The 141,662-nt window shown below is 38.1% G+C and overlaps 22 protein-coding genes and 1 pseudogene across 24 annotated transcripts; 13 read left to right on the plus strand and 10 right to left on the minus strand.

Moving 5' to 3' along the window:
• Positions 1-55,421: 55,421 nt before the first annotated feature.
• BDCG_17005 lies at positions 55,422-55,510 on the minus strand (annotated as a pseudogene). Its single transcript has one exon. The product of its transcript is annotated as a tRNA-OTHER (tRNA).
• Positions 55,511-56,693: 1,183 nt separating this feature from the next.
• Positions 56,694-60,113, plus strand: BDCG_04690 (uncharacterized protein). The gene is made up of 4 exons (XM_045420334.1): positions 56,694-58,125; positions 58,199-58,324; positions 58,432-58,500; positions 58,565-60,113. Exons 1-4 carry the CDS (start codon positions 57,120-57,122, stop codon positions 59,878-59,880), a joined length of 2,517 nt encoding a protein of 838 aa, XP_045276461.1. The 5' UTR covers positions 56,694-57,119; the 3' UTR covers positions 59,881-60,113.
• An 11-nt stretch (positions 60,114-60,124) lies between these two features.
• On the plus strand, positions 60,125-61,975 carry BDCG_04691 (FYVE domain-containing protein). The gene is made up of 2 exons (XM_045420335.1): positions 60,125-61,057; positions 61,190-61,975. The coding sequence occupies exons 1-2, from the start codon at positions 60,626-60,628 to the stop codon at positions 61,616-61,618; spliced, it is 861 nt and encodes a 286-aa protein (XP_045276462.1). The 5' UTR covers positions 60,125-60,625; the 3' UTR covers positions 61,619-61,975.
• A 42-nt stretch (positions 61,976-62,017) lies between these two features.
• Positions 62,018-63,313, minus strand: BDCG_04692 (acetyltransferase). The gene has a single exon (XM_045420336.1). The coding sequence runs from the start codon at positions 63,038-63,040 to the stop codon at positions 62,444-62,446; it is 597 nt and encodes a 198-aa protein (XP_045276463.1). The 5' UTR covers positions 63,041-63,313; the 3' UTR covers positions 62,018-62,443.
• Positions 63,314-63,608: 295 nt separating this feature from the next.
• Positions 63,609-65,403, plus strand: BDCG_04693 (NOL1/NOP2/sun domain-containing protein; the record flags this gene model as incomplete). Its single annotated transcript, XM_045420337.1, has 2 exons — positions 63,609-63,806; positions 63,934-65,403. 2 exons carry the CDS (start codon positions 63,609-63,611, stop codon positions 65,401-65,403), a joined length of 1,668 nt encoding a protein of 555 aa, XP_045276464.1.
• On the minus strand, positions 63,851-69,264 carry BDCG_04695 (phosphatidylinositol N-acetylglucosaminyltransferase gpi3 subunit). The gene is made up of 5 exons (XM_045420339.1): positions 69,064-69,264; positions 68,960-68,991; positions 68,864-68,898; positions 68,416-68,804; positions 63,851-68,342 (listed from the first exon to the last, which is right to left on the minus strand). The coding sequence occupies exons 1-5, from the start codon at positions 69,078-69,080 to the stop codon at positions 67,325-67,327; spliced, it is 1,491 nt and encodes a 496-aa protein (XP_045276466.1). The 5' UTR covers positions 69,081-69,264; the 3' UTR covers positions 63,851-67,324.
• BDCG_04694 (ADP-ribosylation factor like protein 1) lies at positions 65,912-66,748 on the plus strand (the record flags this gene model as incomplete). The annotated part of the gene is made up of 2 exons (XM_045420338.1): positions 65,912-65,960; positions 66,036-66,748. 2 exons carry the CDS (start codon positions 65,912-65,914, stop codon positions 66,746-66,748), a joined length of 762 nt encoding a protein of 253 aa, XP_045276465.1.
• On the plus strand, positions 68,966-72,711 carry BDCG_04696 (DEAD/DEAH box helicase). Its single transcript, XM_045420340.1, has one exon. The coding sequence runs from the start codon at positions 69,368-69,370 to the stop codon at positions 71,903-71,905; it is 2,538 nt and encodes an 845-aa protein (XP_045276467.1). The 5' UTR covers positions 68,966-69,367; the 3' UTR covers positions 71,906-72,711.
• A 459-nt stretch (positions 72,712-73,170) lies between these two features.
• BDCG_17006 (uncharacterized protein) lies at positions 73,171-78,064 on the minus strand. The gene is made up of 2 exons (XM_045426174.1): positions 75,385-78,064; positions 73,171-75,319 (listed from the first exon to the last, which is right to left on the minus strand). Exons 1-2 carry the CDS (start codon positions 75,571-75,573, stop codon positions 73,631-73,633), a joined length of 1,878 nt encoding a protein of 625 aa, XP_045280982.1. The 5' UTR covers positions 75,574-78,064; the 3' UTR covers positions 73,171-73,630.
• BDCG_04697 (uncharacterized protein) lies at positions 77,266-78,410 on the plus strand (the record flags this gene model as incomplete). Its single annotated transcript, XM_045420341.1, has 4 exons — positions 77,266-77,459; positions 77,690-77,916; positions 78,011-78,282; positions 78,369-78,410. The coding sequence occupies 4 exons, from the start codon at positions 77,266-77,268 to the stop codon at positions 78,408-78,410; spliced, it is 735 nt and encodes a 244-aa protein (XP_045276468.1).
• A 440-nt stretch (positions 78,411-78,850) lies between these two features.
• On the plus strand, positions 78,851-83,744 carry BDCG_04698 (uncharacterized protein). Its single transcript, XM_045420342.1, has 9 exons — positions 78,851-80,420; positions 80,526-80,580; positions 80,644-80,684; positions 80,743-80,920; positions 80,974-81,451; positions 81,535-81,596; positions 81,669-82,079; positions 82,139-82,686; positions 82,758-83,744. The coding sequence occupies exons 1-9, from the start codon at positions 80,303-80,305 to the stop codon at positions 83,087-83,089; spliced, it is 2,223 nt and encodes a 740-aa protein (XP_045276469.1). The 5' UTR covers positions 78,851-80,302; the 3' UTR covers positions 83,090-83,744.
• A 120-nt stretch (positions 83,745-83,864) lies between these two features.
• On the minus strand, positions 83,865-85,640 carry BDCG_04699 (acetyl-CoA acyltransferase; the record flags this gene model as incomplete). Its single annotated transcript, XM_045420343.1, has 6 exons — positions 83,865-84,495; positions 84,605-84,718; positions 84,801-84,932; positions 85,044-85,138; positions 85,207-85,316; positions 85,412-85,640. 6 exons carry the CDS (start codon positions 85,638-85,640, stop codon positions 83,865-83,867), a joined length of 1,311 nt encoding a protein of 436 aa, XP_045276470.1.
• Positions 85,641-86,450: 810 nt separating this feature from the next.
• On the plus strand, positions 86,451-91,022 carry BDCG_04701 (long chain fatty alcohol oxidase). Its single transcript, XM_045420344.1, has 3 exons — positions 86,451-86,589; positions 86,679-89,585; positions 89,669-91,022. The coding sequence occupies exons 2-3, from the start codon at positions 88,091-88,093 to the stop codon at positions 90,445-90,447; spliced, it is 2,274 nt and encodes a 757-aa protein (XP_045276471.1). The 5' UTR covers positions 86,451-86,589; positions 86,679-88,090; the 3' UTR covers positions 90,448-91,022.
• Positions 91,023-91,839: 817 nt separating this feature from the next.
• On the plus strand, positions 91,840-94,402 carry BDCG_04702 (uncharacterized protein). The gene has a single exon (XM_045420345.1). It carries the CDS (start codon positions 92,060-92,062, stop codon positions 93,665-93,667), a length of 1,608 nt encoding a protein of 535 aa, XP_045276472.1. The 5' UTR covers positions 91,840-92,059; the 3' UTR covers positions 93,668-94,402.
• On the minus strand, positions 94,038-96,988 carry BDCG_04703 (C4-hydroxylase). The gene is made up of 2 exons (XM_045420346.1): positions 95,581-96,988; positions 94,038-95,488 (listed from the first exon to the last, which is right to left on the minus strand). Exons 1-2 carry the CDS (start codon positions 96,260-96,262, stop codon positions 94,896-94,898), a joined length of 1,275 nt encoding a protein of 424 aa, XP_045276473.1. The 5' UTR covers positions 96,263-96,988; the 3' UTR covers positions 94,038-94,895.
• Positions 96,989-96,993: 5 nt separating this feature from the next.
• Positions 96,994-98,559, minus strand: BDCG_04704 (uncharacterized protein). Its single transcript, XM_045420347.1, has 2 exons — positions 98,181-98,559; positions 96,994-98,081 (listed from the first exon to the last, which is right to left on the minus strand). Exons 1-2 carry the CDS (start codon positions 98,316-98,318, stop codon positions 97,383-97,385), a joined length of 837 nt encoding a protein of 278 aa, XP_045276474.1. The 5' UTR covers positions 98,319-98,559; the 3' UTR covers positions 96,994-97,382.
• Positions 97,070-102,497, plus strand: BDCG_04705 (translationally-controlled tumor protein). The gene is made up of 5 exons (XM_045420348.1): positions 97,070-98,909; positions 99,069-99,183; positions 99,377-99,556; positions 99,678-99,837; positions 99,937-102,497. The coding sequence occupies exons 1-5, from the start codon at positions 98,895-98,897 to the stop codon at positions 100,019-100,021; spliced, it is 555 nt and encodes a 184-aa protein (XP_045276475.1). The 5' UTR covers positions 97,070-98,894; the 3' UTR covers positions 100,022-102,497.
• BDCG_04706 (C6 transcription factor) lies at positions 100,838-104,996 on the minus strand (the record flags this gene model as incomplete). Its single annotated transcript, XM_045420349.1, has 8 exons — positions 100,838-102,056; positions 102,207-102,296; positions 102,381-102,451; positions 102,507-102,835; positions 102,906-103,923; positions 103,984-104,023; positions 104,093-104,691; positions 104,784-104,996. The coding sequence occupies 8 exons, from the start codon at positions 104,994-104,996 to the stop codon at positions 100,838-100,840; spliced, it is 3,579 nt and encodes a 1,192-aa protein (XP_045276476.1).
• Positions 104,997-105,183: 187 nt separating this feature from the next.
• On the minus strand, positions 105,184-108,663 carry BDCG_04707 (signal recognition particle subunit SRP19). Its single transcript, XM_045420350.1, has 4 exons — positions 107,338-108,663; positions 107,182-107,256; positions 106,281-107,128; positions 105,184-106,202 (listed from the first exon to the last, which is right to left on the minus strand). The coding sequence occupies exons 3-4, from the start codon at positions 106,747-106,749 to the stop codon at positions 105,883-105,885; spliced, it is 789 nt and encodes a 262-aa protein (XP_045276477.1). The 5' UTR covers positions 106,750-107,128; positions 107,182-107,256; positions 107,338-108,663; the 3' UTR covers positions 105,184-105,882.
• BDCG_04708 (acetyltransferase) lies at positions 107,119-108,445 on the plus strand. The gene is made up of 2 exons (XM_045420351.1): positions 107,119-107,484; positions 107,537-108,445. The coding sequence occupies exons 1-2, from the start codon at positions 107,453-107,455 to the stop codon at positions 108,174-108,176; spliced, it is 672 nt and encodes a 223-aa protein (XP_045276478.1). The 5' UTR covers positions 107,119-107,452; the 3' UTR covers positions 108,177-108,445.
• BDCG_04709 lies at positions 108,624-111,340 on the plus strand. Of its 2 annotated transcripts, XM_045420353.1 has the most exons (5): positions 108,624-108,953; positions 109,006-109,346; positions 109,502-109,848; positions 109,930-110,382; positions 110,530-111,340. In XM_045420353.1, the coding sequence occupies exons 2-5, from the start codon at positions 109,028-109,030 to the stop codon at positions 110,788-110,790; spliced, it is 1,380 nt and encodes a 459-aa protein (XP_045280983.1). In that variant the 5' UTR covers positions 108,624-108,953; positions 109,006-109,027; the 3' UTR covers positions 110,791-111,340. The 2 variants fall into 2 exon arrangements, with proteins under 2 accessions (XP_045280983.1, XP_045276479.1); XM_045420352.1 differs by having other exon boundaries at positions 108,624-109,346.
• Positions 111,341-111,700: 360 nt separating this feature from the next.
• On the plus strand, positions 111,701-112,733 carry BDCG_04710 (uncharacterized protein; the record flags this gene model as incomplete). The annotated part of the gene is made up of 2 exons (XM_045420354.1): positions 111,701-111,721; positions 112,035-112,733. 2 exons carry the CDS (start codon positions 111,701-111,703, stop codon positions 112,731-112,733), a joined length of 720 nt encoding a protein of 239 aa, XP_045276480.1.
• Positions 112,734-114,762: 2,029 nt separating this feature from the next.
• BDCG_04711 (nuclear serine protease HtrA2/Nma111) lies at positions 114,763-116,383 on the minus strand (the record flags this gene model as incomplete). Its single annotated transcript, XM_045420355.1, has 6 exons — positions 114,763-115,073; positions 115,318-115,622; positions 115,716-115,846; positions 115,892-116,104; positions 116,167-116,224; positions 116,247-116,383. The coding sequence occupies 6 exons, from the start codon at positions 116,381-116,383 to the stop codon at positions 114,763-114,765; spliced, it is 1,155 nt and encodes a 384-aa protein (XP_045276481.1).
• Positions 116,384-141,662: the final 25,279 nt, after the last annotated feature.

Here is a 141,662-nt window from a genome sequence, read left to right on the forward strand (position 1 = left end):
TTTGAAAGAGTTCAGTGAAATTCCCTTGATTATTTCATCAAACTTGAACTCCATAATCAGCTACTGATGTGATACAGGCTATATATAACTGTCTCATAGCCTGAAAGGATAGACCTCTCTCTGTATTTGATAGTCTGATTATGTTGTTCAATAGTCTTTCTGCCTTGACAGTTCTTTGTTGAATGTGATATTTAAAATTCAACTTGGAGTTTAACCATACTCCTAACCATTTGACATTTACACTGGGTTTAATCTCTCTATTTAAAAGAGTTAGAGATAGTTCTTTCTCATTGAGTCTAGAAAAGAAATGAATTAACTCAGTTTTATTCATATCAAATTGAATTTGATTGATATCTGCTCTAACAAAGATTTCCTTTACAGCTTCTTCAATTACTTTCAAATTCTCTTTGATAGTTTTTGAGCTGTAGACTAGACCAATATCATTCACATAACTCAGAGATCGCACTATTCTCATATTTCTATTTTTGAATAGATATACAGTGTATATTGCAAATAAAATGAGTGAGATTGGAGATCCCTGTGGTACTCCTATTTTTATCTCAGTCTTGTCTTGTTTCATTTCATCAAAGAAGAGTTGTATAATTCTTTTAGACATAAAACAGTTAACCCATTTTATTAGAGAAAGTGGCAGTTTTAATATCTTCAATGTCTGAATTAACTTTGACTTTGAAACATGATCAAATGCTCCCTTTATATCAATAAAAACTGCAGTTGAGACCAGATCCTCATGCTTTGCTATTTGAATATCATGAACAACTGAGAGAACAGTGTCAATTGCAGAACACTGTTTTCTACCTCTCATTTGTTCACTGAATAAAAGAGAATCATCTATAGAGCTTATAAAAGATAGTCAAGTAGCTATTATCTTTTCTAAAACCTTTTCTAAACAGTTCAATAGAGATATTACTCTATATGACTTAGAAATTGAAGTTTTTCTATTAGGTTTTGCAAGAATCACTCCAGTGGCTTCTCTCCAGCATTCAGGATGATATTCATTTTTCAAGAGATTGAAAAAGAGCTCAAAATATTCATTCTTTAAGTAGGAATATGTATTTTGAATAATCAAGTGATTAATTGAATCAGGACCTGCAGCAGTTTTAACAGAACTTGAGAAGATAGCTGACTTTAATTCATCTTGTGTAAGATCAGGCCATTCCCAGTCATTTTCATCAATGTAGTTGAGAAGTGATATATTCTCTTTCTCTGAATCTGAATCTGAGTCTGATGAGTTCTGAAAGAGAATTCTCATAAAAGCTTGACATTTTTCCTCAAAAGAGTTTGCTGTATATGATTCATTCTGAAACTTATATTCTAAGGCTGGAAGTTTTGCTACACTTCTTGTTTTAGTATAGTTAAAAGCTTTAAAAATTTCCTTCTCTTGTGCTTCTTCAAGAAATTTATTCCAGCAGTCTGTTTTAGCTCTTTTGATATCTGAAAAATATTCATTTCTGACAGCTTTGAACTCTTCATCAGATATTACATCATTTTTCCAATCTCTTCTGACAGTAGCTAATTCTTTTCTTTTAGATGAGATATTCTCATTCCATCAAGATTTTGAATACTCAGAAGATTTTCTTTTTGGAATATTATCTCTAACACTTGTTAGAATAATAGATGTAATAAGCTTCACTCTATTCTCAAGCATTTCATTTGAGATATCTTGACCAGAATTCCAATATAGCTCATTCTGTCTTTCAGATTTTAGCAGTTTTATGCTTTCTTCAACTGCTTTCCAATCAGCTTTTTCAAAGTTATACTGATTAGAGAGAAGAGGATTTTCACTCATTTGTTTTTCACTCAGTTCAATATCAAATTGAATAATCTCATGACCTGATCCTGATGTCTCATTTGAATCAATAAACCAGTTTACAAGTCTTCTTTCCATTAGATTTTGTGACATGAAGGTTAGATCTATAATAGACTTCTGTTTCATGCCTTTTCTAAAGAATGTTTGTTGATCAGACTTATTAACCAAATCTATTGAATGCTCAAAGGTCCATTCAATCAGATTATCAGCTCTCACTGCTCTCTTGCATTCTGAATTCCATCAGGAATGATGTGCATTGAAATCTCCTGCAATTATAGAGTTTCTTGATGGAGTTATATTCAGAAATCCTCTATCAATTGTCCAGATATTGTTATTTTCCTTCAATGACTTTTCATTATAGATATTTATGAGCTGTATAGTATCAAACTCATTTTCTTTATCTATAATATCACTCACCAGAATATCAGAGTCAGACATGATATCAAATCTTAGATTAAATTGATATCTTGATCTCTTTCTTCCATAGATCACTACTCTTGACTTTATCTCAGACCTTTGAGGTAAAAAGCAGTAGTAGCTTGAATGAGAAATAACATATTTTTGCTCAGCATCAAAATTCGGCTCCTGAAGCAGTATAAAATCAACTTTTTATTCAAATGCAATTTGAAGACAAGAATAAATACAATTTGAGTTTCTATCCACATTATTTTGAATAAATGTGATTTTTGAAGAGTTTTTAAACTTTTTTTGTTGTTTTTGTTGTATATTCATACTAAAAGAGAGTAGAGTAGAATCTAATCACTATCATCAGATAGTAGATTATAACTGTTCTGAAAAGTAGAAATCTCAACTGCTTGCATTATATCTAGTTTATCATCAGAGTCATTTCTCAATTCTCTAATCTTAACAGAAGTTTGAGGATTCAAGTTCTGTTTACATTTAGCTGAAGAGTTGAAGTTTGAAGACTTAGATAGTTGAGAGTTTCTTCTTTTTGAGCTTGCAGTTGTGAGTTTACTGGCTTGACTCTTCTCTTCAGTTCTAGATTGACTTTGAGCTTCATCTTTTCTCCAGTTCTTTTGAGTTCTAGAAGCAAACATACATTCTTTTGAGCTAGATGCATGTTTTTCTTTGCAATTAGAGCACTTAAGCAGAGTGTGTTGACAAATTTCACCTCTTTTTGAGCATGTTTTACATTTATGCTCACTAGTTTTGTGATCTCTGGCATAGAATGCACATTTTGAGTCTCTAAAACATGAGATTGCAAAGTGTCCATATCTTTGACAGTTTGAACACTGTGTTTGAGCTTTGAGGTTCATCCTTGAGTCTTTGTATTCATGAACTCTCATTTTCAAACCTGCTACTCTTACTTCAGAGATCTTTGACTGTTCAAGTGTTTTTGTATATACTAGAACAGAGGCATTTCTCCTGCTTTGTCTGAACTCAATTGAATTTAGTCATACAGGCTCCTTTCTCAGTTGAATAGAGTTGTATTCTTTCAATTCATTTTTGAGAAGTAGCATTCCTTCTTCACAGTCAAAAATTTCAACTGAAATATCATGAAGAATGAATTTGTCCCACTTTTCATCTCTTTCAGATAGAATTATTGTGTTTAACAAAGATTCTACTGCTGACTTCCAGAGATTCTCATTCTGAATAAGGAATTCAGCACTGAATTCAGGCATTGTAGTCAGAATGATGAAGTTTTTAAAGAATGATGATTCAATTAAAGCTATAACTGGTTTTTGAACTTCAATATCAGTCATTAACTGAGAAAAGAACTGCTGGTTAATTTCATTTCTGATTCTGAAAATGAGATTTGAGTTTAGCTTGTTTCTTTGCAGAATGTCCTGATTTGAGACTTTGAGAATAAGTCTTCTATTTCTGGAGATTTGAAAGTTTTTCTCTTTTTGCATTTTCTTTTTCACTTTTCTATGAATAGAGGCATGAGCAGTATTCTTCTCAGTTTTCTCAGAATTTTAAGCAGGTTTTGAGACAGTAGATTTAGAGACAGCAGGTTTAGAGACAGCAGATTCAGCTGCTTGAGCATATGTTTTCTTTTGATTCAAAGAAGGAGAAGAAGAAGAAGTAGAAAAGAAAGAAGAGCAAACTGAAGAGTCAGTGATTGTATTAGAAATTTTCAAAGTTTTTTGAACTGTGTTTGAAATTCTAAGTTTGAACTTGATCACTTCCTGTAGTTGTCTAGCCTGAGCATGAAGAATTAACAGAACTTCTTCATTCATCTCACTCAGACACTGCTTTTCAAGAATTTTACTTGCTTTTTCAAGTTCCTGTATTTCAAGAACTTGTTGTTTCTCTATCTCTTCTTTCTTTCTTCTCTTCAGAATTTCAATCTCAGGAATAGCATTTGAGAAAGCATCTTTTTTCACATCAACTGAGTGTACTTTTGAACTCATTGTTCTTACTCAATGAAAAGTTGATCAGACTAATTCAATTGAGATATTTATTAAACTCTTTTGAATTGAAAAGTTGGTCAGACTGTTTCAATTAAGAGGTTTCTAAGTCTGTTTTCAATTGAAAAGTTGGTCAGACTATTTCAAAAGAAGAATTGCAGACTTTTGTGTATAAAACACCTGATTTTTTTCACACTAGTTCAGTAACTAGGTTAGATTTTTGAAGAGAATCTAATAAACTAACATTGATTTTTAAGATAAATCAATAAAATCTTTACAATCTCTTTCTTGGAATACAGTGAGGAAAAGTATGATATCAATTGATAGTAAACCAGATGATATGACAGTTTTTGAGAGAAAAACTGACAAAAAATAAATCAATTTTTTGAAGAGAAATTGATTAAAACTATTCAATTTTATTCTAAATTATCCAATTCTCCTCGCACAACAGGTGTGCAACTCAAATCAGTTAATAAAGAGTGTAAAAAAGAATTAAGTATTAATGAAAGCTCTTCAGCCACTGAAAAAGTAATTCTTACTTAAAAGAATATGAAATTATGACAGAAAACAACTCTGTTTTTAATTCTTTGTAAGAATATTGTGTAAAATCCAGAGAAAAACACCTTACTTTTTTAAGAGAAGTAAAAAACTATTTCTAAAATCTTTTTTTTGCATTAACTGCTGCAGAAGAATGAGATAGAAACTGCTAAGATATGCACTACTGTATACCCTCTATCAAGACTTTCCCTCTTCAGGGTCTTGATATTATAGAGAATATAAGTCTGTTTCTATATGATAATATAAATATTGCCAGCGGGATGTAGAGGAACTGGTTATTTATATCTCAAAATAGAAGACTTTGTCAATGATTATATCAATATAGAGTTAATTCTCAAATTCAATAGAAACCTAGTGTTGCTGTTCTCAATCCCTTGCAGAATCTATTGAATATTGAGATATTAAAACTAGATTTAATATATCTCACTGTGCAGGGATCAAAGGCTCAGTCAGACCTTGGAGTATACTGATTTTATAGTTGTTGTGTCTGCCGATTATGTATTGAGTACAATTGCTGAGGTATCTTTTTGTACTTTTCTGTCGGGGATGGGCCAGATTGAGAGGGGTGGTACGAGGGCGAGACTTGGCGTTGATGTTCAGATACACTGAAGACAGACCGCGGAGGTTGCACTTCAGAAGTGGCCGTTGGTTATGTGCTTGATATTATCGCCGAGGTATCTTTTTGTATTTTTCTGCCGGGGATGGGCCAGATTAGGAAGGGCGGTACAACGGTGGGACTTGGCGTTGGTGTTTTGAAACATCAAAGATGGACAGGGTTTTCGCGGAGGTCGCTCCTCAGATATCTCCACAACTACAGATCGGGGATCTTCCAAAATCGAGAAGATTGGTGCATATGGCTAGGTCTCTTCACCTTACAATTTGTATGGCACTTTGGCCCGGGGTTGTGGTGTGGTAGGGGAGAACGGGGGATACTCCCACACAGGAGTTTTGAACAACGTCCGGTTCACGTTTGGCTGGATAACTCCACCACCACACAGGGTATGCGGTCGGCGATGGGGTCAGAATGCTCGTATGATCGAGGGCTTTTCGATGGATCTATCGGCGGGTTCTTATTCGAAAAATCGAGCGAGTTCGTGGTGTGTTTTCTGACTATCTAATGTTAAAACTGTGTAATAAGATCAGTTGAATTGATAATGAAACTATCAAAAAATCTGATTCTGATCTCAGACACAGTCACACAGTCAGTCTATACAGAAATGATGAATCTATGAAGTTGAGTTGAAATTCTCTTTCATACTCAGAGTACTGAGCAAATTGTTTCTATGTTACTAACAATTAGAAACCATTTCTTCTCAGATACTTTGCAAGATATTATCACTTATATAACCTGATTTTACTATTTGAGTTAGCTTATTGCTTATTTGAGGTTAGCTTATAACATAATCATCAATTCAGTGTTAAAACAGCAATGAATATCTGAAGAAGTATCTGAGCTTGCTGAGATAACTCTTTGTGAATAGATCTATCAATACAATTTTAAACTATTTTACAGATTATAGTCTGAATGACATGTTTTTCTTTTTAGAATATTGTATCAATATTGTTGATAAGAGTAGTTTATCTTTTTTAAAAAGACTCTTACTTTTTATTAGAGATATTTCATTTTCTCTAAATTTATTAGTTAGTAAATTTATATACTTTTGAAAAAGCATATTCTCTTTATGAAGAATATTATCTTTGTTTTTATATATCTAGAAGAAGCAGAGTCATCTTAATATAAGTAATATATCTATTACTTCAGAGTTCAGCTCAAGGTTTAAAATTACTCACTCTACTAGATAACTTATTAATAGAATAATTACTTATTATAAGAAGATTTCTGAGTTATAAGATAAGACTAAGATCAGTTTTTATCAGAGTATGAAATTTAATAATGAGATAATAAAGAAGCTTCAGAATAAAGAAAAGCAGAGTTAATACTTATTTACAGAATCTATTTATTTTAATTTAATAAATTCTTCATTATCTTTTATCTCTGAAATACTGACTTTTAATAATAATGTAATATGATGAAACTGAAGTGATAACTAGTTAGTAGTATTATATAAAGATAGTTGTTTAAGAAGCTGTATAAGTGAGCTTAACTATCTTACTTAAATAGTGAGCTCATAGACTACAGAGTTATTATGAGAATATCACAGATATGATACTTAGTATACTAAGAAGATTGTATAAGAAATACAGTAACTCTTGTATATATTTCAGTAGAAGAAAAACAGATTACTAACTTCTTTAATTAAAAGTCAGTATCTAACTATTTTATATAGAGAATAAGTGAATACTCTTCTTATATTCTATAAGTAAGAATAGCTAGAGTGATATCTCAGTAATATCTTACTACTATAAAAGAGTAATCTACTAATCTTATATAAAAGTGAGATTCTTATATTTATTAATCAGATCTTTCTATATTATATTCAAATAATATTATAGAGAGATTGAAAATTAGTTTAAATAATTCATGAAATAAATAAAATTATTTATAGAAAAGTGATGAACTGTATAAAACTATAACAGAGTCTTAATATAGTCAGAGATATAATAATACTCTTCTCTTAAAAGTATAGTTTATTATTATTATTATTATTATTCTTTAATTATAGATGTATACAGTCAGAGACTATAACATCTGTCTGAGAACTTTTAGTTCTCAGAGATTGTTCTATATTTATAAAGTCAACTGTTATACATTTATCAATTTCAGATATACAAAATCAGAAAATTTCAGCTTAGAATATAAAAACTGTTTAGAAATTACAGTATTTTAACATCTTCTGATACTTTGAAATCATTTAACAATATCATAATAAAAGAAAAAAGAACATAGTCTTAAAGATAGATATATTAAATAAATAGATAGAAAAGAATAAAAAGGAAAAAGTAAAGTAAACAGAGACTATAATATAATAAATTATTAAAAGATAGTATATAGCTGTTTTAACAGACTATATCTGATTAATTTTCTTCTCTTCACATTTAAATATTTCTGAATTTAGTCATTTTCTTGTAGCTGCTTAAGTTTCTAATAGAAAGTCTATTAAGTATTTAATTTCTGTCTCAGTTGAGAATAAGAATCTGTAAGAGATCTACGCTGAATAGATCAGTATAATATTAATAGATCTTATATAACAAAGATAACAACATTAGAGAAGAAAAGAAAGAGAAAGTGTGAAAATCATCAATCAGAGTGAATATTTATACACATACATGATAATATATAGCCTCAGTGGCCGAATGGTTAATGCGGCCACTCAGTAGCACCTTGGCGTGGGAAATCAAGACGCGTGAGTTCGAAACCCGCAGAGAATACATTAAATCCGGAACTCAAGCACCTTAGGTTTCTAATAAATACAGAGGTGTACAAATCGCTTTAATGAATTACTCTATGTTTCTGAGCTGAGAAGTTATTATCGCATGTATCTAATTGTCACTTCTTTGTATTTTCTATGTTCTTATTATCTTGACATGATCTCAACACCTGTATTTCCTTCTGTATAATCAACACTTGACCTGTATTTAACATCACGCAAGGACTCATTATAAGCTTCACTTGTATATAAGTATAATGAAAGAATAATAATAATAATAATAATAATATATATAATGAGGCTTTGAAGTGAAAGAATCTATATTTGTTTATAGTAGCTCAGAATCAGCAATTGAGAATGACTGAGAATCAGAGTATATGCATTTGTGATGACTGAGAATCAGTGATTGAGAATGACTGAGAATTAGAGTGTATACATTCAAGAATGAAGTGATTGAAATCTGTGAAGTGTAATGAAATAGTCTATATAATTGATCAGGTATAGTCTGTTACATTAGTTTCCTTCTTTCAGAAGCAGTTCTCATCAGTTAAGAGCTGCTATTTCAGATAATACAGAACTCAGAGTTCAGATCAGTTAATTATAGCTGACTTACTTTATAAGATATTATCAGCTGCAGCTGTGTGATCTCTCACTGAGAATATCTTCAATTTCTTATTCAAGCTCATTATCTTCTTCTATGATCTCTGATAACTGTCAGTTGAAAGTCAGTTAAGAAGAAAACAGATCAGTGATAGTACAGTAGAGTAAGCTTATATAGAAGATATTATGAATTTCTGATAATATATTAAGACAGTAGTTATAACTATCTAGAACTTCTATCACTTTATATCTGATATAATAATAATCTAGTATATGAGATGAATATGTAGTTCATATATTCTTAAGATTCAATCATATCAGATTTTCTATCTTATATTGTTTAATAAGATCTTAATGAATATTGATTTGATCTTCTTAATTCAGTTTAATACTTACTATGAAGACTTCTACTCAATTACATATATCTCAGAGTTTTATTACTATATTATCAGTGATCTGAATCAGACTGCAGAGGTTCAGTATGAACTATGTAATCTCTAGAAGATTTAACATCTTCATATAATAACTGTGTATAAGAAAGAATGAGCTTACATCTATTAAAATAGTATCTTGTTCATTGATAGTGATCTCTATGTGCAGAAGCAGGTCATGTCAATCATCTTATAAGTGATTGCAGAACTTATAAAGATAGTTCTTTACAGTCTGAATTATCTATTCTAATGCATTATTAGTCTCAGAGTAATAGACAGTTAATAGATGATATATAATCTTGAGAACTTGACAGATTCTTGTTCAGAGAGTGCTTATGAATTGATAACTCTGATTTAATACTATTAATCTCAGTAATTCATACATCTGATGAAATTAAGTCTGTAAAAAGACTTCAGTAACTTATTCAGTATTTATCTTATTACAAGATTTCAATATTATATCTTTACTTAGTTAATCAATGATGATTAGAATGTTTCTACAACTCTTACTCTTAGATAGATTAATAGTGAAGTCAATTACTACATCTCATTAAATTCTATCAGAAATATTAAGTGATTTCAGTAGATCTTTTATATAGTTCTTTTATAAGATAATAGAAGAACAGTGATTGCAGTTTCAGACAAAGTATCTGATACTGTTTAATATCTCAGATTAATAGAACTCTTAGAAGATTATTTTATACAGTTATTCATAATCTGAATAATCAGTTATATATGAATTATGCATCTCTTGCATTATCTGAGTGTGTAAGAGTTCAGAGTGAGAGACTCAGTGTTATTTATAAAATTATAGAATGTTATTATCATCAATTGAATATTCTGAGATGTCAATTCTTACATGTAATTCTGGAAGAAATTAGAGTGCTTCTTATTATACTGTTTCAGTGAGTACTTAAAGAAGTTCATCAGTTTAAACTGCTGTATGTTATAGCTTATCTAATATAGATTTGAGAGAAGTTAAGATATCAGTGATAATTCTAATTGAAGAAGCAATGTATAGTACTGTGAGCTGTTTCATCTTAATTAACTAATATCTTCAGATTCAAGAGTCAGTGCTCTCAGTTCATTCAGTTAGTATCTATTACATTAGATAATATATCTTACTCTCATTATAAGAGAGCATCTGTCATTGAGTTCTAACTGTCAGAATGATAGTGTATTATAAAATGAAAACAGCTTAAGAACTCAGATTATTATATCTGTTATTCAGTGAGTTTATAGATAGTTATAAAGTATTTGAGATTTTTATAATCTGTGACTATCTTAAATTCAGAGATATTTCAGAGTTCAGACTCTCATTCTTCTAACAGTATATAATTATGAGAAGTTTCTTATTATAGATCTCATAATTACATTCAGCAGAACTCAGTTTCTTAGATATGAAAGTATATAATTATAGAACATCTTCATTATTATATTATAATATCACTTCTTCTATTATATAGTCAGAGAAATCAGCTTCAATAACTGTTTTATAATCAGAATTAAATATTATTAATAGAGAGATATTAATGAAGATCTTCTTCATCTTTATAAATACAGCTTCAGTATCTACTGATTATTGAAATACTGAGTCTTTCTTAGTAAGTTCTGTAAGTGATCTTATAATATCTGAGAAGTGTTGTATAAATCACTGATAGAAGTTAGTAAATTCAATAAAGTTTTGTACATCTTTCACAGTGCACAGAGTCTCTTATTCAAGAATAGTAGAGATCTTCTCAGAATTCATTCAGATTCTCTTATCAGCTTCTGACCCGGTGGCGTAGTGATTAACTACGCTATCATGAAGCCTCAATTAGCGGCCTTCCCCCCGGGGAATGAATGTCAAGAGAGGGCAGGTTCAAACTCTGTGAGAGTCATCTTAATCACAGCTTTCACTATTAAGTTATAAAACAGTATCAGAGACTTCTGAGTGCACTATAGTGAATTATTATCAAGCTTAAGATATTTATTTCAGAGGTTTCTAAGTGCTAATTCTCACTGATCTTAGAGTTAACAGCTCTTCAGACACTTCAAGTTAGATCAGTACTAGAGTGATTGAGGTCTAGAATATCTGCAGAATAGTAAATTATTATCAAGCTTAACTAATCAGATCTCATTCTCTCTACTCTAGACACTCACTTTCAGAGAATTAAGATTTAAAAACTATCTGATTAGAATACTCTGAGCCTAGTAAGAATCTAGATGAGATGAGATCTAGATATTCTTAATAGATGATTAGTGTAAGCAAGACTGTGACAGTCAATTAATAGGCTGAAATACTGAGATTGACAACTGAAAGATTAGAGACTTAACTAGAATTAAGTAGCTCTGATATTATTCTTAGTGAGAATCTCACTTATGAGTAAGCTAGTTACAGAAGCTAGCTGAATAATGACTCTTTAGAGAAAATAATAATCTCTGAAGCAGGCTCAAGAGAACAGAGACAGCAGTCAGTTATATAGAGTGTTAAAATATGTATATAGCTTAAGATGTAAACTGCAGAGATCTTATTCTATAGCTCTCTTTACTATACTTATTTCTTTCTGTTCTTTTCTATCTATCTATTTAATATGTCTATCTTTAAGACTATATTCTCTTTTCCTTTGTCATGATATTTTCAAATAATTTCAAAGTATCAGAAGGTGTTGAAATACTGTAATTTATAAACAGTTTTTATATTCTGAGCTGAAATTTTCTGATTTTATATATCTGAAATTGATAAATGTATAATAGTTGACTCTATAGATATAGGAAAAACCCTGAGAACTAAAGGTTCTCAGATAGATGTCATAGTCTCTGACTGCATACATCTATAATTGAAGAATAATAAGAATAATAATAATAATCTTACCAGCTTCTATGATGAAATCTAAGTATTTAGTACTGTTGACTTTGAAATCACACTTATCAATATCAATTGATAGTTCTGTTTCTTATAGTTATTGTAATACTCTTTACACATACTCTTGATATTTCTTTCTGAATTCATCAGTAAAGATGAGAATGTCATCTAGATAAGTAGATACAAATTTATCAAGAAAGTCTTGAAATACTCAGTTAATATACTTCTGAAATATACTGAAGACATTGATCAGTTCAAAAAGTGTGACTACTCATTCAAAGAGATTATATTATATTTGAAATACTGTAAGTCACTTATCTTCTTCAGTAATATGAATCTTATGAAATGTAATGATGACATCTAACTTTGTAAACTATTAAGCTTATTCAATGTGAGCTAGAGTTTTATTGATAAGAGATAAAGAATAACAGTCTTTCTTTATTAATCTATTCAATTCTTGATAATCTATACAGAACTGAAGTTCTTTATCTGATTTCTTTGCAAAGAGAATAGAGGCTGCAGTGAAAGAGTTGCTCACATATATGAATTCTTTATTTAATAGATTATTAAGTGTCTTTCAAAGAAGAAGAAGTTTATCTTGAAACATGTTATAAAGAGAGTCTCATGACAGTTCAGAGTTCTTATCATTCTTTTTCTCTAACTTGATACTGTGATTCACTTCAGAATCTTATAAGAGTGATATATTCATAATATTATCTTATCAAAAGATATCTAGATATTCATGATATTATTGAGAGAGTTTTGTATAAGAATTTGTTATTGTAATATAAGATAACTTTTCTAGAGTCTTTTTGATATTAGTCAGACTGATGAAATAGATTGTTATATAATTCTACTGTCAGTGACTTCTTTTTCAAAGCATTTTATATGTGTTGGCAAAGATCTGTGTCAGATTCATAATCTTATAAATATCATCTTCATAGATTCTATTATTGTTAGAGAATATCAAGCTTCTGTTTTAAGTATTTAACAAGATGTCTTATTCAGATAGTCAGACAAGTTCTAATATAAGATTATAATCAAGATTATCAACTTTATATATATAGACATCTTCACATTAATGTTCTCTCACATCTATGATCAACTTCATCATGTAATGAGTACAAATGTCTTTTAAATTATTAAATTCTGTGAGAAGTTAGAGTTTTGATAAGAGAATATGCTGAAGATTATAATATCTTATGACTGAAGATTTTATCATTGCATAGTAGTAAAGACTGCTGTCTATCATAGCTTTCATATTATACATGTTATCAATTACAGTAGATACAAGAATTACATTTATTATTATTTTCTCTTTAAATTATTATTATCTGATCTCTTCAAGCTTCTGTTTATAAATTTGAACAGAAGCTAATCTTTTCCCTGTTTCATCAGAACATTTTTATAGTTATCTTTCAAATCTTTCTCTAATGTAATGTAGTTAGTGTGGACAGACACTGATTCATTCTTTAAGTGAGAAGACACATAGACTGATTGACAGTTGAAAGTAATATGCTCTGATTGATTACAGTTGATGCATACTTCATGTTGACATTGATTAGTAACTTCTTCAGAAGTGATCTCAGAAACTCAGAAGCCTGTTCAGATGGCAGAGACTCTTGCTTATATATAGATATTTGAGTTCATTCAATTCATGACATCTGTATCATTACTGTTACTTCTCTTCAGTGCAGGTGTATAAGTGACTGAGTTATTTCTAAACATAGATGTGTGAGTGTAATGTCTTCTGTCACTATTCTGTATACTCTTGAGCTTAATAAAATAATTATTCAATGTCTGAAGCTATGTGCAGAAGCCTTTATAAGTCTGATCTTTGTCTACACTTATAAGAGTCTGTAAGAGTTTGAAAGTCAATGTCTTCTTAAGCATGCTAATCTTCATTTAATCTTTTCAAGATTAATCACCTGCTTCTAGAATCTTGATGTTGAAGTCAGAAATAAATGTTGTAAGAGAAGTGATTCTCTGTCAGATACTCTGTAATTAATCTAATACTTTCTGATGCATGGCTAGACTGACCGTGTAACCGTGTCTGAGACCAGGACCAGATTTTTTGATAGTTTCATTATCAATTCAACTGATCTCATTACACAGTTTTAACATTAGATAGTAGTTTCATACTGTCTCAGTGAGACTTACTGTCTACTCTTGTCACATTTTTCAAATGAGATCATGATTTTCACTTCTCAATTTAAATTATTTTTATTGCTTTAAATGACTTTAAATCTCATTTGAGTGTTATTGTAAGAATAAGTGCTCGCAGGCGATTATTCAGATGTTTGCAGCTTGGCGTGATATGTACTGTTAACTACTAGAAGTGTTCATGATAGAAAGATAAATGTAGAGATCAAATGTATAATAGCATTCAAGCTGAGTTGTGAATAGTATTTATGAACTCCAGTCTATATAGTTGTGTGTAGCCAAGAGCCGCTAGCCCTATTAGTTACATGAGAGATAGAAATAGAGATAAAGAATCTGTGAGAAGTGAGATTTCTTACATACTTCTTCCTCTCTAAGGCTTTGTCTGTGAAGCCTTTCACTGAGTGACTTCATAGTCAGCTCAGCACTGCAGTGATACTCATTAAAAATTCTTCACATCTATAAAAAATCTCAGTGAGGAAAAATTTCTTGTTATCATGAAGAGAAAAGAGTCTGTCACTCAGTTTCTTATTCTGTGAGATTCTTTATAATCTACAGATTCTTCTCTGACTATTACACAGATTCATCTCACATCTTTCATACAGAAGAATTTCAGTTGACTCTCAATTATTTTCATGAGATTCTTGTATAATCATTACACAGATTCATCTCATAGATAAATCACTCTCTATAAGATTACTCTTATCAAAGAGAAATATTCACAAGTTGATCTTTCATTCATTCTCACAAATCATTGCTCTTTGACACTGTAGAATTGTGAGAAATTTTCCATTCTTTCATCAATTCTGTAGAATTGTAGAATCAAGATATTCACAGTCTACAATTACTCTTTATAATTATATAGAAAGATTCAGATCTGCAATTCATAATCACTCTTATTTACTAGAGTAATCTGACTGTTTCACAGAATCACTCATAGTGCAAGTAAATCTCTCTAGAGTAGTATAAATATCTCAGATCTATTCACAGAATCTCATCTTCTTTTCTCTTTTTCTGTAACAGCTTTCATTCTTATAAACTGTGAGTATTCTCATTTATCTGTGAAGTATTTTTACTCAGATGACAGAGAGAGAGTGTTTCTGACAATATCTGTATATTAATTCAAGAACTTCTCAAGAATAAAATTTTTTCAATTTTAACATCTTTATAAATAATGTCTGACTGCTGCTGAGCTTCTCATGAGTGTTCTCATAACTTCTCTAATCACTTTTTACCAGCTGATGAAGCAGAGATGCTGCTGCTTATAATTATGTCTTCATCTTTCTCAGCCCTGTCACTGTATCTGATCTTCAGGTCAGCAGCTCATCTCATTTCTCTCTCAGATCAGCTTCTGACTTCAAGCAGCACAGTTTCTCTCTTTACTGTAAGTCTTCTCATAAGTAATTCCTTACAGATTCTAGCTGACAGTTCTTATAAAGCTCTCAGTGTTACCAGTGTCTTCTGCAGTCTTACAGGCCTATGATCACTCTCTCTCTGCTCACACAATCTCTGATCAGGCATATGTGAATATGTCTAGGTTCTCTATCAATGATTCTTGCACTGCGGCGCATTTCCACAATTTCATTGTCAATGAGAGATGAGTCTCTGAGTACCTGTAAAATCCAGGTAATCAAGGCAATGTGAATGTCATGAATTTGTGACAGAAGTTAGTCTGAATAGATAAGTTCTCTCTTCACATTCTCATTGTTTTCAGGCTGAATACTTCAGCATAACTGAGAGAGCAGATATAGCTTCATAAGAGATATCTGATCACACACACAGATGATCAGTCTTCAAGACTCTGTTATAACTGTACATGCTCTGGTGTTCAGCTTCTCTGAAGTCTATACATTTCTAACAGTCTTCACATTAAATGCAATAATTATCTGTATCACAGATATAATACTCTCTGCTTCTTTAAAGAGAGAAATTGATAGTTGTGAGAGAATTGAGTGTCAAAGATATTGATGATATAAGTGTGAGTTTTCTTTGTTTTTTCTTTATTAGTCTCTAAATTGCATTCACAGCTCTGTTTATTTTCTTGTTTTTTAGCTTTAATAAGAATATGTTTTCTTCTTTTCTTGTATACACTGCAGACTGTTCATCTCAGTAGAAACTCATTATCTTATAGACTAGGATTTGTAAATGACAGTGTTAATATCTTTATCATAATCAGGTTCTTAGTGAAGATTATATTATTCTGACTTATCAGAATTCACAGTATAAAAGTCATGTCTCAGCTTCTGCAGATGTCTTATCTGCTCAGATGATTTTCAAGTGAACTTATTCATCTTATCAGAATACTCTTATCACTGAACCTTGAATCAGAGCTCATAATCTCACTTCTCTAAGTTAATAATCTCTTTGACCTGATATTCTCTTTCACTCTCTAGTACTTCATAGATAAAGTGATGAGTCATAGAGTTCTCTTCTGAGAATTTCTTATATTTATAAAGTAAAGAGACATGAAAAATATTATATATTTATAACTCAGATAACAGTTTCAATCTATAGAACTATAAGCTAATTTTCTTCATAATCTTGTAAGACTCTGTCTGTAAGAGATTCAGCTTCTTACTAGATCTCTGTATAATGATATTTTCTAGACTCAGTCAGACTCTATCATCTTTCTTAAAACTCTTTATAATATGCTTGAAGTCATAGTATCTCTTCTGATACTCTTGAGTCTTTCTCAAGAATTTATAAGCTTTCTCTCAGATCTTCTGAATTCTCTCAGCTTATTCACAGATATCATCACACTCTATAGTATACTCTCACAGGTTTATCAAGATCATTCATAAATGAGTCTCAGTAAGCATCTCAAAGAGGGTTTTATCTGTGCTGACATGCTTTGAGTTATTGTACATGAACTCTGTAAGTAATAATTAATACACTCAGTTATTCTGATTGTAATTGACAAAGCATCACAGATACTGTTTTAATATACTTATCAGATATTCTGTCTGATCATCTGTCTGTTGATGAAAAGCTGTGCTTAGATCTTATGAAATCTTTAGTATAGTTATCAGATCAGATCAGAACTCTTCTGTGAAGATTGATTCTCTGTCTGAGATAATATTCACAGATAACTCATGCAACTGAATCATATTATAGATGAAGATATGAGTCAAATTCTTTGACTTCAAGTTCTTGTGAGTGAATATAAAGTGTGTCATCTTGATGAAGTAATTCACTATCATTAGCACACTGTCAAAGCAGGTATTATATATGTTCTTGCTTTCAGAGAGGCTTATAAGAGCATTCATTTCTAGCTGTTCTCAAGGTTTCTGTGAGATGAATAGAGAAGTAAGTTCTTTATATAATCTGAATCACACTACTCATGAACTCTGATAAATAGTATAAGAATTCACTATCTTCTTCACAAGTTCTCATATCTTTGATCAGAAGTATTTTCTTATGAGTAACTCATGAGTTCTAGTGTCTATAAAATGACCTGCTAGAGAAGAGTTATAATATCTTTTAATAAGTTCTATATATAGAAACTCATTCACAGGTATATAAATTCAGTCCTCTCTTTACAAGAGATTATTTAAGTTTCTTCAACTCTTTATTTCTGCAGGATTAATTCCTGTTATAAGCAGTTTCTGAATATACTGAGTATATTCATTCTTCAGTTGCAGTTCAGACAATCTGAATAGAAGATCTTATAAAGACTTATACTCTGTTTCTTCTTACATCAGATCTTTCACAGTGCTTCTCAAAGTTCACAAACTCTTCAGATTATAGATACTCTCTTCAAGAATTCTCACAGAGATTCTCAGAGTGTTAACTCTCAGTGTTATAGAGAGTAGTTGCACAGATTTCTTCTCTCTCTCTTCTCTCTTCTCTTATAAGGAATTGAGAGACTCTTCAGTCAATCTCTTTGTAACACTTAGTCTGAGTATTCTATAAAGCTTTTCTATCTTCTCTAGTCTCTCTGTGTCTGTCACTCTGGCCTTCTTAACATAGTCTGGCCTGTGAGAGAGTCTGTCTGCTGAGTTCTTAGTTTTCTTGATATATTCTATCTTGAACCAGAACTCACTCAGTCTCTGAGCTCAGTAAATCTGTCACTGTGAGAGTTTCTTGATTGAAGTAAACTGTTATAAGCTATCATGATCAGTTCTAATAGTAATCACTGTCACAAGACTCTTAAAGTAGTGACATCAGTGACAGAAGAATTTCACTATTATAAGAAGCTTCTGATCATGAATATCATAGTTAATCTCTGTAGATTACATCTTTCATAAGAAAAAGATCACTGAAACTCAGTTCTCATTTAACTGTAGTTGCAAGACTATTTCTGAAATTGTAAAGAAGAAGATATCTGTCTTCAATCTGATTAAGAGTAAGAAATTAAAGTGAAACAGTATTACTGTATCTGTAAATATCTGTTTCAATCTTGTAAAGACTCTGCAAGCTTCTGAGATAAGAAAGTTCTCACAGTTCTCTCTTCTCAACAATCTTTTCATTCTCTGTTTATAGAATAACTTCTTCTTATTTTCACTCTTCAGTATATCTGTAAGAATTAAGAAGATTCTTATGAACACAAAGATAAATCATCTATAGAAATTTACAAAGCTCAGAAAGATCTGAATCTTATAAATACTAGTTGACTTCAGTTATAATAGAATAGTCTCAATCTGTGAAGATTTCATCTGAATATCATCTGCAGTGATTATATATTCTAGGAAATTAATTCAGTAGACACTGAAGTTGTACTTTACAAGCTTAACATACAGTTCTATCTCATCTAAGATCTTCAATACACTTCACACATGCTCAGTGTGTTCTTCCTTCTTCATGAAGTATATTATCACATCATTCAGATATATTATCATGAAGACATTCAGATATATATAAAGTATTTTATTAATAAAAGACTGAAATGCTATAAGAATATTAGTCAGATCAAAAGACATCACTAGATATTTAAACAATTTCAGTGCAGTTCTAAAGACAGTCTTTCATTCATTCTCAGATTATATTCACAGTCATGTATATGTATTGATCATATTCAGTTGTGTGAATATAACAGCTTCTATGAGACAGTTGATTACATTCTTAATCAGAGACAGAGAATAGCAGCTCTTTGTTATCTTGAAGTTCAGATTACAGTAGTCTATACATAATCTGAGATCTTCATTCTTCTTCTTTACAAACATCACAGAGGCTCTTATAGAGGTCTGTGAAGATCAGATAAAGTCATTCTTCAGATTCTTCTTCACATAGATCTGCAAGACCTCTGTCTCATAATAAAAGAGCTTATAGATTGATTCTCAGAAGAATTTCTGTTCTTCTATCAAATCTATTATCAGATTCTTCTCACAGTGAGAAGAAAGCTTAGCTGTCTTAGCTGAGCTGAATATCTCTATAAGATCTCAGTATTTCTCTGATATCTGAAGCTCAGTTTTCATGACTGTGAGATTCTCAGACACTTACAAAGTCATTATATAGATGAGCTTGTCTTCTTTAATCAACTCTGCAGCATCAACTATTTCTATCTTTATAAGTAAGTCTGTCAACACTGATCAGAAGTATAAACCTGACTTGTAGACAGCTATGTGCAGATTGTGTCTTTGAAGTTATATAAGTCTTAAATACATGTTATCTGTGATGTCTGTAATAATCACAGTTTCTGTAAATCTTCTTCAGATTTCAGAGAGATCTTGTAATTCAAAGATGACTCTTATAAGTCTCTCAGTTCTCAGATCTGAGTTCTCATACTCTGCTTATTATAAGAGCAGATTCTCAGTCTTCATCTTTCAGCTTATTCACTCTGTGAGCTTTAGAGACATCACAGTGATCTGAGATTCTGAGTTCATCAATACTTCTTATACTTGCAGGACAGCAGTACTGCAGTATGATCTCTTCTCACAAGCAAGTATTTTCATTGAGAAAGTAACAGATTCAGATGTCAGCTTCAAGACTCTTAAGAAGGCTGTTGCTGACTCTGTCTGTGACTTCTCAAATTTCTATTTTAATTTGTTCAGATAGTTTGTGTAAAGATGTTCTGATTTAGAATAGATGAAGCAGAGTTTCTTTTTCTTAATCTCTCTATTATACACTCTGTTCACAGAAGCTTGTGAAGCTCTTTTTCTCTGCTCAGCAGTCAGACATAAATCTCTCTGTGTCTTGTTATCTTTTTCTGACAAATCTGTTCTCTGTTGTTCTAGCTCTCACAGAGCTGGTTAATGATCTGCTCTCTATGAGTCTGTGACTCTCACAGTGATCTGTAAGCAATGAATGAGAGTCATCAGTTTCTTCAGAGTCAAGAGCTTAGAGTCTTACTCAATGAGCTTGTTCTGCATGTCTTTATTCAGTCTCTTCATAAATATCATCATTCAGGTCTTATTTCAGAGCCCTGTTTTCACAGATCTCAATTTATATCACAATTTCATGAAGCACTGTGAGTAGTCTTCATCAGATTTCTCACCTCTTTTTCTAATATTGATGATCACAGTTCAGGTATTCTCTGTCTGACTTACAGAGTCTCTCAACTTGTTCTCTAGATAGGTCTTGAGAATAGATTATTGAGATCTCTCATGATCATTCTTTAGATGATTCAGTCAGTTCTTGACTTCAGTATAATAGAGATCTATCATCACATAGATAACAGCTTCTTCATCTTTCATGTCACACAGCTGGGCTTGTAAGTCAATTTCAAATACAAACTTATAAAAGCTTTTATAGATTGTGATTTAATAGATGATCTTAAGTGATTGCAGCTTGAGAAAGTTTCTTTTCAGTTTATGAGTATCTCTGAAGATTATGTCTAGAGACTCAGTTTGAGAGTGTTTACAGACAGTAAGCATTTCTTGTAGAAAAATAGCTTGATTTCATAGAAGATGCTCAAGAATGTTCTTCACTGAGATTAATTCATTCATGAGTTCAGAGAGTTTCTCTGTCACAGATGCAGAGAATGATGTCTTATAAGTGATTGATAAGTTCTCTGAGACTTCTTTCATGAGAATTATTCATGATTTGAGTGACTGCTTCTGAATGTCTGCAGTAGGGTTTGCAGAAGTTGAAGTATACAAGTTTCTAGTTCTTTCAGTTATAACAGGCAGTTGCTGACTGACTGAGCTTGAAATGTAAGAATAAGTGCTCACAGATAATTATTCAGGTGTTTGCAGCTTGATGTGATATGTACTGTTAACTACTAGAAGTGTTCACAGTAGAAAGATAAATGTAGAGATTAAATGTATAATAGTATTCAAGCTGAGTTATAAATAGTATTCGCAAACTCCAGTCTATATAGTTGTGTGTAGCCAAGGGCCGCTAGCCCTATTGGTTACATGAGAGATAGGAATAGAGGTAAAGGATCCGCGAGGAGCGGGATTTCTTACAGTTATCAAAAAGTGTTACTTTTTAAAAAATTAAAAATAGTCTAAAAGAAACCTTAAAATGTCTAAAAATAGTAACTTTATGTCAAGAATGAGACTAAATGAAACTAAATGAGATCACTTTCTCATTTTTTTCAAGTCATGATTTCATTTTAAGATCTGATATATAGTCACTTTGCATGTTTTTTTGATAGGTAGTCCCAGCGGGATTCACGCCAAGAAATGTATGAAACCAGATCAAATGAAATCAAATGTGAAATTCATGGTCCCGGCGGCCAGTCTATGCATGGCAGTGTCTTAAAACAGAATATCAAGATATCTCATAATATTGTCAGATGTTCACAACACCGATTCACATACTTTTATTCATGAATAAAACTTCTGTTTCACATGATTCTTCAATTATTCATTGATATATCAATCTTGATTAATTAATAAACTGATGACATCTTCATCTATATTCAGTTTTGTGTGTATTTTCATTCTTCATAATGAGTAGAGAGTGAGATTGAAAGTATTGAAATTTGTAAGAGTATCTAAGTGTTCTTTTCAAGATCAACCGCTTCACCACGAACTCGCTCGATTTTTCGAATAAGAACCCGCTGATAGATTCATTGAAAAGCCCTCAATCATACAAGCATTTTGACCCTATCGCCGACCGCATACCCTGTGTAGTGGTGGAGATATTCAGCCAAATGTGAACTAGACATTGTTCAAAACTCCCGTGTGGGATTATCCCCTGTTCATCCCTATCACATCACAACCTCAGGCCAAAGTGCTATACAAATTGTAAGATGAAGAGACATAGTTATATGCATCAATCTTCTTGATTTTGAAAGATCTCTGATCTGTAATTGTGAAGATATCTAAGAAGTAATCTCTGTGAAAACCCTGTTTATCTTTGATATTTCAAAACATTAACACCAAGTCTCATTCTTATATCACTCTTCTCAATCTGGCTCATTCTCAGCAGAAAAATACAAAAAGATATCTCAGTGATAATATCAAGTATATAATCAACAGATACTTCTGAAGTGTAATCTTCACAGTCTGTTATCAGTATATCTAGACTTCAATATCAAGTCTCATTCTCATACTATCTCTCTCAATCTGGCTCATTCTCAGCAGAATAATACAAAAAGATACCTCAGTAACAGTATTTAATATATAATCAGCAGATAATGAGTCAATAGAATAAGTTAACAGCATATTAACAACTATAAATTCAGTATATTTCAAGATCTGACTGAGTCTTTGATCTCTGCACAGTGAGATATATTAAATCTAGTTTTAAGATCTCAATATTCAATAGATTCTGTAACAGATTGAGAACAGCAACACTAGATTTCTATTGAATTTAAGAATTAACTCTATATTAATATAATCATTGATAAAGTCTTCTATTTTAAGATATAAATAACCAGTTTCTCTACATTCTGCTGACAATATTTATATTATTATATAGAAACAGACTTATATTCTCTATAATATCAAGACTCTGAAAAGAGAAAGTCTTGATAGAGAGTATACAGTAGTACATATTTTAGCAGTTTCTATCTCATTCTTCTGTAATAGTTAATGTAAAAAAAAAAGATCTTAGAAATAGTTTTTTACTTCTCTTGAAAAAGTAAGATGTTTTTCTCTGAATTTTACACAATATTCTGACAAAGAATTAAAAACAGAGCTGTTTTCTGTCATAATTTCATATTCTTTTAAGTAAGAATTACTTTTTCAGTGACTGAAGAGCTTTTATTAATACTGAATTCTTTTTTACACTCTTTATTAACTGATTTGAGTTGCACACTTGTTGTGTGAGAAGAATTAAATAATTTAGAATAAAATTGAATAGTTTTAATCAATTTCTCTGCAAAAAATTAATTTATTTTTTGTCAGTTTTTCTCTCAAAAACTGTCATATCATCTGATTTATTATCAATTGATATCATACTTTTTCTCACTGTATTTCAAGAAAGAGATTGTAAAGATTTTATTGATTTATCTTAAAAATCAATTTTAGTTTATTAGATTCTCTTAAAAAATCTAACCTAGTTACTGAACTAGTGTGAAAAAAATCAGGTGTTTTATATATAAAAGTCTTTTATTCTTCTTTTGAAACAGTCTAACCAACTTTTCAATTGAAAACAGACTTAGAAACCTCTTAATTGAAACAGCCTGATCAACTTTTCAAAAGAGTTTAATACATATCTCAATTGAAACAGTCTGATCAACTTTTCATTGAGTGAGAACAATGAGTTCAAAAATACACTCAGTTGATGTGGAAAAAGATGCTTTCTCAAATGCTATTTCTGAGATTGAAATTCTGAAGAGAAGAAAGAAAGAAGAAATAGAGAAACAACAAGTTCTTGAAATACAGAAACTTGAAAAAGCAAGCAAGATTCTTGAAAGGCAGTGTCTGAGTGAGATAAATGAAGAAGTTCTGTTAATTCTTCATACTCAGACTAGACAACTACAGAAGATGATCAAGTTCAAACTTGAAATTTCAAACACAGTTCAAAAAACATTGAAAATTTCTAGTACAATCACTGACTTCTTATCTTGCTCTTCTTTCTTCTTTTCTACTTCTTCTTCTTCTTTGAATCAGAAGAAAACATATGCTCAAGCAGCTGAATCTGCTGTCTCTAAATCTGCTATCTCAAAACATGCTCAAAATCCTGAGAAAACTGAGAAGAATAATACTCATACTTCTATTGATAGAAAAGTGAAGAAAAAAATGTAAAAGAAGAAAAACTTTCAAATCTTCAGAAATAGAAGACTTATTCTCAAAGTCTTAAATCAGAACATCTTGCAAAGAAACAAGCTAAACTCAAATCTCATTTTCAGAATCAGAAATGAAATTAATCAGCAGTTCTTTTCTCAGTTAATGACTGATATTGAAGTTTAAAAACTAGTTATAGCTTCAATTGAGTCATTCTTCTTTGAAAACTCTATCATTCTGACTACAATGCCTGAATTCAGTGCAGAATTCCTTATTCAGAATAAGAATCTCTGAAAATCAGTAGTAGAATCTTTGTTAAACACAATAATTCTATCTAAGAGAGATGAAAAGTGAGACAAATTCATTCTTTATAATATTTCAGTTGAAATTTTTGACTGTGAAGAAGAAATACTACTTCTCAAAAATGAATTAGAAGAATATAACACTATTCAACTGAGAAAAGAGCCTGTATGACTAAATTCAATTAAGTTCAGACAAAGTAGAAAAATGCCTCTGTTCTAGTATATATAAGAACACTTGAACAGTCAAAGATCTCTGAAGTAAGAGTAGCAGATTTAAAAATGAGAGTTCATGAATACAAAGACTCAAGAATGAATCTCAAACCTCAAACACAGTGTTCAAACTGTCAAAGATATGAACACTTTACAATCTTTTGTTTCAGAGACTCAAAATGTGCATTCTGTGTCAGAGATCACAAAACTAGTGCACATAAATGTCAAACATGCTTAAAAAGAGATGAAATATATCAATACACTCTGCTTAAATACTCTAATTGTAAAGAAAAACATGCATCTAGCTCAAAAGAATGTATATTTGCTTCAAGAACTCAAAAGAACTGAAGAAAAGATGAAGCTTAAAGCAAATCTAGAACTGAAGAGAATAGTCAAGTCAATAAACTCACAACTGCAAGCTCAAAAAGAAGGAACTCTCAACTATCTAAATCTTCAAACTTCAATTATTCAGCTAAATGTAAACAGAATTTGAATTCTTAAACTGCTGTTAAGATTAGAGAATTGAGAAATGACTCTGATGATAAACTAGATATAATGCTTTGCAATATACACTGCATATCTATTCAAAGATAGAAATATGAAAATAGTGCGATCTTCAAGTTATGTAGATGATATTGATCTAGTCTACAGCTCAAAAACTATTAAAGAGAATTTGAAAGTGATTGAAAAAGCTGCAAAGGAAATTCTTGTCAGAGCAGATATCAATCAAATTCAATTTAATATGAATAAAACTGAGTTAATTCATTTCTTTTCTAGATTCAATGTGAAAGAACTATCTCTAACTCTTTTAAATAGAGAGATTAAACCCAGTGTAAATGTCAAATGATTAGAAGTATGGTTAAACTCCAAGTTGAATTTTAAATATCATATTCAACAAAGAACTGTCAAGGCAGAAAGACTATTGAACAACATTATCAGACTATTAAATACAGAGAGAGGTCTATTCTTCCAGGCTATGAGATAGTTATATATAGTCTGTATTATCTCAGTAGCTGATTATGAAGTTCAAGTTTGATGAAATAATCAAGAAAATTTCACTGAACTCTTTCAAAGTCTGTAAAACAGAGCTTTGAGAAGAATTCTGAGAGCATTCAAATCATCTTCTATTAAAGCAATGAAAATTGAAGCTTCAATTCCTTCTTCTGCTATTAGATTTGAAAAGGCCTGTATGAACTATGCTCTGAGAGTTATAAAGATGAGCTCAAATCATATAATCAGAGAAAGAGTCTCTTTCTCATTTTCATCAGTTAACTCTGAAAATGAACTGAATTGAAATAGATTTCTTAATTGAAATGAAAATAATTCTTCAAAGAAAATGCCTTCTCAACTGTACAGACTATGCTCACTGATTAAAAATCAATTTTCTTCTTTAAATATTGAAAAAGTTGATCATGAGAAGTTATCTCTCTGAAGAGAAAAGCTTGAATCTCTTATAGACTTGCAAATAAGTGAACTGTCTAAAGAGAAAGAATATGAACAGTATTTAAAGAGAATTTCTACAATCAATATAAAAGACTCTATTCTGATTTATTCAGATGACTTAAAAAATGAGAATTTAAATAGATTAGATACAGGCATTGCTTATACTGAAGATAATATTAATTTTATCTCAGATTTCTGAAATTTAGACTGTAAATCTGAAGTCTTTGATGCTGAATTATTTGCAATAGTGAAAGCTTTCAAACTTATTGAAATAAAATCTTATAAAAGAGAAAATAGTTTGAATGAGACATGAATATTCTCTGATAGTCAAGCTGCTTTAAAAAGACTTAGAAATAGTCAGATTTATAACAATCAAATGAATCTTGAACTGATCTTAAACTTCATTTTAAAAATTCAAAAGAGAAGAATATCAAAGCTGATAATTCATCTGCACTGAGTTCCTGCTTATATGAATATTTGTGATTCAAAGGTTGCTTAAGTCAGCATACGATTACAGGCGTACGCCGGCTTCTTATATATTGTAATATCATATGCTAATTTAATTAGCGGCCGCTATGGCCCCTTTACACTCGTATGTGTACACTAGTAGTTCGGAAGCAGCTGTGTACACTAGTAGTTTGAAAGCAGCTGTGTTATTATTCAACAGTTGTATGTTCTTCTGAATCACATTCTCTCTCATCAGATTCAGTCACACTCATGTGATCATGTCATACACTCTAGCTTCATGTGAATTAGCTTGTCACTAGTGTTTCATAATTGTGTGACCTATCTCTGATTTAGCTAGTGTTCTGCATACACTCTCACAAAGAAACTTTTACTATATTACATCACTCATTCACTAACTTTTCTCATTCTTCAATCATCATCTTCATCATTGTCATCATTGTCATCATCAAACATTATCATCTCATTCAAGATTTCTACTTCTTCTTCTGTTCAACTCTTTTCATCTGTTCATCTATCACATTATACACATTTCTGACAATGGCCCTCTGTTCTCATAACAAGCATTCTCATAGTGCTCATACTGAGCAGTTTGTTAGCAGTAAGTGTAATGCATTGTGAAACATAGTCAGAACTTATTTATCTTCTAACAATTACCAGAACATACTATTATGAATGACACATCTTCTCTACCTTCTCATACACTCTTGATCATTTCCTTCTCAGCGGGTTTCTGATTGTGTTTTCTGGTACAATTTTGCATGGATGCAGATGCTGATATGTTGTTTTTATTTGTGTAGAATCTTCACATGTTGACAGATCTGTGTCTGCTGATGATAGTAAATCCAGTGTTGAATCATTGATTGAGAACTTGAAGAATGCAATAATGAAGGAATTGCTTATATCATGTGTAACCAGATCTTCTGCATTCTCTCTTGCCTCTTCTACTGCTTCTTCCTCTGCTGCTTCTCTCTCTGTTTCTTTCTCTGCTGCTTCTTAATCTTCTACACTTGTCCCTGTGTCTGGTTCTCCCGCTCCCGCTACCTCTGTTCCCGCGATCTCTGATTTTGTTGTCTCTGCTTTCATTACTAGCTCTTCTCATTTCAAGAAGATATTGCATAGACTTAATGAATCACATCTCTCAGTGTGTACACTTCTGCCCTTCTTACTGACTCTCAGAACAATTTATTGTATAAAGACAGTGTATAACATAACTATCTGAAGCTCAGTCACAGACACTGATTATTATATTCATTTTAAATATTCATGATGAAGTAATTATTTATTCATATCAGAGAATTATTCTCTTTCTTAACAGTATCAAAATTATAAGTCTTTTTCTTTTTTATCTTTTCTTTCTGACACTGATTTTTCTGTTCTTAGAGAAAATTGTTATGAGTTTTACTGTGTACAAAGTCATAATATTCATAGATATTAAGAAACTTTTCATAACTGTCAAATTCAATATTGTAGATATATTCACTCTGACTAATATCTTTGAAATGATTGACTTATATTAACCTATTCTCTGACAGTTGTCATCTGACTTCATAATACAGGTGAAGAATATCTGTGTTTTCAGAAACAGAAACACAGATGTTGTACTCTTTTACACTCACAGGTGTGAGGCTTATACATCTTGTCTGAGATGTTATCATAGAAATGAGCTGTTTACATACTGTGTTCTACTTTCTGCATTCTCTCATGTCTCTCTCTCTCTTTCTGAGAAGTCTCATGTGTGTTGTAATTATGTGTACAATTCTAAGATCAGTAAGTGTTCATTCAGTAATTATTATCTCTGCTTTTATAATTTTCATACACTAATAATGATTCTTAGTTGCTCTGATGTCAGAGGTCATTCTGATTGAAGATGACAACACTGCTGAAACTACTCTCTCTCACTTTCAAGCTTCTTTCATTACTTTCTCTCTCTCTCTCTTCTCTGCAGAGAAGATTGTGTATATACTGAGTTATAAGCATTCAGTTCTGAGTGACTTCTGTCATTATTTATTCAGTTCTGTATCTTCTCTTTCTTCTGTTTCTTTCATCTCTGTCTCTTCTGTTCTGACTTCTGATTCTGCAGATCTCATGCTCTTCTTCAATTTCTCTACATATATATATGTGCATTTCTATATTGGCATTTCAGTCAATCTTGTAATAAATGACATTAATGTCATACACAGAGCAGTAGAGAAATTGAAGACATGTACAGCATTGTTGCAAGAGCAGCTTACAGCTTTTGAATTTCTTACAGATCTCAAGTTTTGAGATTTCCTTTATTTTTGACATTTTTCAGATGGCATGGTATTGAAAATAGATTAATATGTAGTGTATGAAAATGAATAGAGTGTGTATAATAATATTTATCTTTTGTGACTGACTCTTACAGTTGATGATCAATTTATCATCTCTTTTCTTACACTTTTTCTTTATCTGCTAGTCACTACTCTTACATGACCTCTATATAGTACAGCATTCAGTGACTAGATTTGACAGCTTTTATCTTTTATGATTCTGTCTTATGCATTATACTGTCTCTCTTCACCTGCTTAGACTACTACAGTAAACAGTCTATTAAAACTAATCTTATCTGATCTCTGAGTGTTCTCAGAGATTGAGATGACTTAATCTCATATATTCATGAATGTTTCAGATAGTTCATTCTCTGTAATCTCTGTGATTGAACTGATGTAAACAGTTAAATTCAACTCTGAATTTCTTTTTCTTCTGCAATCTGACTTATGTGTAAGTCTGTCACTTTGAGACTACTCTTTACTGTGTTGTACTTACTGTCTGCAGTGTATTATTATACAACCAGCTACAGTCTCATTATTTATTAAAGTGTAGTGTTTATCTGATTTCTTCATTTCTTCTCATTCTTTTCTTATAATTATGAAAAGATTGAAATAAGTGAGATCATCTGATTTGTAAGTGTCTATGATTTCTCTTACTTTGTGAGACTTTTCAATTGTAAGTCTCTTCTTTTTCAATACTGATGATAGTGCTGTGAATAATCATAATTCACTCAGATCTTACATCTTTACTTTCACAAGTCATGAATCATTGATTAAGTTGTATAAGACTCATCTCTCTGATTCTTTCAATGTGTATGTTCTCAGAGAATGTGATTTGAGTATTTTATATAACTTAAACCATCTAGATTGAAACTTCTCAGAACTCTCATTATATACAAGAACTCACATTTCTATCTTGAGACTTGATTTCTTAATAAGTGAGTCTTGTATTCTTTTTGATTGAATTGCTCAGTTCAGAAGTAACTCATTAGCTTTTGCATGTGCATGGCTGATTTCTTTCAATCTTGATTCTGTGTCTGTGACTGTTGTGTCTGCAACTGCTGTTTCTGCTGCATCTGCAACTGCTGTTCTCTTTCTCATCTTTTTCAAAGCATTCTCCGGGATGCGCGGATGCAATCCATACAACAGGTAGAATGATGAATGCTTGAAGACTGCATGCTGTTAAATTCACATGACTAATAGTGCCTGACTGAGATATTCATTTCATAATCTCATAGACTTGCTCACTAGATATTTTATCAGCATGTTACTCAAGATTTCATTCAAGTGTTTCATCTTTTCATTTATTCATGAGTGATATGATGTTGTTCTACAATGTCTTGTCTGTAACTGACTTATAAAATGTCTCATCACTTCTTCTATGAGGTTTGCACTGTTATCAGTTAAAATCTCACACAGTATTTCATAGTTAACATAGATCTCATTATATAGAAACTTTGTCATCATCTTCTCTATCATCTCTGAAACTGCTTTCATGACTGGTCAGTCAGTAGTGTAATTAATAGCAGTGATTATTCATTGATTTTTATTTGATGTTCACAGCAATATGTCTATGAGATTCATTTCTCATCATTTAAATAGTTGTATTATACACTTCATCTAATATTACACTTTCTTATATTCTAACTCTTTCTTAGATTCTTTTGTGATCTGACAATTCAAGCACTTGTGAGTGTACATCTGGATGTCCTCAGTCATGCTTGGCCAGTATACTCTTGATTTGAGTACACTCATGAGTTCAGAGCTTTCTAAGTAGCTGAATTCTTTGTGCATGTGAGCTATCAAGTCATGTTAAAATGAAGATTCTAGATAGAGAGCTTCTGCATATTCTAGATTGTGATAAAGTACAATGTTGTTTTTCTTTCTCAATTTTCTCAGCTTGAAGTTTGAAAGCATCTCTTCTACTACTCTTGTGAGATGCTTGTCATCTGACATCTTGTCATTCTTCAAGTAAGAGATCATGATGTTCACTCATTCTGATTTCTTGCATTCTCTCAGTGTGTTTAATGTGAATATCTCTTGTGCCTGGTTCACAGAACTCTCATTCATGAAATTGAGTCTGTAACTGATTATATCAGACATCACTATGTTCAATTTCTTTCAGTATTTGATATGAAGATTATATGCTTGAAACTCTGAGATTCAACATGCTAAGCATTTGAAAGGTTTTATCATTGATTATAGATAGATAAGGCTTTCATGATCTGTGATCACTGTTGTTATATGCCTGTTATCAATATATCTATCTCATAATACTAGTGTGTGCTTGATTGCTAGCAATTTCTTTTCATACACTGAGTAATTGAGCTCAGCGCTCAATAGTTTTCTACTATTATATATTATCAGATGCAGCTTGTCATTCTTACTCATCTGTAGAAGAGTGTCTTCAATAGCTCATTTAAATATGTTTATCTTGATGTAGAAAGGTTTATCATGATCTGATTGAATAAGCACTGAGAATGTTATTACATATTCTCTCAGTGTGAGAAAAGCCTCTTCACACACAGTATTTCAGATAATTGAACAAAACTTCTTCTTTCACAGATTTGCATTCATTTCTCTTAAGAGATCTGAAAGTGATGCAGATATTCATGCAAAATCCTTGATGAATCTGTAGTAGTATAAGATCAACTCAAGAAACTATTATACATGATATATGTTTCTCAGCTGTGATTAATTCACTATAATATTCAATTTCTCTGAAATGAGGTGTATACAGTCATCACTCACTATATGTTTCATGAACTTCAACTCTTTCATTTCAAACACACACTTGATTAATTTGATGTAGAGCTTATGCTCTGTCAGAGTTGTAAGCACTTCATCAAGATACTTCAGATGTTCATTGTATGAGTTTGAAAAGACTAGGATATTATTGAGATATATAAGACATGAGATTCTATTCTGTTTATTAAGAATTGTATTCATCATTGTTTGAAAGATGATGAGTGTATTTATCAGATTAAATGACATTACTAGAAATTCAAACTTTTCTTATTATGTATTAAACACAGTTCATGAAACTGACAGTTCATCTACACAGATCTGTCAGTATTCTGAGAGAAGATCAATCTTTAATAGATATCAGACATTTTCAACTGTATTCAACTGTTGTTGAATCTGTGACAGTGAATATTCATTCTTGATTATAAGCTTGTTAAGTGCTTAATAATTGATATACATTTATCACTCTTCACTCATCTTTTTCATGAATAGAACTGAAAAGCCTCACACACTTGATGAGAATTGTATGAGATTACATTCTAGAAGATCTGTGATCTGATACTTCTGTTCTTTGAGATATGTTTGTGACAGAGAGTATGCATTCTGATTGACTGATTTTGCATTCTCTGTATCAATCTCATATACAAATCCTTGTTCTGATGACAATTCTGATAAAAGATCTGTTCAGAAGATCTTTCTATACTTCTTCAGAAGCTTCTTCATATGCTTATTCTTCTGTATATTCTTTATCTTGATTTTCTTCACTTCTGAGTTCTGTATAACATACAGAATACTTTCAGATGAGATTTTATAAATCATTCTCTTTGCTTATTAATACATAAGCAGATTTAATTCTTCTATATCAGAGGCATGAAATGTTCTTCTCATATCAGTTGATAGAATTGTATGAATCATTTTCTTTCTATCAGTCAACTGTATATAACATGTACATCATTGAATCTGTGAATTGAATCTTTGAAATTAATTAAGTTCAAGAATAAGGTTGTATTTCACATTCTGCAGCTCTCACACTTAAATATAGCAAGATCATTCTCTGAAATGCAAGAGAACTCTTACTTTTGCAGATGATATCAAATATTAGTTATCAGATAATCTTATACATCAGAGATTCTTCACTTGATAAACCTCTTTCAATCTTCAGATTATATAATTATCAATATATTGTATAGAAGCTTCTATATCTGCTAACACTTTTACAGTTATCTCTCAATTCTTACTCAAGTGCTCTCTATATATTAATATTTCAGATCTTAAGACATTGAGATGAGTATTCACTTCATCATTCTCATCTGCACCTTATTCAGAAGCCTGCTTCTTCTTTACATTTATAGAATTCAGAGAGTCATCTAATACAGGCATCTCTTTCACTTTGAAGACTTTTCATAGAATATCAGCAAGTGCCTCTGAGCTCACTGATTCTACTAGTTTTTTGACTCTCTTGCTTCTCTTGACTGCACACACTGAGTGCAATCTTTTGTATCATGATTTTAATGTCTACAGTTGAAGCAAGCTCAATGCTTGTAATATCAAGATTTTCACTCAGAGAATTTCTTTTTCAGAGAATTCAGCACTTTAGCAATGATATTCAGATCTAAATTCATCATATCTGAGTGTGTGACTTGTATTATAGAAGTCTGATTATCTGTTCTCTGCTGAGACATACTTGATTACAGTATTTTCTGTTATAATTGACTCACTTATTTCTGTATAATAAGAATATTGTATACTTCTTTCATCATATCTGATTACAAGGTTAAGCATTTTTATTCTGCTCTTAACTTGAATGTAAGACTATGAATAAAGATCTGTAAACAGAAAGATGTTAAAAACTCTTCATTTAATATGAGATAGTGTAAACTGAAGTGTGGCGGGCTGCGCCCGATCAATCATATAGACTATTCCATTACACTCCATAGATTCTTCCATTCCCGATCGCCGATCCGCGGCCGCTACGAACGCGTACGCTCCGATCCTCGGCCATTCCCGATCGCCGATCCGCGGCCGTTACGAATGTACACTTCAATTCTCGGCCATTCCCGATCGCCGATCCTCGGCTGCTACAAACGCGCGTATATTCTTCCACCCCGAAGCTCCACCATGTACACCATCACATACATGTATAAATATTCACCTTGATCACTGATTCTTGCACTTTCTCTTCTTTCCTTCTCTAATGTTTTATCTTTGTTATATAAGACCTATCAATATTATACTGATCTATTCAGTGTAGGCTTCTTACACTATAAAATGTTCATTGTCTTCTTATTAGAAATGATTATTCATTGAGAGATATCTGAACATGTAATGACATGTAAGAAATAGAGAAACAGTCACACAGTTAAGTGAACATCAAGTTCTCAGATAGAAGCTTGCTCATCAGTCACTCTGGCCCTGTAACAAGATCTTATGAAGAGAATAAGATCTTACATACAAGAGAACATCAGTGAAAGACCTGAGAGTTCTGACACTCAGATGTATAAGAATATGATTACACTTCTTCAGATTCCACAGATATCATACATCTGACAATCAATATAATCATGTCTAATGATAATATGAAACTCTTGAACATGAGCATAGACACAGTGTCACAGTAACTCTGAGCAATGTTGAAACTATAATAACAATAAATAGCTGATATACATACAACTCAATAACATCAATATGAAGAGATTTAACAATTATCATAACAAGAAACTCATACAATTTCAACATCTACAGAATCAAATATAAAAGCATTGAAAGAATGCTTAGATGCTTCTACATATTTCAATGCTTCTGATCTCACTCTCTACTCATCATGAAGAATGAAAATGCTCATGAAACTGAGTGTATATGAAGATTTCATCAGTTCATTAATCAATCAAGATTGATATATTGATGAATGATTGAAGAATCATGCAAAACAGAAGTTTCATTCATGAATGAAAGTATGTGAACCAGTGTTGTGAACTTCTGACAATATTATGAAATATCTTAATATTCTGTTCTGAGACACTGCCATGCAACAGAAAGTATTAGATTGATTACAGAGTGTCTGACAGAGAAACACTTCTCTTACAACATTCATCTCTGACTTCAACACTAAGATTCTAGAAGCAGATGATCAGTCTTGAGAGGATTGAATGAAGATTAGCATACTTAAGAAGACATTGACTTTCAAACTCTTACAGATTCTTGTAAGCATAGACAAAGACTCAACTTATGAAGGCTTCTGCACACAGCTCTGAACAATGAATGACTGTCTTACCAAGCTCAAGAACATACAGAACAGTGACAGAAGATATTACACCTCAGTGACTTATACACTCATATCAAGGAATAACAATGATACAGATGCTATGAATTGAGTAGACTCAAATGTCTATACATAAGCAAGAATCTTCATCATCTGAACAGGCTTTCAAGTCCCTGAGATCACTTCTGAAGAAGTCACTGATCAATGTCAATGTAGAGTATGTATCAACTGTAACTGATCAGAACACATTGCTTCTAACTGCTGATCAATCTATGTATCTCCTTGTTCAAAGAATGAATCAGTGCCTGTCCGCGCCAATCACATTGCATTAGAGAAAGATTCAGAGAATAACTATAAGAATGTCTCAGTGAAACAGAGAAAAGATTAGCTTCTATTCAAATTTATAAACAGAAGCTTGAAGAGATCAGATAATAATAATTTAAAGAGAAGATGACAATGAATGTAATTCTTGTATTCACTGTGATTAATAACATGTATAATATGAAGGCCATGATAGACAGTGATCTATGTCACTATGTAATGATAAAATCTTCAGTTGTAAGATGTTATAATCTTCAGTATATTCCTCTATCAAAACCCTGACTTCTTACAGAATTTGATGATTCAAAAGACATTTGTACCTGTTACATGATAAAGCTGACCATAGATGTAGAAGAACATCAATGTGAAGATGTCTATGCATATGAAGTTAATAATCTTGATTATAATCTTATGTTAGAACTTGCCTGACTATCTGAACAAGATATCTTATTAAATGCTTGAAACAGAAGCTTGATATTCCCTAACAATGATAGAGTTCACAAAGATGATATTCACAAGATTATGAATCTGACACAGATCTCTGTCAATGCATATGAAATACTCTGAAAAAGAAGTCATTATCAAAATCACTGACAGAGTCACTGACAGTAAGATCATGTATCAATCTATTTCATCAGTCTGATCAATATTAAAAAGACTCTAGAAAAGTTATCTCATATTACAATAACAGATTCTTATATAAAACTCTCTCAATAATATCATGAATATCTAGATGTCTTTTAACAAGATAATATTATAAACATACTCTTCTTACAAGATTCTGAAGTGAATCACAGTATCAAGTTAGAGAAAAAGAATGATAAGAACTCTGAATTATTATGAGACTCTCTTTATAACATGTTCTGAGATGAACTTCTTCTTCTTCAAAAGACACTCAATGATCTGTTGAATAAAGAATTTATATATATTAACAACTTCTTCATCACAGCCTCTATTCTCTTTGCAAAGAAATCAGGTGAAGAACTTCAATTCTGCATGGACTACTGAGGTCTGAACAGATTGATAAAGAAAGATTGATATCTCTTATCTCTCATCAATGAAACTCTAGCACAGATTGAGTGAGCTTAATGATTTATAAAACTAGATATCATCACCATGTTTCATAAGATTCATATCATCAAAGGAGATGAATAGCTTACAGCATTCTGAACACATTATGGCCTCTTTGAATGAATAGTCACACTCTTTGAACTAGCTAATGCTCTCAGTACATTTCAGAAGTATATTAACTGAGCACTCTGAGACTTTCTTGATAAGTTTGTATCTACTTATCTAGATGACATTCTCATCTTCACTGATGAATTCAGAAAAGAATATCAGAAATATGTGCAAAAGATATTACAACAGCTACAAGAAGCAGAACTATTGATAGATATTAATAAGTATGATTTTGAAGTCAAGAGTATCAAGTATCTGGGTTTTATTATAGAAGCTGATAAAGGAATTTGAATGAATTCTGAGAAAGTCTCTGCTATTCTTGAATGAAAAGCTCTGCATACTGTGAAAGATATATAAAGCTTCATCAGATTTACTAACTTCTATCAGCAATTTATACAAAACTTCTCAGATATCATGAGATCACTTACAGATCTTACTAAGAAAGACTCAGTATTTCAATAATCAGTGAACACTGAAGCTGTATTTACACAGATGAAGAAGATATTTATTAATACCTCTCTGCTGATAATATTTGATTCTGATCATAAAACAGTTGTTGAAGCTGATTTCTCTGACTACATGATAGAAGAAGTGATATTATAATATGATAATGAAGATGTTCTACAATCATGTATTTTCATGTCTAAGAAACTGAGTCTCACTGAATACAATTATAAGATCTATGACAAGAAACTTCTCATAATTATACACTGTTTAGAAGAATGGAACTCTGAACTTCAAAGTATCTTCAAATTTAAGATAGTTATAGATCATAAGAATCTCAAATACTTCATAACTATCTGTAAACTTACTAAACAACAGATGTGATGATCTGAGTTTCTAAGCTGCTTTCATTTTATAATACACTACTGTTCTAACAGCTAGAACTCAATGACAGATGCTCTCTCACAATGAGAGTAAGATATGTTATCTGATGTAACAGATACTCACTGAATGAACTGAGAGCATCAGCTCTTGAATCTGAAGATATTAATTGATTAAGATAGAATGACTCACAGCATCATATATACTTCTTTAATTAGAACTGATATCAATATCTTCACTTTCTCTACACTGAATGAACTATGACATATAACAGTTCAGACTGATGAAATTCTTCAGATTCTCACTGAAGCAGTATGTTAAGAAGCACTCTGATTTCCCTCAGAACTATGTATCAGAATCAATATCTCAGAATACTTAATTAATAACAATAATACTCTATAATTCTGTGAATGATGCTGAGTCTCTCACTTCAAATTCTTACACACTCAGATAATGCAAGAGATGCATGATTCACATATAATCAGTTATTCAGGTTATAAGCAACTGTATAGAATGATCTTCTGAGAATTCTACTGATCTGAGATATTAAACAGCATCAGATACTTCATTTAAAACTGCAATTACTGTTCTTCTATTATCTCATGAAAGAACTGTAGAAAAGATCTACTGAAATCACTCAATATCTCTGATAGAATCTGATAAGATGTAGTAATTAACTTCACTATTGATTTATCTGAGAGTAAGAACTGCAGAAACATTCTGATCATTGTTAATCAACTGAGTAAGAGTGTAATATTAAAATCTTGTGATAAGATGAACACTGAACAAGTCACTGAAGCCTTCTTACAGAGTTCATTCTATTGAATACATGAATTGCTGAGATTGATAGTATCAGATTAAAACTGTTAATTCATGAGTGCTCTCTGAATAAGAATCTGTCAAGTTCTCAAGATTACATGCTATCTGTCAACTGTCTATCACTCTGAGATTGATGATGTATCAGAATGAATAATTCAGACTATAAAGAATTATCTTCATAAGTTCTGTAATTATTCACAAGATAATTGATATAATCTTCTTCTATACACAGAGATTGCTATCAATGATTGAGATGTTATTTCAACAGATATAAGCCTGTTCTTTCTTACACATGAGTATCACATGAAAGTGTTGAATCTTCTAGAGATTACACAGTTCATATCAAATTCTCACAGTCTGATTCAGATTGCTGATAATATAGTAACAAAGCTCTGAGATATTCATGACTGAGCAGAGGCCTTTATGACAATTATGAAATAAGATCAAGAAGATCAAATCAATATTCAATGAGATCTCACAGAGCAGTATAAGATAGAAGACCTTGTGTGATTGAATCTCAAGAATATACAAATCACACATTCATCTTGTACACTAGACTATCACTATGTCAGGTATAAAGTGATAGAAGTTCTAGATAGTCATAACTACTGTCTTGACACATCATCAGAGATTCATGATGTATTTCACACAAGCTTGCTTCATCACACTATCACTGATTCATTCCCTTCTCAGCTGACTTCTGACTGACAGCTGCCAGGCATCATAGAAGAAGATAATGAGCTTGAGTGAGAGATTGAAGACATTCTTGATAAGAGATTCTGCAGCTGCAGCTGACAATATCTGATAAAATGAGTTGGCTATGATCAACTGATCTGGACTCTGAGTTCTGCATTATCTGAAACAGCGGCCCTTGACTGATGGGAACTGCTTCTGGAAAGAGGGGGCTAATGTGGCGGGCTGCGCCCAATCAATCATATAGACTATTTCATTACACTTCATAGATTCTTCCATTCCTGATCGCTGATCCGCGGCCGCTACGAACGCGTACACTCTGATCCTCAGTCATTCCTGATCGCCGATCCACGGCTGCTATGAATGTACACTCTGATTCTCAGCCATTCCCAATCGCCGATCCTCGGCTGCTATGAACACACATATATTCTTCCGCCCTGAAGCTCCACCATGTACACCATCACATACATGTATAAATATCCACCTCAATCACTGATTCTTGCACTTTCTCTTCTTTCCTTCTCTAATGTTTTATCTTTGTTATATAAGACCTATCAATATTATACCGATCTATTCGGCGTAGGCCTCTTACATGAAGTGTGTGAAGTACAATGTAAGATTACTCACTTATCTACACTCAGTGAAGTATTTATAACACTTGTCTTATATATTCACTTTCTCAAAGTTGTGTAAGATTCATTTAAAAAACTTATTTCATATTTATAAGAATAAATATCACTCTGAGTCTGTGAGATTCATCTTTTCATCAGTCATTTATAATAACTTCACTTTTCTGTGTAGAAACACAGCAGATCTTAAGACTTATTAAAATTCTGTTAACTGTCTGTCTATGAGTTTATATTTAATCTGATAATATAATTGCATCTGACTTAGTCAGCTAATTACAGCATTATTTTTTCAGTTATTATTGAAGCTTGATAGCTTCAGCAGATCTTTCAGCTTAATATATTTCATACTCAGATTCTCATTCTGCACAGTGATTTCTGATAATGTATATACTTCTGAAGAGATTATAAATAATCATGATAAAATCTCTAGATTTGATATAGTTATTTATCTATGTAAATATTTGATCTTCTGCTGTAAGTCTAAGATCTGATTTTCTCTATTCTTATTGATGATGATGATTATGTCAGTGAAGCTCTTTATAGTAAATACTTAATCTGCAGTAAATGTCAATTGTTATTTAACTTTCATCTCAGTCTGTCACTGTATATGCAAGACCTCAATCTCATTTAAAATCCTTATACATATACAGAGATTCAATTTCAGTTCAGTGATTTCAGCTACTTTTCTTACTGCTTCAAGTAAATTCTCTGAGAGATTCTACATATCTTTCAGTTCAGATAGCAGAGAAGAATGTTGTTCATATCAGCTAGAAAAGATATTTATTTCAGTGATTTCTCATTGATTGTATAATGTCTATTGTTATATTACTGTATCATTATATCACTATATTATTATATCACTATATTACTGTTATCATTATACAACTCTGATGATAATCATCTCTCTTCTTTTATTCTTCTTTTAAGTAGAGAGTGAACTTCTTTAAATCTGATTCATCACTCTCATTTCTTTTCTCACATCTCATTCATTTGTATACATGGCATTTGCCTGAGTATGAAGTTTTTTCTCAACAAGTGAAGCAGTATCAATTGAATGCTCTTTTACTCACTACTCTTTATACACTATCTTTTAAGACATTCTAGAATCACACTGACATGATAACTATGAATCACTTCATAGATGAAATTATCATGCTCTGAAGAAGTCTGTGCTTCTCACTGATTTTTAGACATGCTATCAGATGTGATTCAAAGGTTGCTTAAGCCAGTGTACAATTACAGGTGTACACCGGCTTCTTATATATTGTAATATTGTATGCTAATTTAATTAGCGGCTGCTATGGCCCCTTTACACTTGTACGCGTACACTAGTAGTTCGGAAGCAGCCGCGTATGCTAGTAGTTCGGAAGCGGCCGCGTTATTATCCGACGGTCGTACGTTCTTCCGAACCACATATTCATGGTAATAAATTGGCTAATTCAGCTGCAAAAAAAGGTTCAGAATTAAGCAGATCTATTCAAAAAATTATGTTCTGATCTTTTATAAAGAGAAAAATAAAAGAATCTTGTTTAGACAAGTAAAATGAAAGCTGGCAGAAACAAAAGAAGAGTATACATTATTCAAAATTTGAAATAAAACTCAAGTGAAAATCTTGTTTAATTAAGTGTAAGAATAAGTGCTCGCAGGCGATTATTCAGGTGTTTGCAGCTTGATGTGATATGTACTGTTAACTACTAGAAGTGTTCACAGTAGAAAGATAAAATGTAGAGATTAAATATATATTAGTATTCAAGCTGAGTTATGAATAGTATTTGCAAACTTCAGTCTATATAGTTGTGTGTAGTCAAGGGCTGCTAGCTCTATTAATTATATAAGAGATAGAAATAGAGATAAAGAATCTGTGAGAAGTGAAATTTCTTACATACTTCTTTCTCTCTAAGACTTCATCTATAAAGTCTTTCACTGAGTGACTTCATAAAATCAGCTCAGCACTGCAGTGATACTCACTAAAAACTCTTCATATCTATAAAAAATCTCAGTGAGGAAAAAATTTCTTATTATTATAAAGAAAAAAGAGTCTGTCACTCAGTTTCTTATTTCATAAGATTCTTTATAATCTACAGATTCTTCTCTAACTATTATACAGATTCATCTTATATCTTTCATATAAAAGAGTTCTGATTGACTCTTAATTATTTTTACAAGATTCTTATATAATTATTACACAGATTCATCTCACAGATGAATCACTCTCTATAAGATCACTCTGATCAAAGAGAAATATTTATGAGTTAATCTTTCACTTATTCTCACAAATCATTGTTCTTTGACACTGTAGAATTGTGAGGAATTTTTCATTCTTTCACTAACTTTATAGAATTATAGAATCAAGATGTCTGCAGTCTGCAATCACTCTTTATAGTTATATAGAAAGATTCAGATCTGTGATTCATAATTACTCTTATTTATTAGAGTGATCTGACTGTTCTGTAGAATTACTCACAGTGTAAGCAAATCTCTCTAAAGTAGTATAAATATCTCAGATCTGTTCACAGAATCTCATCTTCTTTTCTCTTTTTTTATAACAGCTTTCATTCTTATAAACTGTGAGTATTCTCATTCATCTGTGAAGTGTTTTCACTCAGATAATAGAGAGAGAGTGTTTCTAACAATATCTGTATATTGATTTAAGAACTTCTCAAGAATAAAAATTTTTTCAATTTCAATATCTTTGTAAATAATATCTGACTGCTGCTGAGCTTCTTATAAGTGTCTCTGTAACTTCTCTGATTACTTTTTACTGACTGATGAAGCAGAGATGCTGCTGTTTATAATTATATCTTCACTTCTCTCAGTCTTATCACTGCATCTGATCTTTGAGTCAGCAGCTTATCTCATTTCTTTCTCAGATCAGTCTCTGACTTTAAGCAGCACAGTCTCTTTCTTTGCTATAAGTCTTCTTATAAGTAATTTCTTACAGACTCTAGCTGACAGTTCTTGCAAAGCTCTCAGTGTTGTCAGTATCTTCTGCAGCTCTGTAGATCTATAATTACTTCTTCTCTATCTGTACAATCTCTGATCAGATATATATAAATATATCTAGGTTTTCTATCAATGATTCTCGCGCTGCAGTGCATTTCTGCAATCTCATTATCAATGAGAGATGAGTCTCTGAGTATCTGTAAAATTCAGATAATCAAGATAATATGAATATTATGAATTTATAATAAGAGTTGATCTGAGCAGATGAGCTCTCTCTCTGTATATCAATTATTTTCAGGCTGAATACTTCAGTATAACTGAAGAAGTGAACACAGCTTTATAAGAAGTATCTGATCATATGTGCAGACAGTCAGCTCTCAAGATTCTACTATAACTGTATATACTCTGATATCTGACTTCTCTGAAGTCTGTGCATTTCTGACAGTTTTTATATTAAATGCAATAATTGTCTGTACTGTGAGTATAATACTCTCTGCTTCTTTAAAGAGGAAAATTGATAGTTATAAGGAATTTGAGTGTTATAAGTATTAATAATATGAATATGAATTTTCTTTATTTTTTCTTTATTAGTCTCTAAATTGTATTTACAGCCCTGTTTATTTTCTTGTTTTTTAGCTTTAATGAGAATATGATTTCTTCTTCTCTTATATATACTGTAGACTGTTTATCTCAGTAGAAACTTATCATCTTATAGACTAGAATTTGTAAATGACAGTGTTAATATCTTTATTATAATCAGGTTCTTAGTGAAGACTGTATCATTCTGACTTATCAGAATTCATAATATGAAAGTTATATCTCAGCTTCTGCAGATATCTTATCTGTCTGAATGATTCTTAAGTGAACTTATTCATCTTATCAGAATACTCTTATCACTGAATCTTGAACTAGAGCTTATAATCTTACTTCTCTAAGTTAATAATCTCTTTAATCTGATATTCTCTTTCACTCTCTAATGTTTCATAAACAGAGTGATGAGTCACAGAGTTCTCTTCTAAGAATTTCTTATATTCACAGAGTAAAGAGATATAAAAAATATTATATATCTGTAACTTAGATGACAGTTTCAATCTATAAAACTGTAAGCTAACTTTCTTCATAATCTTACAAGACTCTGTCTGTAAGAGATTCAGCTTCTTACTAGATCTTTATATAATGATGTTTTCTAGACTCAGTCAGACTCTATTATCTTTCTTGAAACTCTTTATAATATGCTTAAAGTCATAGTATCTCTTCTGATACTCTTGAGTCTTTCTCAAGAATTCACAGACTTTCTTCTGAATCTCTTGAATTCTCTCAGTCTGTTCACAGACATCATCACACTCTATAGTGTACTCTCATGAGTTCATCAAGATCATTCATGAATAAGTCTCAGTGAGTATCTCAAAGAGAGTTTTATCTGTGCTGATATACTTTAAGTTATTATATATGAACTCTGTAAGTAGTAATCAATACACTCAGTTATTCTGATTATAATTGACAAAGTACTACAGATACTGTTTCAATATACTTATCAGATGTTCTGTCTGATCATCTGTCTGTTGATGAAAAGCTATGCTTAGATCTTATGAAATCTTCAGTATAGTTATCAGATCAGATCAGAACTCTTCTGTGAAGATTGATTCTCTGTCTGAGATAATATTTACAGATAATTCATGCAACTGAATTACATTATGAATGAAGATGTAAGTTAAATTCTTTGACTTCAAGTTCTTATAGATGAGTATAAAGTATATTATCTTGATAAAGTGATTCACTATCATTAGCACACTGTCAAAGCAGGTATTATATATGTTCTTGCTTTCAGAGAGACTCACAAGAGTATTCATTTCTAGCTATTCTCAAGATTTCTGCAGAATAAGTAGAGAAGTAAGTTCTTTATATAGTCTGAACTGTATTACTTATGAATTCTGATAAATAGTATAAGAATTCACTATCTTCTTTACAAGTTCTTGTATCTTCAGTCAGAAGTATTTTCTTATAAGTAACTCATGAGTTCTAGTATCTGTAAAATGATCTGCTAGAGAAGAGTTATGATGCCTTTTAATGAGTTCTATACATAGAAACTCATTCATGAGTATATAAATCTGACCCTCTCTTTGCAAGAGATTATTTAAGTCTCTTTAATTCTTTATTTCTGCAGAGTTGATTTCTGCTGTGAGCAGTTTCTGAATATACTGAGTATATTCATTCTTCAGTTATAGTTCAGACAATCTGAATAGAAGATCTTATAAAGACTTATACTCTGTTTTCTCTTACATCAGGTCTTTCACAGTGCTTCTCAAAATCTGCAAATTTTTCAGATTATAGATACTCTCTTCAAGAATTCTTGCAGAGATTCTCAGAGTGTTGACTCTCAGTATTGTAGAAAGTAGTTACATAGACTTCTTTTCTTTCTTTCTCTTCTTCTCTCACAGAGAATTGAGAGACTCTTCAGTTAATCTCTTTATAACACTCAGTCTGAGCATTCTGTGAAGCTTTTCTATCTTCTCTAGTCTCTCTATATCTGTTATCTGAGTCTTCTTAATATAGTCTGATCTGTGAGAGAGTCTGTCTGCTGAGTTCTTAGTTCTCTTGATATGTTCTATCTTGAATCAGAACTTACTTAGTCTCTAAGCTCAGTAAATCTGCTGCTGTGAGAGTTTCTTGATTGAAGTAAACTGTTATAAGCTGTCATGATCAGTTCTAACAGTAATCACTATTATGAGATTCTTGAAGTAGTAATACTAGTAATGAAAGAATTTCACTATTATAAGAAGCTTCTGATTATGAATGTCATAGTTAATCTCTGCAGATTGCATCTTCTGTGAGAAAAAGATCACTGAAACTCAGTTCTCATTTAACTGTAGTTATAAGACTATTTCTGAAATTGTAAAGAAGAAGATATCTGTCTTTAATCTGATTAAGAGTAAGAAATCAAAGTGAAATAGTATCACTGTGTCTGTGAATATCTATTTTAATCTTGTAAAGATCTCACAAGCTTCTGAGATAAGAAAGTTCTCACAGTTCTTTCTTCTTAATAATCTTTTCATTCTCTATTTATAGAATGACTTCTTCTTATTTTCATTCTTCAGTATATCTGTAAGAGTTAAGAAGATTCTCATGAATACAAAGATAAACTATCTATAGAAATTCACAAAGCTTAGAAAGATCTGAATCTCATGAATACTAGTTGACTTCAGTCAGGATAGAATAGTCTCAATCTGTGAAGATTTTATCTGAATATCATCTGTAATAATTACATATTCTAGGAAATTAATCTGACAGACACTGAAGTTGTACTTTATGAGCTTAATATATAGTTCTGTCTCATCTAAGATCTTCAACATACTTTATACATGCTCAGTGTGTTCTTTCTTTTTCACAGAGTACATCATTACATCATTCAGATATATTATTATGAAGATATTCAGATATGCATGAAGTGTTTTATTGATAAAAGACTGAAATACTGTGAAAGTATTAGTCAGATCAAAAGACATCACTAGATATTCAAACAATCTCAGTGTGATTCTAAAGACAGTTTTTTATTCATTCTCAGACTGTATTCACAGCTGTGTATATACATTAATTATATTCAGTTGTGTGAATATGACAGCTTCTGTGAGATAATTGATTACATTCTCAATCAGAGACAGAGAGTAGTGACTCTTTATTATCTTGAAGTTCAGATTACAGTAGTTTATATATAATCTGAGATCTTCATTCTTCTTCTTTATAAATATTACAGAGGCTTCTGCAGAGATCTGTGAAGATTAAATAAAGTCATTCTTCAGATTCTTCTTCATATAGGTCTGTAAGACCTCTGTCTTATAATGAGAGAGCTTATAGATTAATTCTCAGAAGAGTTTCTGTTCTTCTATCAAATCTATTATCAGATTCTTCTTACAGTGAGAAGAAAGCTCAGCTGTCTTAGCTGAGCTGAACATCTCTATAAGATCTCAGTATTTCTCTAGTATCTGAAGCTCAGTTTTCATGATTATGAGATTCTCAGATACTTGTAAAGTCATTATATAGATAAGCTTGTCTTCTCTAATTAACTCTACAGTATCAACTGTTTCTATCTCTGTGAGTGAGTCTATCAACACTGATTGAAAGTATAAATCTGACTTACAGACAGCTATGTGTGAATTATGTCTTTGAAGTTATACAAGTCTTAAATACATATTATCTGTAATATCTGTAATAATCACAGTTTCTGTAAATCTTCTTCAGATTTCAGAGAGATCTTGTAATTCAAAGATAGCTCTTATAAGTCTCTCAGCTCTCAGATCTGAGTTCTTATATTCTACTTATTATAAGAGCAGATTCTCAGTCTTCATCTTTCAACTCATTCACTTCATGAGCTTTAGAGACATTACAGTGACCTGAGATTCTGAGTTTATTAATACTTCTCATACTTATAGAGTAGCAGTATCATGATGCAGTCTCTCTCTATAAGTAAGCATTTTCATCAGAGAAGTAACAGATTCAGATATCAGCTTCAAGACTCTTAAGAAGACTGTTACTGACTCTGTCTATGACTTCTCAAATTTCTATTTTAATTTATTCAGATAGTTTATACAGAGATATTCTGATTTAGAATAGATAAAGTAGAGTCTCTTTTTCTTAATCTCTCTATTATACACTCTGTTTATAGAAGCTTATAAAGCTCTCTCTCTCTACTCAGCAGTCAGATACAAATCTCTCTGTATTTTATTATCTTTTTCTGATAAATCTGTTCTCTGTTATTCTGACTCTTACAGAGCTGATCAGTGATCTGCTCTCTGTGAGTCTGTGACTCTCACAGTAATCTGTAAGTGATGAATAAGAGTCATCAGTTTCTTCAGAGTTAAGAGCTTAGAGTCTTACTCAATGAGCTTATTCTACATATCTTTATTCAGTCTCTTTATAAATATCATTATTCAGATCTTGTTTCAGAGCTCTGTTTTCACAGACTCTAATTCATATCATAATTCTATAAAGTGCTGTGAGTAGTCTTTATCAGATTTCTTATCTCTTTTTCTAATATTGATAATTACAGCTCAGATGTTCTCTGTTCAGCTTACAGAGTCTCTTAACTTATTCTTTAGATAGATCTTGAGAACAGATCATTGAGATCTCTTATAATCATTCTCTAGATGATTCAGTCAGTTCTTGACTTCAGTATAATAGAGATCTATCATTGTATAGATGATAGCTTCTTCATCTTTCATATCACATAGCTGAACTTGTGAGTCAATTTCAAATACAAACTCACAAAAGCTTTTATAGATTATAATTTAATAAGTGATTTTAAGTGATTACAGCTTAAGAAAGTTTCTTTTTAATTCATAAATATCTCTGAAGATTATGTCTAGAGACTTGGTTTGAGAGTGTTTACAGATAGTAAGCATTTCTTATAGAAAAATAGCTTGATTTTATAAGAGATGCTTAAGAATGTTCTTCACTGAGATTGATTTATTTATGAGTTTAGAGAGTTTCTCTGTCTGAGATGTAGAGAATGATGTTCTGTGAGTGATTGATAAGTTCTCTGAAACTTCTTTTATAGAAGTTATTCATGATTCAGATAACTGCTTCTGAGTGTCTGCAGTAGAATTTGCAGAGATTAAAGTATGTGAGTTTCTAGTTCTTTCAGTTATAACAGGCAGTTGCTGACTGACTGAGCTTGAAATGTAAGAATAAGTGCTTACAGATGATTATTTAAGTGTTTACAGCTTGATGTGATATATACTGTTAACTACTAGAAGTGTTTGCAGTAGAAAGATAAAATGTAGAGATTAAATGTATATTAGTATTCAAGCTGAGTTATGAATAGTATTCGCGAACTCCAGTCTATATAGTTGTGTGTAGCCAAGGGCCGCTAGCCCTATTGATTACATAAGAGATAGAAATAGAGGCAAAGAATCCGCGAGGAGCGGGATTTCTTATATTAAGTGTAAAAAGAAAATATTCTTATCTATAATACAGCTGAAACTAGAACATGACTATTTCAAATCTTATATGCAAAGATTTGATGATAGATTTGATTCAATAGAATGCTTATTCTGCAATGTAAATGAGAATTCTAAGTATATTATAATGCACTGTGTATTATACAATAGTCTCAGAGTCAGATTGAAAGAGAAGTATAATCTAAATTAATTAAATATAAGATTCTTATTCTTAACTGAGATAGAAATTAAATACTTAATAGACTTTCTATCAGAAACTCAAGCAGCTATAAGAAAATGACTAAATTCAGAAATATCTGAATATGAAGAGGAGGAAATTAATCAGATATAGTCTGTTAAAACAGCTATATACTATCTTTTAATAATTTGTTTTGTTATAGTCTCTCTTTACTTTATCTTTTCCTTTTAATTCCTTTCTATTTCTTTTAATGTGTCTATCTTTAAGACTGTATTCTCTTTTCTTTTATTATGATATTGTCAAATGATTTCAAAGTATCAGAAGATGTTGAAACACTGCAATTTGTAAACAGTTTTTATATTCTAAGCTGAAATTTTCTGATTTTGCATATCTGAAATTGATGAATGTATAATAGTTTACTTTACAGATATAGGAAAAACCCTGAGAACTAAAAGTTCTCAGGTAGATGTCATAGTCTCTGACTGCATACATGATACATCTATAATTGAAGAATAATAATAATAATGACTCTTAAAATATTCACTTCTCAGAGTCTTTACAATGTTTATCATCAACTGTGTATCTCTCACAGTGAGAGTAACACAGTCATGATAAGTTATTATCTTAACATTATCTAATAAATAATCAGTATATATCTATATAAATGTGAATAATTAGAAAATATATACTTAAAAAGTGTGATCAGAGTGAACTCTGCTATCACTTAAATGATATCAAGAACAGAATGCTGAAATCAATGATTCTCTTCATCAATTTTACAGATAAGATGTATGAAGATGATCTTGAGAAATATAACATTTTCTGACTTCTGATAAAAACAGATCTTATGAAGAGACTCTATTTTCATCATATCAGAGACTGAGTATTATTAAAAAGTGTTACTTCAATACACATACACTTACTACAGTGATTCATTCTCTGCATATATAACTGAGAATTACAGCTTTTTCACACTGCACAGCTCTCTCTGAAATGCTGTTATCAGTTTGCAACTTACACAGTCTCTCAGTTCAGCATGTACTGTATATATACAGCTCTGTGTGCTAAGACTGTGTTGATCATTATAATCTAGTGTGATACTCACTTTTCACAGGTCATGTTTCATTTAATTGAGAGAAGAAGAGAATGTGACTACTGTTTTATTTAAAGAGAAATAAGTAATTAAATCTGTAGAAGATAATTTAATTTCTTCTGTATTTAAAATTGATTAATCTATACTCTTCAATTTGACAGTTTCTGAGAGTGTTTTAATAGTTTTCATATCAGCTTGAAATTAGTCATTGATTGAAGAAGAGAAATGAGAGAAGAAAGAAATGAGAACAACTTATCTTTATAATATAAAAACAGAGAATTGCTGCAACTATTTATTCTAGTAATAAAGATCTGTTTTCTGCATGTATCTCTGATACAGATTATATAATAACTGTATACAAAGAATATCAACAGTGCATGTATTAAATAAAGATAATATTACTATACAACACTGTAGCTGTTTCTATACATCACTGAAAGCTGTTAATATTTTCTTTAAGTCTCTTTATATTTGATAAGTTAGTAATATATTTCAATGCACTTTCTCTTTCATCATCATTATCATCATTATCATTATCATCATCATTATTACTATCATCATTACTATTATTATCATTATTATTATTATTATCATTATTATTATATCATTTCTAACTGTCTCTTCTGTCTTTATCTCTCTTTAACACTCACTGAAATTAATTATATTATCTCTTTTCAAATATTCTGTGATTCTGCAGATCATCAAGGCGCGTGAGTATTATTATAGATTGAAGAGAGAGAAGAAGAAGGTGTTTAAGTAAGAGAAGACAGATTATAAGATATATTATAATATCTTAAAGAGACTCTGTAAGAAAGTAGAATAATAATAATTTTAAGTAACACTCTTGATAGATTTAGACTGAACTAAGTATAGAAATAATACAGATAATGTCACTCATAAAAGATTGAAGAAGAAGATAGTAAAGAGTTTTATATAGTAGTAATAAGATCAGAAGATGTTCTGAGAATGATTTAAGACTAAGATAAAGAGAGAGAGAGAGAAAAAGAGTGTTACTATAAATAAGCAGTGATAGAAGAAGATTAAGAGAGTGTTAAAATAGAAGATAAAGAAGTTAAAACTGATAAGTTTTTTATTTATTAAGAGATAATAATTTTTGATAACACTTCTGTTCTCTAATTGATTAGCAGAAGCTGATAGAGAAGAAGAGAATTAAGATCTTATTCAGATCTCAAATACACTTTATAATTCAGAATATTAAGAAGATAGCTCTGCTCTCTGAGTATATTAATCTACTTATCACTGAGATGAAACCTGAGACAGCAGATCAGAAAATGCAGGATTTTAAGATGCAGATTAATCTGACTGAGAGAGAGCAGTGAGAACTCTTCTCTGAGAAGGCAGTAAAGAGAGATTTTAAGATAATTATTATCTCAGATGAGAAGAAGAAGAAGAAGAAGAAGAATAAGAAGTGAATTATAAAGAATAATAAGAAGAATGAGAAAGAGTAGAAAGATAATAAGTAGAAATAGTTTTTTTCTTTTTATATTAGTTAGTTATAAGTTCATAATTATTAATAATTGAAATTAATTTTGAGTTTTTAAAAATTATTGTACAAGTTGTAATCAAGTCAGAAATAATATATATATATATATATATTTAACTATCATGATTCACAAATCACTATAATGTATAAGTATTAACATTTTTTCAACATTAATATTCATAATATTAATATATTTTTAATAATATTATCTGATAATGTAATTTAATAACACTCTCTTTCATAATATTAATATATTTCAAGAAATATGACAGAGATTAATCAAGATTATTTATTTACTTTTATACATTGATAATATTCAATCTGAGTTAGTACTAAAATTATAATTAAGCTAAGAAACAAGATTATTTTCTTTTATATTAATTCTTCTTACACACATCAGTGATCAGTTATTAAAAATAAATTATTATCTTTCTTAAATTATTATTATATCTTCTGAATTCACTTCTTTCACTTCTTTTACTTCTATTGAAGATTCATAAACTCTTTAAGAAATCACTGTAAATTATAAAGTCTATATTATTTACAATTTAATACAGAATGCTCTCTTTTAATTATAATAAATAATCACTTCATTCTTCATATCTGATTTCAGATTATAAAATTTATGAAAAACTCAATATAAATACTGAGATAAACTATGAAATAATTATCAACAGATTATATTAGAGATTACTGAAGAGTTATCACTCTGCTATAATCACTGTAACTTTATTCAGAAACATTTATTATAAACTAATCATAGCTCTGAAGAAATTTTTCAACATCTGAAGTCATTAGAATGCAGATAATAAAAGAAAAATAATCAGAAAATTACTACTAAGCTGATAAGTTACTCTATCAGATAATAATTTTTAATAATACTAACTCTCTAATTTGAAGAAAATCATGTGAAAATGATTATATATCAGTACTCTGATTTCATAACTCTCATTTGATAACTTCTGTGAATAATTACTTTATATATATATATCTCTGAATCTTTCTCTTTAATTAATTGAAAACTCTGAATTCTGAACACTTCTTTAAATATCTAATTCAAATCTTTATATTTCATATCAATTCTGTCTTCAGTTTAATCTTGAGATACACTATAAAGTTAATATACAATATCTAGAATCAGAGTTGAAGAATCATTGAAGAGTGTCTCTCACAGTGAATGTATAAACTAGTACAAATAATCTTGCATTTATAAGAGTTATATATTATTATATTGATGAGAACTGAACTTATTAAGAGATATTAATTGAATTTAAATCATTGATCAGTAGTTATACTGAGAATTATATAACAGAGATATTAATAACTATGATTAAAAATAACTATTAAGATATTAGTTTCAGTCTTCTTATAATTATAACTGATAATGCTGTGAATAACTACACTATAATGAAGAGCTTAGAGCAAAAATTGACTTTGCATTTCTAAAATAATAAAAAAGATCATATTCTCTGTATTACTAACGTAATTCAACTTATGATATAAACACTGATAAAGAATCTTAATATTGAGATAAAGAATAATGAGATAACTGATTCTTGAAATAAGAATGAGATAAAAGTGATTACTTAAGTAACTTTTACATTTATTTTATAAAAGATAATGTTTTTTAATAATACTTTTTAATATTACTTTTTAGTCATACTTTTTAATAATACTACTGTTAATTTTGAATAGATTAGCTAATAATTTAAATATTATAGATTTAAAACATTATTAATGTAATTTATATCTTCTCTAAATAATAATAATAATTCTATGATATTCAATAAATAAACAAATCAATCACATCACTGAATATGATATAGAATGTTAGAACACAGTAAAGTTCAATATATAAAATAACTATTCAGACTCTTTGATTATATCAGATAATTGATTATTGAGTACAACACTCTGATTGAGAAAAGATTCAGATATTGAAACTTTCTAATATGAAGTGAACTCAGTTGAAATATGTGATTAATTTACTGTTTCAGTTTTATAAGATAATAAAGACAGTCTCAATCACTTATACATCAATACTGCAGTCAGTCTGATGAGTATATAATAGTTTATTTACTTATCTTAAGAAGTAGTTGAATCACTTAAAAAGAAATTCAGTCTGAAATAATACTATAGTATAGACTATTATTACTGTTAGAGATAAACTGATATATTACTACAGTAAAACTGAATAATCTTTTATAGAGTACTATACTGTAGTAGCTCTACTAGATCTCTTTTATTAAGTTAATATCTACACTTCTCAAGATTGAATAGAGAAGAAATAAGACTCATATATTAAATTAGTCTGAGACTATTACAATATCAACTATCAGAGATTTGAATAAGCAGATGCTTAAGATGTAAAGATAGTGAAATATAATTCTCTAGTAAGTAACAATCTTTGATAACACTTCATATTACATAGAACTATAATACTAACTTTGAAATAGAACTTGTATACATTGATTATAACTGAAAATCAGGCAAAACTATATACTTATAAAACTGAATTTGACTGCTATCTTTAAGATAATCTGATGAATTTACACATTAAATCAATTTTAGAGTTATGAAAAATTATTGAGAGTATATATTTAACTATTATACTGATAATATATAATATTCTGATAATTTCATTGACAGAGATGAGAATGAAGTGAAAGTTCAACTTAAGTCAAGATATTTATTACTATTATCAGAAATAATTATAAGAAGAAATAATTAAGAAACTCATAATTATAAAACATAGAATTATCAGATAGTTTAATACCTTTAATCATAGTATATCAGAGAAGTGTAGTTTTTATAAGAAAGTGAAGAATAAACTTATACAAGAATGTATTTAGTTATTTCATAAGTGTTATTAATAATTATTATCAAATTCTGATTATATAAGTAATTACTGAATGAACTGAATTATTCTGATTTTAATCTTCAGTCTTAGTCTCATTCTGATTTTAAAAGAATAATTATCTTTCACAGTATATTCTGAGAAATTACTCTTATTTCACTGTTCTTGAATTAAATCTGATTATTTTTCATATCATTTCTCTCAGAAATGATTTATTTTCAGATTTTTTTAAGACTTGATTCTGATGAGACTCATGCTAAGAAATATATGAGACTAGATTAAATGAAATCAAATGTGAAATTTATGATCTCAGTGACTAGTCTAACTACTCTTATAAAAGAGCTTTTACTGTATTTTATAACTAGTATTAAGAAATTCTTTTAACAGATTTAACTTATATCTGATATAGAAGATTTAACAGTTATATACAGTTTATTCAGCACTGTTTAATAATCTGCTAAGAATGAATAAAGGATTAAATAATAATAATAATTTATTAAACTACTCTATCAAGTTAAAGCTAATAAAAGATTATATTATTTTAAAGATTTTTAGTCATTTATTATTAAACAAGATATCAGAGAAAGTTAATATATAATTTATAAATCTCTTAAAGTTTGAACTTCTTTATTTCTTTTTTAATAAGCTATAAGAATTCTATAATACTGATTAAAATAAGTTCTTAATTTTAAAACTAGATTATTATCTGATTCTTTTCTATAATAAGTTAATATTTTCAGTTCAGTATATCTATTAATTAATTAGTTATTAACTTATTACTAACTTATAAATCAGAGATTATATTCACTGAATCTCTCTTATAAAAGAAAATATTATTCAATATTAAAAAATAGAGCTTAATTAGATTATAATTATATTTATTTATAAAGTAAGAGAAGTTAAGTGAATTTTCTTTACACTTATTTCTCTATATTATATTATATATAATTATCTACTGAATCTGCTGATTTTACAAGAAAATTCTGATAATTACACTATTATCAGACTGTCAGTATTTTAAAAAATAGTATTATATAACATTCTAATATAGAATAGTAATAAAAATGATAATTATTTAATATATAAGTCTCAGATAATAAGATATTTATATTATAATTAAGATATCTTATTTCTTTAGATAGAATAGATAGTTAATAAATAGCAGTTATTATACTGAGTAATAGATAACTAACTAGCTTAATAGTATTGATTTCACTGATAGAACAGTATACAGTGTCTTATATTATTATTATTATTATTATTCTTTCATTATACTCATATGCAAGCGGAGCTTATGATGAGTCCTTGCGTGATGTTAAATACAGGCCAAGTGTTGGTTATATAGGAGGAAATACAGGTGTTGAGACCACATCAAGATAACAAGAACATAGAAAATACAAAGAAGTGACAATTAAATACATACAATAATAACTTCCCAGCCCAGGAACATAGAGCAATTTTATTGAAGCGATTTGTACACCTCTGTATTTATTAGAAACCTGAGGTGCTTGGGTTCCGGATTTAATGTATCCCCTGCGGGTTTCGAACCCACACGCCCTGGTTTCCCACGCCAAGGCGCTACCGGGTGGCCGCATTAACCATTCGGCCACCGGGGCTACAGTGTCTTATAGTATCTTAGTAGTATTCTGATAATAATATCTGTCAATTACACAGTTACTGAGTAGTGTCATGATAATATTAGGAAGTTCTGCACTGTCTTAACATCATCTTGATGTTTAATATTCAGTGATATGTCACTGAATATAATGATGGAACATGTGTTACAATCGGCGACACGTGACATGGGTGGAATGGTGGATCCACGGTGTAATCACTGTAAATTAACCCTACGTTCTTCCGGTAAGGTTATGTAGGCTACTGGGGCAAAAGAGCTCAGTCATCACCAGCGCTGCTGGTAGAAGGGCTGATCAACAGGAAGCAGAAAACTTGACCTCACTAAGTGCGCCACTTGACCTCGTTATGTAAGCTGACCTCGCAAATGTGGCCCGTGCCACTACCTGACCTCGCTCAATACATCTTTTCTTGTAATTTGAAACCACTTAATTATTTATCATCAATTCTACAATCAATTCAAAATCAATTTAAAATCAATTTAATACTGAAATTATTCTTGAATTTAATAATAAAGTAAGTATTTATATAATTTACACTGAATTGATTATCAATTGATTTTCAATCAATTGTTAATTACTTAAATATATAGATTGAATTTATTTTTATTATTATAATTAATTAACAATCAATTTAAAATCAATTTAAAATCAATTTAAAATCAATTTAATACTGAAATTATTCTTGAATTTAATAATAAAGTAAGTATTTATATAATTTACACTGAATTGATTATCAATTGATTTTCAATCAATTGTTAATTACTTAAATATATAGATTGAATTTATTTTTATTATTATAATCAATTAACAATCAATTCAGAATCAATTTAAAATCAATTTAAAATTAATTTAAAATTAATTGTTAAATATTTTTATCTTAATATATTTTAAAATTCTGTAAAATATCTCTTTATATTCTATATGAATTTGTCTGTTCATTTAATTGATTATGAATCAGCTAATGCTTTGATTGATTGAGTGAATTGAAAGATTGAGTGAATTGAAAGGTTGAAAGTCAATTATCAACTGATTATTACTGTATTGTGCGAGGTCAGGGTCATGATTATGTAATGAGGTCAAGTGGCGCACTTAGCGAGGTCAAGTTTTCTGTATACACGCTGATCAACCTCCGGGACCCTCAACATATTATCCTCTTTGTAGATAGATCTATCAATACAACCTTAAACTATCCTACACTAACTGTAAACGGCATCGTTGGTGCTGATATAAGGCTGATATAGCTCTTGGGCTTGCAACACAACACAACCCACTACTCCCGTACAAACAACCCAACTCAACTTGATGATTGTCCTTTTGCCTTCACTGAACATTATCACATATTCTGTTTGTTTCTGCCACTGGATGCTGAGCTCTCGAGGGAATATTTGAAGCAGGTTTCACTTCGTATCTTCTTCCCTCCGCTTCAGCGACTTTTTTTTTTTTTTTTTCCTTTACATTCAATCTTTATACTAGTTACCTGTGGATCTGATAAAATTACCAATCCCTTAAAAACCCTTAACCGGCCGGTGAGCTTCGGGAGCTAAAAAGGCAAAGCCAAGCGGGTGGGTGCATCATTATTATTGATGTCTGGATGTCTGCACCCCCCCCCCTCAAGGCCGCTTACCATCATTCCCAACCTAGAGAGCTAGATGAAGACTCCCAACCGTTGAACTCATCGCATGCTTCTACCACGTATCAATTGGAAACTGAAGGTGTTACACATTTGCTCGTCGAATCGTGCGACTCCGTTCTTAAAGCCAGCACTGGCAACTCTCCAGCCAGGCATTCCGAAGACCGTCCAAACGAATCCAGTGTTGAGCAAGGACTGGCATCGAATGGGAGCAACGAGCCACGTGGCTTGGGTTCGAACTCCCCTTCAACTTTCTTAGATGTTTCCTTTGTTGGTGTCGGTGAAGGCATCCCAGACTGGAATGCATCTTACGCTTCGTATCTGAACCTAGACCACATTTACGCAAACCAGGAGGAGCTTGTCAATGAGCAAAGGGAACTAGTGCGCAGCTTGGAGGGACCGTCACAAGCCACTCGAGCTCTGGAGGCCACCTCGTCTACTCCTCCGCATCCAGCAGCGGTGGGACCTACTACATTTCCCTTCCAGAAGCAACTCTCCACACCCCATCGCCCTTCTATCCCAGGCCCGGCACCAGCAGCTAGTCCATCTCCATCTCGTGCACCCAAGCGCAAAGCAGACTCACAGCACGCGTCTTCAAATGGGAGAACAGTCCGGCCCAGGCTTGTAGCTGATAATTTGGAACAAACCGTGCACGAGTCCGCTCATTCTTTTGCATCGAACAGCGAACAGAGTCCCATTATTAATCGGATGCGCGCACCCTCTGGCTCACAGCCGCATCCAGGAAGTAGGATTGGGAGCAGAATGGATCAAAACAGGAGCAGACAAAGTAGTAGAGCGAATTCTCCGAATGCGGCAGCAGAACCCTCCACGTCCGCTCCTGGAGTTTCAAAGCGGCCAGATTCTTCCGAAAGGGCCAAAACCTGCAACCTTCCTCCTGAAAAGGTGTTTCCCATTCAGATCGGCTCGGAGTTGTTTAGATTGTCTGGCTCATCGATTTCCTCTGATGGTTAGTCCAGCAAACCCCCAACCCCCATCTCTCTATACCCAGAATTAGACCATATGGACTAAAAATCTTAGAGCACCCTCATACTTTTCACATTTTTTCGATGAACAGTTACGCCACAATGAAGATGGGGCAGCAGTGCGAACTCTATACATAGATCGCGACCCCGCCAACTTTCGAGATATATTAAGACATCTTCAAGGTATCTTGAGTCCCATAGCCCCAGAGCATATCGTATACATTGTAATTAAGCCTTAAATCGCGTGTATCCCACCTGACCTGACTGACAATGGCCCTTTCACACGCAAGGTTACTATGTGCGACCGCGAGATGGATCCCATCTTGTTAAGTTATTTGCGGATGCCCAATTTTACAGCCGTAAGTTGCGGTACCTGCATCAATATTTTGTCGAAGAATTATTCCCCTAATTTGCGTCATTTAGTGCCGCGCTTGATCTCTCAGCTAGTCGAGTCTGAGATATTCATACAAATCGGCGACCGACATTTCCAAATTCCGCGCGATATATTTTCTAGTCCTGGGGATTCTCCGAACTTCTTCTCAGTCGCATTTGCTATATTTTTCACCACTCCCAGCGATTCGATCGGGCGCCCAAACCTCCTACGTCCACCAGCCGTCACTCCACCCGTGGTTATTAACCGATCTGCTGATGTGTTCTCTGAGCTCCTCCATATGCTTAAAGGATATCCGATCCACATACGAAACGAAGAACACAGAGCAGAACTATTGCGAGACTGTCGTTATTTCCATCTTCGGGGGCTTGAGCAAAAGCTCATTCCCCACGCAATCAGCTACAACTTGTTGCGGCAGAAGTCAGAGATCGTGATTCGATTGGAAGATATCCGGCAGTCGGGGGTTCAGTTTGTAAGCGACGTCTCACCGGCAGACAGGGCTGCTTCTGGAGGATGGGTCCATTACTCGCGCCCTTTCGTCGACGACGCGTCTCACGAACTAATAGTGGAGATTGGGGACGAAAACACGTTTATTGATCTGAATTCAATGCGGGCAGATTTTGTCGGGTTAGCAAAAGCGAGGGTATCGAGTCTCTTCCAGGTCATAGCCAATAAAATGAATCTCCCTACGATTGCCCCTCTAGGATTATTGATGAAGTCTGGCGGATTCAGCAAACAGCCACCTAGCCCAGGCCATACACCCTTGAGTGAGGACCAAGTCAAAATCCGAATAGACTCGGATGCGGACATCGTCCTCGATGGAGAACTATATGTTGCTGATTGGAGTAGAATCAGAAGTACTCTGTGTCCTACGCCAGGCGACACGGGTTTCCTTCCCAGAACCCCTGGTTCCAACACCTGCGGGAGGAACCAAAGCCTCAATCCGGTCAATGTTACAGAAAAGAATCAACTATCATCGGACTCAAATTCTGTTGACATGTCGAACCAACCACCACCACCACCAGCAGCAGCAGCAAGCGAAAATTCATCACAGTCACTGTCTGTTACAGGGTCACTCTCCTCTTGCAACTCCCCGTCCGCCATGCCGTTTAGCAAGCCGGAGGCACCACGAGCGCAAAATAGCCAAGGGACGACCAAACGCAAGAGACTGGATAGCATATATGATAATGGAGAATGGGTAGTGGAGAAGGGGCACTGGAGAATCCGCGTGCAGGCTAATGCACAGGAGAGTGCGAGTGGAAGAATGGAGATCATGTTTGTTGCTGTCAAGCTCTATGCGTTCAGTGGACAGCGGGCGCGCAATGCAAGCCGGGGATTTCTAAACTAATAATGTGGGCGTGCGAGCGGTGTGAAGATGTCATGATTGCTTTACACTGCGTATGTTTTGTTTGACTTTCATGGATAGGCTAACTATAAATACTCGGTCTTCTTGGCTACATATGTGTAAATATATGGATATGAGATATGAGGCAGCGATGATGCAACAACAATACCGGGCCGGGGGTTTTTGGACATATATTATAAAAGTGATTACCCTTTTATATTTTTCTTTCATTTAAATTTCATAGAGCGCGCGATCTTCTTTGTTCTTCTTTGTTGCCTCTCCTTGTCTCTTCTTCTTTGTATTCCACCCACTTGTACGCTGCGTATTATTCCCTCCCTATCCCCTAGCCTTGTTCCTACGGTAACCTTGGCTCGTCGTAATAATAGGTTTGAACTGTAACGTAACAGCATTGAGTTTACGGTTCGCCGCCAGCCGCCGTAGATAGCCAAAATTACCGCTAAGTTCCGGATTACCATACGCTATCTTTCATCTTTCGCCCAACCCCAACCCATATAGCCTAGGTGGTAAGAACTAACTACTGCGTACAGCGTAGCTGAACGCCAATAATAGAGGAAAACGACGTCTATCTCTTCGCTCTTTTGCCCTCTCTCATCGGGCCTTGATTTATTTCCGCCCCGTATAAACCCATTTTCATCATCTCATCTCATCCTCCTTGATCTGTAGTTACTTACTCTCCCAATTTATCCTCCTGCTCCTATCTCTTTCTCCATCTAGAGCCATCTTAGATATGTCAACTACATTCTCTTCTCAATCTCAAACGAACAATCCCACCCCTTCAGCTCAGGTTCCTTCGCCCGTGAACTCTACTACCGTCACACCGGCGAACAATTCTCCCACCTCCCCCCGCCTACAGAACGCTCAGCTCCATCAATTACACCTGCAATCGCGCCAGCTCCGCCCCCCAAAGACTCCGTTGTACGTTCCCGCTGTCCTCCGGCCTACTGAGCGCGCAACAAAACCTTCTCCTCTCACCCCTCCACGCAGCATACATGGCTCCTTAGATAGCCTGGATGACCAACCGGAGAATGCTGGCCCCATTACCCGGAGTTCGACCTTTGAGAGCGTCAAAAGCGCTGTGAGTAAACGTGCTGAGGATGAGTGGCTGAAGGATGAGAATTTGGGAGAAGTGACAGGTTCACCCACGCGGGAGCATTGGAAGGTAATCCAACTTTTTGTTGCGTGTTCCATGCATACAAAATCAATCTCGTTTATGTGATATTGTTATTTTATTTTCTTTCGTTAGCGATTCAACCGAGCTGACAAATGTCCTCCCCTCCCCCCGGACTTCCAGGCTGATTCCGCATCCCCTACTTGCGACTCACCCACTTGCCGTTCTTTCTTTGGCCTCTTCCTTCGCCGACATCACTGCCGGCACTGTGGCCATGTCTTTTGCTATTCACATACTCTCCACATGGTGCCCCTCGACCAAAATGCCCGCTTCCATCCCGATGGAATCCCCTCACGTGCCTGCGATCTCTGCTGGAGCGCCTACCGCCGCTGGGACAAGGCTCGCACCACGCGACTCAACGAAATACAACAGGATCTTGTCTCTAATGCAGAAGATGTCCAAGATAGAAACCCCTCGTCCGCTAGGGCAATGAGAACCAATGGCTCCGGTAACGCAGCAGCTACTCGTCCGGGTGGCATGGCACCATCAATCGCTCAAGAAGGCCTTGCTGCAAGTAGCGTCCCGAGAGACTGGAGCTGGAGCACATTCTGACAGGCTACATATGTATATCCCATTACACACCTTCCTTGCGTTTTTTCATTTTATATCTTGCTTTTTTTTAACATTTCACTTCGTACGGATATATTTCCCATGAATGTTGGCGTCCCTATTTCCAAGTTTCATCACACATCCTCCTACCTTCGCCTAGCAAATCCTTTACGCCGATTTACCGCTTGTCTCTCCCTGTTTTCGTCAACCCCTATAATTCTTTTTTTATTTTCTTTTAGATTTCTGCTGTTACTATACTGGTGTTCACTCTAATAGATGGTTGCGGCGCAGATTGTTATGGATATATTTCGTTTATCTTCCCTTGTTTTCACTCTTTCTGTCTTTCTTTCTCTCTCTCTTTCTTTCTTTCTTTCTTTCTTTCTTTCTTTCTTTCTTTCTTTCTTTCTTTCTTTCTTTCTTTCTTTCTTTCTTTCCTTCTCTCCTTACTTCTTTCCTTTTTTTATTTTTTTTATTTTTTTATTTTTTATTTTTTGGGTGGTGGTGGTGGTTATTGTTAATGCTTCCTCTAATTGTTGTGTGCTCCTCCTTGACTTTGCGTTTGCTAGATATTTCTTTTGACCCCGTATAATATTTCTGCATCCTTTAGTTTGAAAGATGGGTGATGCCGTCTAGCAACGTTATATAACATTTCGGTTCAAGAACCATGATTGACTAACCGCGTTTCTAAACATGAAAAGCCGCCAACGAGTCATTGAAAATCTAGTCGAATATATCCCTCTATACGCTTGCTTCAAATGATAACTTTCAACAGCATTTACAATCAAACCATCATCTCGTAGCTGGATAAAGATTCCAGCAGCCATTAGGTTATTCCAGCGGTATTTCTACCGTCTTCCACATTCCAACATGATCCATCCCTTCCTCCACCCACGTCCCCATAGTCTCATCCGTCACGAACCCCAGCCGCGCATACATTTTTTCAACAGTGACTTGGGCATGGACCAGCACATCACCAATCCACGGCTTGTCCTCAGATTCCTGCAGCGCTTTGTGATGTTCCGACGCCCAATTCAAGGCGGCTTCTACCAGGACACGCGCAAGCCCCGCGCCGCGATACTGCCGTAGCAGTGCAACCCTCGACAGGGCCACATAAGGTCTCCCCAGTTTATGTTCATTAGGTTCATGCGGGGGAGGAATAAGTCGAAGAGTGCCGATCGGGGTGGGCTTTTCGGACTCTGTTGTTGTAGCATAGAGGACCCAATGCCAACTTCTCGCGTCATTGTCATCGAATTCATTCTCTGGTTTGCAATGCTGCTCATCTACAAAGACTACTGTACGTACGTGCATGGCATCGTTGAATATTTGCGGGTTGTTGGCGGGCGCGGGGTTGGAGTCGGTGGGTCGTGTGAGGCTCTTGAGGGGGGGTGGGAGGAAGGATGTTGTGAATTGGGCGGTTGAGCCCATTGCGCACCAGAAGTTTATACTGCTCAATGGCTAGTTGGTCAAATATCTGCCTGGAATGTAGGGGAGGGAACCTTATTGTGTGAACGGCCTGAGGCGTGCGGGGTTGTTTTGACACGGCAGTGATGCCCGCACGACCCCGGAAGAGGAAATAACAAGAAGCCCAATGCAGGAATACAGATGTAAGAGCAGGGGGATAGGTAAACTCGAATAATCCAGGTCTGGTGGGCAATTGATTTTTTGGGTACTCTCTTATCTATGACAATTGATGGTGGTTGTGCTTCGAACTGTTCTTCTTTTACATACTGTATACGCTAACCGTGCTAGAGATAAGCCATCCAGACCAAGCCTAATATAGACTAGCGTTGTCCCCACCCGACTCCCAAACCCGCCGCCAATTTAAGGTGTTATTCATATTGGGATTAGCGTCGCCAAGCCACTCCCGAGAGGGTTCGAATTGAACAAACATTGCAAACATCGGCGGCAAGAAACAACATCAAACTTAGCACGAATATTAGGCGTCCATCCATTCCCACAGGTGGACCATTGAAGCATCTATACAAAAGCTACAATGTCATTATATTCAGATGCCGCATCCATTCTCAAGAACGGTTCTGGCACCGGTGGTTCATTCAAAGCTCGCGTCTACAATTCAAAACTCAGGTCACCTGCCGTGCAAGTTTACGCCTTGATAACAGAGACGGCAAAATGGGATATTATCCTCAAAGAAGTGGTTGAGAATGCCGGCTTCCTTTCTCTCGAACCAAAGGTCAGCTCGTTACCACCGTCTATTTTGCCTAGTTTTCTTTCTTTCTTTCTTTTTTTTCTTTTTTTTCTTTTTTGATAGACGAAACTAACTTCTACTGCTGGCCGCCCAGCTTGAAAGGTATATTTAGCTCACCCCCCTCCTGTCGATCCTCCTTGCCCACGATTTGCTATTCGCAAAAAGAGGCATTGCCGCGCCATCAAATCATCCCTTGCGTTTGGCCATCGAAAGGCACAAAGTTCGGATAAAAGCAGAGTTCGTTAGATCTCGTGTGCGCCGTCGATGTGCCTCCATCGAAGAGCTCAAGGCGCTCGTCGCGAAACAGAAAAACCCTACTGGGGAAGGGACTACTACATTGGTACCTCCCAGGTGGGTCAGGATAAATAATGTGCTAACAACATTTGACGAAGAGTTGAAGACAACATTTTCATCCTCCAAACTAGTCCACTCGTTATCGCAGTTAGCAGCAGCTGCACCACAATCATACTATCAAGATCCTCATATCCCGGACCTTCTAGCTGTTCCACAAACTGCAGAACTAACGTCATCGACGGCATATAAAGAGGGGAGGATAATACTACAGGACAAAGCATCTTGCTTCCCGGCCTATTTGCTCCTTGGAGGTGCTGTGAAACAATGGACAGGAGACTTGATGGATGCTTGTGCGGCACCTGGTAACAAGACAACGCATCTTGCCTCGTTGTTGTGTTCAGGCTCGGAGCAGTGTCGTGATGATCTAGTTGGCCCAGCTCCACAGAAGTGTAAAATATTTTCATGCGACGCCTCGCAAGCCCGGTCAAAAATTCTACAGCGGATGGTGACTGTTGCTGGTGCTGGCAGGATGGTTTCTGTCCTTGCTGGTCAGGACTTCCTTGCCATATCACCCGAGGATAAACGTTTCCGAACTATAGCAGGCCTACTTCTTGACCCTAGTTGTTCTGGGAGTGGTATAGTTGGAAGAGACGACATACCTCGCCTGGCTTTACCTAGTTCACATAACCCAAATCCTCGGAGCAAGAAAATGAAGCGCACTGCGCTCGCACCTGTTCCTTGTACACATGCAGACCCCGCGGCTGACGAAGAGGAACCAACACCCGCCATCGATCATGACCGCCTCATCAAGTTGTCTAACCTCCAGACGCGGATCATTGAACACGCATTTAGTTTCCCGGCAGCTAGACGAGTCACATACAGCACTTGCTCCATACATGCGCAGGAGAACGAAGTTGTTGTTTCGCGTGCGCTGAAGTCACCGGTAGCGCAACGACGTGGGTGGCGAATCCTTTCAAGAAGCGAACAGGTTGAGGGACTGCGAAATTGGAAATACCGGGGTATAAAATCTGAGAAGCCTGGAGATGGAGCGAGTGAAAGCTTGGATTTGACTGGGACGGAATTGGAAGCGTGCTTGCGGTGTTGGCCAAACGATGAAGAGGGTACTGGAGGGTTCTTTGTTGCTGGATTTGTTCGGGATGGTGGTTTTGATGGTGACAGTAGTGCTGCAGATACCACAATATCGCCTGACAACAAGGGAAGTATTGAAGAAAACAATGACGATGGGGCTCAATTGGAAGAGGAGTCCGAATGGGAGGGGTTTGACTAGGACTGAAAAGGTTTTGGTTGTCAATGATTTCTTCAATTAGCTCTCAGCGAAAACGCAAACGATATCTCTACACGCCTCGCGCTAAGTAGACATGACAAGCAGAGATAATGTCTATTTCAGCTGACGCCGTTGAACAGCTTGTTAGGCTTATACATGGTAGATATTCGGGATCTATTATTACTATTCATGTCTGCAAATTAGGGTTTGTTGACCCACCTGACCAGGAAATTGTATCACATGACTGCGATGAGTCGTCAACTTCCTGGACCAACGTTCAAGCTGCGATGCTCCCTCGGATCTACTGTCAGAGAAGTTCGGCGCGAGATATACGGCCACAGGTGTCTATTGTAAATATATTCTATTCCATACGCCATGATTCTGCCGCAGTTACTCTCGTAACTCTCTTAAACCAAGTGGGCTAGAGACTGAAGCGGTGGTCTCTCCTTGATTTGATGACGGCAATGCGCTGCGCCCATTGACCGTTGGTAACCTGATCTGAGTGAAGACCATGTACCATCTAGCCAAATCGATTTATTTCTATGCAACGAGTAAAGAGGGTATGTCTTACCCGTGATATCACGCCCTAACCATCTCCGATTTCCACGACCACTATTAATTTTGGACCAATATAGAATACTCCGTCCTACTCCTTGGCCTAGATAATGCGGGGAAAACCACCCTGCTAAACCAGATAAAAGCCCTTTTCCTCCCAACCGACTCGAACAACACCACGCCGCAGCCCCTTTCTGGCAAAACTGTCCCAACCGTCGGCCAAAATGTCGTAACCATCCCGCTCCCAGACATGTACTTGAAAATATGGGATATAGGCGGACAGATATCAATGCGCGGCCTCTGGCAAAGCTACTATTCGAGCTGCCATGCCATTATTTTTGTGGTGGATAGTGCAGATGTTGGCGAAGACGCGGACGTTTCACGCCTTGCTTCGACGGGCTGTAAAGGAGGAGGGCCAAATGCATCGTCGAGCGCCAAAGGGCCTTCGGGTGCTATTACAGAACCCATGAGTGCCATAGATCCGCGGGGTGAATTTGGGAGATTGGATGAGTGTCGAGAGGTCCTTGAATCGGTATTGCAAAACTCGGAGACGGTCGGGGTGCCTATCCTGGTACTAGCGAATAAACAGGATAGAGAGGATTGCGTGGAGGTGGTCAGGATCAAGGAAGGGTTTGTGAGAAAGGTATTTGAGGGCGAGGAAGGGGGTGGGATGCGTGATAGTCGTGTTTTGCCGGTTAGTGCACTAATGGGAAGCGGAGTTAGAGAAGCGGTGGAATGGGTTCGCAGTCGAGTGAAGTGGAACAAGGAAGGGAGACCTCCCGTTATGAGATGAGATATGAGACCACTTGATATAATCGTGATTTTTTATCTGTTTATTGCTGGAATAGCCATATACCCGTTCCTTATGTGGTTACACCGAGTTTTCATTTGCTTTAATTCAGCTTAGTTGGGCATTCATCAAAGATTTTGTACTGTTTATTTATAAATATTGATACGGCATATTCCTGATTTTTTTGTAGCACTAACTATTTCAACTGGCTGGTTCGGTTATGGACATCATTCCCTCCTATCTATAATAGACTAGAAACCACTCTTAAGATTTCTCTTGAAGAGGTAGGGAAGATTGTTTTGCTTCGTCTCAGTAGTCGTTGGTTTTTGCATAGATCAATATGTAAATGATGTCACATTCCTTTAGTCCGCTTTATCCAACGAATAGGCCAGATCTTGCCGCTACCGGCCGTCTAAGTAGCCCGGAATGAAGACATTCGTATGGATCCAATGCTGCGACTCCTAATGGAGATGGCTCTTAAGACGAGCTGGAAGGGAGCGATTACGCATTGGAGCATAGGGAGTGCCCTAGGCGAGTTCTGAAAGTGAGGGTATTTATTCTTCGAGTGGGTGCCACCAATTAGTACATCACTCTCGGTCCGGTCGCGCGGCGCCTAGACTCTCGGTGAATGGAGGAGGAGTCGATCTCATGGGACTGAGTGCTTTCTACAGCCGGCTTCCTTGGCCAGCTTCTCGCAATATCAATGTTGCTGCGAGGGAACCATATTTCTAGGAAAACATAGAGAAGAAAGTCTATGACAACGCAGAGACAAAACAGTTTCCCCGCCCAGATGCCGCAGCCGAAGTAACGTTTCAGTCGATCAATGAGGGCAAAACTATGTATGCGCCCTCTTGTTGCAGTCCAACCTTGCCCAGGAAAGTAGCCGTAGAACTCTTCTTCGCTAATGGCACCACATATTCCGTTGTAGACACGTTCGGTTCGTCGGGCAACATCTGTCCATGAATACATCATACGTACTTGTTCATGAAACTTGTCTGTGCGGACTCTGTTAGAACGGAGAGCTGCAATTGCTTTTCCAGTCGCCAGAACAAGGTCATCCTCCTCCGGTTTAGCAAATGTTGTCATATGCTGCGGTAAAACTTCTGGAATACCTCCAACACGGGTACAAACAACATAGAGCCCACAGCTAGCGGCTTCGACAATCACAGTTCCAAATGCTTCTGTCAAACTTGGGTGTAGATAAATATGTCCGCGCACCATCACATCGCGGACTTCCTCATGACGAACAGCTCCAATGAATTCCACTTTGTCCTGGAGAACTTTACGTTCCAGCATTTGCTCCAGGTCAATCGCTTTGGGTCCGGAACCAGCAATAATGAAGCGCACATTAGGATGGGAAGCTAAAATTCTTGGTATCGCCGCAATTAAGAGGTCCGTGCCTTTGTTATAGAAAAGTCGTGATATGACAACAATCGTGATAATATCATCGGGGCCCAGTAACGGGCGGGGAACAGGCGTTTGGTCGTTTCCTTGGGTGGTGTGCGACAAAGGGCGAAAATTTTCGGCAACTACTGCGTTAGGAATGACGGACACCATTAAGGGGTCGAGGGAAGCGCGGAGGACTGTATTCTCTTTGCTACAGAAGGGTAATATGTCAGCATTCTTGCCAGCTGACCACCAGTTCGCACCCAAAGCGATCGTAGGCTTACCAAGTATGGCTGACGCAAATAACATGATCAACATCACTCAGGGTAAATTTCAGAAGTTTGTTCGTAAGAATTGAACCCGCATCTGCGAAACCAAACAACGAGTGGTCCGTAAAAACTGTGCGCAACCCCATAGTGCGCGCGTGGAGGATAGCTTCATGGCAAAAACTGCTCAGACTTTGATGTCCATGCACGATTTCAATCTGTTCGCGTATGATGATATTGCGAAAAATGGGGAAGAAAGAGAAGACAGTTGGCATAGTCGATTCGCGGTATATGACGAAGAACGGGGCATGGTAGACCTTGAGTCCATTCGTGAGATAACGCACTCCGGTCCGGCCTTTGTAGGCATGCGTGACAATGATTACTTTATGGCCTCTGTCTATTAATTTCTATAATACTAGTTAACACCTCGGGAGAGTATTGGATTGTATGCGGTAACTTTACTGACCGACGAGAGCTGGTATATGTGACTTTCCACTCCTCCTAGGTATTGTTAGCCATGCGCTGCGGCCTTCCAACACGAATATTCGGTTATACATCATACCAGGTTGGGGGAAGAAAAAGTCACTAATCATACTATCCCACTGTTAGTTCTCAGTCGTTCAGGAGGTTTTCGAAGGTTTCGGGGTGTGGAATAAGGGAGCTCACGCAATATTATACGTCATGTTGGCGATGGTGATAGGCTCTTCCACCACAGGTCCAAGGCATTCATGGCTTGCAGAGTGTTCCCTTTGTTCTCAAAACAATGAGGCTAACGGGGAAGGAGAAAAAAGACATTGAAGACGCTGTTGCTAGGAAGCGTGGGAAGAAACATCGTGTGAATGAAAGCATTTGACACCACCTTGAAGGCGGTGTGAGCTTTTTGCCACTATCAAGACAAATTATCTCGGGCAAAGCACAAATTCAACCTCAAAAGCTTGAGCCATCTCCACATCAGGCTCCATCCGAGATTATGGCTGCTCCATTCTACTCCAGATATATTCCTCCCAGGAATGATCTTCTACCAAAGCCTCCGGAAGACTTATTATCTCCAGCTGGATCTGAAAAACGGAAGCGAAAATCTGCACCAGTCGACGATGCTTCAGTCCCGGCATTCACTCCGGCCAAGAAGACGAGGAAGCGTGAAAGGAACGAGAAGCCAGAGGTTTCTGTCGCGCTCTCACACTCTCAGAAGGGCACGTTTAAACGGGGCGACTCAGATTCGAACTCCTATTCGAAAGCAGAAAGTGATATTTCTCCACTCGCACCGCTGGAGCGGGTTCCGGTACAAATCAAAGACAATCCGCCAGAGGGACGGGAACAAAAGAAAGGCTCGAGAAAGGACAGCCATGAAATATCAGGGTCTCACAGCACAGTTGAGGGGTCTACGGATTCGGTGAGCGTACCGAGACAAAGGGGTGATATAATTCAGGGTACGGACCCGTCAGACAGGAAGGGGTTTAAAAAAAGGAAATTATATCGGGAAGGTGATGCATCGACTATAACTGTACCGGTAAAGCATGCCGGGATTTTATCAAAGTTCGAGAAGTCGAGGTTGACGGCTGCATCGGTAGCTACTAAGAGAGACACCTCAAACATCGTCGAGTCGCTGGGCAGTGAGGGTATCACCCCTCATGGCCTTGAACCACTCCCGCAGCCTGCGCCTGCACCAGCCCATATCGAATCCCCGCCATACTCTACGCTTCCTTCGTGGCTTTCTCAACCTTTCGCTGCCACCACCTTGTTGCAACGGAACTTCGCAAACCTGGGACTAAACAAAAATCTTATTTCTATTCTTCAGAAACGCGGATATACCACAGCTTTCCCTATCCAGGCAGCCGTTTTGGAACTACTTGGTAATGGAGAACATCAGCATTCAGGGGATCTTTGCATATCGGCTGCCACAGGTTCTGGGAAAACTCTGGCATATGCTCTCCCACTAGTAGCAGGTATCGAACAATTACCCCTAGCTAGATTGCGAGGACTTGTTGTTGTGCCTACACGGGAGCTTGTTAAGCAGGCTCGTGATGCTTGTGAACTATGTGCTACCAGAACAGGCCTGAGGATAGGAACAGCTGTTGGTACGGCATCATTAAAGGAAGAACAAGCGCTGCTTATTAAACACGATCAACTCTACTCTCCCTCTAATAGACGAATAGGAAACGGCCACCAGATGATCGCTGAGTCATGGGCTTCCTTCAACTTCCAAGAGTATATCACCGAAGTTGAGAGGTCTCATTCAGCGTTTCCCGACCATGTTGCAACCCCCTCCCCCAACATTGACATACTAATATGCACCCCAGGCCGACTTGTTGACCACATCCGGTCTACTAAGGGATTTAGCTTGGAACATTTGGAGTGGTTAGTGATTGATGAAGCCGACCGTCTACTCAACGAAAGTTTTCAAGAATGGGTTGAAGTTGTGATCCCGGCCCTAGAGAGAGTCAGAGTGGATGTCGCTGGCAAAAGTGGGCGGATTCTACCCGACTTAGGATGGCAGATCTGTAAACCTCGACTTCGGAAGATCATCCTTAGCGCCACCATGACAAGGGATATCGCGAAACTGAATTCTTTGCGATTGCAAAATCCAAAACTTGTTGTCTCTACCACTCCTGGAATCACGCCGCTCCCATCAGAAGGGAATGGAGATATTACCCATAAGGACGACCATGCATTCAGTCTACCTTCAACTCTGCGAGAAGTGTTTGTTCCAGTTGGCGATGCCGCAGATAAGCCTCTCTATCTCCTTACTCTATTACTCTCACATTTTAAATCGGATGATGGCCACGTTACGAACCTTCGGCGACAGCGTTCTCATTCGATTACATCCGATTCAAGTTCCACCGATTCATCTTCAAGCCTATCGGGCAATAGCTCCTCTGGCGAGTCCTCAGCTGTCTCATATAGCTCCTCTGGTACTGGTTTTTCAGACGAATCTTTAGTCCACGGCGACAACTATAAACCAATCGTGGCATCCCCGCCTTCTGTTTTGGTCTTTACCAAATCTTCCGAATCGGCATCAAGACTCGCTCGTCTACTTGTACTCATGCACCCACCGTTTGCCAACCGTATCGGTACTTTGGCAAAGTCAAGCAAGTCTAGTACGTCTCGTAAAACTATCTCTGCATATCGCAACGGGAAACTATCGATTGTCATCGCTACTGATCGTGCGTCTCGCGGCTTGGACCTGCCTTCTCTTACTCATGTCGTCAGTTATGACATTCCGACCAGCCTGACGTCGTATATTCATCGCGTCGGCCGAACAGCTCGTGCTGGTCGATCAGGGTCGGCGTGGACACTGGTAGCTCACAGGGAAGGTAGGTGGTTTGCCAATGAGATCGTGAAGTGCCCGGAATCAACTGTCGCAAGAACGGGGAATGTTGAAAAAATCACCATCAAACTTGATGAAGGTGTTGATTTGAAAACGAAGTATTCGGATGCTTTGCGGTTATTGCAGGCAGAGGTAGAGGAGGATCTTACTAAGTACAAACCGGGGAAACCTAGGGGCTGATAATCCTTGGGTCGCCTGTATATTCCTACGAATTTCGTTGTAGAGGTGTTTATTATTAAACTTATTCGTGTTCATAGATCATGTTCGCAGTTCTTGCTAAGACTCTCACTATTATTCTTGTATTCGTTGCCTTTCTTACTCTACTACTTATCCTCCACGATATTAATCCAGCGAACCTAGTACTTTGAAGACGTATGTCACTTTTCTATCTTTTTCATGAAGCAAGTGGCCGTTCCAAAAGCTCAGAGCAATCTTAGTGATGTAATGTACTCCGTTTTACACCTTGGGTGAGCTAATGTGTACATACATACATACATATCCGTGCCACTCCCTACGTCCAAGTTGAACATTGTCTGAAAATCAATCCAGACCATGGCTTGAACCAAGGCCCTACCTACGTCAGCTCCATCCAAAATACACATACACTTATGGACTGATTTCTTCACACAACATAAACTGACTATAATTTGAAAGGTAGAAATTTTTTTCGATCATTCTAGAGAGTAACTACTCTGTACGCCTTAATCTTCAATGTAACTGTGTGGGAATGAATATTGAGACATTGAGAAGCTACCTGTGCGTATGGGATTGACATGGCTAGAAATTTTGATTTTTCTTTTCTAACCTTCTAACCATGTTCAACTAGAAGGATCAGCATTCATTCACAATAGATTAACATCAAACCTTAAGCAAGGTTGAGAAATGGAGTGATTCTAAATAATTTTAAGCATCATGCTGAATTATATGTACCGCAGCCTTTAGTGACATTTGAGTCAAATATATATTTTATACTAGTGTTACAATGAGCACACATTGATGATACTGATTATATCAGTAATTGAGATCCTCTCATTAAAGATTGTATGTAATAGAGATCTATATTGAAAGAGAGCTCTAGACCTAAGAATCTACTAAATACCTCTGAGAGTCTTAATACTCTGAGATCTTTATTCTCTGAACTCTCTATACTTAAGAGTCTATTCTGAAAGAACTCTATATTGAAGAACTCTATATCTGAGAAAGCTCTACTATCTCTGAGAGACTCTATACTCTGTATCTGAAAAGCTCTATACCTCTATATACATATTTCTCAGATATAGAGACTCTCTGAGCATAAAGACTTCTCAGGTATAAAAACCTCTAAATAGAGCTCTCTTTCAATGTGCGTCTCTATTTATACAACTTTCAATGAAGATCTCAATTACTAATACAATCAGTGTCATTGATGTGTGCTCATTGTAACACTGTATAAACCTACTTGACTCAAATGTCACTATAGGCTGCTGTAATAATTGATGTGTGTTCTATATAATGAGTATTGTAAATAAAATAAAATAAAAAAAGAAATAGAAAAAAAAAAGGAAAAAAGAAAAAAGGGCGTACAAATGCCTGAATTAAAATTTAAATTAACTATATTAATATTGTATGATTACCAAGGGGAATATATCTGTAGAGATCTGCATAGAACGGGGAAGGATGGGGACCAGGCTTATAAACAAAACTGAGAGAGTATGGCAACCAGTTGAAAGGAATCCAAAGGAGCCATAGCAAAATATTAGCTACATAATATGGTATCATAGGGGCCCGCAAAAGCTGAAATAAAGGATTAAAAAGTAAATTACTTTCCTTGCAACATAACCGTGTTTTTCGGGATATATACTTGTCAAGGAGCGAAGAAAAAAACAGTGAGAGACACAATTAAATACTCTTGCTTGAGGGCAGGTCTCAAAGCAGGGTAAACGCTGCTGCAGCCATTGCAGCAGCGCTGAAAAAGTATTTTGATGATGGAATGAGGATAGAGTTTGCGCTACTTGGGAAGTCAATCGGGGGGGAATCGCTAGGGCTCCCTCCAGTTGGACCCGATTCAGTTGGTGACATTTCGTCTCCACCTCGACTTGATTGTGTGGGACTATTTGATACCGGAGGAATTTCACTTGGTGGATCTGTGGTGGCAGTTGGAGTAGTTCCAGCCCCAGTTTCCGTCGGCGGTGTGGTTTCCGACGGGACATCGGTAGGACTGACAGTGTCGGATGGGTCATTTGAGGGCGGAGTTGTGGGAGGTTCTGTGGGAGGTTCTGTGGGAGGTTCTGTGGGAGGTTCTGTGGGAGGTTCTGTGGGAGGTTCTGTGGGAGGTTCTGTGGGAGGTTCTGTGGGAGGTTCTGTGGGAGGTTCTGTGGGAGATTCTGTAGGAGATTCTGTAGGCGTTTCTGTAGGCGTTTCTGTAGGCGTTTCTGTAGGCGTTTCTGTAGGCGTTTCTGTAGGCGTTTCTGTAGGCGTTTCTGTAGGCGTTTCTGTAGGAGTTTCTGTAGGAGTTTCTGTAGGCGTTTCTGTAGGAGTTTCTGTGGGGGATGGGTCCGGTGTTGAGGTAGGAGTAGTAGTGCTTTGCGCCGGGGGTGGGGATGTTTCACCTGGCGGCGCTTCACAGATATCTAATATGCTCACGAAGTTCGGAGCTTTCTCTCGTAGCTCTTTTTCAGGATCCTTTGTATTGGCTTGGATAGCAATGCACCGATGGCATGCTTCTAGACGTGCCTTAAATGCCGAGTTCTCGACGCAGATGACGGCTGCAAGCAAGCTATTTTCGGCTTCTAAGCCGCTAGCTTGGCACTGAAAATAGCAGGCGCGAGGCAACGTATTGCCAGTTTGTCTTCGCTGCAGGGTCGAATATTTTGTCGCGTATTTTGTCGCATACCCTGTTGGATACCCTGCTGTAGTATACTCTGCTGTAGTATACTGGGTCGGGTTCTGAGTTGGATATTGTGGCGGGTACTGGGTTGGAGATTGGGCTGGGTAGGATGTTGGATATGGCTCCTCCGGGGTGGAATTCCTGAACTCGAAGATATCATAGTCCAGTCCAAATAGTCGAGGATTAAGGTAGTAATAGTGTGGTGAGACGATAATTTTGTCCGATGAATCAGGATCCCAGTCGTCTTGGAAGGGTTCAAGAGGAGGGGGGTCATGGCACTCCTCTGGACTGCAGAAGAATTCGGGTGAAGGAAGCCCAACCTCGAAGTTGCAGTCTCCATCCGCTTCATTGCGATTTGGGATGCATAACTTACCGGGAGGACAGCCCCAGATATAATCGGTAGGAACAGGAACAGTAGGTGTAAAGGTGGGGTTAACTGTGCGGGATGGACAGAGAGAGACGGCATAAGTTGCAGTCTGTGTCACTGTGTCTGTAGAACAACTGCCTGGTAAAGTTATACTTATAGTCTCGCCAGGAGCAGTCGTGGTTGTTATAGTGGTCTCAGTTGTAGTTGTAGGGACGGTGGTGACGGTAGTTTCAGTGGTAGTAGTTGGGACGGTGGTTACTGTAGTTTCTGTTGAAGAGACTGTGATGGTGTGATTCTTTGTCTCGGTGACGGTTACAGTAACTGGATAGCCGGGACGGCGGCAGGTCCGTGTATGATGATGCTTCATAGTACGAAAGTTAGCTTCATCCCGAAGCCATAGTTAGCGGTGACAGGATGAGTCCTTACATTGCACCATGAGATAAGTATCGCTGCATCAATGTCTATTAAGGCAGGACGGCCTGACTTCCCGCCAGCAGCTGCTGAGGGTTGGTTCCCTATATTGACCCCTACCTTGACCCCGATGTTATCATTCTGAGCATTTCCCGGTAGTACGCACATGGAGGCCCAGGTCAAAGCAAGCAGGAGTAATGCCATGATGAAGACCTATGGGGAGCGCCCAAGTACGCGAAGGAGGTTGAATGGCCGACCACCCTGCTGTTGCCCGTGAACAGAAGAACAGGCCCGGCGAAAAGGCAAATTTATCTTCAAGACAAATAGCAAGAGTGAGAAAGAAAATGGGAGGAAGATCGGATGAGTAGATGTTGTTATACTTTCGAAAGTGACATGAATAGGGGAAGAAAGGGGAGTAGCAACAAATTGATAGCATGAGACGGGAAAGGGGAAGAGCGGCTTCTTGATTTTTCAATTTATTTATTTTTTATTATTTAATTTATTTTTTCTCAATTGAACTGAAAATTCAAGCTGCATTAGCTTCACTGCATCTCGAATGGAAGCTGACAATGTGAGAGCTCTCTAGGCGGGTTTGAGGGAGGGTCATTTGGGGCTCAAAAATAGGCGACGTCCCGCATTCGCCAAGGCGGCTAAATTTGCCCTAAGCTTTCAATGATCCCCGTCTGGTACCTACGCTGGGCAGGCCTGAAATGGGCGAGCCTGGCTTTCCGCCATTTGTTGATCAGCCAAGAATGATTTTGTCTCGCTGCACGGACTATCCAATGATAGGCCTTTTTAAAAAGGTTCCTGTTAGGAAGCGTGTTTAAGCTGATGTCTCTATTCAATTAGAAGGCATAGTAAACAAGACCAGTAAGAGTGACTTAAGTCGCGGATGTAGCAGCGAAGCACGGACAGGGGGGCCACAACTTTTGGGCAGCAGTGGTACGGAGGTACAGCACAATTTCGTTCTGGTGAGAAACCCAGGAGGGGCTCTCGTCAAGCACATATCGAGCCAGAGCACGGCCTGCAGCTAGAGGTGCGCCTTGATTTTAGCTGCAGCGTGGCGCACCAAGAATGGACGTGGGGAGGAACAGATGGGATGTTCTCCGCCTCCCACCGGGAAACTGAAAATGCATATCATTTTAGTCATGGAGCCTATGTAGCTCCGACGGGCTCTCAAGTATCTCAAATCAGATTTGGGTTAGCTGATAGAAGCGCTAAAAGGGGTTAAGGCTGAAAATGTGTTCGGAAGGCTGTCATGGAAGATATTGTTGAGGTGCAAAGCTCGGACACGCTGATCCTAGACCAGACCCACGTTCAAAAAAAGCCAGCTCTCTCGGGGAATGGTGATGTTGATGTCGCACACGATTTTAAATCCAGCCACACTACACAGTAGACTTCCATCCATGGTTACATGGCTTCTTTTTGGCCGAATACACATGTAGCCACAGACGGTTCGAGTAAATGCGGCCTGAGAAGGATTCATTGACCTGGACGCTGGAGCCCATTTACCTAGACCCAGCACCGATACGAGCTTGATGGCCACTCATCCGCCAACTGTTTATGGGAGCCTCGGGAGGGCACGCAAACAACGTAGACCAAGGCTAGCAGTGAGGGGAAGAGGGGCGATAATCCTGGACGCTCGTGGAGATGGTTACGCTGTGCGGACATGGATAGACGTTGGATACGTGTTTTGGTTTTGAGAGCGCTTGTGCTCGCGACCGCGGATCAAGGTTGTTGCGGCCCGGCGGAGACGAGACTAATTTAGTTAAACAACCACCGAGCAGGACCTTGACACTGACTACGGAGTACTCTACAGAGTACTACACTGTTGACATGTTGACACCCAGTCATCCTTGTTCTTGAGATATGATATTCCCACATAGATCGTCGGATATGCCCGATTTGGGCCTAGTGAGTTGCTTGCGGCGTGCTTGGGGCCTGCAGGCTGGAAGGGAGAACGCCCAACTTGTTCAATTACTGATGATGGCTGCATTGACCCTCCAACCGGCCCGGCCTTCCAATGCTGTGCCGCACTTTACGCCCGTTTTCGGGGGCTATCCCAGCCTATCAGACCGAGCCTGCTGCAGGTGCGTTGTGCGCTTCACAGCAGACTCAAGAGTTAGTACGCAGTAGATGTCGGTGCAACCGTCGCCCACTAATATTATTCCTCTTGTTCGTCCTCCCCTCACACCTCAAGGAAGGGGACCTCGCATCTCACATCTGCCTGTGTAACTCTGGGAGGTATTGCGCTGATGTTGTGGTCGAGGTTCTTGGGATTCATGTAGCTATCCACCCCAAGATCTTAAAACGGACCAAGTCTCCGTCAGCAACCATCCCAGGATGTTGGGGGTCCCGGGTTGATCGGCCCTTCTACCAGCAGTGCGCTGGTGGTGACTGAGCTCTTTTGCCCCAGTAGCCTACAGGTTATGAGACCATTTAGCGTGAGCCCCGCTGTGGTCAACATGCATGGGTTCAATCCCAGAATGGACTTAAATTCCAAACAAATACCCCGGACATTTAACAGTGTCAAGAGACATCCTAGGAGTGTGCCCTAGAAGTCCCTCGAGCCCTAGGACTGAGTCCACTGAGAGGAGCCACTAGGAGGAGCCACTGAGAGGAGTACTGTACTCTGTGGTAGCTGGTCCGAGGGGGGGTGTTGGGGGTCCCGGGTTGATCGGCCCTTCTACCAGCAGTGCGCTGGTGGTGACTGAGCTCTTTTGCCCCAGTAGCCTACACAGGATATCCGGTGGTCTGGGCGATGACAAACATTACCACCCAAGGCTTTTATTTCAGCCATTTTGCCACAGATCTGTTGGGGGTCCCGCGGTTGATCGGCCCTTCTACCAGCAGGCGCTGGTGGTGATTGAGCTCTTTTGCCCCAGTAGCCTACAGATTATGAGACCATTGAACGTGAGTCCCGCTGTGGTCAACATGCATGGGTTTAATCCCAGAATGGACTTAAAAATTCCTAACAAATACCCTGGACATTTTAACAGTGCCAAGAGACATCCCAGGAGTGTGCCCTAGAAGTCCCTTGAGTCCTAGGACTGAGTGGTCCAGTCCATTATTAAACAGGAGCCATTGTGGGGAGACCACTGAAGAGAGTCACTGAGAGGAAGTGCGGGACCCCCAACACCCCCCCTCAGACCAGCTATCACAGAGTACAGTACTTCCTCTCAGTGACTCTCTTCAGTGGTCTCCCCACAATGGCTCCTGTTTAATAATGGACTGGACCACTCAGTCCTAGGACTCAAGGGACTTCTAGGGCACACTCCTGGGATGTCTCTTGGCACTGTTAAAATGTCCAGGGTATTTGTTAGGAATTTTTAAGTCCATTCTGGGATTAAACCCATGCATGTTGACCACAGCGGGACTCACGCTCAATGGTCTCATAATCTGTAGGCTACTGGGACAAAAGAGCTCAATCACCACCAGCGCCTGCTGGTAGAAGGGCCGACCAACCGCGGGACCCCCAACAAGATCATGACATACAAAGCATTCCATAAGCAAAGCCGCCCGGTCACGAACCATGGCGAATTCTTGCTGCTACGTCTGTTTTTCCCGAGGGGTACAGAGCACCTCGTGTTCAATCATCGCTTAAAACAAATCATTCAGTCGTTGACACGACGACCGACTTTCAGACAGTACCTCTGTCCACGAGCTGCAAGCCATCACTCCCAGGATTATTTTCTTTGCCCGTGGGAAGAAATGTGGAAATTAACATGTAGATGTTTCCAGGAATGAAAGGCAGCCACACACTAGTCTGTCCATGCGCATGAAATGGGCATAAGCCTGGGTGATCACTTGGGATCGGTGAGGTGATACAAAACGAATTCAAGCTGTTATTAATAATAATTTGGATGATGGATCAAACATTTGTTCGACTGCCATCTCATGCGAAAAAGCTGGAGTGAGATGGATCTTCTAGCCAATACTTATTAAACCGACAACAGCGAGCGTCGTAAACTAGCCAATATGAGATGGATGAAGAAGCAGGGCTTCAGGTCCATTGGAATCACCACCCACTCAGTATTCGGTATGCCTAATATGGCATCTCCAAACAATATTGTCTTATCAAAATTAGCTTCTGGGACCATTTACAAAAAGAAATTCATGGGTCACTAAATACCTGCAGCGCAATTCGGGTGAAAGAGATAATATTCCCAACACAGCACCAAAATCGCGAACGACAGTCATGACATGGATTTGCTAAACTCATCAAAGGGAAATGGACACGGAGACCCCTGTCACTAGTCAAAGACCGCGGCCAAGCTCCTTCATCCACGCTGATTGGGGCGACGGATTCAGCCGCCTACTCTGTTTAGCATCTGGCTCCCGCACCTGCGAACCCGAAGTCGAAGCTCCAAGACCGTCTAGCTGTTCCCAGCTTTCTTTCCTACCATTTATTGTCAAATTGTAAATGTCTTGAACTGAATCCAAATATAAGACTATTGTCCATTCATCAAGCGCCACCTCTTCTACTGTGGCTACCAAGCCAGTACTATACCAAACTCTACGGAGTACGCCTGCCGATATTACTATATGCCCCGCGTTTAAGAAAACTCGAGTAACGAGGACTAAAACTATCCGCTCCACCTGGCGCCTATTGTTCCATCACTCTGCTTTCCGTCTCATCTCCGGGCTCAGCTTCCTTACCTTATCACGCTACAGTAATATGAAGGTCGCAAGGCGATACTGAACGCAAATTTAGTCCAGAAAGTCGCATTTTACATTTGAGTTTGTCTTGTTCAGCATCCCTAAAGGTTGACCTACAACTTGGCGTATCTTTCGATGGTCATCAAAAAACTACCCCTGTTCATCGGGATTCATCCTCTTGTATGAGATATGAGATTCACTGCGTGGCTCTGCTTTTAACCCTTTCTTCATACCCTATTCTTTACTTTACAGACCTCGATCCGAAAATATCCCAATGGCGCTACGGTGGATAATCGCGACTACAGCCTTTTCTGCGCTTTGGAAGGGGACCACTTCACAAGGACCCCAGGTTGAGGTTAATAAAACCATTGCTACTTGGCCTCTCTTAAGAGGTAAGTTTACCATGCCAACAAATGGATGCGCCGTGGTTTAACCTCCAGATGCTCTACATTTTATCTTCGATTTCTTCTCCAAGTCCTCTATTAATACTTGGTTAGCGAATATCATCCGCGATACAATTTACCTCGATGGTGGACAAATGTCTTGGCAACGGTATTAACCTATCAGTCGCGGATAGCTTGCTTTTGTGATGCTGACTTGAACTTTCCTATGAAGGGGCTACTCGGATGGTACCTATGGACAGTTTGAAATAACCAGTGATTCCTTACCCTATCTGTGTCCTATATTTTATTGCAGTTTCTAACCACATCGCAGATCTTGCCGATGGCTATGCCTTCACACTTAACTTGTCTGTCCCATTTGACACTACAAAAGTTCACTGGACAACCCTTTTCGGCAATATGTCAAGTGTTTCGGGGGCTGCCAATAATATTTTCCCAAACTTCTTCTCGGGAACGATGTTTGCAAATGATTATATGTTCTATTTATATGGGTACGGTTCAGGCTTTGGGCATATTAGAGACTTTGGTTAGCTAACTGAGACAGCGGCCTCACTACAATCACGGATACAAGTAGCCCTCCCGAGGCAGATAGAGTACTAGCATATGAACGAGACCAGTATGGCCCTGCGAGGATCAGATGGAGGCCTGGATTCCGTTTTGATAGAACGAACAACGGTGTCACCCGCTATATTACCCACGGTGCCGGGGTCTCAGTGCCGAGTGAGAACAAGGGCTTTTACTTCAGTGGAAAGCGTGGAGTGAACTGGGGAGAAATTCAAAATCCTGTGCCGGCTGCGAATATAACTGCAAATAGCCTAATTTCTATCGATATGTCCAAAATGATCGATCCAGAATGGTCAAATTCCAGCTTTCCAGATTTTATTCCGGGTCGGGCTGCTGGAGAGTTGGTATGGATTCCGGTTTCCACATCAGGAGCGCTTATTGCGATAGGCGGAGTGCCATACCCCCAAGACATCTCCGTTACCCCAGCAGATAATATCATGCGTGACATAAGGGAGAATGTAAGCAGCCGGAGAACAATTTACACCTTGCAGTCAGGTCATATATCCCTGCTGGGAATACTTTTTACTTACTACTTCCATAGAATCGAACGGGACCCGGGTTCATGCGCAGCGTGCCCATATATGATATTGGCAACGGGAAGTGGTAGGTTTGGTTTACCAATGACTTTCAGTACATCTGAATCTCCATTGATTGCTTATATTATTCTATTTTCAGGTATATGCAAAATACCACGGGAGATTATCCACCAACGTTGGCTCATTTCTGTTCCATTGTTGCCGCGGCACAGGATGGTAGTTCGTACAATGTTTATATTTACGGAGGCTACAGTGGTAGCGACTATTCGGAATTTTCTTACGATAATGCTTACATACTTTCGGTCCCGTCCTTTACATGGATCCATGCATATGATGGAGATAGGAGAGTAGGCCGCCACGGACACAAATGTGTTAAAACATATCCCGATAAAATGTTTGTGATTGGTGGCGTGGAGCGATATGTGGAAGATCGAATACCTATAATCCGTGTTTTCAACCTCAATACTTTAAGGTTCCAAGATACCTACCATCCAGAAGAATGGAGTGAGTATGAAGTGCCAAACTTGGTGACCGCGAAGATTGGTGGAAAGTAAGTGATATTTGAATGATGTTCTTGTTGACTTTGACAGGTGCTGATTTTGTCGATAGTGCCAAGGGTGGTGCAACAACTCTTGAACCTTCGTCGTGGGGTCATGACGATTTACGTGACTTATTTGGTACCAAGTATACGAAACCCATCGAGACTTACTATCCCTACCCTCTGTATAACTCTTCCAGGCCAAGCCCTACAAAGCCACCCGAAGACACCAACGGTGGTGGTGGAAATGGTAGCGGGCTTCCCAAATGGGTTGCTCCAGTGCTGGGTGTTGTTTTGGGCCTGATATTTGTAACAGGCCTGGCTGTACTTTGGCTCCTATGGCGCCGGCGACGGGATAGGGTGTATGCAAGCAGCGAAGGGGTTATCAGTGATAACAGGAAACGGATTATGGGGTGGATGTACGGAATGGGCTTACCGACCCAGAAAACCAATATGACAATGGCCTCTACGGAGATTGGAATCAATGACAAACATACGTCAGCAGCTGCGTTTTCCGAAGTGGGCGATTCAGTGACAACTGCGGCTCCGCATTCGGGAATGGTGTATTCAGACCCAAAGGCACAAGAGGCTGGTGGGGCGCAGGTACATGAAATGCAAGGTAACTATGTCAAGAAATTCCTCGGCCCATCTCCGTTGAACGTGGCCCATGCTGACCTGTTTTCTTTTTAGCTGGACATGTCTCTGCGCCTCTTGAACTACCAACGGAATACAATGTCGCGCCCACCACAACTCGCGCACGAGTAGTTAGCGACGCTTCAACCTTTAGAAGTCCAGTTTCCCCGGAACCTCCTTCACCCCAGCCAAATCCAACTTTTCCTTCCCAACCTACCCATGGCCGGAATAACTCGTCTCTCTCGAGCACTGCGTTCAACCTTTCCACCAGTAACGCCCCAATAACGGAAGAACAGAGTTCGCAGAGACGCGGATACGTATCTGGGTTTACTGAAGACCTCCCAAATCCAGAGCCTGAGCCGACGGGCCGCACGAGCAGGCTTTCATGACGCTATTTCGCCAATTATTTTCCTTCTCCTTTCAGTCGGTATTTTCCGCTTTGATTCTAATCTTTTATGGCCGATCTATAAATGCTTTGCATTACGGTGATGGATATGATTTTCGCATTATATTTTACGTAGTTCCTCTCAAGCCGCGCCGAATTTGCCCGGAGTTTCTAACCAAGTCGATATATATCTCGGGGGTAGTTTCCCACGTCTCGGCAATTCCCGTATTTTGCCAACTCTGTCTACCTACACTCCATTCCTGTTTACTCCCTACCTCATCCCAATCATTTATTCCGGAAACTGGTTTTATAGTTGAAGATTTAGGTTTGCACTTGCCTCGAGAGATATTTCCCGGCTAGCTAGCGCATTATAAATCGGGATATGCATTCTGATATTGCCACTGGGAACAGGTAGTCAAGATTGATAATACAAAGGCTAGAATGAATAATATTAATCCTGTGTTACTGTAGTAGAAGAGATAAATTCCTCGCTCCTGATCTTGTCCTACTAATAATGGACTTATGACGTTAAAAGCATGTATTACAGTTCTAGTGCCGGGTAATCTAACAGGAACTACTTTTATCTTACCTTGCAAACTCGAAAACGAGAATATATTGTTATATCGATAGATACCATAAATGCAAAATGAAATCCAGTATTCTATATCAAAACAAATGGGGTGTGCTAAAGAACAAAATAGATCCAAAGAAACAGCATGCACAAAAGAGTGTATCCGCCATTTATAGTGGCGAAAAGAGAGACAAACCTCCACCCTTTTTCAAATTCTAGCAAGGAAAGAGGCTTCCAAGTCACCGCCACGGCCACCCACACGGACCCATTGATTATTATGCGGCCTGCTTAAGACACTCTTAATCTGCTCCACGGTGACCTGCCTTACTTCCGTGGCAGGGTTATAACTCACCCCTGAAACCCCGGAGACCTCATTATCGGTCATGGGAGCATTTGCCAACCCATCCGCGCGCTTATACACAGACACCACAGCAACACCGTCTAGGCCCAGATTATGCTGCAGGGCCACAGTTGTGTACGGCGCAAGTCGATTATTCGCCCACCCTCTGAGTTGCCAGACCAGCTCTGCGCATTGAGCGAGCCCGGTGGCGCCTAGAGGGTGGCCCTTGGATATCAGGCCGCCGGATGGGTTGACGACTACGCGACCGCCATGAGAGATGTTTCCGCTGCGGACGAATTGGCCAGCCTTACCGGGCTCGCATAGTCCCAACGCATCGATGGTGGCCAGCTCGTTGGCGGCGAAGCAGTCGTGCAGCTCGCAGACGCCTACGCGTGCGACTGGCGTGTTTGCTTCTGCGAGCGCGGCGACGACCGCACGCTTTGTCATCTGGAATCCGACGAGATCCATGGACGAGGATCCAAATGTCTCGGCTTGGTCACTAGAATTCTGTAAATCGGGCTGGATCGCAAGACGTATTTTTTTTTCTTTTTTTTTTTGTGGGGGGGGGGGAAGAGGACCAGGGATTTCCAAGAGAGAGAGTTGCTTACGTGACTATTGCTTGCCCTGCGATTTCAATAGCTTTGCTCTGGTGCTCGGGATGCTTGTGCAGCCACCGTTCTGACACAAGGACAGCAGCAGCAGCGCCGTCGGAAGTCGGGCAGCTTTTTTGCCATTGGAAGGAGATATTAGTAACGGTTACGGTCCCGCGCTGCGTAGACAGCCAAACTAGGCGGAAAAACTCACCATTGCAGCTTTGTGACTGGGCCATAAAGTGCGGGGCTCTTCTTGATCTCATCGAGTGTGTATATTGTCTGGAATTGGCTGTAGGGGTTCTTCGCACTGTTTAGGTGGTTGACTCTGGCTATTTCGGCTAGTCTGGTACAGCATCATGTCTTGATAGCAAAAAGAGATTGATTAGTTGCACACGGGAAGGATGCTTCGAGCGGAACACGGAATAAGAAAAAAAAAAGGCAGTGTAATTAATACTTTTCAATATATTCCAACCCTGCATTGCCGAACAGGCTGATGTTTCCCGGCTCGCTGTTTGGGTTGAGGTCGAACATCTTCTCAGCATGGAGGCCCTACGGCACGGATCGGTCGGTGAAAAACTTCTTCAGGCGACCAGCCATCATTTTTCAAAACCAATGACCAAAGCGATATCTGCGCCACCCAGGCTGAGGGATTGGCGAGCAAGATAAAGACCTGACGAGCCAGTCGTGCAGGCATTGTTGACGTTGATAATCGGGATACCGGTCATACCTGTTTCTCCCATTATATCGTATAGTACGGAGTGAGTAAGTATGGGATTCCATTCCTATACGGAGCAGGAGGGAAATGAAGCGGGCTATCTATACCGAACTGGTAGAAGACTCTCTGGCCCGAAGTCGAGTCGCCATAGGCATAGCAGGCAAAGCCCTGTTCAACTTCATCGTAAGTGATTCCAGCATCTAGAAGGGCTTTTGTGCCAGCCTCAAGGCCCATCTGGGGATAATCTCTCTTGGGGTTTGGCTTGAGGAAAGGCGACATGCCCACGCCTAGCACATAGACGCGATCGCCAAGTTGGCGCCGTGATTGGGGCGCCATTGTTGCGGGGAATAGATGCGATTTGTAGCTGTGGAAGTGGTACCCGACACGGAAAGACAAGGAAATTCTACGGTGACGATGGCATATTATATAGTTAGTTATAGCACAGGACAGATAACTAATAGCTAAAAAATCGAAGCCTGAAGATAAACAAATCGAACGACTATTATAGCCAACCCGGTTCAAGTTTTCCATCCTCCGCTTCGGAAGTTTGTCGAGAGTCTACAGATTACAGCTAACGTACTGCGTAGTTACTCCATTGTAGTTAAACAAAGAGCCGGCTGTAGCCTGGGAGTTGGTAGATAGCCGGAGCGGCGACGAGGTTGCGGGTATGGGGTAGATAATATTTTAATATTGTGGAATATTTTTTGGAGCGGTTTTGGCTTTGAGAGCGATTGTGAAGACCTTGCAAGTTGCAAAAGGCAGAGCCGGACAGCCAAGAGCCAATCCGCGGGCCGAGGTGTGTGTGTTGTGTTGTGTGTTGTGTACGCATATATGTTTCTGTTTGTACGGTGGTGAGCGGGTGAGATAGGTAACTAGTTAACTTATTAGAGAGTTCGATATTCTTTCTTGTCTAGACTCATAGATCCACAGGTCAGAGGCATATAAATAATAATAATAAAGACGCCATCATCCCTTCTTCTCGCTCGCCTGGCGAGAAATGAGAGTAGAATTAGTTTAGTAGAATTAGTAGAATTTAGCAGAATTGGCCCGTTCTAACTATTTACCTGGGAATGGACGAGATGAGGAGGTGAGGTTGAAAAAAGAGTGCTTAGTCAACTCTAGCATCAGAATCTCTCCAACACAACACACACAACGACACATATAAGTTATACTAACCATAGCTATTATTATTATAGACAGAGTATAGATACGCGGCTTAGCATATCTAACCTCCCTCTCTGTCTTCTCACCCGTTTGGATCCTGCCATGTGTTGGAATTATGTATGTACGTTCAGCGTGTTCTTGTACAGTAACTAAGTAGTTATCCACACCCAGAAGAGAGGAGAAAATGCTCATTCCAACAATGCGAGTTAGCCTCGGACCCTGACTGCTCGCGGATCAACTTGGGTGGGGGGACATAACTATATTAATTGGACATTGAATGCCCCGGCGGCCCTATCTCTCAATATTACAGAGTATGCTGCTAGCTGCCATCACTAAGTTAAGTTACCCTATTAAGTTATTAGTCGGCGTTGATAATAGGCACAGACACAAGATACCCATAACTTTCTGAGCGTGGGACCAAACCAACCGCAATAATGACGCCAGGATCAATCTCCAGCAAGCCGCGAAGAGTGGTTTCAATGCCACATGAAAAATTCGGCAAAAATGGGCCAGAAAACATGCGCCAGCCTAGGTTACAGAAGCTTGTCTCCCGCCCCGGGGCTCTTCTCCTCCAAAAACTGCTGAGTCAGTAAGTTAGTAACTAACTTAGCCGGCCGCTAAACTGCCGCCAATTCGTCCCCAGAAAACAGCTGCCCGCACTCCCCAAGAGAGAAGCGATGGTCGCATGGAGCCCGCAGAGGGCAGTTATATATAATATAATATCCAATATATATCACCGGATGGACCTTGACCTGAGAGGCGCTCTTCTTCTCCCCTTTCAAGCTCTTTCAATCACCAAGGTGCGCGCCCTCGAAATTGGCCTATATGCCTGGAAAGTGTGAGGCAGTTAAAAGCCGCTGGGAACCTCTAGTCCATAAGTTAATTATAACTTACATATATCTATCTACATACCATTACCACCCAGCGCAGACAACCACAAAGGACAACAGAGAGGAATCCCCAGCTCAGCTTCAATTATATCTTATTTGATCATCCTTTCAACGTTTGTACGCTTTTATTCCTTCTCTTCTCTTCTCTTCTCATTTCTTCTCCTTCCCTCGTGGCTGCCGTCTTTCACGGCGCCTGCGCTTCTCCTCCTCCTTCCCCAAGCTCTCTCCTGGTTGGTCGTCTCCTTCCTCCGCTCATGGATAAACAACAATAACAACAACAACTACCTACTACTACTACTACTGACAGATAAATAATCTTCCTCCCCCTATATTGTTTATCTCTCCTCCTCGCCTCTTCTTATCCTCTTTTCCCTCTTGATATATCAACCGTTCCTCGTTCGTTTACCTCCCTCAAGCTGAGCATCATCATCAGCCAATAGCATTACCACTGGTATATCTTCCTCTTCGTCTCTCTCTCGATTCGCCTATCCTACCTACAGCCCAGTTGGAAAGCTTCTGTTACCTTTTTTCCTGTTTAGTCCTCTGCTTGGGCCCACAGTCTCTCGTTTCATCACAGACAGAGCAAGCCATCTCACTGTCAAGGATCCTCCCACCTAGTTAGATAGATCCTCTCGACGCTGTCCTGCCCTGCTGGTCTTGGTTTTTCCATTTTAGTAAACTGTTGCTGTTGATACGCCATTTTTTGTTCCTCTAGCACGCCAATTGATCGCTATGGCTTCTCCGTTGTCTTCCACCCCGGTTGAGATTTTGGAGAGCCCTTTGGCTCCGGCGCCCGCAGCAAATACCGTCCTAACCCCGCTACAATGGAAAACGCTCATGGCCCTGGCGGACACTGTTATCCCCTCAATCAGACCAAAAAGTGCCGGAGGGTGCCCGAGTGACTGTATGATCAATGATGCTGAGTTTGCCATTGCATCTCATAACCTTATGTCCATCCATGAAGGTTCTGCACACTCCGATGTTGCCGTCCGCTTTCTCGCGGAAAATGCGTCTTCTGTTCCCGGATTCAAAGAGAGCATGTGTCGTGTTCTCGGTCAGCAAGTCCCGGACGAAGCTAGGCGCGGCATCAGCGTCATCCTCAACGCCCTTAATAGTCGCCCCGTTTCCCTCGCCTTGACCGGATATGCTGCCCCTATTCAGTGTCAGCCCTATCCTATTCGCGAAGCAATTTTTCGGGGCTGGGCTACTTCAGTTCTTCCACCAATGCGCACCGTATATCGTTCATTGATTGCGCTCTTCCACAAGGCGTGGATTCCCTTGAGTCCGACGCTCCCTGCTCTTGTTGGATTCCCTAGAGTACCGGTCGGTTTCACTACCGCTGAAGGTTATCCTTACGAGTTTCTGCAACTCCCTCCTGGCGACAATACCGAAGCTATCTACGTAGATGTGGTCATCATCGGTAGCGGCTGCGGTGCCGCTGTGGCGGCAAAAAATATTTCGGAAGCAGGCCACAGTGTCATTGTGGTTGAAAAATCTTATTACTGGTCAGAGAAGCACTTCCCCATGACAATGAAGGAGGGAACCTCAAATTTGTTCGAAAACGGGGGCGCCACTGTTTCTGATGATGGCTCGGTTGCCGTCATCTCGGGTTCCACATGGGGCGGGGGCGGAACGATTAACTGGTCGGCATCGCTGCAGACACAGAACTATGTTCGTCAAGAATGGGCAAAGAAGGGGATGCCATTTTTTACCTCTTCGGAATTTCAGAAATCCCTTGATCGTGTCTGTGAGCGCATGGGCGTTAATACAGAGCATGTTAAACACAACAGTGCGAACCGTCTCCTACTTGAGGGTGCACGAAAGCTAGGTTATGCTGCCACGACAGTCCCTCAAAATACGGGCAATCAGGAACACTCTTGCGGACACTGCACCCTGGGGTGCGGATCTTGTGGGAAGAAGGGGCCCCAGGTGACATATTTGGCTGACGCTGCTCGCGCAGGAGCGCAATTTATCGAAGGTTTTCACGCTGATAGAATATTGTTTAGAGAGGGCAATGCTGGGAACTGTCTTGCTCATGGCGTTGAAGGAACTTGGACATCAAGAGACATCAACCAGGGCGTCTGTGGAGAGCCGGTTATTAAGCGCAAGGTGGTAATCAAGGCCAAAAAGATCATTGTGTCTTGCGGTTCCTTGCAAAGCCCCCTGTTACTGCTTAGAAGTGGACTGAAAAATCCACAAATTGGGCGTAATCTGTACTTGCATCCAGGTGAGTCCATGCCCTAGTTGGCTTTCCTGAGTGTCAAGTTGAGTTTTCATATGAGTGCTAACGGTTTGACTTAAATCATGAAGTTGTTATCCTGTCTGCAGTATTTGGGCAAGAAATGAAGCCATGGGAAGGCAGTATTCTCACCTCGGTGGTAAACGAATTTGAAAATTTGGATGGCCACGGCCACGGGGCAAAGATCGAAACCCTAACGACAGTCCCCTCGTTCTTCCTCCCAGTCTTTCCTTGGAACAATGGACTTGAGTATAAACGCTTTGTCTCAAACCTTCGTAACATGGCCGGGCTTATCACCCTCACCCGCGAACGATACGGCGGGAGAGTTTACCCCGATCCCGTCGATGGAAGATGTAGAATTTCGTATACCCCATCCCATTTCGATAGAAAGAACATGATTGAAGCAGTTATTGGAGCTGCAAAAATTGCCTACGTTTGCGGCGCTCAAGAAATCTACACTACTAGTCGCGACATTCCAACGTTCATTCGCCCTGAGCGTCTAGCAACTGAGGCTTGCGGCCCCGAAGCAGGTATCAATCATTCCGCATTCCAAGCCTGGGTCAAAAAAGTGCGCCATACCTATTCTCCATTGACCCCCGAACACACCGTTTTTGCAAGTGCCCATCAGATGGGTACCTGCCGTATGGGCACGTCACCGAAAACTAGCGTCGTGGATCCTAGTGGAAAGGTCTGGGGAACCGAAGGGCTTTACGTCGCTGATGCGTCTGTTTTCCCAAGCGCTAGCGGTGTGAATCCGATGATAACGAACATGGCCATTTCAGATTGGACCAGCCAGAACATTGTGAAGGTCCTTCACGGTGAGAGGGTTCCTAGTGGCCCGCGACTGTAGAGAAGCGATCTGAAACGCTCGCAACCGAACAATCTGTCAGATAAAGCGATCATGTAATATACGACTTACCTAGAGTGGAGTCTACCCAGACCGATGATGGCATTGTTCCGTCCAAAGCTGGGAGCTAGCTAGGCGGTGGATCTTCCTTCTCCTCTCCTATTATTATCTCAACACCACCGCTCTTTTGATTTCTTCCTCACCCCCCATCATGTATATAGCCTGGGTAGATGAAGAACAGGTATTATTATGGACCAAAAAGCTCACTATTTCCTTTTTATAGCAGAAAGTAAGGAGTGCTCGCATACAAGCGACAGTAGGCCTGCAACAAGGGTGAAAAGCCCACGGGTGAGGGCGTCCACATCAATGGAGCTCAAGGGGGGGGTAGCAGAGTATCAAGATATTGGAACAGGAAGGCCAACGGAAAAGAAGAGGAATTCTAAGGAAAGGGCTCCTGTTGGTATCACACAGTCCCAACACTGTGCTGCCAGTGCAGAGCAGCCAACTTGGCAGACATATACATGTTCATAACATCCATCCTATCTTCTTCTATACAGGCTCTACTCCAATGGATCTGCTGAGGGTTTGTTAAGTCACGTGATTTTAGCCGCTCTCCTCCAGCGGCTCAACCCATGTTCTTTGTTCGAATAACTAACTGCTGCGTACACAGGCTTCAACGCTCTTTGATAGTGATAGTTCCTGTGGGGGAAAAAGCCTAATAATTATTAATGGGGAGCTTTGTGTGTGTGTGTGTGTGAATGGGAATTGTCAAGCCTGGCAGGTTTACTCAGCCACCTTTGTGATTGCGTGATGGGCTTCATCTAACATAAACTCCCAAGTCACTGGAAGCACCCGGCCTTTCCTCTCATTATCTGAGGCGAACTGTTGGTTGTCTCAGCACCATGGAACTTCCGCTCGATGCTATGGCTAATGCTAGATTCCAGGATGAGATGTTTGACGTGAAATGGCGTCATCACCCACGCCCACGATTACGATTCATCAGGGAGCAAAAAGGCAGCCAGGTAAAGAATATGGGAATATTCCCTCCTCTGCCGTCGCCTCCTGCAAAACTGTATAAAAAGCAGCTATATTGCCTTTATCTTTGCCTTTTCTTTTTCTTTTTATTTCTTTTTTCTTTTCTTTTCTTTCCTTTTTTCCTTGTCATAAACGTTAATTTAGACCGTTATTCTTAACGTTTTCCCCAGTCCTTTCTGCTTTTTACATACACCACCCTTTCTTGTTGTTGCACTGGCTGCATATATTCATATATACATATATACCCTATTCTTACATATTTTTAGAAAAGCTAAAGCCAACGCGGTCATCTCGCTACATGCCTACTGGTAGGTATTGCTCCGCATCCACAATTACGGGACTTGAGTTTTTTTTTTTTTTTTTGAGCTGGTTCTCATTATCCCAGAACCTGTCCTTCACATTCTATTAAAATAGCCTAGTATCCTTCTACCACCAACGCAGATCTCCCACACTCAACAGAAGGGGAACGTGGAAACTCCAACGGATCCCCACACGCCGAAGCTCAAAGCTAGCCTGGGCTTATTCAGGTTCCTCTAAAATCAGCACTCCCGTCGGATTTTTATGTCACCTAACGTATACAATGTTACAAAAGGATCCAACCAGCAAGTTAAGTGACTTGGAGAAGCGCCAGCTTGCATTCGTTTTATACAGTAGTGATGTAACTATTGACAGCGAAGTCCGTTGCCCAAAAGGGCAGAAACTATCCTCCAGTTTACTGTCGAACTCTTGGACTAGGACTAAATCATGCGCACGCCACGAGAAGCTCAAAGGCAAGCTAAGCGAGTACATATTTGACCTGATTAAGTTCGAAGTCAGCGAAAGGATCGATGACTACACCAGACAGCGCGGGAGCATTACAGAAACAGAGCAATACCTACGGCAACTAAACCACATGTGGATGGACAGTTCTAGATTTGCAAAGGAATACGGCAAGCCGACGGGAGCATGGCCTTATCAAATGAATAAGTGCGACGCCTGCATGGTTGCGCGAGTAGCACAGAATGCCATTGCTTTAAAACAGCTTAGGGCATTCCTAGAAGCTCGTGCCTTAAAGACTCGTTCCCAGCGTGAGAACGCATCCCAACCCAGACTGCTATTTTGGGCAAAAGCTTTTTTGGATTTCCATGAAACGAAGGTTAGGAATCGTCTGCCACGATCAAAATCGCTGTCCCACTCACATGATCGCCCGCGGCCATTAGCTGAATCTGTACCCGAGCGCAAGCTGAAAACAGATTGGACAGAGATGACGAGGGCTACTATCGAAAAATGGCAGGGGCTTGAAGCGTCTGCTACAGTACCTACGAACGAAACTTATTCAGGTCATGGCCTGGATTGCTATACTGCCGCAATGATAAAACGGTCAATGACTGTGGGTCGTATGGAGCATGATCGTCAACGATCTCGCCGTACCCGTCAACAATTATCCCGGAACCCATTGGCCGACAAATCCATCTCAAATATTACTGATCACTATCACACCCTCGGCCGCAGCCAGAGCCTCAGCCACCGCCGCAGTAACGAAAGTGAATATCTCATCAAAAACGATCCCAGGACGCCAGACGGCGAACCGCTCTCCAGTGGCTACAGCCAACTGGGCAATTACCCCTGTCCGGACGCGGAAGCTCCAAAATCCCGTCGCTACTCAGTCGCATCGCTTTCTTCTAACTATAGTCTCTCACCCCCCGCTACGCCGGTTATAGAGCAGCCCACGAGCCGGGGGAATCGCTATAATGATGCGCTGTTTTCGTCTGCGGCTAGTGAAACCCGTACCGCAACGGCCTCTGGGACAGCCGCGGTGTCTACTACCTGTGCAGGCGCAGGGCACTATGGCCGAAACGGCAATTGCGATACTAATCTCGAAAATGTACCCGGTCTTGAACACGATAACGATGCCCGCTATGAAAGAAAGTATAGCAGATCCGACGCGGCAAAAGTGGCACATCAGTGGGCACAAGGTTCTCAGCAGACGTCAGGCGCAGGCGATTCGGATTCAGAGTGGGACGACGATCTCGTTCATGAGAGTGATGAGGGGCATTCTCATCCTGGCGGTGAGCACCAAGATGGAGACGGTCGTGCCAATGGCGTTGGTTACGGTATTTCTAACCGGGGGCTGTGGGGTTTGGAGTCAACGCGGTCGGGAGACGATGATGGCTATAGTCATGGTTATGGTTACAATGTTGCTAATTAGGGGCCGTGTGATTTGGATTCAAAGGATCTGCCGAGCCCGGTCGAACAACCCGGAGGACTGGCACGGCCGCCTAGGCATGCAGCATCGAGTGCTTCAGTTCTAACTACGTTGAGTGGGTTACTTGAGGACCGGGGAGAGGAGTGGAACAATGCTGCTATGTCTAGACGTCGTTGAATATTGGCCATTTTCCTACTTTCTCTTTTCTGTTTGTCTGTGATTGCCTTTTTGATGCTCAAACTTGATATATATACCCAAACCGTTTACCTGTCTCTGTCTCTGTCATGGCTTTTTTGTATTGTATTGTTAGCTTTTGTAAATTACAGTACAACCACTGTGAACCGTTTACTTCTTCAGCAGAAGACAATAAGAACACTGTAAAATAATTTTAATTAATATTAGCGTCGAATTAGTTGGCTATTTTGGGTTGTAGTTTCCCTCGTGGGTGAGACTATTCAAGGCTGTTATACATACATGGCTTGGTGAAATAAAGTCAAGGCCAAGGTGAGCGGGGTGAAAAAGGGAGACCCAAAGAGAAAGGGAGACAACCTTGAAGAGAATAAGTAAATGATGTTATTTTTAACGAGTAAAACGAAGAGAAGGTAGAAAAAAAAGGTCCAATAAAAATGTATTTAGAATAGAACGGGAAGGAAGAAGAGAAAAAAAAAGATAACTATTGGGTAAAAAGGGATGGTTGTCACATAGGCGCTTCTATAATACCAATCCCGTAGAGAGAAAAATAGGGCAAATAAAAGAAAAGTATAAAGTAGCAGCTGAAAGAGGAAAAGGTGGGTCAATCCAATGATGGTGAATATGACACACGCGAAAACACCATGAATAAAGAGGCGATAAATGAGAAAAAAACGAAAAGAAAAGAAAAGTAAGAAAGGAGTAAAGTAGGTGATTTACTGTAAGGGAGGAAAGGAGGGGGGTGCCACCAAAACGTAACGAGTGAACATGACTATAACCAGATGTCGGCATTAGATAATAAAGCGGGGGGAGAATGATGTAGCGAAGAACGTAAGAGTAAAAACCAAGCAGAACAACACATATACAAGGGGCAACGAATAGAAATATTAAGCGCCATCTGGGGAATATGATTTTAATAACCAACCCTAGCCAGGGGTAGGAAGCAAAACGTTATGCACGAGGTAATGAAGGTTTGCAGGAGAATCAGAACATCAGTCCCCATTTGTCGTTCTTGTAGGTTATTAAATTTAAAGAGGGAGTATTACTTTTGTCGTATACTCCCGTTGAGCCGATGGCTGACGGCGGCTTTCATGCCGTCCGTCTGTGGAGAAAATGAAACAGTTTTCCGTCGAACGCTACGCGATAACAGATTCCGTGAAACCGACTCATCCTCTTCTCTAACAGGTGCTGGGTCTGCTTGGACATCGGCGGATGCTCGCTTTTCATTTTCTTCGTCGACTAATTTCTGTGCTGCATTACGTGACCGTTCATATCGAAGAGTGACGTCACCACCCGTCCAACGGGTATTCAGGAACCGGTCCCAAATGGTGAAAAACGGCTGGGAGAAGTTGGTTTTGATACCCCAGCTTTGGTGATGGATGTCATGGTAGGCAGCATTGTTGGAGGTGAAATGTTGGAGGGGGTCGAAGGGGAATGCATAGCCGCAATGATCATCGACTGTTTTGATTGTTGAGCATGTGAAAAACCAAATTCCTTGACGGGTGGTCATTCTTGTGAGGAGAAATGCCACGCCGCCAGAAGCGGTATCGAGGAGGAAACCTTCAATCGGGTGGTTGTATAATGCACCAAAGGCGTAGGGCACGTACAGGCGATGATGGCGGGAATGGAAGGTTGCTATATGATTGCTCCATAGTCAGATGTCTAAGTTCGGCAGATGCGCAAAAATTTTTGCTTTTCCTGGAGGATCGACCATGAGCTGGACTTACTGTACAGCCATTTGTTTAGGTGCATTGCGCGGTGCCAAAAATATTGCCATGTGTCCATGATGAACGCCGCGGAAGCGAATTGCAAAGCTGGTACTAAATACCAGTAAATGGCGTGGGCTACATTCATTTCCCAACTAGCAAACGCGGGGACCACCACGGATTCTCCGGCGGCTGTTAGAACATTTTGCGTCAACCATTGATATCGGCCACCAGAGATTGCAGCAGCCACCGTCGGGTACGATGACAGCTTCTCGGCTAATCCTAGCGCATCGATTCCGATGACGGAGAGAGCGGAGGGGATCATGTGCTGAACGAGTCGCAATCGCTGAGCCCAGAGCGCAACATTGTATTCATCCTTGCCCGCATATTGAGGGCTATCAAAATATCCCAACAAAACGCCACTTGCAAGTTGGATCACCTGTTGCACAACCACATCCCGAACAACCTCTCGCCGTGTGACACGGTTCCGTTTTAAAATCTCAGCAGGGGTATGCAGGCGGTACTGGGGGAAGTAGTCGTTGACGTCGATCCAGTGAAATATCAGAGACACCATCCAGTACGCGACTATCGTCATGATTTGGCCCAGGGCACTGTCGGGGATCGGAGGGATCAGGGGTTCGCGGAGAGTGAGGGTGTAGGTCGGAAGAGGCGGCAAATCCGAGTAGACCGTCGCGTTGGCCATCTTGAAGGTGCTGCTGCCGAGCGCAACAAACCCAAGCCCAGTGGGCTCTAGCGGGAGGGCAGCTTTTCTGTTCGATTATCCAGGGGGCGAAGGCGATCAGGGCGAAGTTGGGTTCAAGGGGTGGGGCGGAAAAAAGCGCGAATTAAGCAGCAAGGTTGATAGGGGCGGGTGGTGAGGATGAACTACTTTATCTGTAAGGGCGTCCCGTGCTTCTGGGTTTCTGGGTTTTATTATAGTTCTTCTTCGTTGTTCGCTGAAGAATGGAATATCGAATACAATGTCCAGCAAACTTATGAGCGTGGGAGGATTTGAAGACTCGGGGGATTCGGGGACTATTGGAATTTATTGGAGCTGGCCAAAGGGTCCGCCGAGTAGTCAATTATAAAGCGCCAAGGCGGGAGGGGATCCGGGGAGGGGAAAGAGTAAGGAGTGTAGGGAAGGAAGGACAGGCTGCGAAGAGTCAAGAGATGGAGGCAGTGAAGAGAAGAGAGAGAAGAGAGTGAGGAGGAGAGAGGGAGAAGAGAACAAGACGAGAGGTAGAATCGGATGAAGTTGAAGCTGTTGGCGAGATCTTGATATACAAAAAAAGATCCCGCAGCCGACGCTGCGCTGACTGATACCGGCTGAGTCATCAGGGGCTGCACGTGATCCGTCGCTTCTCGCGTCTGGCTCCGGCCGAATCCGGTAACACGCCACCGGAGAACGTGGATAGATACTTTATTATTAACAGGGGAAAGAAAGGAAGAACCTAGGTAGAGAAGTTATTATTACTCCCGTAACTAGTTAACTAGTTATTATTATTGATTATTAATAACTAATAATATTATTTTGAAGAAACGGGCATGGGATTGGGGGGAAGTCAGTCAGATGTAGCCCTGCAGATCTCGTACTCGGCATGAAGGGCTATGGAAAAGCTTCTCATTCGCCCCGTACCCGGATACTAATACCATTCTTAAATCAAATGGTTAATATTCCAAAAGTATTTTGCCCAGTCTCACCAAACACAACGGATGATTTTAGATCGATAAATATCTAGCTAAACTATCCGCTCGGGAACAAATATATAGTATATATACGGAGTACGTGCTTCTTCCACATGCGCGTCATTTTTGAGGAGTCGTCAATGGGAATTGCGTGAGCCCGGCTGCGGCAAAATTCCTGGTAGGCTGTCAAGCACAATTGTCGGTCTCCGTCGGAACCTGGCAAGCCTAGCTTCCATGGTGGATAGATTGTGCGAAGAGATATGTGGGAGGAGCTTCGCCCGCTGCTGCGGGCGCTCGAGATACAGGCATTTCACAAAACTTGTAATGTGCTCTGCTGGCCGGTTGGCCAGGACATTGCCATTAATGATTTCCTTATTATCACCGAAAACAATCTTGCCATGCTCCTGGCGATATCTCTCCTGGTCCAGCAGCGCGTCAATCATCCGTGAGATGGTTGGAATGAACAAAGGGCTCGAGTTTTCTCGTTGCGCAAGATTTCTGGGAAGGATACGGGTATTTCTTGCTTCCAATGCTGTTTTCGTTAGCGGGTACCCGATTTCCGGGTCGAAATACTCCTCCATCAACACACAATCCCAGCTGACAACGTTGGGGACTTGCACCTTGGGACCATCCACGGAGAGAAAGTAGAGCTTTTCTGGCCAAAGCCTGATATGGATGGGTTCTCGCGTCGATCGATGAAGCCTGAGCACTTGGTTTACGTGGGAGTCATTGGAGCGGGGTAGTTGGTCCTGTTCGGCGTGTTCCCACTCCCCCGAAGCAATGAATGCCGAAACGATGTCATCGAGCTGCGAGTCCCGGACGAGGAAGTCATATTCCTAAACAATTATGCCGCCTTAGTAGTGGTATTCTGTCTGCTTCATGCGACTTGACCTAACGTAGAAAGAGGAAAAGGCTAGCGAAAAGGCAGAAAATACAGTGGGTGATCCCGCAATACCCATCCATAGCATCGCACACTGTTCCACGAGGATAATAGGGTGGTTGTGTCTGTCGAAGATGGAGCAGACATCGTCCAGGTATCCCGCTAGCAAGCCCCCAATCGCTGGCTGGCTCATCTTGCCTGTAGCTCTAGAGGACTGTCAGAGGCGTCGAGCTATATACCAGTTGTAATGGACAACAAATGGGCAAGAGATAGCTGAGATAGCTGCTTGTCGGGTTCAAATAATACTGCGACTAAATTTCTCCCGGTAACGTTACACTCCAGTGCAGCTCCAACTCAAGCACACCTCCAGCAAAATGCAGTAGAGTAGGATATCAAAACAACTCCCCAAAAATGAGAATTTGAGTCCAGATTATCGTTTTGTTGTGTTTATTGAAGCTTGATCCAGATCCCGTGACTCCGTCCATCTTTGGTCTAGCGTGTCCTCGGGTCCGGTCTTCCTGAAGAAAAGGAAAAAAGGAAAAAAAAAAAAAAAAAGGAAAAAAAAAAAAAGAAAAAAAAAAACATTTGACACTAATTTTGTTGCCCCCCGCTATTCTATCCCAAACACTTTAAAAGCGTTCGTTCGTCCACCACCACCAATTCTCCTTCGCGTCTTCTTCGACAACTTCTCCCTGTGCCAGTTGCATAGCCTCATTGTCCTTCTCTTCCTTTCCACCACTCTCTATATCCAGTTGCCAACCTAACCACCATGATTATCTACAAGGTCAGCGCCAGTACCCCGCTCTTCCAAGCCCTACCTACCTACCCCCCTCTCTTCCTCACTGCCAATGGCACTACAGGAACAACAACACAACAACAACACAACAACAATAACATAGACAACATAGACAAGCAAAAAATGGCTGACATTCGTTCCGTGTAGGATATCCTTTCGGGTGACGAAATCATCTCCGACAGCTGGAAGCTTATCGACGTCCCCGGCGGAGTCCTGTGGGAATGTGACTGCAAGAAATATGCCAAGGGCACCGACACTTACCGTCAGTCAACCCTTGATTCCCTTAACTCTCTCAAACGCAAAACAAACGGGATATATTTCTCGACGTTTTAATGCCTTCCTTTCTGTCTCAAGAGTGGTCTCTTGATATATCCAATTCTAGCATGTTTCTGTTAACACTCCACTTACTGGGCTCTCCCAGATTGATCGCTGACTAAGCCTTCTGGTTTTTATAGAACTCGAGGGCGCCAACCCCTCCGCTGAAGAGGGTGGGGATGATTACTCTGGTGAAGGTGGTGGTGCCGGAGAGATGGTTCACGATATTGAGGAGTCCTTCCGGCTGAATTGGCTGAAACCAGACGAGTCTGGTAATGACCTCAAGCCCTCTAAGGATGCTTTCAAGTCCCACCTGAAGTGTATGTTGAAAAGCCTCCCAACTTGATGGATTATGCAAATCAATCCTCCAACCACTCCGTTCCCAATAACCTCCCATTTTTTCGGAGCATTTTCTAACTTGGCTCGCCTCCAAAAACACAGCATATGTAAAGAAAGTGAACAACAAGCTCAAGGAACAAGGAGCCAGTGAAGAAACCATCAAGGAATTCCAGGCTGGCGCCCCGGCTGCCGTGAAGAAGCTCCTCGCCAACTACGACAACTACGATGTCCTTTTGGGCTCATCCATGCACCCTGACGGAATGTAAACTTTACCCTCCTCGCAAATCACGCTAAATTTACGAGTCTTTTATCTTGTTCATTCTATTTTCTCCCTCCTATATACTAACCCAAGAATCACTAGGTACGTTCTCATTGATTTCCGTGAAGACGGCGTCACCCCCTACGCCACCATCTGGAAGCATGGTTTGGAGGGTATGAAGGTCTAAAACCAAGAGGAAAGACACGAGGGATACCTTGCTCAAGCTCATTCTGTTATCCTACCACAGCCAATTGCAATGGTAGCCGTTTCCGGACCAGCCTTCACACTCATGCTCATAATATGCATCCTTCTGCCGTCTCAGGCAACGAACTAACTCCCCTGCCAACTCCAGCTATTCTCTTTCCCCCATCCACCCGGTGGGCTTGAAGGAATTTGGCCCCGGCGTTATCCCCCTCCCTCCCTCTTCCGTTTTCCATATCTTCGCGTTCTATTTATCCATTCCCCAACCCCCAACCGCCCGCTTTCTTAATCTACTAAACGCCTGACGAAATAAAGCAAGTCCAGTTTTTCTCTCTAATAAATAAAAAAATAAAAAAGGGAAAGAAAAGAAAACCTATACATTTATTTATTTATTTTTTTATTTTACAAGACAAGAGGAGTGATCCGTTAAAAGCATGGTTTTAAGATGGAATTGGGTTTTAAAAAAATTGGCTTCCCAAGTTTAATAAAGCCTTGGTAAATCTATAATCGTACCCTGTTCACTTGAGAAAGGAAAGGGAGGGGGGAAATATTGTGATTTACAGACATACATAGTATCAGCTGCCGTATTTCTCGCTGATGATGAGAATAAATATGCCTAGGAGGAATATGTCCATCAACCAGGAGTGAACGGAGATACATTAACATTAACCATATTCAAAAGAGGATATCATGTAGCTAACAAAACCAAAACTGGTCAAAATTCAAAATTCCACCCTCTCTCTACTCCTCTCACATGCCATTCTTCCGATCCAAATCCACTATTTACAATTCCGCGAAATCATCAGCTCCCGTGCCCGTCATAATAATCAGCCGCAAGCCCTAGGTCCCTTAATACCGTATCGGTCTCATCTTTGCTTACCGCGGGTCCGTCACCGCCATCAGCGGTAATACCGATTCTCCCATTCCCACCCGGCCCTGTGCCCGTCCCTGCCCCGCCAGTATTGATGCTATCAAGATGCATCAGGTCGTCAACGACAGGCAGCGAAGGTCCAAAGACGGCATCCCACTGGTCCCAGTCGAATTGCAAATTGTGCGGGTCGAGGATGGGGCTGGAGCTGGGGCTGGCGGATTGGAAGGTGGGGTTGGGATAGGGGCCTGGCTTGGGCTGAATATCGATGTCGATGTCGATGTCGGATGCGGTGGGGATAGGTAGCGGCATGGGGAGGTCGAGTGCTGTGGGGGTGTGGGATGACGTAAAGGTGGGGACATTAAGGGGGTCATTGCTGTAGCTGCTGGCACTGTAGTTGGTAGAGGACGTGGGAATGTTGAATGGTCCCGGTGGTTTAGTGGTATGGGTGGTGGTCGTGGTGGATGTAGAGAACTGGTAAATGGGGCCGTCGTTGATAGGAGCACGTGGGAACGGGGACGCAGTTGCCCAGGGTTGTTTGGCGATGTCGTCCGTCTGGGGGCTTTGAGATGTACGGAGCCAAGGTAATGGTGTATCTGACTGTGGAAGTGTAGTTGTGGCGTATTCCTGAGAGGAAACACCGATGCCTTCCAGCTGGGTATGGGAATGGCTTTCTTGAGCGGTTTTGTCTATTATATACGCATTGTCTTTCCCACTCTGCGCCCGCGCCCGTTCTCGCTCCCGCTGCCATTTCGTCGATTGACTATTACTGTGAACATTATGATCATACGGTTCCTTGATGAGCGTATAATAACTATCTGTAAAACTCTGGACCGAAGACTCTCGACGCTCTCTAGGAGCATCCGTAGACATATGCCTATTACTCGGGCGTCGAGCCTCCGCCTGTGCCTGCTCTGTCCAGAGAACACTCGGGTCAAGGCCTGCTTTGAGCCAGGCTTTCTCCCGCAGGCGCCGCAGCATGTCCCACGCTTGACGGCCGCCGTCTCTGAGCGGTCGAGATGTTGATATACCATCTTCACCGCCAACCACGCCGCCATCAGGGCCGGAAAGGGAGAAGATCTTGTCGATGAAGGCGCGGGATTTAGGGGCCTCCGCGGTTTGCGGGCGTTCGTATAGGTCAATAAGCATTATCCTGCCCACGGGTATTAGGATGAAGGGCACAAATACATGTGTGGGGGGAAGTTTGGTGACATACATTGTGGCATGCATAGGTTGATGGTTTCTGTGTTTTGAGTTTAGTTTTTGTCACCAATGCATTCTGGAGAGGCGAAGAGGAACTAACCCTGGCCAGCTCCATTGGAATGGCTGGAAGTCGGGATCAGTAGCTAACAAGATGAATTTTTCCATGAACCCATGGCAATGGCGAATAGCTCTAGCTTGTATTAGAATTATATATCAAAGTAACTTCTTAGGGCTATGTTTGTGTAAATATAGATGAAGGTGTATGTATACATACCGCTGACGAGCAACTGGCCATATATTACTTTTTGCATTCTTCAAGAAAGGTTGATAAGCAACACAAAATGCCTAGATCACCCGTCAGCATAAACGTAAAGAAATGAAGAGCCAAAACCAACACTACCTTGTCAACGAAAAGAGAGAGTAATATCCTAGCCCACTTGTGAAACGCAACCAAAACTGGGGAATGATACTGCTCAAGACAGCTAGGGCCGACCTCAGCTGTAGTAGAATCGCCAGAGTCCATAGCTGTAGATGACGTACATGACGGAGTGGAGTGGTAACTGTGGCCATCGCGGCTGCCCGGGTTCGCACATTTCGATACGGGTATCCGATCCACTATGGCCTGTAATTTTGACTGAAGGTCAATAAGAATTGTACGCAAAGATTCCATGTCCCGTCGCGTAACTGGCTTAGTTCCCAGTTGAATCTTCAGGATCTTTCGAATCGCCTCTGCGGTGAAAATTAGCACTTGGTTAGCGCATTGCAACGAAACCTATCGATAGAGTTAGGGAGGACTAACGAGCCATAACATATTTCCCTTTGGCAGATAGATAATACACGTTCACCATAGATGAACCTCCGCATATATTCGGATCACTTGGGCAGTCAGGCTTCCGCTCATTGTTGTTAACCATGCGCTCATACTCGGCCGCTTCCGGGGAGTCTAAAAGGGTATCCTTAACCTCGCTTGTAATGCGAACATCCCAGTAATTTTCATCGCTAACAAGAGGAGGGAGGCCGCTAGACATAGCCACCACGCCATCCATATGTACGATGTGCCACCATATGCGTCTTCGAGCCTCTGCCTGGCAAGCCGAAATGCCAAATTGGGCCGGGTCCCTGTGCAGCCCCATGGTTTGGGCAACACGTAGAGCCAAACTGATGAACAAGCTGCTTGCCAGTGGCTCTTCTTCTCTGGATAAAATAGTCTGGACAAGAAGGAACGCTTTCAGGCCGTGGATTGAGGGGTTTCTAGGAAAAGATATTTTACGCAGCCAGCGAGTAACCTCGTCATGGAAACGCGTGGACAGAACGGCGCGACTTTCTATGTCAAATTCATCGCGGATTATCCAGCGTGATATCGTGACAGAGCCACCGTACCAGATGGCATAAAGAAGTGGAATGAAGGAAGGATCGGGGCACGATTCAGCAGATTCCTTGCTATTCTCATACCAATTCCAGAATGCCTTATATTTCCTCAGAATCGAAGGAGGATGCACAACCGGGCTAATTGCATGCACTCCAGACATGAATCCTTTTAACAAAATACGGCTTTGTCGTTTTGTAGGGACATTCTCCAACATATATGGTTCAACAGATTTATCTGGTGACCCAGGGGACTCGCTCAATGGGAACAGCACCGATTTGTTAAACGAGTCCTTGCGGGTAGGTAGCGAGGTCTTCGCTCCGCGACTGCTGCTTAGGAGTGCTGAATCTGCGAAGTCATTCTCATCCAAAGAAGAATAGGCATCATCTGGACTGGGTGAACGATCGACAGAGAGGGTTTGGCCCCGGAGAAGCTGGTTTAGCTCCGTTATCTGCAGTTAACAGAAATCAGCTAGAGATACTACATTGTGTTAATTTCAATGTGATTGTACCTCACGCGAGATATAAGCCCAATAGGTCGTCCCAACATATCTAAGAAGAATTGTTAACTGATTTCCAACATCCTTGTTCCATTCCATGCCGTCCTAGGGTAACACCAACCTTGGCTTCCCACCCTCTTCCAAGCTGAGGTGCCCCAAATTCAACGAGCCAACCGGATCGACAAGATCCGTTTCCAGGCCACTCGGAATCGGAAAGTCATCTCCAGTGTTATTTTCAGCTTGGGCTATTTGGCACAGTCGAGTTTTCGACAGCGGACCGACGGGGGGCGAGGTATCCGATAACTGGCTGGGTAAATCAGGCGCACCTTGCTGCTGAAGTCCAGCATTAGTTGGTGCATCATGCCTTTGTCTATGCCTCGTCGTACTGAGCTCTTCGAGTGACTGGGGGTCATTTGTTCGAGCCCATTGCTCAACAATGGCCGTCAGTTGGTCCAACCTGGCGGCGATAGCCTGAGAATCCGAATACTGTTCACGGAGCGCAGCCTGTCCCCGCTGTATCTCTTTCAATATATGGTAGGGTGACAACACTTCAATCGATGAGTCGTCGATATTTACAGGTTCGTTCAGTTCCCTCTGTCGCTTGATGCCATGTTTATTTTCCCGTGAATGGTGTCGTGACTGGGAGGAGTCAGTCAAGGACGATGAACTGTAGACACATTCAGACTTCGTTTTCTCACAGGTTCCGCATGTCGGACGGACCTATAAATTTGAAAAAAGCAGGAGTGAATTAGCAAAATATTTAATATAGCCATCGTTTCGATATTTCTTATGTTGTGCCAGTATATACGTACAGTGTCGCATTTCACCTTGCGCCGTCGGCAGACAAGGCAACTCTTGCTGATTCGGAAGCGAGTGATCTGCTTTCCTGAGGACAGGTATGATTTGGATGCAGACGCAGCGTATATATTTGTGGGTCGGATATCGCCAGTTGGGCGTTTGCTAACTGGGCTGCTGTCCTGGATAGCTTGTTCCCTTGCTGATTCCCCTTGCTGACGATTGGCCATGCTATTCCTCAGGACGGGAGGGATTGGCAGACCTGACCCGAAGCCACCAGTGTAAATAAGAAAATCGGGGCAGGTAGACGGCAGGTTAAAATATCTACTGATGCGTCGAGTGGCTGCGACTGAAACTAGAAGCCCAGAGCTGCGGAGTGAGTGGGGTTGCTGGGTTGCGGGAACTAGATTCATAGAGCTGCGTTTTGCATCCCTATTCTTATTGACTCAGAAACTCCGCACAGTATTTAGCTGCTGCTACCTAGCACCTACGCCATCGACGGAACTAGGGGAGATACAGGAATTAACAATAAAGCTATGATTATTGAAGGAAAAATTCCCAGAGCTATATTTTAGAGACTATCTATAAATACTCCTGATATTTATTTTTAACTCGTTGTAATAGTCCCATCTACTTATTGTATGACATATATTTTATATTTGCGCCCAAGTCAAAAATGTCCAATAAAGATGTGGTAATGTAGTAACGTAACCCAGTAAATATGGGCGATTTGTTCGCCCTTTGGCGTCTTAGGATTCGTAGTTGTTAGATATTGGCGACCGTTCTAGGGCGCATTTTGCTTCATGAGCCTGGGATGCTGCGTAGGTAGTTGGGCCAGAGCAAGAAGAAAATCCAGAATCATCCAGAGAGCCCGTGACAAGCTTCTCTTATATATGTCTCGCACTTCATTCGAAAACAACGAAGTGGCGGTAGGCGAATGATTTGGAGTGAAAAATCTTGAATCGGCCGTCTTCCACTCTGCAATCCTCACATAAGATAAGGTGTTCCAAAACTCTGTCCATTTTCGCATGGAAACCCCATAGCGCTCTTGCTCTACAATTTTTGCGTCGTGCTCATCTAGAGAAAAATGTATGATGTTCCAATAAATTCAGTAAATCAAGCCTTGGCCTTCTTTTTCTCCTTCTTCTTTTTCGGTTCTGGAGCGCCACCAGGCATCATCGGCATATCTGCCCCTAGTCCTTGCTGTTGCATTTCCAACATCGCTTCTTTAAAGGGATTATCACTCACGCCTCCACCAGTGAGTGCTGGCGAATGGAACGGTAAAATAGTTCCGATCTTCCAGCCCCGGGGGGCTGCTGGGGGTGGCATGGGTTTTTCTGGTACCGGCAGCCCGCGGATACGGAGACGAAATGGAGATTCTTCAGTGGTTGGATGTTCGCGGAGATATTGTGCAACTTTGATATAAAGGTGATGTTCTGTGGGAAATTTAAAGGTTAGATTCATTGAATGCGCTAAGAAGAGAGCTTCGGGATGGGGTCATGCACACAACATACTATTCTTTACAACATTGGTTACTGGGGTGCCATCCTCAGTCTTTAACTGCACTCTAACTCGGCCAGGATTTGCCCAATCTTTCGGGTGCAATTTCTCCGGCTCCAGAATCCCGACACGCAGTCCCAGCACCTGTACCGCATCCAAGATATCTCTTGCTAGTGGATTCTCCACGGCGAGTTTCTTACTGACCTTCCTGCCCTCGGCGCGGGAGCGAGTTTTGTCAAAATATACGGGATACAGACATTGATAGTAACGGGGGATATCTCTATTGTCGATTTGGGGAGGGTGAGATTGTTGTGTAGGGGGTTGCGCTTGGGGCCGCGAGGACGGCCTTGATGTTGCTACTGAGGGAATATTGACAGGGGATATAATGGAATTCGCAGGAAAGTTGTTAGGATCGAAGTCGGCGGGATCCATGTCATCTGGATCGGAATCCGAGACCTCTTCCACTCGGGCATGGCGGGACATGACTGGCAGTCGGAGGTGTGTTCGTGGAGCTTGGCTAAAATAAAATATCTGTCTCCGCAATGGCTGCGGGACCCAGGGTTGTTATTCTTTCGCTCACGGAGTGTTACTTGGGACGGAATGTAGCGTCGTGAGGTATTTCGTTAGAAAATAGACCGGGAATGCTAACCAGGTATAATCCGTCAAGGTAGATGTACGTAGATGTAGTGTCGATTTAGATGTCGATTCAGATGTCGATGTGAGTTGGACGTGGCATAGAAGTTGTGTGGGGAGGAGGAATGGACGAGTCGGGACATGTTTGTGTGGTTTGCATGCGTTTTCACCTTAACAGTCCTATTTAAGTAGAAGGGCGGATCGGGACACCAGGATTCCTTTAAACTTCCTTCAATAATCAGAACTATGGTTTAAAGTATGATGGTAGTTTGGGATATTTACGAATATGGACCCAGCGGCCGTGATTGAAACAAATGCCAGCACCCCCATAACTACTCGTAGATCAGCAAAAGGAGCCTAAGCATCATGTTAATGACATACTCTGCCAGGCCCATGCCAGGGGTTTCGCGCTGTAGTTATCTATGTGCTCTTTCTTACAAGGTGAGTCACAGCGGCCAAGAACACAGCTCCCTTTGGTGATAAAAAAGGTTCGGTATGCCCCGTCTCGAAAAGAACTGTATCCTATGCAGTAGCACTAGAGGTATAAATTTAGATGGACAAGAGGTCAGATAAAACGACACAGAGGTTAGTCTCTTCAAAAAGGATCATGGTGTTATGCTTGCTAACATCCCATCAGCAGGCAAGAGTCAAAACAAGAATCCGAACTAAAGCGAGGAAATCCAACCCGCACCATGAGTTCTCAGCAGCTTATGGCTCCGGATTTTTCTGCGCTCATCAAGGATGCGAATCCGGTCTGGAATTTGCAGAAATGCCGCATCCGACCCTGTCGCGAGACTGATGCTGAAGCCCTTGTTATGGAAGCAAACAATTCCAAAATCGCCCGATGCATGAGAAACGTATTTCCTTTTCCGTACACATTAGAGAGCGCCAGGGCATTCATTACATCTCCATCGGCAGCCGAGTCGCCGCTCTCCGTTTTTGGTATTTGCCGGCCAACTGATGACCGGCTGATCGGTTGCATCGGACTAACATTTAAAGAAGATATCTACTATCGAACGATGGAGATAGGTTATTGGATTGGTGAGGACCATTGGAATCAGGGGATCGGCACAGAGGCTGTTTCAATCTTTTCTGACTGGCTTTTTGAGAAGTTTGAGCATATCCTGAGGCTTGAAGCGCATGTCTTTGAAGGGAATGAAGCGAGCGGTCGCGTGCTGGAAAAGGCGGGTTTCGTTCTAGAAGGACGGAGGCGCAAGGCGATTGAAAAGCGTGGGGTCGTGTTAGATTTGCTGATATATTGTAAACTTAAGTGCTGAAACGTGAAGACAGGGATCACATTTTTAGCTTCCGGTTGGTTGCTATGGACATCATCGACGTGTTCTCTCACTGTTCTACAATGCTATGGAATAGGATGTCAGCTGTGTCTTGAGTTCAATTTCAAGCGAGTTCAGTGTGTTGACATCTCATGCCATGCGCCAATGGAGCAAATTATTTGTATAACTAACTAGGGGTTTGGCTGCTCTCCAAAGCACGAAACATGACGAAAACCCGGCATCTACACGTATATGCACAATTTCCCGTCGAGCCTACAGAGTAGCCCTTGTTAGCACCTTGGTAAAACACCCATTGATTCAACCCACTGGACGAATCTGCAGCATAAGGGACTCTCGGTGGGGCTCCCGCCTATATACGACTGTGCGCAGTTGCGGGGGGGTCATATCTCTCGCAGCAATAATGCACCGTATATATCGGGATACCGACTACTCGCCCTCTACATCCTCCATGATTTCACCTTGTTCCGACGGCGATGTTGGCCTATCATGATTAACTGGCCAATAACCCCGCCGCCTAGTAGCTTTAGTCGGCTTGCTGGCGCATATAGACCTCGGAACCGATCTTGCATGTGGAAGCGTTCCCCAATCGCTATTTTAGGGAGGGGAGGACCCAAGTGGCCGGAACGCCATCATCATGATGGGGTAAATATATATTTAAATAATCCAATTGCGGGTCCGTTTTATAACATCAACCGTCAACCCCAAACCTTCATTGTTCACGAATTATCTCACCGCAGCGTCTCTCTTCTGAGTGGGAAAGTAAAGGCTTCTATCTAACATATCAATCTGATAACCGCCAATTAATTTTAAGAAATATCAGAGAAACGGCCACAATGTCCCAAGAACGGCGCGAAAGCCAAACCGCCGTGTTCCACCGCAACATACATGATATCCCCAAGACTGCCGTGGGCGGAGAAGGGAATTACATCATTCTTAATGATGGACAGAGAGTCCTCGACTCCACTGGCGGCGCTGCAGTCTCATGTCTCGGGCACGGGAATGAACAGGTCAAGGCCGCTATAACCGCCCAGTTGGACCAGATCGCATACTGCCACACGTTCTTCTTTGCGACAGATGTCTTTGAGGAGTTGGCACACTTCCTGGCAGATTCAACGGGAGGAAAGCTGTCGAAGCTGTTTATTATTAACTCCGGTATCATTTACCTTTTTAACATTTATCATATCTTGAACTTCCACTTCTTTCTTTTATCTTTGCTACTAATGTTGGAAATATCTCAATGCGAAGAGGAAGAGGAAATGTAGAAAGCATGGGATATTTTATAGTACATGGCTAAACAAACGCTGCAGGTTCTGAGGCAATGGAAGTCGCCATGAAGTTGGCCAGGCAGTATTATCTAGAGCTCCAGACACCGCAGCCGCAACGTACCAGGTTCATTGCTCGCAAGCAGTCGTACCACGGTACTACGCTTGGTTCTCTATCGATGGGCGGCCATCTTACTCGACGAGAGTTGTTCGAGCCATTATTACTCCAGAACATCAGCCATGTTTCACCCTGCTATGCGTACCGCGGGAAACGGAGCGGTGAATCTGATGCAGAGTACGTCGCTCGGCTGGCGGAGGAGTTGGATAACGAGTTCCAAAGGGTTGGACCGGAGAGCGTGTGTGCGTTCGTTGCTGAACCAGTTGTTGGTGCAGTAAGTTGACCGTCCCACTGCGTTCAACAATAAATTACTCAAAAGCAGAACGAAATTCTCATCCGCCTTTTACACCACCAGGCTCTGGGCTGCGTTCCCGCAGTTCCCGGGTATTTCAAGGCAATGCGAGCAGTATGTGATAAGTATGGCGCACTGCTCATTCTCGACGAGGTGATGTCTGGCATGGGGCGTGTGGGGACACTGCACGCCTGGGAGCAGGAAGATGTGGTTCCCGATATCCAGACAATAGGCAAGGGGTTGGGCGGCGGATATGCCGCCGTATCTGGCCTGCTTATCAACGAGCGAGTGGTGGATGTAATGGATAAGGGAACTGGTGCCTTCCGACACGGGCAGACGTATCAGGGGCATCCCATCAGCTGCGCCGCGGCATTGGCTGTGCAGAAAATAATCAAGGAGCAGAACTTGCTAGAGAACATCAAGAATATGGGTTCGCTACTGGAATCACTGCTGAAAGAGGGCCTTGGTAACCATCCCAATGTTGGCGATATTCGGGGAAAGGGTCTGTTCTGGGGTGTAAGTTTGTTGCCAAAACTATTATGTTCACTCTCTATTCACAGAATCCGAAAACCTCTCCTACAATCTCCCTTTTTTTTCCCCGCCCCTTGAAATATTAAATATGTCCCCCTCTCACCCAACTAACAAAACTACCCCCGATTTCAGATCGAATTCGTCAAGGATAAAGCCACAAAGGAACCCTTTGACTTAAGCCTTGGGATCGCCACCAAAATCCAACAGACATCCATGACGCCCAAATATAGCTTCTCGCTGTATGGAGGAAACGGAACGGCGGATGGAGTTCGCGGGGACCATGTGCTGTTAGCGCCTGCATATAATTCAACGGAGCAGGACATCAGGACTATTGCGGGACTAACTATCAGGGTCATTGAGGATGTTTTTGCTGCTGTGAATGGCGGTGGTTGATAACATGTTCCTGTTCAGTACCCGGGGAAGTGTTGCGATGTATCTATTCGACGTCGGGACTTTGGCAATATCTATTCTAGTAATGAAATCACCATGATATATACCATGGTTGGGGGTTTGCTAAGCATATATTTATTGTTTTTTGACTGACTAGTTACTCTTAAAACCTTTGCTAGAGCTGACAAAATATTTCAGAAAGCCCGAATGGATGAAATATCAGGTCACCCCGCTGGGCATTTGAAAAGAAGGATATACATCATCCTGTAATTGGTTAGATCAAACGTACATACATACATTCATAGTAATTCCACGGGCGGCTAGGAAGCCAACTTGGTTCCGCACGGATTTCGTCGAGCGGACGAAGGATGCTGACGGCTTGGGAAATCAGAAGAAGGGCTCATTCTTAGTCCTACCCGCCGCCCATTGACAGAATATCAGAATTGAAGCCGTGGATAACCTCTAGTTAGCTCGAGTGAGCGCACACTTCCAACTCAGTTATATCCCATGTGATACAGCTAGGGAGAATAAGCAAAGCAGGTTTAGAGGTGCGCTGCATGACAGTGAAATAGTAAACTGAGTATAGGATATATAACTAAACTGAAATTGATCGTGATCAAGAAGATAAGCTTCTCTGATCTCGAGGGTAAGGAGCGTGTTTACTGCGTATGTTCTTGCTAGTAATGAAGCAATACAAGGTCACCACTCTGATGCCATTATCTGTATTGCCGTCCTTAGTAAAATTTTCATTGTTTTGCCGTATATGTTTCTGGAGTTCTACCTTGTAAGCTTCCCCGCCATCATATAACCACTGCTCTAGCTTTTGCAACCTATCAATCACAGTAGAGAGCTCACTCGGGTTGACAGGTTTTCAAAACTCAAGCTTGCGTGTGGAGAATGTCTCAAATAAACCATGAATAACATGCTTAATACGGTCTGTGAAGCGGAATACAAGCTCATTATAGTAATGCTCGTGAGAATAGCCTGGATGACAAAGAGAAAATAAACAAATCGCCAAATATTTGAACCATCTCTGAGTAGACACAGCCTTGTACCAGCAAACTCCAGGGAAAAAAATTAGCAAATCACCTCGCCACATTTCATTTTCATGCCTGCTTGTAACAAAATTGGCTACTTCTCTTCTCTCATGGCGAGCTCCTCGGCTAGCTCAGGAGGACTGAGCATCCATTTCAGAACGTCAAAGGCCACCTCCTTGTCATAGTTATCCTCACCAAGGTTGTATATAGCTACTCCCATCGGTTCGGGTGACCGAGCAAGATTTCATCTGCGCCATTCTCCACCGCGACAATGTACAACAACCACAACATCGATTTCAGCATGAAACAGATACAGGAGCATCCAAGCTCCTCATGACACCAATGCGAGATGCTACGGTCGCCGGCCCAGCCCTAAGAGCAGCGCATCGTCGTACTGGGAACTATCTGGCCATCAAGTACCTGATTGACACAATCGGCTCTGAGGAATTCTCTACGCGGCACGTCCAGGGTCAGACAGCGAAACGTTTTCGACTCTTGCATGAGGAGCAGACGTTGATCGTGCCTCTCATGCGCGGTGGTGAGCCTATGGCTCAAGGAGTCAGCAAAGCCTTCCCCCTCGCCGCTTTGGTGCACGCTCATGCCCCCACGGACATCGACGGCTCTTATCTGGAGAGTCGGCTCACGATAATACTAGTCGATTCGGTTGTGAATAGCGGGAAGACAATTCTTCAATTCGTGCAACATATCCGCAAGCTGCATGGCAGCATCCGCATTGTCATCATCGCCGGAGTGATCCAGGCTCAATTCTTGAACTTGGATTTCACGGGGGTCCTCGTGCCTTATGAGCACCTCGACTTCGTTGCGATTCGGCTATCTACTAATAAATATACTGGAAAAGGCACGACCGACACGGGCAACCGGTTATTCAATACAACGTATTTGCGCTAGGAAACACTTCCCCAAGAACCAGCAAAGTGGAAAAGTAGCAAAATGGAAAGGTGAAAAGAAGAGGTAGAAATGTTAATGATTTCGGGTTTTCAGGAGTTGAATAATTGAGCCCTTGCGCAGCCACTAGGCTGAAAAGGGAATGGGTTGGATTGGCGCCTTCCAATTGGCGGGATTTCTATCATAGAAAGATCTTGGTGAAAGTGCTATGGGGAAATATCTAATGAATCTACACTCACAGCTCTTCGAGAAATATAAGCCTATAGGGCTGCCATGAATATTTTCCCAAGCCCATTGCAATAATGAGACTGTTCAGTCATCTCTTCCTTCATTTAGATGGCTCAGGTGGCCTCATCATCCATCCTAACTAAGTCAATATTCTCTCTGGTCTGTCGGGGAACTGAACTAGCAGCAACACATTGTTCCCACCAGCTGTCGCCTCTCGGAAGCTGGATGCCACATCGACTGTTTTCATCTTCATGTTGTACACAAACATATCCCGCCGTTTGTACTTCCATACCGCCATCTCAACCAAGGAACAGTCAGAGGGATCAACAGCTATTACCCTATCCACTTTCCACTCATTCCATTCGTAGACGTAGAAGGTAATGGTAGTCATATCATCAGCAGCCGCCCGGCCTTGCTCTGCCTTTCTGGATGGAACTTCTAGTTGAGACGGCCAAGATCCCTCCCTCGCACTTCCCTTGTGTGCCCTCCTGGTTGAGTGTGATAAATCACGCCAGTTTGGCGATCTCCTCCTGGGCATTCAGAGCAAGATAGACGCGGAGTATAAAGATCGCCTCGGGGCAAAAGACAAGCGCATCACAGAACTCGAGGATGTTGTCAGTTGTATTACACCCTCTTTGGCACAAAGAAGAGGAGGAATGCTGGAATTTGCTGGATGTGAAGCATGCCCAGGTGTATGTGAGGATAACAACACTATTTACCCGGGATACTGCACTGCAACTGTCTTAAAGCTACTTTGCCCAACCATGGGCTTGCACTCCAGGATAAATTGAGTAATGGGTCCCATCGATGAGATGGACTGTGGGATATTATAGGGGTGATTGATAACAGAGCCTGCTGACAGAGAGCAGAGCAGTCACAGCATGAACTCAATATCATGACAGCATTTCATGAGCAGGCTATCATCCTCTTCATCTCATGTTTCCTATGTATTTCTTTACTTAGGTCAGGGTGAATGATTCTTTCTTTCTACATGTAGCTAGATGTTGATTTTAGAGTTCTATCAACTAATAATTGTAGCTACACAATCTAAATCTGTTTAATTTTGCTGTTTAATGTAGATGGTCTTGAAAGCCTTGAGACATATTGGACCAGAGACATCCATGGGAACAGAGAGACCAGAGATGGCCGTGATGGCCATGAATCTATGGAGAGGAGGGATACAGAGGGACCAAGGATGGCCATGAAATGGCGGGAATCTATGGAGAGGAATAGGGATACAGAGGGACCGGGGACGGCCATGGGTGGCCATGGGTGGGAATCATGGAGAGGAATAGGGACAGAGGGGGATGGCCATGATGGCCATGAATGGTGGAAATCTAATGGAGAGGAATAGGGATATAGATGGACCAGGGATGGTCATGAAATGGCGGGAATCATGGAGAGGAATAGGGTAGAAAGGAGTAGGGACACAGAGGTGGACTAGGGGCAACCACATCACCTGAGAAACACAGGCTAAATTGGAGATAGCCACAATTGTAGAGCATAAGTGGAGAAGACTAGGGGCAGCCATGAGCCTGCATAGTTCATGACCCATATTAATGGAATGCTGGGAGCATCAGGGCCAGCCACAATATTCATGATTAGGGACAAAAGCAGACCAGGGATGGCTGCTAAGCTGTAAAATTCGTGGAATGGAGTAGGGAAGTAACCAGACCAGGGCACTAATCAAAGAAACGTGGACTATCATGGACTATCCTGGGAGCTGCTGGCTAGGGCTGACCACAAGTATATGGTCCAAAGGTGGATGCTAGTAGGATCAGGGATGGCCACAAATTTACATGATTCAGCCATGGACATCGGGGGTATCATGGCCGACCACGGTGCGTGGCTCATGTACAAGTTTATGCGGGGGCGGGCCATGAGTTGTGGCCCCTAGCATAGTGCCATCGGGTCGAACAAAACCAGCGCTCTGGGGAACAGGGTCTCTCGCAGGAATAGGCTCTGCGATGTTGGTGAATTCCCACAGTCCTGACTCATCATTTCTTGCTGCATGCATCAGGTGAGGATGCCAGTGGCGGTCCAGGAAAATATAGTCAGTGAGTATGTCATGAGGGTTATTTAACTGTTGATAAGAAATAACGACACTGGCACCATCTAAAGAGATTTGGCAGAGGTTAGTAGGTTAGGATTTTCAGAGTGAGATTGCCCTACCTGGAATAGCTTTTATCACGTAGATAAACTCATCCAGACTTTCAACACATTTATTGTGTAATGTGCGAATAAATCGAACCCAACGGTAAAACACAAATTGATCCCACAGCTTGGCAGATATAAACTCCTCGACACGCTACAGCATATGATCTTGCTTTCTGATATGATAGATCATGAAATATAGTACCGGCGATAGAAACATAACGAGACGGGGTGATCTTGTGTAGATCATGCACGGTGCATGAGACCACCAAATCTTTGCCTCCTTGTTGAACAAGAAGCCGGATATCGTTCCCCACATTTGAATCCAGAATTTCATCAAGTCGTACAAATCCAGTGAGCATTTCGTTGTTGACCTGGGCAAGAACATCACCCTCCTGAAGCATTCCATCACCAGGGCCTTCTGGTAGCACAATATTTGCCACGAGCATTCCAGTGTTCTCTGGGGCTGCTTTTCGAACAACAGCTTCCCAACTTTGAGAGGCCAAGCTCCTGACAGTCATTAAAGGGTTTAATCAGCCATTGCGTCTGTATCGTGCCACGTGTGATGGGTTCGCCCCTCTGAATACTTTCCAAGGCACGCACTGTCCGCTCAAGGGGCAAAAAATAAGATGTAGTCGCCTTATCAACGCGGCCCCCTGCTTGTAGAGCAACCACATGGCCGTTAAGTTAACTACAGGGCTCCCGGAACTTCCACCAGTCGCGCCAGTCGCTGCCTAAATATAGTGCGTGTTGAAATCATTATAGCCCGTTCCATAAACTGGTGCGTTCCGATCGACACGACTGATGGTTCCTTGGAGAATAGTCAACTTCTCGCCAGCATCATTGCCCACCACCCTAATTTCAACTCCAGGTTTCGCAGATTCTGGTCGGAGTTTCAGCTGCTCGAGGGACATGTGTTTGATGGCTGTAGGATCGATCTTGAGGAAACCAAAGTCGTGAACAGGATCCCGGTATACAGCTGTAGCATCGCACTACACAAAATAAGGCATGAGCAGATGAAATAGTCAATGTGCATAAGGAAAAAGGCACATACCCTTTCAAAATTGCTGAAGACACAATAGCCTCGGAACGGACCAACACCAACCACATGTCTATTTGTTAAGATATATATACCCATTCGTGGCGTCGACAAGGACCCCAGTAGCCTGTGAGGACGCGGCTGCATCTGTATCGAATGATTTGGGCCGGCGAAAATATACAGACACTACACTCCTGGCCACATCCTCAATAGTCGCCTGCCAGTCTGGCATGTCTCCGTCAATTTCCGTAATTGAGCCTTTTATCACTGAAGGAGCAGCTGGCTAGCGGTCAGAAGGACAAATTTCAGGGCAGAAATCGAATGTCTTTAGACAAAGAGAGGGCGAGGTCAGTTGAAGTCAGAGAAACTGTTTTCTGCCCACCAGGCGTAAATTCCTTCATGAGCATCTCTCTTCAAGAAGAACTGAAGAGGCTTATGATCAGTATAAATGATGGTGAGTAACTGTGAGTTCTGACAGTAATAAGAGTACTTTTCCATGAATTGTACTATAGTAAGAAGTTTCTTTTCATGAGTCTCATTTTTTCACTCCTGTTCCCTTGACATGCACGGCCCGGTTCTTCGTTCCCTGAAGAATAATTTCTGGTGATATTAACGCTGCTTATCCTATAAGATAACCTGAGGACATCTCTTTTATAGCGCCAAAGAATATTGCCATCAGGAGCCGTGGAATGTTGATAACAATTTCACAAGTGTCAGCATCAAACTGTAGGATAGTTGAAGGTTTGTATTGATAGATCTATCTACAGGAACAATAATATAGTGGTGGATCACGTGATCTAGTGGGATCGCTAACCGCAACGGCCGTAAGGGCCAACACCCCCCCTTGAGATAACAAGAATCACATACAAAAACACCCAAACCACCAAGATAGTCTGTCAAAACCAAATACAAATGTAAAATTAAACATTCCCAACTTTTACACCTGTAAGACCTAGTAAAACCATGAATTACACAAATGTTATATTATCTAGAGATTTAGTAAGTTCATTCATTATTATCTAAGTGATAAGAATGTATTCTAAATCAATGACTCTCTGATTCAACTGTCAACATGAAAAATGAAAACATATGTCAATATGCTTGTTTTAAGCTGTAATGACTGTCATCTTTGTGAGATCTATAGCACTCTTATTATTGATGAGAATCTGTATCAGAGATATAGTAATAAAGTCAAGCTTAATCATGAGATTTCAGATTCATGTTACCTCACAGACTGTCTTACTAAGAGTTATATATTCAGTCTTATTAAAACTTAAAGATATATAAAATTACTTTACTGAATATCATAAAATCAGATCATCTATGAGCTTAAAAATATAGCTGAATGTTAATTTTCTATCATCATTCAAGAGATCAGCTCAATCAGAATTTGAGTAGCTGAAGAGTAAGTAGAAATTATCAGAGAAATCAGAGATAATGAAAGAATTAATAGAAATGAAAAAAACAGAAGAAATGATAGAAATGAAAGAAACAGTAGAAACAGACCTCTTATACAGACTGTGTCTGTAGAAAATACTCAGATTTATAATCTCTTTTAAATAATGTATAATGTGTAATAGAGCTTTTCAATATTAAGATGTTAAATCAATATTCTGTTAAGTGAGTAGTAAGACAGTATAAGTGATATCAGAACATGTTTTAACTGCAAGATATTGCAAGTAACTCATATTATGTTAATATCACTGAATTATGAAATCAGCCTCTTTCTCAGATATAGAGAAATTATTAATACAGAATTCATTCTTCATTGATATTCTGATAATAGCTGTATTATCAAGATAGAAATCTTTAATAAGATATTTAATATATTAATAATATATTAAATCAATTCTCTTATCTGAACAATTGATCTTCATACTCAAATACTTGATTAACTGATGTAGATTCTTGACTTTCAATTTCTCACTGAGTATACTCACTAGTCAATTAACATTCTCAGAAGCTTCAGATATAATGTTAAGATTATCAATATAGATTATTATATAAAGATAATGTCTGAATGTATAATATCAGAGTACTGAATTATAAGTACTAACTGTAAATTCAAGATTGCTTAACAGAGCTATTAAGTAATTATATCAGATCTTCACTGCAGAGTTCAGACTGTATAGACTACTCTCAATCATATAAATAAGTGTTTTCAGTGAATCTGTCTCAAATCTGATAAGTTGTCTCATATAGATCTTCTTAGTAAGACACTTATAAAGATATATTATCACTATATTCACTTAACAGAGTGTTCAACTGTATAGTGCTGCTATTGTAAAAAGAATACAATTAACAGTATCAGTGATAACAGAAGTGTAGATCTCTTCTCTAGAACTCTTCTTAAGTCAGTTATTATAAATTATTTAACATGATTTTCTAAGAATATCATTAGAATTAGTATTCAGGTTCACAGATCTATCTTTCTCAAGAAACACTTAATAGTCTGAAGCAATCAGTTCATCTCTCAGAATATCAGATCTAGAGATTAAACTTTATATATTATGTCTCTTCAGATCAGTAATCTTATGTTGCATGAACTTCTTTCAATAATCTTCTACTCTCTCTGACTAAGATGTAGCATTCTTGTAGAACTTCAGAAGATTATCTGTAATAAGATTTAAAGTATAAGTAGTCAGTGATTTCGCGGGCTGCAATCATGTAGAATTTGAATTATCAATGTCAGAGATATCTTCATCATCAATCAGATGAATATCAGGTTTCAGTACACTGATATTATTAGTGAGTGTTACAGATGTGACAATCAGTTCAATAACATAATTAATGAGTTTCACAGATGTAATAACTGGTTTTTCAGTGATTGAGAATCTCACATCACTACTGATAATAATCTTGTCAGATTTGAAATACTATAGATGATATATTGATATGCTACTGAATTCAATGATATGATAGAAATCAGCATGTGAAGAGAGCTTATTCACAGATCACTGAGATTCATGCAAGTGAATAAAAACCTCTGTACTCAATCAGTGAAAATGTCTTACATTCAGTAAGATATTTATAAATGCACATTAAGAAATCTTATGTGAACTTGAAATCACAGAGATCTCTGCAGTAGAAGGCTAAAATTTTGAGTTATAAAGAACTGTAGATGTGAGAGTATTATTGATTATTGTAATCACTATCTCTAGAACATCTGTTCAGAACTTCTTAGAGAGATTATTCTTCAAAAGAGCAGCTCTAACTTATTCTATGATAGTGTAGATCTCATGTTCAGAAACATCATTCTAGTGTAGTGAATGTGATGCTGTTGATTCTCATTTGATACTATATGAATTCATAACTGTGTGTATACATGTGAATCAGAAAACATTATTAATATCAGTCTGTAGAAAAGCAGAGACTGTATATCTGAGATTATTCATGAATCTGAGTCACAACTCAAAGTATTGAATAGTCTTATTCTTGAACTTTAAAAAATATACTCAACAGTAGCAGATCACATCACAGATAATAAGCATTCAGTATTTAGTTCTCTAATGAGACTCTAAGAGATGATCAGAGAGATTTTTCAATGTATATCTATTATCTATAAGATTAATATGAATCTTCTCAATGAGTCAGATAGATCTAGGTATCAGTGTTTTTGAATAATCTCATATCATACCTGTCTTGACACATTTCTTGCAAAAGAACTTAGTCTTAGAATCTTTAATTATAACTTCAGTATGAAAATTCTTGACTATAGCAATTATAGCATCAGTGTGAATATGACTGAGATCACAGTGCCAGTTCAAAAGAGTCTTTGATATTCTTGTATTCTTGAGACCTGTATTCGTGTCTGCAGAATTGACATTATTAACAGTAGTAACAGCAGTCACAGAAAGATCAACTTTTCAATCAAAATTATACTTATAAGACATCATTGCAATATACTTAACTGCTCTGTTCAGATGATTGAGATTCTCATTAAACTCTCACTTATTGATCTTATATATATTATTCTGAGTAGTCTGAACTGTATGAAAAATAACATTATTCAGAGCTCTGCAAATGAAAAATGAGAGAATAGTGAAAGACAATGTAAATCAGAATCTCTGATCTTCAAGCTTTATAAATAAGAGCAGGTTAACTGTAATATTAGAAATATAGTGAACATTCTGCAAGTTAATATCATCACTCTCAATCTTCAAGATGACAGTCTCAATTTTCTTGATAAACTCAGTTCTCTCAGTCACTGAATCAACAGAGATATTATTATTAAAAGATTTGATATTTGAAAAAGAATGAAGCTCATCTGTCATATTCAGACTTACACATGTATTCAAATATCAAGATCTGAAGAATGATTTTTCAGTGACTGTGAAAGAGAAATAGAACTCAATCTTTGTAATTACTGCATTTGCTACTGATTAAGAACTTATCAAGTCATTCTTCTTCTCTTTCTTCTTGTCATTCTTCTTGTCATTCTTCTTTTTCTTTTTATCAGAGTGTAAGATGAAACATCTATTAACAGTATATTCATATCTTCTACAGTGAGTGCACTTTCATACAGATGTTGTCACGCTCCCGGCCGCGCCAAGGCCCCGTTGCGGTTCCACACGGCCCATCGCTTCCATGCGGATGATTTCATCCTGTTCGAACCGGTTTCCAATCACTCTATAACATCATTCAGATGTATCATAGAAAGATCCGATTGATGAATATAAGAACCTCGCTTTTATATGAGATCAGCAGATTACTCTTCCTTGATAATGAGACACTGCTGAGGTATCACTTCAGCTATTCTCACTTGTGAAATGAGAGAAGAGTATTCACTCATTATCTATATAGAATAGCTAGATACTGACTTCTCATCAAAGAAGTCAGTGATTTGTTTTACTTCTACTGAAATATATATGAGAGTTACTGTGTATCTTATACAATCTTCTTAGTGTACTAAGTATCATATCTGTGATATTCTCATAATAACCTTGTAGTCTACAAGCTTGCTATTCAAGCAAGATAGTCAAGCTCATTTATACAGCTTCTTAAACAACTATCTCTACATGATATCACTGACTAGTCACTGCTTCAGTTCTATATATTACAATTCAAATCACTCAATCTGATTACACATTTGAATCAGTTGAGCTTTAACAGACTGATATAACTTTATACACTTACACTGAGACTGATCTGACCTCATTCTCTGAGAGAAACACTACATCATCTTCTAGAGTGTATACATCTCTATCTCAGCAGAAATCTGAGATTTCTGAACTTGCTGTATATTTTAATATAAGCTCTTCAACTGCTCTGTCACTGCTGCAGTCTCTACACATCTACATCTATCATAGAGATAGAGAGATTAAGATCAGAGATTCTCTGAGATACAAGAGAAACATCTTATCTGAATTTCACAGCTTTACTCATACTCTTGAATGAAAATTCCACCTTAACTCAAGCCAGTATAATACTCATAAGATATAAGTAATATACATCATCAACCTTCTTGAAGGCATCTCTGCAACTACTTGAGTCATCAAGAAGAGAGAGCTTGAGTGTATTAATACTGTTATAACTTAGAAAGAATTCAAGAACTTTCTACTGAATCAAATCAAAGATCACTGTAATCACAGCTTTATAGCAGCACAGCAGTTCAACTCATTATATCAATGAGATAATAAGAATTCTTTTAATTTCAATACAAGATTTGAAGAATATTGAAAGAAATTGACTGATGATTTGAACTAATTAAAAACACAGCTTTATCTTACAAAGCTGACTTATAAGATGTAAACAATGATATCACAATATCAGAGTTTATCAATTAATTGCACTGAGCTTGTCAATCTGACTTCTCAGATCTATTTGAATAATTAATTCTCTGAGAAAAAGATTAATAAGACCTCTTCTAAGCAATCAATAACAGAATCTAAACAGCATTATAACAGCTTCAGTGTGAAGAAAGTAAAGAAGAATTTCAAGTGTTCTAATTCTTCACTCACTGTGAAGAAATATTAAAAAAGATTTGACAAAGATCTCTGTTTCAACTGCAGAGCTGATGATCACTATATCAGTGATTGTAAGAAGCTGAAGAAGAGAAGAAACTGAGAAGATATCTTCTCAAAGTTAACTTCTCTTCTAACAAATATATCTGTGAAAGATAAAGAAGAGAAAGAAAAGAATTGACAATTCTCACATTTTCAAGTTCATATTATAATCACAATGCATACTCTGAATGAGAAGGTATCAGTGAGATGTTTACTCAACTCTGAGACAGATATCAACTTCATATTCTATTTCTTTTCTTTGATGAAGAGTTGAAAGAAGATAGATCTGTCAGATCATATGAAATTTACTGATGAAATGAAATGCCATTATTTTGACATAATTCAGACAAAGTGTGTGATCACAGACTCAGAAGAAATCTTTAAGAAGAGCAGTCTGCTTCTTCATACAGTTAATATTATAAATGAGAATGTTATTCTAGATCTTCTGTAGTTGAGAGAAAACAATTCTCTCATTGACTGAGTCACTCAGATGTGACAGTATCACCTCACTGATAAAGAGACAGTGATAGAGAAATCTGAAGAGTTTCATTGAAAGAATCTTGAGAAAAGAATTAAGTTAATATACTGTATAGCAGGTGATTAAGACTTGAGAACAGATGAAGAAGTCATCACTCTCACTGTAAGATTAGCAGCAGTATTCATTATTGAAGATGAATGTACACAATATCTCTTTACAGATTTTAAGAATGTCTTTTCAGAAAGAGAAGCAGTGAAGTTTTCTGATATCAAGATGTGATATAAGATTTATCTTGAAGACAGTGTAATGATATCATACAGATCTTTTTACAACTTGTCTGTAAAGAAGTTGAATGTTCTGCACAAATATCTTGAAGAAGTGTAATCAAAGAACTGAATATATTCATCAAAGAGTTCAGCAGAGACATCTATACTCTTTGTGTCTAAGAAGAATGATAGACTATGTCTATGTATAGACTACAGAGGCCTCAATAAGATGACAGTTAAGAATCACTATTTATTACTATTAATTAACAAGATGATCAATTGATTATCTGAAGCAAAGATATTCTCAAAGATTGATATACAGAATGTCTATCATAGAATCAGAGTTAATGAAGACAATGTTTGAAAAACAGCTTTTTGTACTAAGTACAGTAATTTTAAATATCTTGTTTTATCTTTTGATCTTTGTAACACTTCAGTCATCTTCCAGGCCTATATAAATGAGATGCTGTGAGGCCTTGTCAACATCTCCTGCATAGTATACTTGGACAACATTCTAATCTTCTCAAAAACAGAGAAAGAACATGATACTCATGTTCAAGAAGTGTTGAGTCACTTGAGACAGTATCAACTCTATACAAACACTGAAAAATGCTTGTTCTACATGCAGAAGATTGATTTCTTAGATTATATTATTGAGATGAATGGCATTTCAATGAACAGGAGCTGAGTCTTCATCATTGAGAACTGGCCAGCACCGCGGACATATCACAAGGTGCAGGTGTTTCTAGAATTTGTGAATTTCTACAGATAATTCATCTATACATATTCACAGATTACTGCCCCCCTTACAGATCTGTTGAAGGGAAGTGTGAAAGGCAGGAAAACAGGACTGTTTACCCTCACCCAAGGCGCCGCGCAGGTGTTTGCAGAATTGAAACAAGCTTTCGCAGATGCCACGATGCTGAATGATTCAGTCTTCGTCCCTTGTAGTAGAGCGGTGCGTCAGGAGTTATTGAGAATTCATCATGATAATCTCCATGCAGGGCACTTTGAGTTAGAGAAGACTGAGAAGCTTCTAAAACATAAATACACTTGAGACAAGCTCTGGGCAGATGTCAAAGAGTATGTTGAGACTTGCAATGTCTGTCAAAGAATAAAGATCTCACAGTATAAGCAATACAGTGAGTTGGCATCACTGCCTGTTTCAAAGAGCTCATGACAGAACCTATTAATGGACTTCATAGTTGACCTGCTGAAGTCAACAAGAGTCAAAGAATATGACTCAATTTTGATCATTGTTGATCACTTCACAAAGATGATCAGATATATCTCTACTTATAAAAAGGTTAAAGCCTCTGAATTAACTGACCTGTTTTTAGATATCATCATTTATGATCACAGTGCTTCAAAATCATTGATAACAGATCAAGAATCTCTCTTCATCAGCAAGTACTGATCAGCTTTTTACTATTATCTTATAATAAGATGTCTTCTCAGTATCACTTTTTATTCACAGACTGATGATCAGACTAAACATCAGAATCAGACACTAGAACAGTATCTTCAAGTATTCTATTTATATTATTAGAATGATTGACTCAAATATCTTCTAATCACTGAATTTATATATAATAATGCAAAGAATGCAATCTTAAAGATATCTTCTTTCTATGCTTATTATGAATATAATTCTTCATTACTCAGTGACATCACAGACAACATTTCAAAGAGAGAGATAGACAGTCAGAATATCAGACAGATACAGAGAATGAAGTATCTCTCAGTACTAGAAGTAAAAGTGAGATTGAAACTTTTAAATAAAATTTATGAGAAGGCAGTGAAAAGTATTCATCACACTCAGAAGTAGCAGATGAAATACTACAATTGAAAACATCTTTCAATGAAGTTCTTAATAGAGAATCAAGTGCTACTTTCAGCAAAGAATATCAAGATAACAAGATTATATAAGAAGCTCAGTGAGTGATGACTAGAACCTTTCTCAGTAATAAGAGTGATAAATAAGCAGACATATGAGTTGAAATTACTCACAGAATTAAAATCAATTCATTCTGTTTTTCACATTTTCTATTTAAAGCTCTATAAGTAATACTCTGAGATGAAGTCATCTCAGTCAAATAGCATCAAGATTAAGAGTGATACTGAATATCTTGTGAAGAAAATATTAAACAAGTGAACACATTACAGCAAGCTTCAATATCTTGTTAAATAAGAAGATTATTCATCATCAGAGAATTCATGAAAATCACTTAAGTATTTGAAAAATACTGAGAAAGAGATTATAATCTATGAGACAGCTAGTAGAGACTGCTCTGTTACACATCAGAGACATTGAGTAAGAAATACTGCTTAAGACTTCTCATTTTTCTCAAAGAGTTTTTTTAGAGATAATCTCACAGTGATGAGTCAGTGTCTTGTAGACTCTGTAGCACTCTTCTTCTATTTTCTCTTAAAGAGTTTTTAGAAGTTTAATAAGACTACACAAGTGTAAAATTCCTGAAGTGATTAGAGAAAAGAGATATTGAAAATCAATAAAAAGATTAATATTATTAATCTGTAAGTCACTGCTATTCTAATAGAGTCACAGCTCATCAAAAAAGTAAAAAGAAGAATCAGAGTCTACTCATCAACAATCACACTCTTATCAAACTCATTCTTTATTATTGAAGTCTTCAGCACTGATATCTTTGTCTACTGAGAAGTTAGTACTGCAGTACTGCAGAGAAGTATGCTGCAGAAGAGTATAAGAGATACTGAAAGTATTAACTTATTAACTTATAAAACATCTCAGTCATCTGCTTCAACTGAAGTAAGATTCTCTTCAATCAGCAATTGATCTTCATGACACTTTTAACAGCAGTGTCAGCTGACTTCTTCTTAAGATCAGTCATTCTGAGATGTTTTTTCATCTCAGAGATTCACACTTTCATCTTCTTTTACAGATAAGTAAGAGAGACCTTCTCAGCCTTGATGAAATTCATTAATACTTGAAGTTTCAAGACTCTCACTCTGTACTGCTTGAGCATCTAGACTTCTTATCAGAACTGACACAATGTCTTTCTGTGAGATGATACTTACAGAAAGACAGAAGTCATTATTACAGATATAACAGAAATAACAGAAGTGAGAGAAGAAGCAGATATATAAAATCCTCTTCTTCTTCAGCTGCTTAGCACAGTACAGACAAGTAGCAGTGCTGATCAGAGATTACATCAGAGCCTTCTCACAGAGAGAAGATAAAGAAATCACAGAATTCTGCAGACTCAACTCAGTAGCATCTCAAGCAGAGCTCAGATATGCCACAGAAGAGAAACTACAGATTAAGCTTCTTAAAGTCACTGTTTCTGAAATCAAGCTCTTCCCAGGTTTCTCTCTGAATGATCACACAGGGTCATATATCACTGTATTGACTGAGGAGAAGAGTGGTGTCACAACAGTGACAGAGAGAGTGAGAGACAGACTGAACATGAATGAACTGACTAGCAGAAGAGATAATACTTCACTGCAAGACACAGTGACTATCACTGTGACTGTAAAAGAAGCAGGAGAAGAAGAAGATATGATAATGAAAGCAGTGCTCTCGCGGCTCATTGATACTGCTGTCTCTGTCTTCAACCTGACTTTCTTGACAGTCATGAAGGCTGCTGCTGCATCATGAAGACATTTGTTATTCACTAGAAAATGTCAGAATAAGTTCTTGATTATTCTTCAAGAACAATACTCTCATGCACTCACTGTTGTAATTGAGAGAAGAGAGAAGAAAAATATTTCACAGAGAGAGAAATCTTTTTGAAAAATCCTGTCACTACTGTTAGCTTTGTCTCTAAAATACATTACTTTTACAGAGAATTTCATATATAGAATGAAATATGTTGAGAGATCTGTAAGTCACTTATTAACTATGTTTTTCACATTTCAAATTAATATATAAGAAACTCACTTATCACATGTTTGATTTGAATGATGATGAAAAAAGAAAGATTTATACAGTCAGCAGAAAAACTCATCTATTTCTTTATATCACATACAACATATACACTGTCAATCAGTTGATAACTGTTGCTATACAACAAAGATAATTTCTAATTCAGTAATCTTGAGAGTATAGAGACTATACTCTTAAAGAGAAGAGCATTATCATACTCTCAGCTGTATCAAGACTCTGTTGTGATTTCACACAGCTTATCACTTTCATGTGAATGATTTCATTCTGTCTGAACTGGTTTTCAATCACTCTATAACATCATTCAGATGTATCATAGAAAGATCTGATTGATGAATATGAAAACCTCACTTTTATACAAGATCAGCAGATTACTCTTTCTTGATAATAAGACACTGCTGAGGTATCACTTCAGCTATTCTCACTTATGAAATGAGAGAAGAGTATTCATCTATTATCTATATAGAATAGCTAGATGCTGACTTCTTATCAAAGAAGTCAGTGATTTGTTTTACTTCTACTGAAATATATACAAGAGTTACTGCATGTCTTATACAATCTTCTTAGTGTACTAAGTATCATATCTGTGATATTCTCACAATAACCTTGTAGCCTATGAGCTTGCTATTTAAGCAAGATAGTCAAGCTCACTTATACAGCTTTTTAAACAACTATCTCTACATGATGCTGCTGACTAGTCACCGCTTCAGTTCCGCACATTACAGATGTGCTTTTATTCTTATCTTTGTTCTTATCTTTGTTCTTGTTCTTCTTCACAGTCACAGAATTGATCTGAAACTACTTTTTTCACTCAGTGATGATCTTCTTGAATGTATAATTAATCAGTTGCTTCATCAAATCATTAATATCAATATTAACAATGAGTTTCTGATCAGTGAAGAAAAACTCATTCAAATGTATCTTAATAAACAGTCTTTGATAATCTTGTAGATTGTTGAGAAAAAGATTATGATATACATTCTCAGTACTCTGACAGAGCTTTTTATAATGAGTAATAAGATAGCAGAAATATCTCTGAAAAGTAAGATAATTATTCTTCTTGACTTGTAATTTTGTCAATTTCTTGAAGATATTAACTCATTCTTCTGTCAGTGATATTGTATATTCAATGTTAATCTTGTCTCACAGAGCTGCAGTATTGTCAGCTTTCAAGATTTCAATAGTGATTCAAATGATTTCAACAAGACTTGATAGCATACATCTATATAGAGACTTGAAATGAATTCTTCACTTCTCAGAGTCAATATGACATGTAAAAGAGAATTCTCATTAAGTTCTCAATAGAATGTCAGTTTCATCAATAACTTTCACATCAGTCAACATATTAACACATCAGACTTCATAATTAGAGTTATTAAATGTGATCACTGATTTAATGTCTAGTGCATATTTGACTTTCTTCTGGTATTTCTGTAACTCATCTCTCATAGTGTCTCTTTATACAGAAACAGATGTAGTGAGATGTTAAGTAATTTCAGCTGCAGTCATTTGATTCTGTAGCATCATCTATATAAGATTCATAAGATTGCCTGCAGTGCAATAGATAGATTGATTCAGATCACTGTTAAAAGTCAGTATTTCAGAGATGAGAGACAGTGAAGAATTTGATGAGTTGAAATGAACAGATTCTGCAGATGAATATTAATATTGACTCTGCTTTTCTTTGTTCTGAAGTTTCTTCATTGTCTCATCATCATCAAATTTCATACTCTGGTGAAAACTGACCTCAGTCTCATCTTGCAAGTCAGAAGCTTTCTCATAATGAGTGATCATTCTATCAATAAGTTGTCTAGTGAAGTGTGTGATTCTGAGTCTTGAGCTGAACTCTGAAGTAACAGACATATCACTCATATCAAGATAGCTCTGCTTCTTCTAGATATGTAAAAAAAAAAAGGTAAAAAGTGATATTCTTCACAATGAAGAACACACTTTCTCAAAAAAAATAAAGTATATGAATCTGCTGACTGACAGATTCAGAGAAAATGAAATATCTCTAATAAAGAGTGAGTGTGATGTGCTTCCGCCTTCTATTCAAGTCAATTCTCTATTCAGCTCTAACTTTCACTTCATTTCTTGCTGTTTTCTGAAGCTTTCACTTCTATCTTCTCTCTTCATTCTTTTCTTCATATGTAATTGCTTCTTCTATGAGAGTGTCTGCTTCTTCTCTACAGAGCCTCTGTTCTTCTCTTCATAGATGATTACTCTCTATTCAAGTCAATTCTCTATTCAGCTCTAGCTTCTGCTTCATCTCTTGCTGTTTTCTGAAGCTTTCACTTCTATCTTCTTTCTCTGTTCTTCTCTTCATATGTGATTACTTCTTCTATGAGAGTTAATCTCTATAAAACAATCACTGTATATATAAGGGCGTACGCCCATCTCTCATCTTTTAGAGAATAAGACAAGTTTTTACTCTTATATCTGACTCTACATAGCAGTGTATGCTACAATTTGATAGTATGTCTTGTTAAGAATCAAGTTCTTCTAGTCTCTTTAACTTCTGCTCTGCTCTTAATATATGTAGCACTGATAATTGAACCAGGCTGTGAATGCTGAGGATTAACTAGCTGATAATCAGTCTAATTAGTTACTCTACCTTCTTTTGATGCTGCAGCTAGTGATTGATCTAGCTTGTAATTATTCAGCTGTTCTACCTTCTTCAGCATCACAGCTAGTGATTGATCTGATCTGCAGTTATTTAAATCTATCTCATTCAATACTACAGCTGGTGATAGGTCTGGCTAATAATCATTTAAGTATCTTTCACTTCAGAACATCATAGCACTAGTGATCAGTCTAGAACATGATCACAGTCATGATAAACTCATCTTCACACTCTTATACAACTTCATCAGCTCTGTCATGATAATGAAGCAGAACAGATGAATTACTTAGAGTGACTTCTGTCAGTCACTCTCTTTCACTGAACTGAATAAGTCTGTCAGTGAAATTAAACAACTCATCTGAGAATTCATCAATGAACTCAACTCAGGACAAACTTACTTATAAGCAATGACTGAAAAGCATGCTATTATGATTGCAGAAGTCTGACAGAACACAGATAGACAGTATGAGAGTGTCAAAAGCTAAGTGATATCATACAATTATATCAAAGCAGAAGGCATTCTTATGAGTGTATTAGCCAGACATTATAATGATATAAAAACAGCTCTTAACTTCACTTCAGTAGCAGAATGAAAGAATGTCATTGATCTCTGATTACAGGCCTTCTGCACAGACATTATAAAGAATACTAAGAAGAGAGATTTGATAGTCTCAAGCTTCTGTGAATTTGACTGTCAGAATCACACTTCTTCTGATGAAGCAGTAATACTAGATATGATTGAGAAGTTAGAACAGCTAGAAGCCTGACTAGCCTGACAAGAGAGTGAGCTCAATGATCATGAACATCAGCTTGATCAGTGAAAGAAGTAGTTAAATGAGTATATCACTCTTGTTAATGAACATGTCAGCAAACTTCAAGAGAATCTCAAATGATTGACAGATGAAAGAAGCAGATTGATGAAAGTGTGAAATAGCTTCTACACTGAGAAAGTCACACTCATCACTCAAAGACAGAAGCTGAACTGTTGTCAGCAGATAAACTGTTCAGCTCAGATTAACAGAACAGATGTCAGAGCTGACAATTCTCTTAACAAGTCTGCATGATAATTAGATGCCTTCTTCAAGAAAGGCTTCAAACCATCTTCTAGAACCTGACAAATGCTGGCAATTCCACAGGAACTGCGCGGTGCTGGAGGCAGAATATGCTGTTATAACCTAATAAGAGACAGAATTAATTTCCTCAGAGAAGCTGACACTGCACATTTTACTTATGACTCAGAGAGAAACTGAATGTGCAGAGATCAGATACTCACTCATAACAATCTTGATCTTTCACTTAATAGTGAATCTTATTCATCTGCATGAAGTGATGATAGACCAGTGAGATTACAGACTAGTGATATCATACTATTCAACTCAGTGAAAATGAATATAATAGTGTTTATCAGTCACTTGAAATTCATTGCTATGTAGAAGAGAGATAACACAGTTCTCTGCATATTCTCTCTGTGTCTGAAGAGTCAGGTGTTGAAATGACATAATGATCTGTCTATTGAAATGAGAAAGAATATGAATGCCTCTCTTTCTATCACTATCAATGAGTTAAAATGCGAGTTTCAGCTATCAGAAGAGGAAGCTTGAATGAAAGCTCAGACTCTATGTTTTTTCTTTGAGAAGTCAGATGAACTGCTTCTGATGTTATACATCTCACAGAAGATTAACTTACTGTGAGCTGCTGCAATCTCTGACTCTGTTATAATAAAGAGACTCTTGTGAGAGAATTTAGAGTTCAATCTTTTCTTGATCACACTGCTCATTTCTGCTGAACAATTGAATAACTTTTAATAACAAATTAGAGATAATGAGTCAGCTGTCTGATACATCTGAACTGATCAGAAGACTCAATTCACTGACTATATATGTAGTTTCAGATATTTTGAACAGAATAATGATCATCATCTGTATCACATCTCTCTGTCTAAGCAGACAGAAGTTACAAAGCTGTCTGTGTCTATCACAGAGACAGCAGCAATTCTCACAAGTGTCTTCACAATGAGTAAGTTGCTGATTTGATGTACAACAGAAGAAGAAAGATCATCAGCACTCATAGCAGAGTGCTACATCTGCAAAGACTCTCATTACATCAATCACTGCCTCAAAAAAGAGAAGAACAGTGATTATTCAGTGAATCAAGTTAAACTGAAGAGTACTGAGAAAGATGATAATAAGCTGCTGAATCTAGATCTCAGTCTAGATTCTGATAGTGAGTTGAAAAAATAATCAGTGAGACAGATACTGAGAGACTTATCTCATTTACAGACATTCTCTCAGATGATTATCAGAATATCTTTAATACTGATATATATGCAGTTACAGTGTGTGATATCTCTATAAGTGATTGAGAATACATTAGCAGACTACAGTATTTGTCTTACATCTTTCTCATCATTTCTGTCATTACATCACAAGACAATCTCTCTGTTTGCATGAATACAGACACAGATATATCACTTATCAATGTAATAATAGCAAACCTATTCTTCTCTCATTGTCAATCAATTCCTATGCCACATGATCAATGCATGAACATTTGAGAAGTTGACTCAGAAGCTGATGAATCAAACCTATTCATAATAACAGATCTCATTTTGAGAACAGATGATGATTCTCTTTTCATTGTTGAAGACAAATTTCACTTAGTGTGATATCTCAGATGCAATATAATCATAGCTAATGATGTATTATTATCAGTGAAAGCAACTATCAATGTTCATGATAAGCTTATTACATTTCACAGAAGATATTTCATAAACATCAAGATCATCAGAGACACTATTCATGCAGGTAGATATCTGTCAAACTCACAGCTGCTCTGGCAGTGAAAGAAGATTGTCATTTGTGCTGTCAATGCTGATGTTATTCATCATTCTGACTGAGAAGATTCTCTGTTTCCTACCTCATACATTAAATTACATTTGACAGATGCAGAAGACCAGAATAATTCACTTCAAATTTTCACAGCAGACACTCTTATTAAGCAGGTTTAAGCAGACATATCAGATCACTGAGTAGTAGAAAATCAAGCAGTCATTCAAGTGATCATTGACTGACATCACAAACTATTTAGCTTCAGCCTAGGCTTATTTTCAAATGATGTTAAGATGTCACTGCAGTTCATTGATGAGAGCAACTTTTCCAGCCTGAAACAGAGACTCTATTCTCTGTCTTAAAGAGATTGTGAAGTCACTGATCAGATTCTGAACTCACTTCTGTAAGATAGAAGAATTGAACATGTTTCTCTTGAAGACAGAAACTTCATTGCTTCACCTGTCTTTGTGATCTGGCTTAGAGAGAAGCTGAGAGTGATGATTGATTTGTGAAAAGTAAATGCATACTTACTTCTCAATGCATATCTTCTATCAATATAACAAGATATGTTGCAATCACTCAGCAGTTCTACAGTATTCTCATTCATGAATATTCATCAAGGCTTCTTTCAATAAGTGATTGAACAGAGTGATTATTTCAAAACTATGTTCATGATCTCACACTGAGATCTTGAACATTTTACAGTTATTACAATGAGATTGGCAATCTTGCCTGAGTTCTTTCAACAGTGTATGAAGAAGATTCTAGTGAAATTTCTATGACAATTCATATTAGTCTATGTAGATAACATCATCATCTTCTCTCACTTACTGAATAAACATCTTCATCATATGCAGCAAGTCTTCACAGCTCTCAAGACATTTGAGATAATAATGTCATTAACTAAATGTCATTTTGCATATTTCTCAGTGTGTTTACTGAGTCATCATATCAGTCAACTAGACATATCTACTCAAGAAGAGAAAGTAGCTACTATTGCTAATCTAGTCTTCTCTATAACACTCAGAGAACTAGAAGGAATCATCAGCCTCTTCAATTATTATCACAATTTTATCAGTTTTTATACAGATCAGATAAAAGTATTAGAGACTCTCAAGATCAAGTTACTGTGTAACAGTTTAAAAACAGGTCAGAAAAGAGTGTTATACACAGCTAAGACTAAGTTGATGAGATTTGAGAACTCACTGCAGTTTCACACTCTGCTTGTAAAAGTCAGACATTCATTTAACATGGTAAAGCAAGTCTTGATGAATACTCTCACTCAGGCATATTCTGACTTTAAACACCTCTTCATATTGTATGTGAATGTCAGTAAGTAAAGAGATATCAGAGTAGTTCTACACTAAGTCAGAATGAATAACATTGAAAGACCTGTTCTATTTCTCTCTCACTGATTGAGCACAGCTGAAAAGTGCTACTGAACAACTGAATTGAAGTGTCTTAGACTCATATGAGCTCTGCAGAAATTACTGCAGTATTTAGATGATGAGTTTACAGTTATCACAGATCATATCACTCTTGTATTCACTTTTCAGTCATCAGTAATAGATCATCATAGCAACTGACTGACAAATTAAGCCTTAGTTCTAAGCTTATACCTTCTGTGAATGATAATCTGCTATTGCAAGAGTGCTGTATATACTAATACTGATGCTCTATTCAGGTTGCACTGTCTAGATAATGATTCAGAAGAGATTTTCTCTGAAGAGCAGAAAAAAATTCATCAGATTATCATCAATCAAGCAGATGAACTGATAACAGACACATCTTTAGTGAAGATATATATAGTTTCAACTACAGTGATAGAGCTTACTGATGAATTCAAAAAGTAACTACACTGAGATATTCTCTGCAACTCAGCATTGAGAAAGGTCTTTTGCAAGATCAGTCAGAAAGAGTGATATCAGTCATTTACAGTGTGAGATGAGCTATTATTCTTCAAATAATTGTGTCTCTGTATTCTCAAATCACTGACATGAGACATTATCTGTATATGTCACAACATAGCAGATCACTCTGATCTTTATTAAATGAAAAACCTTATTCATCAGTTCTTCTTCCTTTCTCATATCTGAAAGAGAATTCTGAACCATCTATTACAATGCCTCAATTATCAACTAGTCAAATCACTGAATCACTCATCAGAGGATAAATTACACCTCATCTCACTCTCAAAACAGCTGTTTGAAGTTCTTTCAATTGATTTTATTACAGAATTATCTGTGAGCAACAATCATGACACTATATTGACAGTCACAGATAAATTTTCAAAAGCAGTAATTCTAATTACAGAACAGAAATAATGAGACACTTTATAATAAGTGAAAGACTTCTATAAGAAGATGATCTGCTGCTGACAGCTCTCACTGATGATTATTTCAGATAGAGATCTTAAATTTACATTGCAATTTTAAAAGTCAGTTCTTCAACTCATGAGAATTAAGACATGAATGATAACTATTTACAACTCTCACTCAAACAGTCAAAGTGAGCAGATCAATCTCACAGTTGAAGTCACATTGTGAACACTTCTTATAGATGAATATGAAGCAAATTGAACTGCTCTGCTTAAATAAGTGAAAAGAGTGTTAAACTCAGTAACTGCATAGTTAGCAATGATCTCTCTCTTTGAATTACTCACAGGTGTAAAGTCTAGATGACTGCTATTGAATAATGAGAAAGCTCTGCTAGATGTAGCTGAGTTCATCACTGCATAAGATATAATACAGCAAGATGTTCTTGACTCTGTAAGAAATCCCGCTCCTCGCGAATTCTTTACCTCTATTTCTATCTCTCGCATAATCAATAGAGCTAGCGGCTCTTGGCTACACACAACTATATAGACTGGAGTTCATGAATACTATTCATAACTCAGCTTGAATGCTATTATACATTTAACTTCTACATTTTATCTTTCTATCATGAATACTTCTAGTAGTTAATAGTATATATCACATTAAGCTGCAAATACCTGAATAATTGTCTGTGAGCACTTATTCTTACATTTCAAGCTCAGTCAGTCAGCAATCACCTGTTATGACTGAAAGAACTAGAAACTCATATACTTCAATCTCTGCAAACTCTACTACAGACACTCAGAAGCAGTCATCTGAATCATGAATAACTCTCATGAAAGAAGTCTCAGAGAACTTATCAATTACTTACAGAACATTATTCTCTACATCTGTGACAGAGAAACTCTCTGAACTCATGAACAAATCAATCTCAGTGAAGAACATTCTTGAGTATCTTTCACAGAATCAAGCTATTTTTCTATAAGAAATGCTTACTATCTGTAAACACTCTTGAACTGAGTCTCTAGATATAATCTTCAGAGATACTTATGAACTGAAAAGAAACTTTCTCAAGCTGTGACTACTTAAGATTATCTATTGAATCACAATCTATAAAAGCTTTTGTGAGTTTGTATTTGAAATTAACTCACAAGTCTGACTGTATGATATGAAAGATGAAGAAGCTGTTATCTATACAATGACAGGCCTCTATTACACTGAAGTCAAGAACTGGCTGAATCATCTAGAAAATGATCATGAGAGATCTTAATAATCTGTTCTCAAGATCTATCTAGAGAATAAGTTGAGAAATTTCATGAGCTGAACAGAGAACACCTGAACTGTGATCATCAATATTAGAAAAAGAGATGAGAAATCTGATGAAGACTACTCACAGCACTTCATGAAATTATAACATGAATTGAGATCTGTGAAAACAGAGCTCTGAAACAAGACCTGAATAATAATATTCACAAAGAGACTGAATAAAGACATGCAGAACAAGCTCATTGAGCAAGACTCTAAGTTCTTAACTCTGAAGAAACTGATAACTCTCATTCATCACTTACAGATCACTGTGAGAGTCACAGACTCACAGAGAGTGAACTATCAATCAGTCTCATGAGAGTCAGAACAACAGAGAACAGATTTATCAGAAAAAGATGATAAGATATAGAGAGATTTATATCTGACTGCTGAGCAGAGAGAAAGAGCTTCATAAGCTTTTATAAACAGAGTATATAATAGAGAGATTAAGAAAAAGAGACTCTGCTTCATCTGTTCTAAATTAGAACATCTCTGCACAAACTATTTAAATAAATCAAAATAGAAATTTGAGAAGTCACAGACAGAGTCAGCAACAGTCTTCTTAAAGATCTTAAAACTGATATCTGAATCTGTTACTCTCTCAATGAAAATACTTACTCATGAGAAGAGACTGTACTGCAGTGCTGCTGCTCTGTAAGTATAAGAAGTATTAATGAACTCAGAATCTCAGGTCACTGTAATATCTCTAAAGCTTATAGAGTGAATAAGCTGAAAGATAAAGACTGAGAACCTGCTCTTATAATAAACAGAGTATGAGAACTCAGATCTGAGAACTGAGAGACTCATAAGAGTCATCTTTGAATTATAAGATCTCTCTGAAATCTGAAGAAGATTTATAGAAACTGTGATTATTACAGATATTACAGATAACATGTATTTAAGACTTGTATAACTTCAAAGATATAATTCACACATAGCTATCTGCAAGTCAGATTTATACTTCTGATCAGTGTTAACAGACTCACTTATAGAGATAGAAGCAGTTGATACTGTAAAGTTGATTAGAGAAGACAAGCTCATCTATGTGATGACTTTGTAAGTATCTGAGAATCTCACAGTTATGAAAACTGAGCTTCAGATATTAGAGAAATACTGAGATCTCACAGAGATGTTCAGTTCAGCTAAGGCAGCTGAGCTTTCTTCTCACTGTGAGAAGAATCTGACAATAGATTTGATAGAAGGACAGAAACTCTTCTGAGAATCAATCTATAAGCTCTCTTATTATGAGACAGAGGTCTTGCAGATCTATGTGAAGAAGAATCTGAAGAATGACTTTATCTGATCTTCACAGATCTTCATGAGAGTCTCTGTGATATTTGTGAAGAAGAAGAATGAAGATCTCAGATTATGTGTAGATTATCACAATCTGAACTTTAAGATAATAAAGAGCTGCTATTCTCTGTCTCTGATTGAGAATGTGATCAACTGTCTCATGAGAGCTATTATATTCATACAACTGAATGTGATCAATGTATATACATAACTGTGAATACAGTCTGAGAATGAATGAAAGACTGTCTTTAGAACTGCACTGAGATTGTTTAAATATCTAGTGATGTCTTTTGATCTGACTAATATCTCTGTGATATTTCAGTCTTTCATTAATAAAACACTTCATATATATCTGAATGTCTTCATAGTAATATATCTGAATGATGTGATGATGTACTTTATAAAGAAGAAAGAACATACTGAGCATGTGTGAAGTGTGTTAAAGGTCTTAGATAAGACAGAACTGTATATTAAGCTCATAAAGTGTAACTTCAGTGCTCACTGAATTAATTTCCTAGAATATATAATCACTGCAGATAATATTCAGATGAAATCTTCACAGATTGAGACTATTCTATTATAGTCAGAGTTAACTAGTATTTATAAGATTCAGATCTTTCTGAGCTTTGTGAATTTCTATAGATGATTTATCTTTGTATTTATAAGAATCTTCTTGACTCTTACAGACATACTGAAGAGTGAAAATAAGAAGAAGTCATTTCATGAATAGAGAATAAAAAGATTGTTAAGAAGAAAGAACTGTGAGAACTTTCTTATCTCAGAAGCTCACAGAGTCTTTATAAGATTGAAACAGATATTCACAGATGCAGTGATACTGTTTCACTTTGATTTCTTACTCTTAATCAGATTAAAGACAGATATCTTCTTCTTTATAATTTCAGAAATAGTCTTATAACTACAGTTAAATAAGAACTGAGTTTCAGTGATCTTTTTCTCACAGAAGATGCAATCTGTGAAGATTAACTATAACATTCATGATCAGAAGCTTCTCATAATAGTGAAATTCTTCTATCACTGATGTCACTACTTCAAGAGCCTTGTAACAGTGATTACTGTTAGAACTGATCATAATAGCTTACAACAGTTTACTTCAATCAAGAAACTCTCACAGTGACAGATTTGCTGAGCTCAGAGACTGAGTGAGTTCTGATTTAAGATAGAATATATCAAGAGAACTAAGAACTCAGTGAACAGATTCTCTTATAGATCAGACTATGTTAAGAAGATCAGAGTGACAGACACAGAGAGACTAGAGAAGACAGAAAAGCTTCACAGAATACTCAGACTGAGTATTGTAAAGAGATTGACTGAAGAGTCTCTCAATCTCTCATAAGAGAAGAGAAGAGAGAGAGAAAAGAAGTCTGTGCAACTACTCTCTATAACACTGAGAGTCAATACTCTGAGAATCTCTGCAAGGATTCTTGAAGAGAGTATCTATAATCTGAAGAGTTTGTGAACTTTGAGAAGCATTATGAAAGATCTGATGTAAGAAGAAACAGAGTATAAGTCTTTATAAGATCTTCTATTCAGATTATCTGAACTGCAACTGAAGAATGAATATACTCAGTATATTCAGAAACTGCTCATAGCAGAGATCAACTCTGCAGAAACAAAGAATTGAAGAGACTTAAATAATCTCTTACAAAGAGAGAGCTGAATTTATATATCTGTGAATGAGTTTCTACATGTAGAACTTATTAAAAGATATCATGACTCTTCTCTAGTGAGTTATTTTACAGACACTAGAACTCATGAGTTGCTTATAAGAAAATACTTCTGACTGAAGATACAAGAACTTGTGAAGAAGATAGTGAATTCTTATACTGTTTATCAGAGTTCACAGATAGTGCAGTTCAGATCATATAAAGAACTTACTTCTTTACTCATCCCGCAGGAACCTTGAAAACAGCTAGAAATGAATGCTCTTATGAGCCTCTCTGAAAGCAAGAATATATATAATATCTGCTTTAACAGTGTACTGATAGTAGTGAATCACTTTATCAAGATAACACACTTTATATTCACTTACAAGAACTTGAAGTTAAAGAATTTGACTCATATCTTCATCTGCAATGTGATTCAGTTGTATGAGTTATCTATGAATATTATCTCAGACAGAGAATTAATCTTCATAGAAGAGTTCTAGTCTGATCTAATAACTATATTGAAGATCTTATAAGATCTAAGCACAGCTTTTCATCAACAGACAGATGATCAGACAGAATATCTGATAAGTATATTAAAACAGTATCTGTGATACTTTGTCAATTATAATCAGAATGACTGAGTGCATTGATTATTACTCACAGAGTTCACATACAATAACTCAAAGTATACTAGTACAGATAAAACTCTCTTTGAGATACTCACTGAGACTCATTCACAGATGATCTTGATAAACTCATGAGAGTACATTATAAAGTGTGATAATACTCATAAACAAGCTGAGAGAATTTAGAAGATTCAGAAGAAAGTCTGTGAATTCTTGAGAAAGACTCAAGAGTATCAGAAGAGATACTATGACTTCAAGCACATTATAAAGAGTTTTAAGAAAGATGATAGAGTCTGACTAAGTCTAGAAAACATCATCACACAGAGATCTAGTAAGAAGCTAAATCTCTTATAGACAGAGTCTTACAAGATTATGAAGAAAGTTAGCTCACAGTTCTACAGATTAAAACTGTTATCTGAGTTGTAGATATATAATGTTTTTCATATCTCTTTACTTCATGAATATAAGAAATTCTCAGAAGAGAATTCTGTAGCTTATCACTCTATCTGCAAAGCACTAGAGAGTGAAAGAGAATATCAGATTAAAGAGATTATTAACTCAGAGAAGCAAGATTACAAGCTCTGATTCAAGATTCAGTGATAAGAGTATTCTGATAAGATGAATAAGTTCACTTAAGAATTATTCAGACAGATAAGACATCTGCAGAAACTGAGATATAACTTTTATACTGTGAATTCTGATAAGTCAGAATGATACAGTCTTTGCTAAGAATCTGATTATAATAAAGATATTAACACTGTCATTTGTAAACTCTAGTCTATAAGATAATGAGTTTCTACTGAGATGAACAGTCTGCAGTGTATGTAAGAAAAGAAGAAAACATGTTCTTATTAAAGCTAAAAAACAAGAAAATAAACAGAGCTGTGAATATAATTTAGAGATTAATAAAGAAAAAATAAAGAAAACTCATACTTATATCATTAATACTTACAACACTCAATTTTCTCACAACTATCAATTTCTCTTTTCAAAGAAGCAGAGAGTATCATATCTGTGATACAGGCAATTGTTACATTTGACACAAAGATCATCAGAAATGCACAGACTTCAGAGAAGTTGAATATTAAAATATATACAGTTACAGCAGAGTCTTGAAGACTGATCATCTGTATATATGATCAGATATTTCTTACAAAGCTATATTCACTCTCTCAGTTATGCTGAAGTATTCAGTCTGAAAACAATGAGAATATAGAGAGAGAGCTCATCTACTCAGATCAACTTCTGTTATAAATTCATGACATTCACATTATCTTGATTACTCAGATTTTGCAGATACTCAGAGACTTATCTCTCATTAACAATAAGATTGTGAAAATGCACTGTGATGTGAGAATCATTGATAGAGAATCTAGACATATTCATATATATCTGATCAGAGATTGTACAGACAGAAGAGAGATGATCATAGGCCTGCAGAGCTGCAGAAGACACTGACAACACTGAGAGCTTTATAAGAACTATTAGCTAGAATCTGTAAGAAATTACTTATGAGAAGACTTACAGTAAAGAGAGAGACTGCACTACTTGAAGTCAGAGACTGATCTGAGAGAGACAGAGAGTTGACTGCTGATCTGAAGATTGAATACAGTGACAGAGCTGAGAAGAGTGAAGATATGATCATAAGCAGCAGTGTCTCTGCTTCATCAGCTGATAAAAAGCAATCAGAGAAGTTATAAGAACACTTACAAGAAGCTCAGCAGTGATCAGACATTGTTTGTAAAGAGATTGAAATTGAAAAAATTTTTATTCTTGAAAAGTTCTTGAATTAATATACAGATATTATCAGAAACACTCTCTCTCTATTATCTGAGTGAAAACACTTCACAGATGAATGAGAATACTCACAGTTTATAAGAATGAAAGCTGTTACAGAAAAAGAAAAAAGAAGATGAGATTCTGTGAATAGATCTGAAATATTTATACTACTCTAGAGAGATTTACTTACACTGTAAGTAATTTTATAAAACAGTCAGATCACTTTAATAAATAAAAGTGATTATGAATCACAGATCTGAATCTTTTTATATAACTATAAAGAGTGATTACAGACTGTAGATATCTTGATTCTACAATTCTACAGAGTTAATGAAAGAATGAAAAATTCCTCACAATTCTACAGTGTCAAAGAGCAATGATTTGTGAGAATGAATGAAAGATTA

This window comes from Blastomyces dermatitidis (assembly GCF_000003525.1).
Source record: "Blastomyces dermatitidis ER-3 genomic scaffold supercont1.5, whole genome shotgun sequence".
NCBI classification, from domain to species: domain Eukaryota; kingdom Fungi; phylum Ascomycota; class Eurotiomycetes; order Onygenales; family Ajellomycetaceae; genus Blastomyces; species Blastomyces dermatitidis.

Excerpts from the sequence above, each read along its gene's own strand:
- BDCG_04690 (XM_045420334.1), top strand. The coding sequence starts at position 57,120 with ATGTCTGCACCCCCCCCCCTCAAGGCCGCTTACCATCATTCCCAACCT. Across the intron at positions 58,325-58,431 it reads TATATTAAGACATCTTCAAG|GTTACTATGTGCGACCGCGA; the intron begins GTATCTTGAGTC and ends TTCACACGCAAG. Across the intron at positions 58,501-58,564 it reads GGATGCCCAATTTTACAGCC|TGCCGCGCTTGATCTCTCAG; the intron begins GTAAGTTGCGGT and ends TGCGTCATTTAG.
- BDCG_04691 (XM_045420335.1), top strand. The coding sequence starts at position 60,626 with ATGTCAACTACATTCTCTTCTCAATCTCAAACGAACAATCCCACCCCT. Across the intron at positions 61,058-61,189 it reads CCACGCGGGAGCATTGGAAG|GCTGATTCCGCATCCCCTAC; the intron begins GTAATCCAACTT and ends CCGGACTTCCAG.
- BDCG_04692 (XM_045420336.1), bottom strand. The coding sequence starts at position 63,040 with ATGGGCTCAACCGCCCAATTCACAACATCCTTCCTCCCACCCCCCCTC.
- BDCG_04695 (XM_045420339.1), bottom strand. Across the intron at positions 68,899-68,959 it reads CTTTTTCTTCCCCCAACCTG|GAGGAGTGGAAAGTCACATA; the intron begins GTATGATGTATA and ends AACAATACCTAG. Across the intron at positions 68,805-68,863 it reads ACATATACCAGCTCTCGTCG|AAATTAATAGACAGAGGCCA; the intron begins GTCAGTAAAGTT and ends CTAGTATTATAG.
- BDCG_04696 (XM_045420340.1), top strand. The coding sequence starts at position 69,368 with ATGGCTGCTCCATTCTACTCCAGATATATTCCTCCCAGGAATGATCTT.
- BDCG_17006 (XM_045426174.1), bottom strand. The coding sequence starts at position 75,573 with ATGGCATTACTCCTGCTTGCTTTGACCTGGGCCTCCATGTGCGTACTA. Across the intron at positions 75,320-75,384 it reads TACTTATCTCATGGTGCAAT|CATCATCATACACGGACCTG; the intron begins GTAAGGACTCAT and ends CGTACTATGAAG.
- BDCG_04698 (XM_045420342.1), top strand. The coding sequence starts at position 80,303 with ATGGCGCTACGGTGGATAATCGCGACTACAGCCTTTTCTGCGCTTTGG. Across the intron at positions 81,597-81,668 it reads GATATTGGCAACGGGAAGTG|GTATATGCAAAATACCACGG; the intron begins GTAGGTTTGGTT and ends TTCTATTTTCAG. Across the intron at positions 82,687-82,757 it reads GCAGGTACATGAAATGCAAG|CTGGACATGTCTCTGCGCCT; the intron begins GTAACTATGTCA and ends TTTTCTTTTTAG.
- BDCG_04701 (XM_045420344.1), top strand. The coding sequence starts at position 88,091 with ATGGCTTCTCCGTTGTCTTCCACCCCGGTTGAGATTTTGGAGAGCCCT. Across the intron at positions 89,586-89,668 it reads TAATCTGTACTTGCATCCAG|TTGTTATCCTGTCTGCAGTA; the intron begins GTGAGTCCATGC and ends TAAATCATGAAG.
- BDCG_04702 (XM_045420345.1), top strand. The coding sequence starts at position 92,060 with ATGTTACAAAAGGATCCAACCAGCAAGTTAAGTGACTTGGAGAAGCGC.
- BDCG_04703 (XM_045420346.1), bottom strand. The coding sequence starts at position 96,262 with ATGGCCAACGCGACGGTCTACTCGGATTTGCCGCCTCTTCCGACCTAC. Across the intron at positions 95,489-95,580 it reads CCTAAACAAATGGCTGTACA|CAACCTTCCATTCCCGCCAT; the intron begins GTAAGTCCAGCT and ends GCAATCATATAG.
- BDCG_04704 (XM_045420347.1), bottom strand. The coding sequence starts at position 98,318 with ATGAGCCAGCCAGCGATTGGGGGCTTGCTAGCGGGATACCTGGACGAT. Across the intron at positions 98,082-98,180 it reads GTATTGCGGGATCACCCACT|GAATATGACTTCCTCGTCCG; the intron begins GTATTTTCTGCC and ends ATAATTGTTTAG.
- BDCG_04705 (XM_045420348.1), top strand. Across the intron at positions 99,184-99,376 it reads CAAGGGCACCGACACTTACC|AACTCGAGGGCGCCAACCCC; the intron begins GTCAGTCAACCC and ends TGGTTTTTATAG. Across the intron at positions 99,838-99,936 it reads TCCATGCACCCTGACGGAAT|GTACGTTCTCATTGATTTCC; the intron begins GTAAACTTTACC and ends AAGAATCACTAG.
- BDCG_04707 (XM_045420350.1), bottom strand. The coding sequence starts at position 106,749 with ATGTCCCGCCATGCCCGAGTGGAAGAGGTCTCGGATTCCGATCCAGAT. Across the intron at positions 106,203-106,280 it reads AACCAATGTTGTAAAGAATA|AACATCACCTTTATATCAAA; the intron begins GTATGTTGTGTG and ends AATTTCCCACAG.
- BDCG_04708 (XM_045420351.1), top strand. The coding sequence starts at position 107,453 with ATGGACAAGAGGTCAGATAAAACGACACAGAG. Across the intron at positions 107,485-107,536 it reads TCAGATAAAACGACACAGAG|CAGGCAAGAGTCAAAACAAG; the intron begins GTTAGTCTCTTC and ends ACATCCCATCAG.
- BDCG_04709 (XM_045420352.1), top strand. The coding sequence starts at position 109,028 with ATGTCCCAAGAACGGCGCGAAAGCCAAACCGCCGTGTTCCACCGCAAC. Across the intron at positions 109,347-109,501 it reads GCTGTTTATTATTAACTCCG|GTTCTGAGGCAATGGAAGTC; the intron begins GTATCATTTACC and ends CAAACGCTGCAG. Across the intron at positions 109,849-109,929 it reads CTGAACCAGTTGTTGGTGCA|GCTCTGGGCTGCGTTCCCGC; the intron begins GTAAGTTGACCG and ends TTACACCACCAG.